We start from the raw sequence: 144179 nt of genomic DNA on the forward strand, positions 1-144179 counted from the left end.
TTTCTGGGCTGCTCTGAACACTGCGCTCACCCAGGCCACAAAGAGGGAGATTTCCTTTGCGAAACAGAGGTTATTCGAGTATGGTGCGAAACTGGGAAGGTATTTGACGCACTTGGCCAGAAAGAAGAGTGCCCCCAATCTATTACATCCATTAGAGAGGGTGCTGGTACTATCACCTGCTGTCCCAAAAGGGTTAATGCAGCATTCAGAAAGTTCTACTCTGGGTTGCTCCAGTCAGAGGATTGTGCGGACAGATTGGTGAAAACGGAGTCATTTTAAGACCCTGGACCTCCCAGGGAAAACTTCAGAGCAGGAGTCTCTTTTGAATGCCCCGTGACATCCAACAGATACAGGATGCGGTAAGGCAGCTCCAGAGTGGCAAACCGATCGGCCAGATGGCTTGTGGAGTGAGATTTATTAGGAGTTCATAGACATGATGGCTGGGCCAATGTTGCATATATTCAATTATTCCTGTGGACAGAACTGCCTCCCATTCTCTCAGAGAGAAGCAAACAATTTCTCTTATTCTCAAGAGAGGGAAAGCCCCAGAGGATTGCCTATTCGTATAGGCCTATACAATTATTAAACGTAGAATTTAAAATTTTGTCGAAAATACTAGCGTTGAGGCTGGAGAAGATCTTGTCCTTCATTGTGAAAGGGGACCAGACACTTTTTATTAGGAGTCACAGGTCCCCTATTAATATTAGGAGAGTGCAAAATATAGTTCAGATGTGCCAGCAAGGTCGATTCCAGGCTTGGTAGTCTCGCTGGATGCAGAGAAAGCATTTGCTTGGGTGTAGACCTCTTTTATGTCTTGGAACTGTTTTGCCTTGGAGGTGTCTTTGCCTGTTGGATGGCAGAATTATATAGTGACGCAACAGCGACAGGAGTTCTCACTAATGGTATAAGGTCTAATGGTATAATTTTAACATTGGCAGAGGTGCCCCTTTCGCCGTTATTATTTGTATTGGTGATTGAGCCGTTGGCAGAGGCCACCCAGAGGGGCCCCACTATAACTGAACGGGTGGTAGGGTCAGGAAGGCATGACATCATCCTTACACAGATGACGTTCTTCACTCTCTACCTAACCTGATGATATCTTTGCCCCGTTTTAAAGAAGTGATTGATTTATTTGAATCTATCTCGGGGTATAACATCAATTTTATGAAATCGGAGGCCATGCCTGTTGGGGTGTTATTCGAGTACCTGATCATGGGGGGTGCGATCCGATTCCCTTTCAGATGGTCACAAGAAGGTCTCCACTATTTAGGCATTTTTACCACACCGGCCTTCTGTCAATTATATAAAGCAAACTTCGTGCAAGTGCTCAAGAAGATAAGACAGGACCTTCGGCTCTGGGAAGATATTCCAATATCCTGGTTGGGTAGAATACCTCTGGTTAAAATGAATGCACTTCCTCGTTTGTTCTATCCCATGCAAATGGTCCTTTTGATGCTCTCCAGGTCGGTTCTATGGAGGCTTTACAGTTGGTTAAGCTTGTTTACCTGGCACCACAAGTGGCCTCTAATGAAGCTCGCCAAATTGCAGCTTCTGCAGGAGATTAAGGGTGTGAATTTTCTGGACTTTAACAAATACCAACGAGGTTCCCTGCAGTCGTATGTGGCTGATTGAGCTTGCAAAGACCTGTGGTCAGTTTGGCTGGACATTGAGGCATCCCAGGCAAAATGTCCCCTCATTAATCTGTTGTTCATGGACAAGACGAGGATTGTTATGAACCATTGCAGAAATCCAATTGACCATAAAATAGTTAAAGCCTTTAAAATGATGTGACAAAGTGAGGGCAATTTACAAAAATGATCTTCCCCTTTGACTCCCATTGTAGGATCGGTAGGATCCCAGCTGGGATTGATGGATTCTGCCTTTTGGCTCTGAGAGTCCAGAGGAGTTTCTTGTTTGGGAGAATTATTTGACGTGGTGGTCATGGTGATTTTAGAGCAGCTGAGCCAGAAATATGAGTTATCTTGGAGGGGCCACTTTCGTTAATTTTAGATGAGAAACTTTAGATAGAAAAAAAAGACTACATTAATGGTTAGTCCCCATAGGTCGGAAATGGAGGGAAGAGTGCTTCGTCCACAGGTGCTCTCTCGGTCAGCAGCCTCTATCATTTATTAAGAGGTAGTGTCTCAAATGACATAGAGCGGCTGCATGGAATCTGGGCTCAGGAATTGTGGGTGGAGATCTCACCAGAGGAGTGGGAAGATATTTGGGAAACCGTAAGGAAGATTTCAATTTGCAATAGGATGTAGGCTATGCAGTTGGAGGTACTCCGCAGGGTTTAATTGACACCCGAGCAGCCTGTCAAATTTAAGACATGAGAGTCCCCAATATGCCCCAAATGTACAATAGATGTTGGTATGCTTACGTATTGCTTGTGATCATGCCACAAGCTTCGTAGGTATTGGTGCACGATAGCAAGTGTTTTGGAAGGGGTTTTGGGAACCGAGGTCAAGGCAAATCCGGTGCCCCTCCTCTTGTGTTCGCTGAATCTTCCCTCTTTGGACTTGCATGGGATTAAATTGTTTGGTATTCTTTCATTTTGTGTGAGGAAGAACATTCTGATAAACTGGGTCCCAGGAAACCTCCCAGGACTCTGATCGTGGTGTAGGCTAGTTATGGAGCCAATTCCCCTCGACTTCCTTATTAGTATGGGCACCCAAGAAATTAACATTGTCATAGGACGAGGCAGCCCTATTACAACCATATACACATGGTTTTATTGGCTATATTGGTCAGGACATTTGTGTAACAGTGAGGGCTCTGAGAGGAATAATTCTGAACAAATACGGGTATGGCAACTCATGCTACCAGTGATGGGGAGCTTTGGTAGGATTGTGCTGGGTGTTGTAACTTCATGTAATTTAAGTTAATTTGCCTTGGTTCAGCTCGGTTTAACCTATGTTTTGTTTTGATTTTGTTTTGACATCAGCCCATTGATTTTGTGCACAGGGAAGAGAATGAGTCCATTCAGCCACTCATGCTTCTTACACAGCAACCAGAGTAGGTCATTTCACACCATGTGTCAATTATACAGGATTGGAGGGAATGAAGAGAATATATAGAAGTGAGAATACAAGCTTACCACATTCACGATGGAACATAAAGTAGTGAGAAAAATGCTGGAATTTATGAAAATTATTAAAATCGATTATTCAGGAATTAATGAAAGGACATTTACAAAGTGAAGCCACAATCCATCAGAATCAACATAATTTTACAAAGGATGAATTATATATTCATTATTTATTTGAGTTTTTAAGAATGTGACAAGCAAGCTGCATAATGAGGATCTTGGAGATGTAAAATCAGGACTTGAAGAAGACATTGAATAAGGTGTGCACAAAAGATTAATCTGCAGAATAAGATTGCATATGGTTAGAAGTAATTTATTCACTTGGATGTAGGCTTGGCGAAACAAAGATTTGCATTGAGTTGGAATAACTGGTTCATTTTCTGTTTCCAAAAATACCATAGGGCTCAGTCCCCAGGCCCCAACTGTTAGCAATAAATACTATCACCTATTTGAGGGGATGGACATGTAATAATCAGTTTTTCAGAAGACACTGACACAGTTGAGAAATTGTAATGAATGTTTAAGGATAGGTTGAAGATGAAATGAAACAATGAAATGTATGCGGCCGTTTTGGTCAGTGTAACAGAAAGGCAACTTACTATCCAAACAGAGGGAACCTACAGAGTGCTTAGGTACAGAGGGATCTGGTATCCTCATCCATATCGCAAAAGACACTGATGCAGGGGTAGCAGATAATGAGAAAGAAAACTGCATATTTGGTGTTTATTTCTGAAAGAATAGATTATAAAGCGAGGGAGGTACTGCTGCAATAATGCCAGGCATTTGTGAGATCGCAATTGAGTACTGTGTACAGTTTTCATGTTCTGACTGCAGGAGGGATGTAATTACCATGGAGGCAGTTCAGAAGAGGTTTACTAGACTGATTCCAGAGATAAGGAGTTTGTCCTCTGAAGAGAGATTGAGCAGTTCAGGCCTATACTCCCTGGAGTTTAGAAAAATGGGAGGAGATGTCACTGAGGACTGGACAATGCTAAAGGTGATTGATAATGTCGACATGCATTGGGTATTTCCTCATGTGGGGCAACCTACAACAAGAGATCAGAGTTTTAGGATAAGTGGAGAGGAATTAGAACAGTGGTGAGAGAACTTCTCTCAAAGCATTTTAAATCAATGTAATTCACTGTTCCAGAGTGCAGTGGATGCTGGGATATTGAGTAACTGAGGGGATATGGAGAGTGGTCCGGAAAGTGGGACTGAGACCGAGATGACATCAGCCATAATTGTATTCAATGTTGGAGCAGGCTGACGTCAGCCATGATTGTATTCAGTGATGGAGCAGGCTGACATCAGCCGTGATTGTGTTCAATGGTGGAGCAGATTGACATCAGCCATGATTGTATTCAGTGATGGAGCAGGCTGACATCAGCCGTGATTGTATTCAGTGGTGGAGCAGGCTGATATCAGCCATGATTGTATTCAGTGGTGGAGCAGATTGACATCAGCCATGATTGTATTCCGTGATGGAGCAGGCTGATATCAGCCATGATTCTATTCAATGGTGGAACAGGATGACATCAGCCGTGATTGTATACAATGGTGGAGCAGATTGACATCAGCCATGATTGTATTCAATAGTGGAGCAGGCTGACATCACATATGATTGTATTCAATGGTGGAGCAGGCTGACATCACATATGATTGTATTCAATGGTGGAGCAGGCTGACATCAGCCATGATTGTATTCAATGGTGGAGCAGATTGACATCAGCCATGATTGTATTCAGTGATGGAGCAGGCTGACATCAGCCATGATTGTATTCAATGGTGGAGCAGATTGACATCAGCCATGATTGTATTCAATGTTGGAACAGGCTGACATCAGCCGTGATTGTATTCAATTGTGGAGCAGATTGACATCACATATGATTGTATTCAATGGTGGAGCAGGCTGACATCAGCCGTGATTGTATTCAATTGTGGAACAGATTGACATCAGCCATGATTGTATTCAATGTTGGAGCGGGCTGACATCAGCCGTGATTGTATTCAATTGTGGAGCAGATTGACATCACATATGATTGTATTCAATGGTGGAGCAGGCTGACATCAGCCGTGATTGTATTCAATTGTGGAACAGATTGACATCAGCCATGATTGTATTCAATGTTGGAGCGGGCTGACATCACATATGATTGTATTCAATGTTGGAGCAGGCTGATATCACATATGATTGTATTCAATGATGGAGCAGGCTGACATCAGACATGATTGTATTCAATGGTCGAGCAGGCTGACATCAGCCATGATTGTATTCAATGTTAGAGCAGGTTGGAGGAGCTGGATTGCTGACTGAGGTTCCTCGTCTTTCTTCAGTCCTTTAAACGTGTTACACAGGAACAGGGGAGGGCTGGTTAATCGACAGAAAGCAGGCAACAGATTTAATCAGTTTAAACGAATGTGACCAGTGCAGGGTCCTCAGCTATTTACCATTTATATCAATGATCTAGAGAAGTGGAACAAATGTACTGTAATTAAGTTTGCCAATGGAAATAATATAAGCCGGAAAATAAATAATCAATGGAAGTTGTAGAGTCTGTAAATGTCTATGGACAAGTTAATCAATGGATAAAAGTTTGGCAGGTGGGATTTAACGTCATATATAACCTGTCATTTTCTTCCAGGAAGAACGGCAAGCAGTATATTACTGAAATACAGAGGGATTACAGGACTTAGTGATACCGTGTGTACTGAAGGGTTTACTCTGAGCCGTGCAGACATGGCATGTGTTGCTCCATCACCCTGATTGTCTGCTGCCTGATGTTCCCAGCGGGCCTATTGCTCTCATCCACCATCACTGAATGATGACACTGATGTTGAGATCGGAGAGTTGATGGAGCTGTCACCCAGTCCTGCCTGGAAAGTTCTGGAACATAGAAGTTGAATGAACCACTGGTAGCACGGTCCTCCCCCTGATATGAAGCTGCAGGGCGTGTTGAAGGAGGTGACAACGCTCAGTGACCAGCTCCTTGTTCAGTCAGGGTCCCCTCACACTCTGCTCCTTGGTTAGGTGGAGCTTGGGAAGCTGTTCCTGGAAAACCCCGGGGTGACAGACACACGCATTACGTGGTTTCAGAGCTTCCCCTCTCTGCAGCCTCTGCTCCATTTGTTGTTCATGTTACAGACCCAGATGCTTTTACTATCGTCCCCATGCTCCAGTCAGAGTTGTGTCACCAAATCCTCAGGTCTTCCTGAATGTCTGAGGTAGCTCACAGCACAACCTCCAATAAAACATTCCCAGCAGCTCCACTAACTTTCCAATAACAGGAGTCAGTCCGGAGTCCCTCAGTTCCAAGTTTGATGCCTGGTAATTAACAATAGTAATCGAGGGGTTTCCTCGTGTAATTGACCGCATGATCAGCTGAGAGGGACAAACACAGATGTTCAGTGAACAGGCACAGACCAAGTTCCAAAGACGTGTCTCAAAGCTGCTGGGACCCCCTGCCCACCAAGGAGCAGTACATGAGACACATGGGGAAGTGAGCAACAGCCCAACACACACTCCACTGTTCATGGAGCACCACATGGGGCACACCAGGCAGTGAAAAGCCCGAGACACACCATTTCATTGTTTCTGAGCTTCACAGTGCCAGCTCTTGATACATTAAGGATCCAAATGGGATCCACAGCCGTGATGTAGAGAAGAGCATGAGCCGTGCACTTTGCATGTTGTTTCTGAACTTCATAATTGAGTCCCCGGGGATTCAGGAATATTAGCACCAACGGTCAGGTAAAGGTACAGAAAGACAGATACTCGTGTTATATTTGGATGATTACTTGATCAACAAGTTGAATAAACACGGCTCTTCTCAGAGAAATGGGATTAGTCGGAGGAGTCAGATGCTGACGGGTCCAATAACAAGAGTAAGAACACAAAATAAATATGCTTACAGATCAGCTCAAATGGTCAGTTAAGCCCGATACCAATTCCAACTCACAGAATCAGACATCATAATCCAGATGAGATATATATTCAGCGTGAAGCACTGTGCAGATGAGGCTAGTGTAGTGCTCAATACAAACCAGCAATCTGTACAGACTGTGCAGACCACATCAGTCCACGGGGGGCTGTGCAGTGAATAACTCTGTAAACCTGGAGAAGTTACCCTTCCAGCATGTAGAGCTGTGTCCACCATCCGAGTGCATTGCTCAGTAATACTGTATTTGATCACTGCACACTGTCGGGAAACTTGCAGCCCATGCTGCAAGTGACAGGATGTGCAACTCCCATCCATTTACAGCTCCATATCTTCATTGTGCCAGGCGCTTTAGAGCATCTAATCAAGAGGAAGGATGAAGCTTACATAAGGTTGAGGAGGCAAGGGTTAAGCAGTGCCCTAGAAGGTTGCAAGGTAACCAGGGTGGAAATGAAGAACAAACTCAGGAGAGATAAAAGTGTGCATGATCAAGGCTTGGCGGGTAGAATTAAGGTAAAACCTAAGACGTTCTACACTTACATGAGAAACAAGAGGATGGCCAGAGTGAGGGTAGGGCGATCTGGGATAGTGGAGGGAACTTATGCCAGGAGTCGGAGGAGGTACGGGAGGTTCTTAATGAATATTTGCTTCAGTATTCACAAATGCGAGAGACCTTGACGTTTCTGAGGACAGCATGAAACAGGCGAATATGCTAGAACAGGAGCATGTGTTGAAAAATTTGAGAAACACAAGGATAGATAAATTTATTTGGCAAAACAGGATATGTCCTGGGATACTATAGGAAGTGAGAAGAGTTTGCTGCGCATTTTGCGATGATCCTTTGCATCCTCACTGTCCACTGGGGTCGTGCCAGATGTCAGGAGGCTGGCAAAAGTTCATGCCTGGTTCAAGAAAGGGAATAGCGATAATCCTGGGAAATATTGGCCAACCAGACTTACACCAGTGATGGGCAACGTATTGGAGAGGATTTGAGAGACAGGATTTATGAATACTTGGAAAATTATAAATGATTAGAAATGGCTTTGTGAGGAGCACATCATGCCTCATAAATCTTATTGAATTTCTTAAGGATGTGACAAAACACGTTGATGAATTAGAGCAGTGGATGTGGTATATTTGCATTTTAACAAGGCGTTTGATAAAGTTATTCACGGTAAGCTCATTCACAAGATAAGGAAGCATGGCTTACAGGGAGGTCTGGATGTCTGGATGCAGAATTGGCTGGCCCACAGAAGACAGAAGGTGGTGGAAGATGGAACAGATCCCGCCTGGAGCTTGGTGACTAACTTGGTGATCTGTTCTAGGACCTCTGCTCTTTGTGACTTTTTTTATAAGAGAGTAGATGATGAATTGGAAGGGTGGGTTCATAGGTTCGCCAATGTCACGAACGTTGGTGGAGTTGGTGGTTAGTGTGGAGGGCTGTTCTAGGTTACAACAGGACATTGACATAACTGAGCTGATGAGTGACAGATCGAGATAAATCTGGAACAGCGGGATCTTGGGTCCATGTCTATAGATCCTCAAAGTTGCCATCCAGGTTGGTGCTGTTGTTTAGAAAGCATATGATGTGTTGGCTTTCACAGCTGGGGAAATCAGTTTCAGAGCTGTGAGGTTATGCCGCAGCTCTATAATCCCACTGTTTAACCCACTGTGATAAAGTTCAATGTTGTTCTGCATTGAGAGCTTGCAAGTACTTCTCATATGACTAGCTAATATTTTCAGAGTTTGCTGTACTGAAACTATGTAACATCTGGCTGTGAAACAGATATGTTGAGCTTTGGTTGCTCTTTTAACAACTATTCGAATTTAAACAACCAAGTTTAAATAATGTCTCACTATACTAAACCCAATCGATTTTAAATTTATTGTTTTGTCAACGTCAAACCAAGGAGATGCGCTGATGTTGAGGGAATGAAGAGGCACGCATTTTGAAAGTTATACAGAGAGTAAACTACCATCGTGATGGTCTGCCATGAACAACATTCTCTGTGTAAGATTCATTTTTTGAACGAAATTTCCTTGCATTAAAAGACATAACATGACCCAGGGAGATATTCAGTGGAAAGAAGGTGGGCATTGGAGACTACAGCCACTGTCTGGTTTAAGTAATTGTAATACAGTTTTTCTTTAATTGGAAGATTATATTGTTAAAGGTGGAGAAAGATAACAAAAAGTTCAGAGTATGGGAGACTTCGAGTTGGGAATAACTGTTGTTGTTCAATGTTCACTTTTAGAATTAAGGGATACATTGATATTATTTCCTGTTAAGTAGCGGAATTTGCGAGCTCTCTGTCACTCGACTTTAACAGATTATGAGTGAGGTGAGCTTTTCTGAGTGTTTGGTTTCATTAACAGAAGGGTTCATCGCCGTGTCATAACACCCTCTTGTAATACCGTGTTCTAGTCACCTCATTAAAGGAAAGAGGTGGAAGCTATAGAGAGAATGCAGAGAATTATCTATGGAACAGTAGAAAGGCCGACACAAGCCACACAGAGTGAGTGAAATATTGAGAAAGTCACCACGTGAAAAGTAAACACTGGCAGATTCCCGATGTCTATTTAAACGTCAGTGTGGCACTGGGTGTTGTGCGTCTGTATTGATGACTGGGTATCTGTGTGTGCATGTGCATCTGTGTATCGGCATTTGTCTATGTGTGCTGAAAATGTGTTGCTGGAAAAGCGCAGCAGGTCAGGCAGCATCCAAGGAGCAGGAGAATCGATGTTTAGGGCATGAGCCCTTCTTCAGGAATTTGTCTATGTGTGCCTGTATATGTGCTATTGCATCAGTCTCCGTATGTGTCTGTGCATCTATATTCATCTCTGTGTGCCTCTGCATGTCTGATTTCTTCACTGTGTGTATCTGCGTTTCTGCATTCATCGCTGTGTATATCTGCATGTCTGTATTTGTCTCTGTGTGTATCTGCATGTCTGTATTTGTCTCTGTGCATATCTGCATGTCTGTATGTGTCTCTGTGTGTATCTGCATGCCTGTATTTATGTCTCTGTGCAGCTGCATGTCTGTATTCATCCCTGTGTGTACCAGACTGTCTGTATTCAACTCTGTGTGTATCCGCGTGTCTGTATCCATCTCTGCGTGTATCTGTGTGTCTCTATTCGTCTCTGTGTGCATCTGCGTATCTCTGTGTGTATCAGCACGTCTGTTTTTGTCTCTGTGTATATCAGTTTATCTGTATTCAACTCTGTGTGTATACGTGTATTTGTATTCATCTCTGTTGGTATCTGTGTGATTTTATTCATCTCTGTGCGTAACTGCGTGTCTATATTTGGCCTTCTGTGTATCTGCGTGTCTATATTTGTCTTTCTGTGTATCTGTGTATGTAATCGTCTCTGTGTACATTTGCGCGTCTGCATTCATCTCTGAATGTGCGTGTCTGTATTCATCTCTATGTGCATCTGAGTGCCTTTATTCATCTCTATGTGCATCTGCCTGCCTGTATCCATCTCTGTGTGTCATTAAATTCGTCTCTGTGTGTATCTGCGAGTCTGTATGTGTGTCTGCGTATCTGTGTTTGTCTCTCTGTGTATCTTTGTGTCTGTTTTCATCTCTGTGTGTATCCGTGTGTCTTTATTCGTCTCTGTGGGCATCTGTGTGACTCTATTCGTCTCTGTGTGTATCTGCATGTTTGCGTTTGTCTCTGTTTGTATCTGCGTGTCTGTATTCTTCTTACGTGTATCTGTGTGCCTCTATCCGTCTCTGTCTATCTGCGTGTCTCTGTGTGTATCTGCGTGTCTGCATCTGTCTCTGTGTGCATCTGCGTGTTTGCATTCATGTCTGTATCTGCGTGTGTGTATTCATCTCTATGTCTATCTTCATGCCTGTGTTCATGTGTGAGTATCTGTGTGTCCGTATTCGTCTCTGTGTGTAGCTGCGGGTCTGTGTTTGTCTCTGTGTGTATCTCCGTGTCTGTGTTCATCTCTGTTGTGTATCTTCCTGTCTGTATTTGTTTCTGTGTGTCGCTCCACGTCCGTATTCATCTCTGTGTGCGCCTGTGCATCTGTATTCATCTCTGTGTGTCTGTATTTGTCTCTTTGTGTATTTGCGTGTCGGTTTTCATCTCTGCATTTTGTCTGCGTGCCCGTATTCGTCTCTGTGTGTATCTGTGTGTCCTTGTGCACAGCGGATCTGTCAGCCTCTCTGGTGTTTAAAGTGATGCAATGTCCCCCTCTGCTGGCCTTCACACTCCTCTGCGTTGACAGCACCGCAGGGTAACAACCATCAGGGGATTCAGTCTGGGAGGGAGGGGGAGGGAGGCAGCTCATAGCACCATCCAAACTGACAGAACCATCTGCACACGCACACCCACAGTTTGGTATATGGAGGATTGTATTCGTACTGAGGACCCTTAGAGTGGAGAATGTTCATGTAAAGTTATGTCTATGGTCGCTCTGCAATGTGGAAGTGATTTGTCTTTGAAGATTATTCATGACACAGAGTGTGCAAATTAAAGTGTATTTCCATTGCAAATGCATCCAAGCAAGATTGACGGAACAATTTGTAAGTCAATGCAATGAATGTATTTCACGTTCATTATTTTGACATGTTTTATAATATACTCCTACAAATTATAAATGAGAAAAGATTGAAAATCCTGAAATGGACACAGTGGTGGTGGTAATATCTCAGGAACGATATCGTTAGGTATCAGACGAAACTGCTCTGTGCTTCCAAAGACGTTATTTGAAAAACCAAACAGCCATGCAAGGTGAAAGATTGACAGTATTTGATGTCCTCTGAAAGAAACAAAAAAAACCTGACACTAGTGTAAGGCATGGGGAGGCTAGCAGAAGGTGGCATTGCATAACTATAAACTGAACAGGGACAGACCTAGAGGTGTGGGGAGGGGGTGGTGAGGGGTTGATCTCAATTTCAATGGATTTACCTCAAAAAACGGCAGGACATCATCTCACGGAGATACACACAAACATACACGGACACGTTAAAAACACAACACATATACATACAGATATGGACACACAAACAAACACACACACTCCTGCACACAGTTTCTTTAAGATAGAGTTGAATAAGCTTTTCATTAATTTGGGAATCAGTGATCATTTGGCGAAGGCAGGAGAATGTCGGTGAGAAACAGTTCAGCTGTCATCCAATGGCACAGCAGATCCAATGGGATAAGTGGCCTGATTCTGCTCTATTTTCCCATATTCAGGAGATAGCTTTCAAAGGTTGAACTTGAATGCAGATTACAGGGTTAAAGGTGTGGAGGAACAAAGGGATGTTGGGGTCCACGTCTGTAGATTCCTCAAAGTTGCCAAAGCCCTCAAGGTAAGAATGTGTATGATGTGTTGGCTTTCATAAGCTGGGGGATTGAGTGTAGAGCTGCGAGGTTATGCTGCAGCTCCATAGAGGCCTGGTTAGACCACACTTGGAATATTGTGTTGAGTTCTGTTCGCCCCATTAAAGGAAGGATGTGGAGGTTTTAGAGAGGGTGCAGACGGGAGTTCCCAGCACGTTGCCTGTCCTGTCGGGCATGTCTTATGAAGATGGTTTGAGGGAGCTTTAGCTTTTCTCATTAGAGTAAAGAAGGATGAACGGTGACTTGATAGAGGTGTGCAAGATGATGAGAGGCACAGATAGAATGGATTAGTAGATTCTTTTTCATAGGGTAGAAATGGCTAACACGAGGAAAACATAATTTTAATGTGATTGGAGGAGGGTTTTGGGGACATGTCAAGAGGCAGGTTGTTTACACAGGTAACGATAGGTGCGTGGAATGCAGTGCCAGCAGTGGTCGTAGAATTAGCTACATTAGGGACATTCAAGCCACTCTTGGATAAGCACATAGATGATAATAGGATGAAGGATCTGCAGTTTAGTTTAATCTTAGAGTAGGATAAAAGGTTGGCACAACATTGAGGGCTGAAGTGCTCTTACTGTGCTGTACAGTTCAATGTTCGCTGTTCTAATTTCTTGAACTCTTGTGAAAATATTGTACCTGGAATTCCTTTAAAATCAGTGGAGGTTAATCTGATCAGTATTTGATTGTTGAGGGTTAATGGAAATTTGGGGAGCTTAGAGGGGCTGAATGGTCTATATCTGTTCCTAACCGTTGTGTCAAAAGAATAATGATTGGTTTGAGGGGAACTCATTTTGAGAATAAGGGCATTCCTATTTCAGACTGGGAAAGGGATGTTCCTTTTTCTTTAGGATTGTATGGTCTGTGGTCTTCTCATGTCCAAGGATCAGTGAAGACTGGGTTAATGAAAACCCTCAAGGAGGAGTTATATAGATCGTTGATGAACAAGAGAATCAATGATTCTTGGGAACAGACAGGAAAGGGATGCTTAGTTACCATCACATCAACAATGGACATTCTGAATTGTACAGCAGGCTCGAGGGGCTGAATGGCCACCTGCTGCTCTTGCTTCATGTATTGTTCACTCGCTCAACCCCGCGATGCTGTTACAGAAGGTGAGGAAGATCGCATTCAGCCATTCAGGATCGATCTGCACCTCTAAGTAATTATAAAGAAATAGGATGAAGCTCTTCAGCCATTTCAGTACATTACGCAGCGCAAGAGGAGGTCACACCTACTTTCTAGATTGCTACACAGGAACAGGGGAGTCCAGGGTAACTTTGAGGAAATAGATAGTCGGGAGAAATGTGTATTTTCGGGTTGGAAATCTTTAACTTGGTGAAGTGCCTCAGGGATCAGTGCAGCATCAAAAGCTATTTAGAATCTGTCAATGATTTGCGTGTGGGAACTGATTGGATGGAAATCAATTGGCTCAACCACTAAGATTCGATAAGATGTCAAGTGGAGGTAGAGAGTCTGTAATGTGATATAGACAGGGAAGGTTAGTGTGCAAACCTTCAGCAGAAACAGGATAACATGGGGTACCGAAGTTTGTGCTGTGGCAGAAGGGTAAAACAACAGTAATCTAATTCAAAGAAGAGAGATCACAAAACTCAGTTGTACAAAGGCATTTGTTCACCCGGGTACATACATCACACGGGGTTAATATGCATATGCAGCAAGTAATTAGGAAGGTAGTTGGAATGATTACTGCATGAAAAGGCTATCAGAATATTTTACTGCATCTGTACAGAGGATTTCTGAGTCAACATCTGATGTATTATGGGCAGTGATGATTCCATAAACTGAAAAATAAATATTCTCAATAGCTTTAGAAGATTTTGCGAATATGTTTCACTGCACTTGCTCCTGGAGAGAAAGCCTTATCCTGTCATACAGCACGGAAACAGACTCTTCACTGCACCATGTCCATGCCGACAAGATGTCCTAAATTAATCAAGTTCCATTTGCCAGCACTTGGCCCATATCCCATAAAACCTTCGTGTTCACTCAAATGGCTTCATTCAAATGGCTAAAAATGCTGTAGCTGTCCTAGCCTCCAACATTTCCTCTGGCAGTTCATTCTATACACTCTGTGAAAAGTGACCACTTTTGTCCCTTTTATATGTTTTTCCCCTCACCTTCAATCTATGTGCTCTAATTGTGGACTGCCCGAAGCTAGGAAAATGTTCTTGGATCTTCACCATTTCTTTTCTCCTCATGATATTTTAAACCTCTGTCAGGCGAGAGCACTTCAGGATTGAGAATGAGAGGCGTTAGTATTGAACTGTATAAGATATTGATGAGAGTGTATCTGATGCATAGCCTATGGACATTGTCTCTGGTATATGAGTCTAGAAATGAGGATTCAAATTTAAGAAAACAACATGTATATGTTATATACTCTTTTCATAGTATAAGAAAACAAATACTATGAAGACATGATTTTATTGGACAAAAATATGAGGACACATACAAACATAACTTCATTAAAACTCCGACATGGAGCAGAGAACAGGGACATAGTCCTACAGTTCCGAGAATGTTCAAGGAGGCCTCACGTGGTCCAGTTTGGTGTTGAGATAACATTATTGTATATTTCTGCTCCGAGATGGAGAAAATGCAACATGCTGGAGAAGCCACTGCTTATTGCTACCTATCTTTCCTTGTTCCTTCTCGCAGCAATGTATGAGAGATGAAAACTGTTCAGTCATCTTTATCATTCATGTAGGATTACTATTGAGGAATCATTGGCATCTCCCCACTGCCTAAAATCAAAGGTAATTCAACCAAATCCAACTGTTCCAGGAATAATTCCTGCTTGTGTGAGCAGAACAACCTCAGAAGCAGAATAACATTTCATTATTTTACTTTTGTCTTGAGTTTAACTATTGTTTGGACAAAGCTCTTTCAAGCTGATATTTTGCAGCTTTTTTCCTGCTTGTATTTAGGTATGTGTATGTGTGTGTCTGTGTGCACTTGCGTGTGTGAGACACTGTGTATGTCTTAGTGTGTGTGTCTGTGTGTATGCACAGACTGCATCTCAGTATGCGTTCAAAGATAAATATTAATGTACGTATTTGTCCAAACTGTTTGCCATTTATTTTTCCATCTTAGCTTTGAGTAACTTTGCTTTGATGAATTATTTTTGCAAATGTAAGATATCGAGCTGACTTGTCCCCAGTAAAGAACCTGACCTAGTCTGAGACCTATATCATTGGTCATATCACCAACCGAGTTACATTTAAAATTTATCATGATCAATGGAGGAACGGGACTAGAAAATGAAACAGTGGTCCATCCAGCCCCAGTCTGAACACGGAAGAGGATAATTTCACAAAAGTTTGTTTGCGTGTGAATGCTCTTTCCCAGAAGTTTGTGGTGCCTGTGTGTTTCCACTTAGTCAAAGCAATTAGATATTGGACAGTAAAGGACAATGAACTACAGATATGGGAGTGGGACTGAGAACACATCCAGATCAGCCACGACCTTACTGCCTAGTTGAGAGGGCTTAATGTGTCTAATGACACACTCCTACTCCTCAGCCCTACGTCCCTATGTTCCATTCAGTTCCTCAAAACTGCAAGACAGGAGCGTTTGGAGTTCATTTACTCCGATAACCTGGTGCACAGAAACCGAGGAGACCATTTAGTGACTGAAGACTCGAGAGTATAGCGTTGTAAAAGCACAGCATTTCAGGCAGCATCCAACGAGCAGGAGAATCGCCATTTCTGAGCATATACTTCTGCGCTAAACGTAGTTTCAACAGAATACAAGGACGCCATTCGATCCATTGAAACTATTGGACAAGAATAGGGATAGCCCATTCAGACCCTCCTGCCTATTACACAAGGAGTGAAGGAGTGTAGTCAGCACATCGAGATGTTAAACAGGAACCGGAGTCGCCAAGTCAGGTCCTTGAGCTGCTTCCAGAAACCAGGAGGTGGCCATTCAGCCTATCGAACCATGTGTACAGAAATAGGAAGGTGTCTTTGATGCCCCACTATGACAAATAGTGAAGCAGAGTCTTCTCAGATAGATTGCTCTATGTTGTTCCACCTGGTTCCTTTGGTCGTGGTACATATGTGTCACTTTAACTTGGTTTGCTGAACGTGAGAGGGAAAAGTGAGAAGTGAAAAGTTTGTGCGGAGTCTCAAGGAAATGCCTTCTATCTCCGAGAAGACATTATTGTACTCCTATAGAGGACAGAAGGTGGTGGGAATATCGAACTATTTCAGGAGTAAGGCATTAAGGCTTCTGATAGATTTATGAACAGTGCAGAGACACACACCAACTGCACATTGAGACAGTGAGAATTCATTCAGAACCTGGCGCTCCCTCTCAACCAACATGGGGTCTCCACACTGGTACGTGAACTACTGGGAATTACATATCATGGGGAAAATGCAATTTCCCGCAAAATCACCATCTTTTTTCCGGACATAATAAATGTTAGTCCATAATCCTCAAGTTTAAGTGTAATTGCATGTTATTCTCTTGAAGTGCTACGGCTGTTGCTAGATTATACTCTTATACATTTCATCAGTTCGTTATCGTTTACACAATGTAATTCAATAATTTACTTGCAAAGGTGCAAACATCTTATTGCACAGTTGTATGCCGTTTCTTTTTTAGGTTTGTTGTAGCCTTAGCCCAAAAGTAAATGTTTTGTTTACTGAACAGCCTTGGGCAACTGTCTGTGTGGCGTTTGCATATTGTCGCCGTGTCTGCGTGGGTTTCCTCTGGGTGCTACGGTTTCCTCCCACAGTCCAAAGATATGCAGGTTAGGTGAATTGGCCATGCTAAATTGCCCACAGTGTCAGGGGTGAATCGAGGGTATAGGAATTGATCTAGGGGGGTTACAGTTCGGAGGGTCGATGTGGACTTGTTGAGCAGAAGGGTCTGTTTCCATACTGTAGGAATCTAAAAAAAAACTGTTTATCGGGATTCAAGGGTCAGACACAGTATGTATTTTTCATGGGCTAAGAAACAGAAAGGAATAGAAGACAGTGGCTGTGGAGACTGATGAGGAGTAAAGTGACATCCCCCCGTCCCCAATGTCTTCTTGAAAGAGAGAATAAAATCAAATGTAGAGAAAGAAACAGATATATTCGGAAGAAGGAATAACAAGTGACAGTGTAAATGAAACAGGATAATTTGAAAATGGAATGGCTGAACAATGATTGATCTGTGTGTGTGTTAGAGAGAGAGTGTGTGTCAGTGTGTGTGTGAGTGTGTGTGTGTCTGCGTGTGTGTGAGTGTGTGCGTGTCTGTGTGTGTGTGTCTGAGTTTGAGAAAGTGTGTTTGTCTCTGTGCGTGTGAGTGCGTGTGTGTCTGTTTGTGTGAGTGAGTGTGTGTGTCTGTCTGTGTGTGTCTGTGTGAATGTGTGTGTGTCTGTGTGTGTGCGTGAGTGTGTGTGTGTCTGTGCGAGTGTGTGTGTGTCTGTATGTGTGAGTGTGTGCGTCTGTGTGTGTGAAAGTGTGCGTGCCTGTGTGTGTGAGTGAGTGTGTGTCTGTGTGATTGTGTGTGTGTCTGTATGTGTGCCTGTGATTGAGAGTGTGTGGGTATCTGTGTATGTGTGTCTCTGTGCGTGTGTGTGTGTCTCTGTGTGTGTGAGTGTGTGTATCAAGACAGTCAGGGTATAGAGGTGTGTATACTGACCTCAATAAGGAGAAGGCGCTGGGGTGGGTGAAGTTGAATCAGTCAGCGAGACCAGTTGGGCATCAGCTCGTAGTTTTAAAGAGATATCGAAGGTGATTGTAGAGGCATTGCTGGTGATCTTTCAGGAAACTTTGGAGTGAGGGAGGACTGGTAAATGTAACCTCCCCGGTTAAGAAGTGAGGGACACCAAAGACAGGAAATTATAGAAGGACTTATTGGATCTTTGGGTTTATGAATAGATGTGTGGAGTATAAGAACAAGGAAGTTGTGAAGCATATTGGAAATAGTGTGGTTAAGCTACAGCATAATAAGAGTTACAATTACAATGCCATTGCGAACAGCAGTGATGAAAGTACGGTTAAAACAAAGAAAATCAGTTCGAAGCAGACAGGAGCATTAGTGACAAAAAACTGTTTCCTAGATCCTGTTTTGAGAATGTTGAGATAAGCTTGTCAGTGAACAGACAAGGAATGTATAAAAAGCACAATAAAATCTGTTGCTGATAAGGTCTCAACGTGCAACTATGTAGCCAATACATATGAAGCTGAAAAAGCAAAGCAAGTGAGACTGCATCCTAGGAGGAGGAAAGTCAATGTTTCAGGCTGAAAGACTTCATCAGGATTGGGGTGGGGAAAGGGGAGCCGGGAAGTAAATAGAGGGGGGGCCTTGGGGCTGGTGGAAGGGTAGGTGGGATAGCGATAGGGGGGTGCAGGCAGGGAATTATTGTGATTGGTCAGTGGGAAGGGTGCAACAGATATGCGAATGGGAAGATGCACAGCCTTGGTCAGGTCAGGGAAAGGGGACATGGGGTAAAGCTGTTGGTCGAGAGATTTTGAAGCCAGTGAAGACAATATTAAGCTGTGAGGTCTCCAGCTGAAATATCAAGTTGTGTTCCCCAGTTTCTGTTTGACCTCACTCTGACAGTGGAGGAGGCCTGTCGCTGGATGAGCAAGGGAAGGGGAGTGATTGAAATGGATGGCAACTGGAATGCTGAATTTGTTAAAGCGTGCAGAGAGCCGATGCTCCATGATTATGTCCCTGAGTCTCCCTTTGGTCGCCACAACATAGAGGAGACAACGTTGGGATTTGGAGTCGAGTTCGGTGGGCCAGGATCAGGGTCTGTGTGGAGCATTAGTGCTCTGTACGAAACAACCAACCCGACTTTCCAGTTACCATTCATTTTAATTCCCACTCCCACTCGCCCGACAACATGCCCATCCTGAGCCAGACCACTATCAGAGGTACACCATGATAGCCCAATGGCCTCAATATTGACTGAAGCCGATTCAAAACCCCTCCGGCTGCCGCCTTATCCCATGTCCCTTTCCCCTGACCAGACCCACCTGTATCTGATCCACTCTTCCCACTGACTAATCACAGTAACCTCATACCTGCATGTACCTACCACCACCATACCTACCAGCCGCCCTTTCATATCCCATCACTCCATTTCTGGGCTCCCCTCCCCCTCACCCGTCCTGACGAAAGGTCCAAGATCAAAATATTACCTTTGCTGCTCCTCTGATTCTGTCTGGTCTGCTGTGTTTATCCAGCTCCAAATTTATTAACTCTGGCTTCCCGCACCTATAGTACTTCCTCTCTCCAAACTGTGGAACTAGGTGGTCTAAATATAAGAAGAAATAAATTTGGACATTTGAAGAAATGGCGGACACATCTGTTATTTCTTAACAACCCAATACACATGTTCCAGAAGAAGCAGCATTTCATTTGTACTCTTTCAATCCAGTCTCCTGTCATTGCTGCTCACAAGGCAGTCTCCTTTATATTGGGGAGACCAAACAGAAACTGTATTGAGGAACACTCCCACTCTGTCTGTGGGCATAACCCTGACCTTCTCATTGCTTCCCATTTCAAACACTTACCTTGCTGTCATGCAAACATTTCAGTCCTGGGTTGCTGTAATGCTCCAATGAAGCAAAACCCAAGCTCGAATAACACCTCACTTTAGACCTTGGAACGTTCTATCCTGATGGAATTTTTATTCAATTCCATACTTGCACAGCCTGACCGCATTATAGCTGGTCTCCCTTCTTCACACATTCTTTCTCCTTGTCGCCCAATGAACTCGCCCTATTTGTGTATCGTTTGTCTTGCAGTTAATTAATGAACCCATTTCCCCCTTCACAATCTAATTAATACTCATTTTACATTTGATTCTCTTTTACCAGAAATAAAAGTCAATTTGTCAGTGGCATTGTTCCTCTACATCATCTTGTTTCCCGTCACCCCTCCTATACCGCAGTCAAGGGATTTAAAAGCCCATTTTCCAATCCTTTTCTGTTCTGAAGAGAAGTCACAATTGAAAAGATTCAAGAAAAACCTCCTCTCCATTGTTGTAATGTTCCAGTCTGCTATTCTCAGATTCAGATCTGTCCTCTCTCTGTCTACACAGCTGATGATCTCTGTTACTGTTGGAGCTGATGCATCTGCTCCTACACTGGGAGAGCGCACTGAATGAAGCCCTTCACCAATAGGAGAGGGAAACCCTCCAGTGACACAGTTACATTGCATGCAGACTGACATCAATCATAGTCACTGAGCAATCAGTGCCAGCTTTTAATCCAGAACATTCAGTTCACAATATAACTGGACTCGACTACATGTCGACATTGCTGGCTATTGGTCAAATCTCCCATCACCAATTGCTCTAGTGAAGTCAGTTGTGAGGGAGAAAGATGAATGTTATCTTTTCGTAGGCTAGATGATTCTGCTCGGTTGTCCATTTACTATGCTGTAACCATCTCTCCCCAAATCCCTCCACCCACCAAAATAAACACAATCAGGATGTTGTTTCTGTGCGGATCTCTCCTCCACAGGAACAACCGCCAGCCAACACACTGTCACTGGGCACAGCCGCCTTGAACATAGACAGGAAGTTTGGACTTCTCTGAATGTTCCTCTCACTGCTCTAATAAGGCAACTAGGGAATATTCTTCAGTAATTTATTTATACAAATTGACAAACTTCTAAATGCAGTTTTATTTGTATAAAACCGTACTTTTTTACGCATTTTGGCCTCAGTCGAAACCAAAAGTGATAATTACAATGAACTTATGCATTAAGACTTATGAATTAATGAGTCAGGTTCGAATGATCATGACATTCGCTGGGAGATAGGACAGAATGGGATAGTGGCTGTGGAGACTGCTGGGGGGGTGGGGGGGGGGGGTGGGCGGGGGTACAATGATATTTCCCTGTCATCATCACGCTTTCTGCCAGACAGAATTAAATCTAATGCACAACAAGGAAACAGCAACTTTTGAGAAATGCAATGCTGAATGACAATATGAACTGAACAGGATCATTTTAAATGTGATAAAGTGAACTATGTTTAATATACACACCACTTAATCATTGGGAATACAGTTCGATTAGGATCACTGGACCAGAAACATTAACTTTGATTTCTCTGCACAGATACTGCCAGACCAGCTGAACTTGCCCTCTAAGTTCTGCTTTTCTTTTGTTTGAGCGTGATCATATTGTTCATATCCGGCAGGATACTTAAAATTAAAAGCAGACATTAATAACAAAATGTGGAGGGCTATGGGGACAGTGCAGGAGACTAACAGTAGAGATATAGTCGTTCCAAACTGGAAGAGACAATGGGCTGAGTTTCCCCCACTTTTGCTGTAAATAATTCTGTGTTATGTAGCCAAAGCCTTTGGGAGGGGGTAGACAAGCGAGTTCAATGAAGGTCACAGAGTTGTCCACCATCAATAATTTGTTCTTATTGTCTCATAAAATTTCTGCTGCCTCTAAAATGTCTTTTCAAACAAAGTGGAGTTCCTGAGATTTACAGGATAATCAGAAAAATATTCTTTTTTCCTTTGAATCTTAAAGAAGCAACAGATTTCGGCCGTAACACAGGTGTCACAGACACACCAACAATAATAGTAACAGGAAAGGACTACATTGTCCACATATAACCAAATTCAGTATGTAGCCCTGCCAAGAAACATGAAATATAGTGATACAGAAACATGAAAAACAAATAAAAAATGGTGAAGAAGTGCCACAGATGAGGAAGTATCTGCAGAGATAAACAATGTTAATATATCGAATATGATGTGACACTGTTCTGAAAAAGTCATATTGGAATCAAAGGTTAATTCTGCGTATCTCTGCTCAGAGAGTACCAGACCTGCTGAGCTACTCTCTATCGTTTTTTTCTTTTCTTTCTGAACTGTGACAAATTGACTGATCTGAATGATATAAGCAAAGCTGCTATCTGAGTTGAATCTCGAGTAATTTGTAACCAAAAGAGAAAATGCTTGAAAATCTCAGCAGGTCTGGCAGCATCTGTAACGAGAGAAAAGAGCTGACGTTTCGAGTCTAACTGCCTCTGTGCAGAAAAATCAGAATTAAAGTTTCTAGGTTAGTGGCCCTTCCTCAGAACGGATGGTAGCCCTGAAAATGTTGATTTATATACATAAGAGGCTGAATAGCTGTTAGTGGAGACTGTTAGTAGCTAACAATAGGGGGTGAGTACTAGGCTTGGGTGTATGGGTAGGGGGCATTGAGGAGTTCAATCCCTAAAATTATTGAATATTATTTTGAGTCTGAAGGGCTGCAGGTCCGCCCTCGGAAAATGAGGTGTTGTTCTTCCAGCTTGCGTTGAAATGCCCTGGAACACTGCAGCAAGTCTGGCTCAGAGATATTGGCCAGGGAGCAGGATGGGGTATTAAACTGGCAGGCAAGTGGAAACTCAGGGTCTTTTGCACAAGTACAGTTTAGATATATTGTGAAGTGTTCACCCAGTCTAACTTTAGTTTCCCAAATGTAGAACGGGGGCACAGTGGTTAGCACTGCTGCCTCACAGCGCCAGAGACCTGGGTTCAATTCCCACCTCAGGCGACTGACTGTGTGGAGTTTGCACATTCTCCCCGTGTCTGTGTGGGTTTCCTCGGGGTTCTCGTGTTTCCTCCCACAGTCCAAAGATGTGCAGGTCAGGTGAATTGGCCATGCTAAATTACCCGCAGTGTTAGGTAAGGGGTAAATGTAGGGGTATGGGTGGGTTGCACTTCGGCAGGTTGGTGTGGACTTGTTGGGCCGAAGGGCCTGTTTCCACACTGTAGGGAATCTAGAGCAGACCACAATGTGAGCAGCGAATGTGGGAAATGTTGATAGGATGCTGCTTCAGCTGGGAGGTATGTTTGGCCCTTGGTTAGTGAGGAGGGAGGAGGTAAATGGGAAAGTGTGACACCTCCGGCAGGGGAACGTGACGTGGACTTGTGTTGGGGGGGCGGGGTGGTGGAGGGACGTGTGGGCAGTGAATAACGAGCGGACCAGGGTGTCTCGGAGGTAATGTTCAGAAGGCGGAAAAGGGAGAGGAGACAAATATGTGTCTGGATGTTGCATCTCGCTGGAGGTGGGGGAATGCAGACTGTTGATCTCCGGCATGTGAATGCTGGTGGGATGGTAGGTAAGGACAAGAAGAACTCTAACACTGTTGCATGAGGGAGGAGAGAGGGTGAGGGTAGAAGTGCAGGAGTTGGGTCAGAACTGGTTGAGGGCCCTGGCGAGAACAGTGCTGGGGAATTCTCGGTTGAGGAAGAAGGTGGACATTTCAGAGGCCACAATTTTGAACTTGACATCATCAGAAGCAATGCGGTGGAGACGGAGGAACTGGGGGAATGGAACGGAGCATTTGCAGGAAACAGCGTGTGAGGGTGTATACTCCAAGTAGCTGTGGGAGTCGGTGGCTTAATACTGGATATCAGTGACCCGTCTATCCCCCCAAAATAGAAGCAGAGATGTCGAGGAAAGAAAGAGAGGTGTCAGAGATAGGCCTTGTGAAAGTGAGGGATTCGTGCAAATTGGAAACAATGACCTTTTCCAATTCTGGACAAGAGAGAGGAGCAGCAACAATGATATCATCTACATATCGGAAAAACAGTTATGGATGGGGACTGGAAACAACTGGAACAAGGAATGGTCTATGTACCCCATGAAGGAACAGGTATAACTTGGGCCCACGTGTGTATCCATGCACCCCCTCTGTGTGGCAGGAGCAGGATGAAGCAATGGGTCTGCCCAGGCAGTTCTGTTTGTGGATTTTCAGGAGGACATAAAAGCGAGCTCTGCTATCAGAGGACCATCAGCTTCGGGACTGTTACGTGGGGGCGAGTGGGTGGGAATCTCTAGATGAAATGTTCTCAGATTTAGTTAATAAAATGGCCTGATGTGCCATGACAGGGTTATGGAGGAGCAGGTGATGTGTGGAAGTAACTATGAGCTAGCACTCAGCCTCTGAAATGGAGAGATGAGTCCACCAGACTACAGCAGCACCACCCTTATCGGCACAGGCTAAATAACACAGTCAGGGTTGGATCGAAGCATACAGCGTATAGATTGTTCAGATAGTGATAGGTTGGATAGGGTGAGGGGGATGCAGAGAAATTACAACAACCAGTGTCACATTGACAGTTCTCAAAGAACAGATTGAATCAAAGTAAACGCTAGAGAAATGGGTCCAGGTGGAGGGAGAGTGTTGGAGCTGGGGGAAGGGTCTTTGGGATGGGGAGTGGACTCTTGCACAAACAAGTGGACACCGAGGAGAAGTCGGTCGAAGAGGAGTTCAACATTAAGTCGTTCCCGAAATTCATTAAAGGGGGCGCAGAGGGATGACGCTGAGAACTTTGCTGAGTACAGAACATTCAGCATTACAGCGTGGCAGTTTAGGAGGAATGGTGAATACACGACAGGAGGTGGGCTTGGGGGAGGGGATGGGCTCAGAGCGCAGGGCATGGGTGGGGTGAAAATTTCCAGATACTCATAGGCATCTCTAAGTTATTCCACCTTGTAGTCCTCGTATAGCTGGCAAGCACGGCGAATGAGCTGGAGAATGATGTAAAATTGTGGAATGGTGCAGCCTTGAGTCAATTTGATGAGATGCTCTTGGACAGAGAAAATATTAATCTCAGTGGCACTGACATCGCACGATCAGTCCACAGAAAGTAACTGATTGAAAATTATCGTTATCTTATTGTCATGCTCTGATTTCATTGGGGTGAAAGTCAACCAAAAAGATCTTACTTTTCTGAGACTTTAGACCAAACCGTAAAAACAAATGATGTTATTAATAAGACAAATCCATCCATGATTTTGGATTGCAGTAGCAAAGGCAGAGTTTATTTGTCATTCCTAATCGGTCTAGGGAAGGTGTCATTGTTCATTGAGGAAATTACCAGCACAGAATTTCCTCTGATTCCCGTTAACCACAGTTTTCTGAGGATTAATGATGCTACATGAGTCAAATATTACTTTGATGCGAGGCACGTTACTCTGATCTCACCTCTAATGGCATTGGAAAATCAGTTAAAATGGTAAAGAGCAAAATAATAGAACACAGCTTATTTGAACAATGTGGTCACTGTCCTCACAACGTTTAAGGAAACACTGATGCATGGTCGTCTGATTCTGAGGAGAGGTTTGTCCTATTTATGATGAGGCTGTTTGGTTAAGCGTTGTCACACAGAGACAGAAATAAAGTTCCACTCTCTATAGGGAACAGAACCACCATGTTCACGGTGCATTGGACGGTGACAGACACACACTATTGTCTGTTCCTGTTGGACATTGATCATCTCAATCTCATCATTCACTGATGAACAATAGCAGCACAGAAGCCAGCAGTTCCCATCACCCCTGTTGGAAAGCAAACAGGGAAAGGAAGGGCCAGTGGAAGTGGGAGTAACTAGGGAACTGGTGTAACTTACAGTGGGAGTGGGAGAAGAAAGATGTGAAGAGATATCATCAATGGAAGAGTATGTAGCTGCAGATGGGACAGTGAAAGGGAAGGAGGAGTGTAAGAAAAGAGTAAGAAGGCCGAGGAAGAATGGCTAATGAAGTTTTAGTTACTGGGAAAAACTTGCTTTAGCAAATGTGAGTTTGGGTGAAAAATATCACTGTTCAGGAAAATTGGGATTTGATTCCATTGAAAATTAAGATTTGATGTATTTCATTTTCTATACTTGATTCTTGTTCAGATTGCACATTCACTCTGTATTTTTGTATCTCCATCAATTGCGGATTACATGTTTTTTCCGCCTAGTATGGTATCTCATTTTTGAATTTTTTAACTTTATGTATTTGCTTCCAATTCAAGGTAGACATGAGAACATGATTTGATCTCCTGCAGTTTGCCCATAGCATAGAATTTAATTGAATAGTTATCCTCATCGCAATCACTGATTCAAGCATTGACTCAGTATCCATTCTGCAGATGAAAAACTTCTTCAGCTCTGACTATTGATAAAAGAACAGTGCCACACAAATGGCTAATGTTCCAGTGCAAGGTTCCAAACCCTAGTTCATCTTAAATTCAGTACACACTTTATGAATAAGACATGCTGAGGGGCAGAGTGTAAAAGGTGAATTCAACTCTGTGTCGAAAATGCTATTAGCAGCTCCCTCATAATAGGTGTTAACTACATCACTTTGTAAATTCCCCAAAATGAGAATAACAAAAGACTGGAATTCTTCATTCCTCTTCTGTGAATAACATCGGGAGAACAGGAAGGAAATCAAGGTTTGTTTGTGATATTCATAAATGATGATGGTGAGAATGTGGAAGATGGATAACAAATGTTGGGGATGACACAAAGATTAACTGGGTGGTTCACAATGAGGAGGGAAGGGTTAGGCTACAGGACGATATAAACAGACGATTTCTATATCCAGATTAATGGCCGATGAAGTTTAACACTGATAAATGTGAGATGATGCACATCTGAATTAACAAGACAAATGAGTACTCAAACTGTGAAGTGTGAGGGCTAAATTTGCTCCTTTTTTCATTGCAGCAGGAAAGATTGAGGAGGAAACCTGGTACAGGTGTACAAAAGCATAAGGGGAATGGAGAGGATGAACAGACAGCAGCTGTTTCCCTTACTCGAAGGGTCAAAAACAAAGGGATACATGCTTAAAGTGAAAGGCAGGGGATTGAGAGAGGATTTGTGAGTCTGTTTTGAACTGAGAGGGTGGCACAGACATAGAATATAAAATTTCTACAGTGTGGAAATAGGCACTTTGGCCCACAAATCCACACTGACCCTCCAAAGAATAGCCCAAACAAACACGTTCCTCCTATTTTTACCCCTGACCTACACATGCCTGAACACAATGGGCAATTAAGCACGGCCAATTCACTTAACCTGCACATCTTTGGATTGTGGGAGGAAACCGGGGTACCTCGCGGAAACCACGCAGACATGGGGAGAATGTGCAAAATCCATACAGGCTGTCACCCGAGGCTGGAATCAATCCTGGGTCCCCGCGCTCTAAGGCAGGAGTTCTAACCACTGAGCCACCGTTCTGCCCCTGGTGACATCTTCACCCGTGCCTGGTCCGGGGTGCAGATATATGGAGTCTGGGAGGCAGGTCAGGTTTCATAGGTAACTTGTATGGTGTGATTCTGGCTCTCCATGTCAACACGTCTGCTCTCTGGGCCAGGCTCTGACTGAAGATGAATTTCAAAACCTGGTTGCTCATCAGCCATGAGTATTTAACCTGGACAATATTTGTACCTACACTGAAACCAGTGATAGCCTGTTGGCGGGTTATCCCCCTGCCCAAGGAAGATTTCAACTTACTTGCTTTGAAGTAATGTTTGACTGGCTGCCCTGAAGCAGGTTAGAAGCTCTATGCACAGATTTTGGAACAGGCCACTCAGTCTCTCTGTCGCACAGGCAGCAGTGAGTTCCAATACCACTGTAAATGATTTCAGATAAATTGGAAGCAAGTTTCAGCGTAGCTCACTGCAAGATGTTGAGTTAACTGACCCCGAACAATAATCGGATATTTGCTATAGTTCATGAATTGGCAACAATAAGATGAGGTAAAAACAATGATAGCAGATGCTGGAAACCAGATTCTGGATTAGTGCTGCTGGAACAGCACAGCAGTTCAGGCAGCATCCAAGGAGCAGCAAAATCGACATTTCGGGCAAAAGCCCTTCATCAGGAATTAGGCAGTGAGCCTGAAGCGTGGAGAGATAAGCTAGAGGACGGTGGGGGTGGGGAGAAAGTAGCATAGAGTACAATAGGTGAGTGGGGGAGGGGATGAAGGTGATAGGTCAGGGAGGAGAGGATGTAGTGGATAGGTGACAATCTATTGCAGTGCCTTGTGTCCCTAAAGCCGTAACTCCTGAATGTCATCTTCACATTCTCCAGTATCAAAATAAAATTGTACATCTCTATGAATGGTCAGAGTTACTACATGGATCACACAGTAGCATTTATGTGAAGTAACCAGCAGCAAACGGCAATCCACAAATCACATTAATAACTGAACTTGGCGGATTCTGTCTGGGCTAAGTAACCACACAGATTATACTGGCTTTCAGGTGACTGTAACAATACACACTACAACTGGAGGTTTTGGCCTTACAATCCTCCAAAGCTTCCTGATCTCACACACATCACTCCCTCACACATTCAACAATTTAAGGGGAATCCACAAGCTGGTGAAACTGGAAAGATAGAACAGTGCAGCATGTACAGGCCTTTTGGCCCTTGACGTTCTGTTGACTTTTTATCCTACTCTAAGATCATACTAACCTACATACCTTTCATTATACCTACATACTATCATTCATGTGCCTATCCAATTAAATATCCCTAATATAGCTCATTTTACTACAACTGTTGGCTGTTCATTGCACACACCCACCACTCTCTGTGTAAAGAACTTACCTCTGACATCTCCCCTAAACCAACCTCCAATTACCTTAAAATCATAACCCCTCGAGATCGCCATTTCCACCCTGGGAAAGAATCTCTGGCTATCCACTCTATCTATGCCTCTCATCATCTTGTACACCACTGTCAAGTCACGTTCCATTCTTCTTCGTTCCAGTGAGGAAAACACCCTAGCTCCCTCAAATGTTCTTTGCAAGGCATGCCCTCCAGTCCAGGCAGCATCTTGATTAATTTCCTCAGCACTCTCATCAAAGCTTCCACATCTTTCCTACAACGAGGCAACCAGAACTGATCACAATATTCTAAGTGTGGTCTCACCAGGGCTGCATATAGTTGGTGCATAATCTTCCAGCTCTTAAACTCAATCCCTCGGCTAATGAACACTTCAAATACCTTCATAACCACCTTATGAACCTGTGTAGAAACATTGTGGGAGCTACGCCATGGCCCATATGATCCCCCATTCCTCCACAATGTAAGAATCCTGCCTCTAACCCTGTATTCTGCATTCAACTTCGACCTTCCAAAATGAATCGTATCCCACTTTTCCAGATTGAACACCATATGCCACTAAGCAGCTGGGTCCTGCATCCTGTCAATGTCCTGTTGCAAACTACAACAGCCCTCTACACTATCCACGATTCCACCAACCTGTGTTACATCATCAAACTTACGAACCTACCCTTCCAATTCGTCATCCAAGTCATTTATCAAAATCACAAGCAGCAGAGGTTCCAGAACCGATCCTTACGGAACACCACTGCTCACCTAGTTCCACACTGAATACTTCCCATTTACCACCACCCTCTGTCTTCTATGGGCTAGCCAATTCTCTATCCAGACGGATACGACTCCCTGTATGTCATGGCTCCTTACTTTCTGAATGAAACTACCACGGGGAAGTTTATCAAACACCTTGTTAAAATCCATGCACTCTGCATTCACTGCTCTACCTTCTTCAGTGTGTTTAATCCCATCATCAATGAATCCAATAAGAGTTGTGAGGTATGACCAGTCCCTCACAAAGTCATGCTGACTGTTTCTAATCAAACTATGATTTTTCAGAATCCTCTCCAATACTTTGCCCAACACTGATTTAAGACTGACTGGTTTGTCATTCTCAGGACAATCCCTGATCCCTTGCCTGGACAAGGGACTAACATTCGCCACCCTCCAATCAACCGAAGCTACTCAAATCGAGAGTGAAGACGCAAAGACCATCGCAAAAATCACAGAAATCTCTTTCCCCTCTTCCTGTAGTAACTTAGGGTGTTTCCTGTCTGGATGAGGGATTTATCTATCCTTATGTTTGTACTTCAATCAGTCTGTATTTCACCTCAACTTGTTTACTCCCTGCCCAACCAACTGATTGACTGCTTTCCATTTCAGGGCTCTGTACAGTGCTGCCTTCCTGAGGATATGGATCCCAATGTCCTGTATATTATGGAATGGAAAACATAGGAAGGCAGAAATGCCTTTCTCATGAAGGGGAGATGCTAAAACTTTGACTCTGCTGCTCTTCAGATGATGCCTGAATAGTTGTGCTTTGCCAGCGCCACGCTTTTCGACTCTGATTACCAGGATCTGCAGTTCTCACGTTGCCCATTACTGAGGGCTGTTCCCTCTGCACACTGTTCAGGGAACTAATCAGCAGAAACCCGTTGTAGTTAGAGTTGACTGTACAGTTCTGGAAAGCTGCATTTGATCAACACTTTTATTAAAAACGAAATTACAATTCAACAAATATTCATTCAGTCCCAGAGTTACAGTTTTGGTTCATGAATTAGGCAGCTTGATAACGAAAAGTGAATGACTGAAGAACTCCGAGATACAGAGTGTTCCAGGTACTATATTCCAGGTTGGATGTTCTTTACCTTTATGCTGGGAATATAATCAGACAGACAGATATGACAAGCGAATGAGATGACATGTGGAAGTGTGTCATTTTTTACCATTACAGAGATGGGTTTGAGGGAGTTCATGGCTGACAACTCAATATTCTGTGGTACCAGAACTATTGTCAGGACAGGAGATTGAATAAAAGATGAGGTAGTGTTGTCTAATAAATTATGGAGTCAGATACTGGCTTAAAAAGGAACGATATCTTGAAAGGATCATCTAATGAGGTTTGGTGGTTAAAGCTCATTGTCAAAACCATGACAGAAACACTGCTTGGGATACACTGTCGAACCCCAGATAAAGGAAAGTACGGGAGCAGGTATATAACCAAATTATTGAGGTGTATAAACACAATAATAGGATCATTATATTCAGGCATTTCCATTCCAAACATTCATTATGGTAGTGATAACTCCTTAAGAGGAACAGGTGCTTTGAAATTTATTCCCGAGAGCTTCTTATATCAACATAGAGCAGATACAACAATGGGCAGTGCAGCGCTGGGCCTCACTGTGGGGAACGAAGCCAGTCAGATGTTCCAGGCAGAAGTGGGAAAGCATTATCGGACCAGTGACTGTGATATCACGCATTTTGACTTTGCTAAGGAAAAGATCCCAAAATGTTTGAATCATAAAAGCTTTTTGGATTGGGTAGACAGAGTTTATGAAAAAAATGACATAATCCGGGCAAAGTGCCGTTGTTTCTGGATGAAACTATAGCAGAACAAGTTGGGGCGGAGGTTGGGGGATCATTATATTAAAATCAAATTGATGACAGTGTCGTCCCAGCATGTTACATCGAAGATAAGATTTAGGAAAACAAGCCCAGAGAACCTCAGATGTCCATACAAATCCCGAACGAGATGAAAAAGGAAAGAGAAGCTTAAAGCAGGTACCAAGTGAGCGGGCCAATGAAGGTCCTAAAAGAATATAGAAAGTGGATGGCTAAACTTAACAAGTCAGTGTAAGAGCAGAAGGAAGGTTGATAAAACATTAGTGGGTAAGATTAGCAAGAATCCAAAGTCATTTTTTGGTATATTAAGGTGAAGACGCTAACATGGGAAAGAATGGGAGTGTTAGGGACTAAGGGGACAGCCTGTTTACGCAGACAGAGAATATGTTAAATACATTCTATGAATCGGTCTTCAGTTTGGAGAAGCTGTTTCTGGATTCAGGGAGAGTGACCGTTTGACCCTTGAGCAAATTGACACAGGAGCTGAGGAAGAATTGGAAGTTTATGTAAGATAGAGTGGGCAAATCACCAGATTAAAGACCACCAAGTCTCAAATCAGTGAGAGGGAAACAATTGTATAACATTTGGAGGGCTGTTGAGGCTGGATCATAAATACCTTCAAGGCTAAGAGAGACAGACTTTTATACAAGTGTTATGGGAAATTGCAGAAAAGTGGAATGGGGGATTAACAAAATAAAAATAACCTAATCGAAGAACAGCAGTCTCAGTTAGAGTATAGACATATAGTTGTCCCTATGTCTAATGGTGTTCTTTTCCAATAGCCCTGTATTCACAAGAACATCACCTCTCTCGAGGGATTCAAGGAATTCATAAACCGATACTAATAGACAGAAAGCACGAGAGGGCTGCGACAACACAGAATGCCTGTTGGGGTGAGGATTTGCATGGACAAGTCACCACTACCAGAAGGAAGACCTCAGCGAGACACCCTTCAAGGCCAAGCAGAGATCTGCACTGGGGTGCAGGTAGCCTGTGGCCAGTTGTCAAGGAGTGCTGAAGACCTAAACACTGCATCACTGTCGAGTCTCCTTCCTTCGCTGGCCAAAGCTATATATGGAGAGGTAGAGAGACATGCCGTTGTAGCAGAGTAAGCAGTAAGGCTTTGATACGAGAGGCGTCGGAAAGCTCCAGCTAAGCAAAATGTACAGGGAAACTGAAATAAACTCCTTTGAACTTTATTGTTATAGCCATCGAGATGGCAGTTAGGGCAGTCACACGATCCTCTTGTTGATGTGGGAGCTCACGAAGATTTTCACCGTCTCTGATGACGATACACTGTGGGATCATTTGATTAAAATCAAATTGATGACAGTGTTGGCCCAGCATGTTACACAGAAGATAAGATTTAGGAAAACAAACCCAGAGAACCTCAGATGTCGACACAAATCCTGCACTGTGGACTGTGCACCCAGCTTCATCTCCTGGGAGACCGTGTTAGGGAGCTGGAGATGGGCGGCACGGTGGCTCAGTGGTTAGCACTGCTGCCTCACAGCTCAAGGGACCAGGAGTCAAATCCTGGCTCGGGCAACTGTCTGTGTGGAATTTGCGCATGTTGCCCGTGTCTGCATGGGCTTCCTCTGGGTAATGCGGTTTCCTCCCACAGTTCAAAGATGTGCAGGATAGGTGATTTGGTCGTGCTAATTTGCCTGTAGTGTAGCGGAGTGGGTCTGGATGGGCTGCTCTTTGGAGGGTCGGTGCGGACTTGTTGGGCTGAAGATAATTTTGGATGCACTCAGGGTCATCCGAGATACTGAGGAATTCATAGATAAGTGCTTTGGTGTGGTGGCCACACCCAAGACACACCCCTAGTTATGTTTCTTTAGTGACTGTAATATTCCAGTCTAACGTTCATCGCTCTCAGTTCATTAGCTTTACTTGTCAGTCCTGTTGTATTTAAATAAACACAATTTAATCCAACAGGCGTTCCTTGCTTCCTGTCATATTCCAGGTAGAGAGTAGCTGTGCGACCACCAGGAATGACAAAGGGAGTAGGCAGAGAGTGCAGAAATAGCCTGTGGCCATTCCTCTCCATAACATGTAGACCATTTTGGATTGTTGGGGGCGATGTCCGTTCAGGTGAAAGCAGCAATAGTCAAGCTGGTGGTATTACCACTGGCTCAGGGGCACAGCGGGAAAGGGTAAAGGCAAACAGGACGTTAAAGATAGGAGGGTTGATTGTTAGTGGGACAGATCGGAGATTCTGTGTCCCCAAAAGGGAATCCAGGATGGTGGATTACCTCCCCGCTGCTCGGGTCCAGGATGTCTCCAAATGGCTGCTGAAAATTCTCAAGGTTTGGGTGAGCATCCAGAAATCATTATGCACGTTAGCACAAATGATACCCGTTGAAATAGGACCTAGGTTCTGGAGCGAGATTACAGAGAGCTCGGAGAAACATTTTTAAAAAAACCTTGACAGTGGTCATCTCCTTCGAGGGAGATTACCGTCCGAGACCTGCACTGGAAGGGACACCGATATCTTGGCTGCCAGTTATGCTCGTGTTACGAGGGTGGGTTTAAACTAGATCGGCAGGGGGTGGTATCCTCCAGAGCAGGGAGACAAGTGCGAGGCAGGATGGAGATAGAGTCATCAGAAATAGTCAATTTAGGCTGGAAAATGACAGAGAGAAATGCCTTTTGGATTAAATTGCATCTATTTCAATACAGGTAAGGCCAATTAACTCAGGGCGTGGATAGGTAGGTGGGACTGGTATATTATAGCCATTACACAAACATGGCTAAGTGATGGATAGGACTGACAGCTTAATGTGCCAGGGTACAGTTTCTTTAGGTGAGACAGAAATGTTGGAAGGAGGGGTGGAGAATTGCATTTCTGATTAAGGGGAGTACCACAGCAGTAATCAGAAATAAAATAACTGATGAATCACCCAGTGAGGCTTTGTAGGTGGAGTTAAGAAATAGGAAGGTGTTCGTGAGGTGATTGGGGATGTGCTATAGGCCCCCAAATAGTCAACAGGAATGAGAGTAATAAATATGCAGGGAGAGAGGGGAAACCTGCAAGAGCAATAGGGTTTTCAAAATAGGGGCTTTTATTTTTTCGAATACAGACTGGAACGGCCAGAGCGTTAAGGGATTTGATGAGATAGAATCTGATAAAAGCTTCAGGAAAGTTTCTTCAAGCAATATACAGAGAGCTCTACTCGGGAAGGGACAAAACACGAAATTTCCTTAGGAAATAGGGCAGGACAGGTGACTGAGTTAACAGTGGGGGAGCAATTTTTGACCATTAACCGAAGTTCTATTAATGTTCAAATAGCTATGGAGAGGGATAAAACTGGTCCACAGTTTCATGTTCGAACTTGGGGCGTGGCTCAGGTCCAGGCAGCTGGGATCAAAGGAATTCCTGGAGGAATATAAAAGATAAAGGAGTTTACTGCAGAAGGAAATCAGTAGGGTGAAAAGAGGGCAAGAAAGAGCCTTGGCTGAGAAGATTAGGATGAATCCAGAAAAGGTACTTTAAATATATTTTTTAAAAATCAAAACAGGAAAGAAAATAGGACCCATCGAAGATCAATGTGGACAAGTATGTGTGGAACTATAAGTGATGGGTGAAGTCCTCAACGAATATTTCTGCTCTATGTTTACCGTGGAAAAAGACATGTTGACTTAAGAACTTGAGGAAGTTAGTGATGATATCTTGGAGCCAATCTATATCATAGTTGAGGAGATTTTAGACGTACTAGAATGTTTGAAAGTGGATAAATCTCATGGTCCTTACCCGATATATCCAAGAACACCTCAAGGGGCTCCAGACGAATTTGCGAGGACCCTGGCTTTTAATGTTTATCATCAGTAACCACAGGTAATGTCCCGGAAGACTGGAGGATAGCAAATGTTGTGCCCTTATTCAAGAAGAACTGAACAAAAAAAAAGCCTTGGAACTACAGATCAATAGGTTTAATATCCGTGGTAGGTAAGTTACTTGAGAAGGTTCTAAGGGATAAGATGTACATGGATTTAGAAAGACAGGCTTTGATTAGGAATAGTAAGTGAGGCTTTATGTGAGGAAGATTGTGCCTGACAATTCTCTTAAAGTAAGTGGATGATGTGACCAGGAAGATTGATTTCTGTGGGGCAGTAGATTTTAAAACATGTGGTGTTGGATAAGCACAGCGGGTCAGACATATTCGAGGGGCAGAAGAATCTATGTTTCGGACATAAGCCTTTAATCAGGAACATCCAAAACATCGATTCTCCTGTTCTTCTGATGCTGCCTGACCTGCCGTGATTTCCAGTGCCACACTTTTCGACACTGATCTCTAGCATCTGCTGTGCTCAATTTCTCCATTGGCAGTAGATTCAGTCGATATGGATTTCAGTTACAGCAGAACAGAGTAAGGCTTTTTAGCCCCTGGAGCCTGATGTACAATTACAGGAGGAGACCAATAAGCCCCTCGGGCCTATAAAACTGTAACCAGATCATGCAGCACCAGTATCCAGTTGCACTGCGACAGGATCAATCTATTCAGCTAATTGAATCAGTAACACAGGAAATGGAAGAGACCACAAAGTGACTGGACTATCAGGTATACTGGAATATAACCAGGCCACATAGCCCCTCAGACCTGCTCTTCCATTCAGTAAGTCAGGGTTGATTTGCACTCGGCCGCAATTTCTCTTTAATGCCCAATTCTTTGTAGCCCTCGACTCTCTGACGGGTCAAAACCCATTGACACCCACTCGCTCCCCCCAAACATTTCAGTGATGTAGCCTCCCCTAACTGTCTGGCCCCAACCATCACTACTCCCTGAGAGAAGGAAACACTCCCCACACATATACATTGACATGGATAGAAGATAAGAACACAGCATAAAGTGACTGGCCCTGATATCATGGTAGTATTTGATTGAGCAAGATGCCAAGGAGACTAAACAAAACTGAACTTGATGAGAATCAGTTGTAAACTCCCCGCTGGCTGAATCATTCAGAGCACAATGGGGCTGGTGGACATCAATCCTCCCAGTCCCTGGATATCTCTGTGGGCAATCCTCAGGGTAGCTTCTTTGGCACAAACATCATCAACTACTTCATCAATGTCTTTCCCTCTTTCATGCAATCAGAGGTGGGGATATTCTTTCAAGATTATACAATGTTCAGAACAATGGGTCACCTCCTAAGGTACTGAAGAATCAAATCTGGACAACATTCAAGCTTGTGCTGTGAATGTATAGGTAATATTAATCAAAAGCACTGCTGGACAATAAACATTTCCACGGTTAAAAGAAAGAGGAACACCTTCAGCAACTCTAACTAGTTTCACCATAACATAAGAAAACCATTCAGCCCATCAGATCTATTGGATAACAAGAGGCGCAATGCATTCACTCACTCCTGCCTATTACGCAAGAAGCCAATTTAAAATAAAAACAGGTGTTAGAATCTAAAATACACTCGCAGGAATCTGGAAGAACAGAATAAGCAAGGCAGCATCAAGACTTTGAGAAGTGAACGCCTTGGATATAACCCCTCGTCAGGACTGTGGATGGGAGTAGGGGGGTATATAGATAAAGTGCGGGTGAGGGAGGAGGAGGCAGAGTGGCGAGGTGTGGATAAGTGGACACAGATAAAGGAATCAGTGTGTTGTTGATCGAAGGGCTGAATCCAGTTGGTAGCTGGACAAAGGTTGCTCAGAGGAATGGAATGGAGGGGAGGGCTTGGGAAGGGAGTCGAGGGACTGGAAGGGAGGTTATTAGAAATTGAAGAATTCAATGTTGAGTCCCTGGGGTGCAGGCTGCAAAGGTAACAGATGAGATCTTGTTCCTCCAGATTTTGGTTTGGTTCATTGTGGCAATGGAGGATGCCGAGGATGGCCATGTTGGAAAGGGATTGGGAAAGATAATTGAAATAGAAAGTGACTGGGAGGTCTTCCATTCCACCTAACGACCCTACCTTTCAGTTCCCAACCTGATTCATCCCTCCCATCGCCCAACCAGGTTGCACCAACCACTTGTGTACACATAGCCGTAACTGACCATCCCCTGATCTCCCCACACCAACCACTCCCATCCCTCTTTATCTGCAGCTCCCCCTACCCCCCAACCCAGTTCTGAAGAACGGTTATACCTGAAATGTTGACTTTCCCAGCTCGTGATGGTGCCTGGCTTGCTGTGTTCTTCCAGCCTTCTGTTTGTCTCCTATAACTCAGGAAGATAGTGTCTGGTCAGCACAACGTGCTGGTAGGCAGGAACCACGGGTTGCCCACTGAAGTCCTTGAACCTCTTCCCTTGGGCCAGGAGGAAGACAGTCAGTCCCTCGAGACACTGACACATGAACAGAAGAGGCCATTCAGCCCCTCCAAATTGTTAGACTGAAATAGGACAATGTCATTGTTGCTGCAACACGACAAAACCAATGAGGCACAGACTGCACAGACAGACTGCTCCATGTTGTTCCTCCTGGCTCCATTGCTCATGGTACGCACGTGCTATGTTAACGTGGTTTGCTGATCATGAGGAGGGAAAGTGAATGGTTTGTGCCAAGTTCCAAGGAGGCATTTTCCATCTCCGAGATGTTATGGACTAGGTTAGACACTTTTAAGCAGGCGGCGCAGAGCATACCTTTGCAATTTGTTTCGATAAGTGTACAATGAAAATTACCGGAGGTAATTTAGCTAGGTTGACTACTAGATTTTGAAACAGACAAAACTTTATTCATAAAATTACACAATGAAACACAAAGAACAGAATAAAAAATCACGACAGAATTCAACCTATTTAGCTAGACTTAATTATGCTGTTCCGAATACACACAACTGTCCCAATAAGCAAACACCCAATAATACAAAAAACAGTATAAATGGAACACAAACATTGACGTTTGTGGAAACAAATTAAAGACAAAAATGCCAGACTGTTTAGATGGAGCTTGTTGAAGGTCAGAAAAGTTGAAGGTCAGAAAAGAGAGAGAGTTTCCACACAGCTCACAGTTGAACTTCCCAGTTCAAAACTCAACTGAAAACTGGTCAGCTCAGCTAGTTCAGCTAAAATAGCTCACCACTCTCCGTTGATTATACTGGTCACTTAGAAAGCATGGCCACTTTGGGCTGAAGACCCATCTGTTTCCATATAAACAAAAGACCTCTGAAAGTACTTTTCATCTCTGTCCCAAACCAGACTGACAGGAGCTTGGAGAAAGTGAGGAAGGGATTATGCCCGAAACGTCAATTCTCCTGTTCCTTGGATGCTGCCTGACCTGCTGCGCTTTTCCAGCAACACATTTTTCAGCTCTGATTGGAGCTTGGCCCCATTTTATTGTTCCTCTTTAAAAAAAAACAAGGCCAGAGTCTCCTTGAGCCAAGGAACACCTTTTCGACAAAAAGGGACTTGCTTTGAATCGACTTAGTGCTATGAAAGCCGAAATTTTCTTTGCTCTCTCTGACAGAGGTCCTTGCCAGTAGCCTCTGAGCAAGTCCAACATAGAAATGTAAGTAGCTTCTCCCACTTTTTCTCCCACATCTCTCCCCACTTAAAAAAAACAACGCTAAAAGGTGGCTGCATTTTTAACCCTTCAAACCCAGTTAGTAGTCTCAAAACTGACAGCTATACTGTACTAATTGTAAACATTCAAACATGCACAAACCCATACAAAACACCTCCGTATCTCATTCTAGTCTCAGTAACTCATCAGCTTTCACGTTTTCGCGATCTGCCACATGCACAATTGTCAGATTGAATGGCTGCAACAACAAGCTCCATCTAAACAGTCTGGCATTTTTGTCTTTAATTTTTTTCCACAAATGTCAATGTGTTGTGATCAGTTTACATTATTGTCTCGGATGCAATGTTGGTAATATAAACACAGTTATAGTGTAATGCCAACACCAAGTTTAAAGTCTCTTTCTCCACCGTTGAACATTTCTGTTGATGAATGTTCGACTTCCCAGAAAAACACCCGATTGGTCTTTCTATTCCCTCAACGTCCTCTTGCAGGAACAACGGACTGACACCCACATCACTGGCAACGAAAGCCACCTTGAAAATCTTCGTGTAATCTAATGTAGCTAATATTGGGGCAGTGTCTAACACAGGGTTTAGGTTGGAAAATGCCTTTTGACAGTCCTCTGTCCACTGAGAGTTCTTGCCCTTGACAATTCGGTGAGTGGAGCAGCCACACTGCTTAAAGTTTGGCCCAAACTTTCAGTAAAATCCAGGCAAGCCCAGGAACCGTAGTATTACATATTTATTTTTGTCGACGGTGTGGAACGTTACCCAACTCCTTTCGTTTTTGTATCTCATGGGGCCATTGGTCCATGTCCAATAACGTGACCCAGGAACGTGACTTAGGCTTTCTCAAATTCACTTTTAGCTAGGTTTACCTGCAAGCCTGCCTTCTGAAGTCAATCAAACCAGTCCGATAAATGCTGTAAATGTTCCTTTCAAGAGTGACTAAAAACTACCATGTGACCAATGTACACCACATAGTTGGGCAATCCGAAATTAACCTTATTAAAGTCTCTGAAAGGTGGTTGGATCGTTTTACATATCAAATGCCACAACTTTGAACTGATGCAATCCATTTAGTGTTATGAAAGCCGAAATTGCCTTTGCTCTCTCTGACAGAGGTCCTTGCCAGTAGCCTCTGAGCAAGTCCAACTTAGAAACGTAAGTAGCTTCTCCCACTTTTTCGACAAAGTTCTCCAAACATGGAATTGGATATGCATCAGTCTTTGTAACGAAGTTGAGTTTGTGATAGTCCGGACCTGTCCACTGGGTAACATCTGGCTTTGGCGCCATGACTATACATGAGCCCCAAGCACAGAAACTCATTTTGATTATGCCATCTTGGAGCGTGTGCTCTATTTCCTTCTGAACCTGTGCCAACCCTAGAGGATAATGCCTTTAAGGATGTTATTTAATCAGAACAGCATCTCCTGTGTCTACATCATGCACAATATGTTCGTACTTCCCAGTTTATTTCCGTATATCTCTCCAAGATACCGTAATAACTCTTTCAGGTCACTATGCTTTTCTTGTGGAAGGTAACTCAATAATTTATCCCAATTTTAGGCAACTTTTTCATTATTCAATTTGATATTAGGAATGTCCAATTCAGAATCCTCTAAACGTGGGTCTTCCTTCTGTGCTGTAATCATTAATACCTTCTCCTCTTGCTTTCCTTCCCTATCGAAATACCTGTTGAGCATATTCACATGACACACTCCGTGAGATTTCTTCCTGTCTGGAGTCCGTACCAAGTAGTTCACCTCATTCAATTTCTTCCCAATTTGATATGGTACACTAAAACGTGCTTTTAAAGGCTGAACTGTTACTGGAAATAACACCAATACCTTATTCCCAATTGCAAAATTGCCAATTTGTGATTTCTGATCCACTTCCTGTTTCATTGTATGCTGCGATACTTTTAAATGCTGTCTACACAACTCCCCAGCTCTATTTAATCCTTCCATAAAATTTGACACATTGTCCAAATGAGTGGTCTCTGAATTCTGCCTTATCAATTTTTCCTTAACCAATGTTAACAGTCATTTTACTTCATGCTCAAAAATTAATTCAAATAGTCTGAATTTGGTCGATTCATTCTGTGCGTCTCTGATCACAAATAGTTCAAAAGTAATTTCCTTATCGCAATCATCTGGATTCTCCTGACCATAAACCCTCAACATGGTCTTCACTGTTTGATGCCATCTCGCTCATGTTCACTGTGATTCCGAATACTACGTAGCAGATTTGAATTGCTTTATTCCCAAGTTATCGATCACCTGCTTGAATAGTTCGGATGTGAGGTTTGATCTATCTGGATCTCTTGGTAATCCGTACCTACGTAAAAAATAAGTATTTTTTTCTTCAATTCTTTTAGCTGTGATGCTGCATAATGGGTCTGCCTCTGGAAATCTAGTTGACACATCCATTATTGTTAAGAAATACTTATTCCCACTTAGTCTTTGCGATAGGGAACCTACACAATCTATCAAGACTCTTGTGAAAGGTTCCTCAAATTTGGAATAGGTATTAAAGTTGCAGGTTTTATTACTGCGTATGTGACATGTTTGAGACATTTGGCAATATTCACTACATCTTTGTGAAGTCCAGGCCAGTGAAAATATCTTTGTATTTCGGCCTGAAATGTCCTCACCCCGAAATGATCTCCAAGTTGTAGCTCATGTGCCACTCGCAGCACTCCGTTTCTATACCCAACAGACAAAACAATTTGATGAATTTCTGTCCACGTCTGATCTGCTTCAATGTGTGCTGATCTCCATATCTGCATTAAAACATCATTTGTTCAGTCATAACACACAGGAATGCATTCATTCTCTTTCTTGCTAAATATCTTTTCATATAACTTCTGTAACTCCTCATCTTCCTGCTGTAATTCAATCAGCTTAGCAGAGCTAAAAATGTGTTCATGTTTTCCTACTCGCTCCGTCTGTTTTCCACTTATCTAATCAAAAAGAATCTTTCGGATAACTCTACGTCAGCTTCGTTATCTGTGCCTTTATCCTGCTTAAACCTGTGCTTCTGTGATCTTCTGGTGATGCAATCAGGGGAAATTCCTGGAGACATATTCTCCAGGTTTCGGTTGCCTGCATCTCCACTGGCTTTTCAACTAGAGTAGGCAGCACGCCTACCAGTGAAGCAGCTATATTATATGCAAGGACAAATTGCATTCCTGGAGCTGAACGTTAGGGGTCTGGTACACCTACCACACATGCTCCAAACTTCTCTGGACACTCTAGCCTCACTTTACATAACTGAGCACTTTTTTCCTCACTATGAATTCCTGTTACCAGCACATTTTCTGGAAATAGTCTCTCAAGAGTGCATAAAGCCTCACCCCTCAGCATTACAGACTGAAAAGATCCTGTGTCAATTAATATTGAAACCTTCTTACCAATTAATCCTGGCCTATGTGAATAAACTTTACCCTTTCATGTAAGTTTTGTTTGCAGATTTGGCACGTCCACTGATCATCTTGTATACTCTGAGGCAGTTGCCTTCTTTCCCTTATGCTTTTTGTTACGAGTCCAACAAAACTTCCAGGCTTGTTTGGTTATCCTACATCTGGTTTTCTCCCAGCCCATCAACACTGTGATTTTGTGTGACCCTCTTTTTTACAATGAAATCACGACAGGTTTTTAACTTCTTTGTCCCCCTCAAGGTTTTCTTTATTACTGTGGTAAATTATCCTTATGATCTACACTGTGATCTACCTTTCCCTTTGCACGTGAGGATATCTCTTTGCTCCAATTTCTGTCCCTCAGAGACCAGAACTGGTTCTGGAAGCCAAACCAAGTTTATGGACCAGTTCCTAATCATCAGCCATTTCAGTAGCTAACCTTGCTGCTTACACTCTCTGCTCTTCCACCTGAGTTTGCACTCCTTCAGGCAGTTAAATTTTGAATTCCTCCAAGTGCTAACCTCTTTAAGGGCATCATAGCTTTGCTTGAATTTTAAAGCTCTTATCCAACTATCGAAATTAGTCTGTTTGATCGTAACAAAGTCAGTGTAGGTTTCACCAGGATTCCTCATTAAATTCCTGAAATGTTGCCTATGCAGACAAAATGTTTTTTTAACCTCCTTATACTCCCCAGATACATCCTCTGATAGGGATGTGAATACCTCACCAGTTCTACCTACAAGTTTTGTTTGGATCAACAAAATCCACATAGCCTCTGGCCACTGCATTTGTTGAGCCAACTTTTCAAATGAGATGAAAAGGGCATCACATTCTTCTCATCAAACTGAGGCGATGCTTGAACATACTCAAACAAATTCTCACTAGGCTTCTGACTACCAGGGGCTTGTTCATCCTCACTCTCTTCCTTAGTAAGCACACCCTCAGCCGTTATCTCCATCCTTTTAAAGGGACTTTTCTTTTTAATTGTCAGTTTTTGTTCTTCAAAAGTTCTCTCTTTCTCTCTCCCCTATTGCTCTCTCTTTTGCCATTCTTTCTTTTTACTCTCTGTTCTGCTGCTTTCTTTTTTCCCCCTCTTCTGTATTTTATCGAAAGTCAAATGTTTCATTTTGGATATTAGTTTGATTGGGTTGAGAAAACTTAGAATAGTAATGGCTATTTCAGTCGCCAAGCGTTTTTTGGGTGTGCATGCAGTGACTTTGGAAATTTTACGAAAAATGAATAAGACCAAGTTGCAGGAATCAGCAGAGAAGCTGGAATTGGAACTGACTGCTTCTGTGAGGAAAGGAGAGATAATTACAGCGGTATCTCGTCAATTAAACTTGCTGGAGAAACCAACAGAATCAGAGATGGCAAGAATCCAGTTGCAAATGAAACATCTTGAACTAACGGTGAGAGTTAAGGAAAGGGCAGCCAAATTCCTTCACACTCTCCTCACGATACCATCACTGCAGGGATTAGTCTCGGTAAACTCCATTACACCGTCTCTCTGTAGCAAGGAGATCATTGAGTATAAATGAAAGGAAATACTGTCTCAAGTATACTCCACAAGTGCAGGACGGTGTCTTCACTCTTATTCTTTAATCATTTTGTAATGAACGATACGACTCAGTTGTTGTGCTGATTACTTGCTGAGTCATAGAGTTATAGAGATGCACAGCATGGAAACAGATCCTTCGGTCGGACCTGTCCGTGCCGACCAGATATCTCAACCCAATGTAGACGCACCTGCCAGTACCCGACTGCTCTGCATGAATTCTGTTAGTGCCTCATGATCAAGGACATCCAGCTCCTTTTCCCCAAGAGCCCTTCCCATCATCTCGCCTTCTCATAAATACAAAATGAGAAGGATGGCATTTTTTGCCAATCATTTGTTTGCCTTATGAAGCAAAGTCACACCAACAACAACATCACTGTTTCCATTCGAGTTGATTGGTGATGCTGAGGAGGCGATGGCCGAGCTGTATTATTTCCGAATATTAATCCAGGGAATCAGGTAATGCCCTAGACACTGGATCCGAATCCCACAATGGCAAATGTTGGAAATTAAATTCAATAAAATATCAGGAATTAAGAATCAAATGAAACAATGAAACCATTGTCGATTGTCCTACCTTGCACCCCCATGCCCTTCAGGAAAGGAAATCTACCATCTTCAGCTGGTGGGGCTTACATGTAACTCCACAGTAATGTGGTTAACTCTCAGTTGCAGTTTGAAATAGCCAAGCCAGTCACTCAGTTATATCAGTCACTTCAAAGCCTCAAAGAAAAGAAACCGCATGGACCTCAGCACTGACTACTTACAGCCCACAGACTGCAGTGGGTCAGGAAGGCAGCTCACCAACACCTTCTCAAGGACAACGGGGAAAGGGAATTAAATACTGGGCCAGCATCCCATTACTGAATAAAGGAAGATGATCACACTCAGAGAAGAGAGAAAAACAGACATAAATAACTTTAAACAGGGATTTTGACATATACCTTAAATGGTCATGATTATCAATAATATGGGAACAGGTAAAACATAGGTAATGTTTAATTTCAGTTTTTATTTCCAGCACAGCTGACCATCAACAATCCATTTGTTTGTTTCTTTCTCTCTATCTCTCTCCTTTTCCATTTATTCAACTCAATCCTTCTCCCCTTCATAATAGATGTCGGTGTCACCAACATCAATCACACTATTTCCCAACTGTGTTCAGTTCTGATGTATGAATCGAATTGCCAATTCTATTTTTCTTTCGACACGAGGGCGCTGCCAAATCTGCTCAGTTTGTCTGGCACTTTCTCGTTCTTTATTTTTTCTGATCTGTTGCATCATTCTTTGCTTTATATAACCTTTAATTTTGTTATTATTTGGAATGTCTGTATTGCTGACAGGGGCAGCATTTGTTGACCTAACCAAATGTCATTTCCTGCGAGGTCATTCTTTCAGGCAGTACAGAACCAAGCACATTGCTGTGGGTCTCACATCAATCTTAAGTCAGACCAGTGAGTAACACAAGATCTAATTACCAAAGGACATCACTGAAATGGATAAACGTAAATGCTGGAGATGTAATGGTTGTTATTAGTAAAACTTGCTTTTTTTCCCAATTCCTGTCTTGTGTATTTACTTTCTGACATCGTCTGTGGTAGGATGTGGAACAGTGTCTTTCTGTGTTATAACCTGTGCATCTGAATTACATTTCTTCGGACATTACTGCTCTGAGAGAGTGTTCCTGTCATTAAGTTATTTTAGAGACAAGAACAAAGATGTGATCGAAATATTTGCAACTCAAAGAGTACTCAGAAGAGAGGTGGAACCATAACATCTGTATTTTATCGAGGCCTAGATAATAGATAATGAAGCGTCAGCATTGAAGCCAAGATGGTGACTGGGCATATAATCGAGCTGGTAGTGGGTCGGTTTGGTGATGGACAGAATACCGAGACATAAATGAATTCAGGGATGATAGATACTTCGGTATTGTGAACAGTCTTGTTCTCAGATTATTTGCGAGGGCGGGGGTGTGGGTGGTTCTGAAATTTGTGGGTACTTAATGGAATTTGCATTTGAAACTAAAGACAATAGTTTTCGTCTTTGACAAATATAGATAACAGAAATAGCAAAGAAGTTCGCCATGATTGAAGAGATTGATAAATGGATAGGGATAAGAAACTTACCAGGAACACCAACAATTGCGAGGATAGGATAGTAACCCGCCTGGATAATCATCAGTTCACCCCATATCCGATATGGTAATGTTGACCAAGACGAGGAAAAGTAGGCAAAACCCGAGGATAAACTCCTGTCCATTGTTGCAGCATTTCAGTCTAATGTTCTCAGATTCTGATCCATTAATGGATCATTCCAGACTATTCTCAGATGTTTAAATCTCCTTTTTGTGTCTCTGCAGCTGTGTCCCTTTGAGCGTTGGAGTTGATGCATCTGTAGCTACAATGGCATAAACCATTGCAAGAGGCCCCTTACGAATAGGAGACGGAAAACATCCAGTGACACAACCAGGATCCATGGAGACTGGCATCAATCACAGTCACTGAACAAACAGCTTCATTTAAAGCCTTTCAGTACGGTTCCTTCAGTTCATAAAAACTACTGGACTGGATTGAATGTTGGCACCGCTGGCTATTGATCACATCTCCCATCACCCATTGCTCTCGTGAAGTTAGTAGTGAGGGAGAAAGATGCATGTTTTCTTATCGAGGCTAGATGATTCTGCTGCGTTGTCCGTTTTCAACACTGTAACTGGCTGAACCGCCCACCACCACAACCCTCAAAAACCATAATCTACATGCTGTTACCGTGCAGATCTCTCCTCCACTGGAACACGCATCCAACAATATATTTACAGTGGATATATTTGCACTCCAATACATAGGAAATGTGAATTTGCCTGGGCATTCCTTTAATTGATCTTGTAAGGCAATTTTGTATTTTCAACTCTCAATGTGCTTCAGCATTTTTAAAAATATAAACTCACAAACACCTTAACACACTTTATTAAGAACAAGGTTCTGAATTTCTCCTCATGGTAGCATCATGCCAGGGTTTAGTCTGGACTGAATCGCTGATAAGATCATTCTTTACAAAGTTGATTCAACCTGTACACAATACACCTCACAGTCTCTCAACAAAACACTATTTTTGGGAAAAATACATTTACTCTGGTACTTTAGTCATTTTGCATGATGAGCCACATATCATTTACTTCCTGCTGCGTAATAATTGTGTTTGTGACTTATGACCAAGCACATCCAGGTCTGTTTCAACAACAGCACTTCCCAACCTCTCACTATTTAATGAACATAAATGTGAATGATGATATTTGTTGTTCATATCTGAAATACTTTATATCTTGCGAAGAGCCATTGCCCAAACACTGATCCTTCTGATACACCAAAGCCTTCACTCCAGATAATTACATTACTCTCTTCCTTCTCTCGGCTATCCAACTTTTAATACATTCGGTGTATTCCACCCCGACCTACCATGGACTCTAACATTCCCCACTCATCTGTATTCAACCATGTCAAACATCTACTGAAAATTCAAATACTTCATTCCCACTGGTTCTCAATTGTCGATGCCACAACGGACAATCTCCACAAAATCCAGCAGGTTTATCAAAGATCAAGATCATTTCCCCTTCCTGAATCTCGATTGACTCTACTGAATCATGTCATTATTTTCCAAGTGTCTAGTTGTCACATTCCTCACAAAAGGTTCCAATGTTTTTCTCACAGCTTACATCAAGCTAACCATTGTTTAGTTTGCTGTTTGCACTCTCCGTCCTGTTTTAAATATTTAGGTTTACAATAGCTGCTTTCATGTCTGGAGGATACTTTCCAGAATCTAACCAGCTTAGAAGAATAATCAGTAATTCTTTCACTAGCACTGTTTTCATCTCCTCAATACTCTGGGATGTAGCTCATCAGATGCAGCAACATACCAACCTTAAATTCAATGAGATTTTGAAAGACGTACCTTTTATTAATTCTAATTTCCTGCTGTTCCTCATTTTTACCAGTCACTCTGTTCCCTTATATTTCTGGAAGTTTCTTTTAGTATCTTCCTCAGGGAGATGGACACAATATATTACTCTCAGCGGACAGATGGGTTCTGTCAGCCAGTGAATATATCGGAGGACTGCACTCCGGTGATGGTGGATATGTTACTCACTCCTGCCTGGAAAGTTCCAGAATTAATCCAGTTTAATTTATGGTGAGCATTAACACAGTCCTGTCACTGGTGTGAGGCTACACAGTATATTGAAGGAGGGGACACAGCTCCGTGAACACCTCAATTTTGAAACAAACTGGTTTCATACCTGACACTTGGTCCAGCTGAGAACATAGAACATAGAACATAGAACAAAGAACAATACAGCACAGAACAGGCCCTTCGGCCCACGATGTTGTGCCGAACTTCTATCCTAGATTAAGCACCCATCCATGTACCTATCCAAATGCCGCTTAAAGGTCGCCAATGATTCTGACTATACCACTCCCACGGGCAGCGCATTCCATGCCCCCACCACTCTCTGGGTAAAGAACCCACCCCTGACATCTCCCCTATACCTTCCACGCTTCACCTTAAATTTATGTCCCCTCGTAACACTCTGTTGTACCCGGGGAAAAAGTTTCTGACTGTCTACTCTATCTATTCCTCTGATCATCTTATAAACCTCTATCAAGTCACCCCTCATCCTTCGCCGTTCCAACGAGAAAAGGCTGAGAACTCTCAACCTATCCTCGTACGACCTATTCTCCATTCCAGGCAACATCCTGGTAAATCTTCTCTGCACCCTCTCCAAAGCTTCCACATCTTTCCTAAAGTGAGGCGACCAGAACTGCACACAGTACTCCAACTGTGGCCTAACCAAAGTCCTGTACAGCTGCAACATCACTTCACGACTTTTGAATTCAATCCCTCTGCTAACGAACGATAATACTCCATAGGCCTTCTTACAAACTCTATCCACCTGAGTGGGAACTTTCAAAGATCTATGTACATAGACCCCAAGATCCCTCTGTTCCTCCACCTGACGAAGAACCCTACCATTAACCCTGTATTCCGCTTAGACAAATGTCCTGGGAATTCCCAGGAAAGATAATGTACTGTCCTGCACCTCCCTATTTATAGAGCTTTCCTTCCGTGGAGCCTCATCTCCATTTGTTTACCATGGACCCAGACACTCTGTAAATGCAGTGTACAGAGTGGGGTCACCAGACCCAGCAGCTGACAATACAAACCCGAGATAAGCATCCACAGAAACTCCACTGATTTTCCAATGACAGGAACAAGTCAATTCCCCACATGGAACGTGCACGCGCTCAGTGTTGAAAACTATTTCCACTCCTGAGTTTCTCTTCCTAGATGAGAAAGCCGTTGCATCTCTGCATAGTCCCACAGTAAGAGGTTCTCTCTCCAAAGAAGCAGTTGACAATGTAGCATTAACTTCCTCTATATCTCAGCAATTATAAGGGCAGCACCAGTATTGCTAATGGATTCGATCATCGCACTCAGAGAAGAGAGATAAGGGAACCTAATTCACTTTAAACAGGGACATATCTAAACGGACGCGGCATTCAGGAATATGGGAAATGGAGTAATGTGAGAATAACTTGCCTTTTTTTTTCTTTCAGTTCATCATCAGCAATCCCTTTGCTTACTTTTCATTTCTTTTCCTCTCTTTTTCTGGCCATTTCACAATCTATTCAATTTAAACCTAGCCCCCACCTCTCTCTCCAACACAAACATCCATGATACCAGGATAAATGATATTATTTCCCAGTTTGCTTTCAGTTGTGAAGCAGGGTCAAAACATTACCTGCATTTCTCCTGACAGAGGCTGCCATACCTGCGAGATTCTCTAACACTTTCAGACTCTGGAGAATTTTATTTTCGATCTTTAGAACCCACCATTCTTTGATTTATTTCACCTTTAATGTTGTTTCACGTGATGCCAGCAACCCCGGCAAGGGCAGCATTTGTTGTCCATCACTAATTGTCCTTGACCACGCGGCCATTTGTCAAGACAAAATGGAGCCAACAATGTTGTTGTTAGTCTGAAGTCACACTGAGCTCAGATTGGGTAATAATGTTAAGTTTCTTTAACAAAGACTATCAGCAAAATAATAAAAATAAATCTTAACGGCTTCTGGTTTCCATGAGTGAAATTATTCCAATTTTTGTCATTGGAATTTAAGCTCTGACATCCGCTGTGGCAGGATGTTAAACACTGCCTTGGAGTCACAGCCCATACCTCTGAATTACCCGTCTAGTGACATGATCACTCTGATACAGAGTCCTTATTGCCTAGTCCGTATTCCCTAGTTCCTGCCAGAGAGAGATGGCGGAGAAATCAGTTTAACTACCAACAATAAAAAAGATTTTGGGGGGAAAAGCGAAAGGGAGATTGAGAGACAAATTCATGTAAGATCACAGGTTTCAGAATGCTGAAATGAAGGCATTTTAACAGCATCCTACAACATGAGCCAGTATTCCCAGGATGATAGGTGAAGGGGATATTGGCGTCAATAAAGATGAGGGAGAGTTTTAGATGAACATTTGTTCTGCAACTTTGTAACTGGGTGTGGGGTCAGCAGAGTCTTCGACTCATTGGGCTGAATCTAATAATAGTTTGTCTCAGTGACATTTTTATTGAGTGTGACAAAGGGATTATCTGTACGAGACTGAACTAGTTTCATGGCGCTATCTTATCGAACTCACCACATTAACTACCCACTCAATCTCATCGCCTTCCTCGCATTCAATGCCACCCCAATTCTCCAACCCAACATGGCTGGAGGGACTCACCATCGCACTGATGCCCCTGGCTATTCTATGATCACTGACACTGGTGCCATCTTTAAAAGGCCAATGGGCACACTGTTGTACTTCCTCAGTTTGAAGCCACCCTGCACAGTTGACCCCGAGCATGGCAGGTTAGGGGAGCTAACACCACGGTTTTTCATCAGAGGCACAGAGGTTCTAGTGGATGGGCTAGTATGGGGGGTCCATTCTCTTCTCAGAGGAGGCCTCACCACCAGCCCCACCGAGCATGGTCTGAGCTCACCACCCAGCTCAGTGCAATATCTGTGCTCTCTCTCTCTCTCTCTCTCTCCTCTCTCTCTCTCTCTCTCTCTCTCTCTCTCTCTCTCTCTCTCTCTCACACACACACACACACACACACACACACACACACACTTTGAATATGGAATTTTCCAGATAGTGTTCCAAAGAATTCCCATTATCAGGTATAGGAACTTTCAGTCATTCAACCCCCTGGGTGCAAAAATATACACTTATATTATATCTAATCGCAGTTAGTAATTCTGGCTATTTCACTTTATCTCACTTTATTGTATTCAGCCAAACACTGCTTCTCAACACTTGTCACATTATGAAATACAATTTTGTGCAGAGAACATTTTATCCTAAGCTGTAATCTTGACCGTTATCTGAATTGTACCATTTTCCTTGTTATGAAAGTTTCTCTTACCCTTTGCCTGTGCCTGTTTCTGTCTGTAACAGTTACACTGTCTCCCAATCAATTGGCTGGACGGCTGGTTTGTGATGTAGAGGGAGGCCAGCAGCGCAGGTTAAGTTCCCCACACTGACAAGGGTACCATGAAGGGGACGCTCTCTCAACAATGGGGAATCGAGCATGGCAAATCCACCCTAAGCTGCACATCTTTGTACTCTGGGAGGAAACTGGAGCATTGGGAGGGAACCCACAGAGATGCGTGGGGAATGTTCAAACTCACCTGAGGTTGGAATTGAAACCAGCTCTTTGGTGATGTGCGGCCACAGTGCAAACCACATATCCATCATACACCTCAGTTAGCTCTGTTAATTACTTGTGGCTGACTAAAGAAATCCAACTGGCTTGTTCTGATAACTGAACTTGACCCAGTATTAGACCTTTATCATCGGCCATATCGCCAACCTGGTTACATTTAAAATTTGTTGTGAGCAGTGGAAGAGTGGGACTAGAAATGGAAACAGTGACACCCTCCAACCTCAGTCAGAACCGGACTGAGGAGAAATTCACAAAGTGGGAATTCAATCAAGTGGGAATTTCCTTGCCCAGAAGATTGTGAGGGCTGAATCTTTATATTATATAGAGGCTGACTTTGTCTGATTTTCCATAGACAGGTGAGTAAGGGAGCATTGTGAAATCAGAGAAAAGTGCAGCTGGGAACACAATGAGATGAGCCATGACCTTATTGACTGGTGGAATAGTGTCAAAGTTCCGAATGGCCCAGTCGTGTCCGTTCCATTCAGCCCTTCGGTCCTGCTGTGCAGGAGCAGATTGAGGCCACTCCGATGGTTTGGTGTTGTTTGGCAAATGTATCGGAAAATCCAGGCTGGGTCAGGCAGTGACTCCCCTCCCTCAATCCCTATTTTCAGGATTCCCCGCTCTGTAACTTCTGCTCCTGATGTAGGTCATGTTACAGGCTCAGATTCGCATTGAATACAGCCCCCATGCTCCACACAAGGTCACCTCAGACAAACCCTCTGCCGTCTCTGAATGCAACATTTTACATCATGACTTCCAGGAAAATAATCAAATATTTTCCAAAAACATAAATAAGAACAAAAGAAATAGGAACCTGCGCTCATTCAATAAGAACATGGCTGATCTACTCCACGGCTCAACTCCACTTTTCTGCTAACCCCTTGCATCCCTCAACTCGCTGAAATGTCACAAACCAATCCATCCGTCTGTAAATATAATCAGTGACACAACCTCCATATCTCTCGGGGTTAGGAAATTCCAGCCATTCCTACATTCTGAAAGAAGACATTTCTTTACATCTCAGTTTGAAATCGATATTCCTTATTCTGTATCTGCATATCTGACTTCGAGACTCTGCTCTGGTGTGGAACCACATTCTCAACAACGACCTTGTCAAGCCCCCTCTGTATCTTATCCGTTTCAGTAATGACACTCTCATTCATTTAAACCACAATGATTAATCACCTCAGCATTTTTGATGTATTCAATAATTCAAACCTTTCATTCCAGGAACCAGTCAAATGAACCAACATTTCTGCATCAGCATGCTGATGTAATGTTTCATATACAGGAACAGTCCAATCCGTTGTACTGCTCCTTTTTTGGGAGTCCCCTCCATTTAATAACAGCCTGCCTTTTGGTTGTCAGTGTCATCCTCAAATTCGAATGTATATTGCACTCAGCTCCCGTCCTCAGGAGCTGAGTGCAGCTGTTGTAAGCAGCTCTTGCCGTCGGACTGATATTTGTGGTACTCCAGTAGATACATTTTTTTTCATAAACATCGATGAATCATGACTCTCCGATTTGTAAGTGTTTACCAAATGCCATCCCATGGTAATGCATTACCCATCAGACTATGAGCTTCTGTCTTGTATAAGAACCTTTACTTTGTGATACCTTGTGGAAAATCTCTAGAAAGCCTCATGTCTACTAGTCCCCCTTTATCAAGTCCACTTGTTACATTCTCATGGAATTCCAGAAAAAATTTGCATTATTTTACAGGCAAAATGTAGTTCTCCTTTAACAAGACCATGCTGACTCTGTGTGAAGCTTTTCTTAATGCTCTGCATTTCCTTCCTTAATAACAGACTCTCACAGATTCCCAGCAATAATGGTTAGGCTAAGTGTTTCCTGCTTTCAGTCTCGCTCGTTTCTTGACGACAGGCACCACATTGGAGGGTCTCCAGTTTCACTGGATCACTCCTTTAATCCAGAGAGCTATGGAATATTTAACACAGAGCCACCAGCCACTCTGTGACCACTTCTTTTAAAACCAGCTATGAATTGCTGATGATCTGTTTACCCTTGGTCTTATCAGTTTGAGAATTGTCTTGTTCCTCATGTTAGAGACAGCTCAATATTTTCCCTGCTCTTACCATTTTGCTTATGCCATTGAAATATTTACAGCTCCTCTACCTGTGAGGAATGATCTAAAATACAGGTGTAAATTATCTGTCTGTTCCCTGTATCCAGTTCCCCAGTCACACCCTCCAAATATCCTCAATATACTTTCCTGGCTTCCTTTTTATCAAAGATCACACACACACACACACACACACACACACACACACACACACACACACACACACACACACACACACACACACACACACACCTCTTTAACTCTTCTTACATACATGGAAAAGCTTGTGCTGCTTATTTTTATATTTGTTGCCAATTTACTTATATCACATCTTTTCTTCCCTTTTCTTCGCTTTCTATATTCATACAGCCTTATCATATACAAACACAATCTTTGGTCCAACTTGTCCATGCCGGCCAGGTTTTCCAAACTAAACTATTCCCATCTTCTTGCATTTGGCCCATATGCCTCTAAACGGTCCCCATTCACATATTCAAATGGTCCAAATGTCTATTAAATGTTGGAGGTGGACTTGCATCTGCCAGTCTTCCTCTGGCAGCTCATTCCATAAACACGTCACCCTCTGTGCAAATAACAGTTCCTTCTTCGTCCCTTTTAAATCTTCCCTCTTCCACCATAAACCTATGGCTCTATGAGTTACTTTAGCTATCCTGTGGAAAAGACCTCGGCTTTTAACCCTGCCCAAGTTTCCCCTGATTTTGTAAATTATTATAATGTCACCCCTCAACCTCTTATACTCCATCTGATACTAACTTCAAGAACAAGCATTTAAAGATCAGCACGGTAAGTTTGAAATAAAATTAAAAGTGACAGGTAAACAACGCTCAGCCCAAACTTCATACTGTTATTTGTTTTCTTCTTTATGTTACAATACTAAGGCAGCATGAAAATCTTACTAGTGCCAATAAGCCGTCAAGCATCTGAAATCCTTTGCCTGACGACAGTGATCTCTGCAGTGAAAATGTATCTCTGGACAGATCTATATAATACCACATGTTCAACATTCTCCCTCCTGGCCTCCATATGACCTTATGTGATTGTGTCTTCTTTATCTTGCACTCAATAGAGAGAACCCCTTTCCCCCATTCACATCTTAATTTAATCTCATTTTATACAATCTTCGCTTTTCACCACTGCTAAAAGCCTGTTTATCTGATGTCACACCCTCTTTTCCCCGTCACCTACCCCCCACCTCTGGCAAGGAACTAAAATGCCCAGTTTCCAATCCTTTTCAGTTCTGAAGAAGGATCACACTGGACTTGAAACGCTCACTCTGTTTTTCTGTCTCTGCAGATGCTGCCAGACCTGCTAAGTTTCTCCAGAAATGAATAGGCACAGCACAAATTTTCAATTAAACAAATAACTATGAATACTAGAAATAAAAATGCACAAATTGCTGTAGGAAGTGGGAGCTTTATCGAAGGGTCGCTGGACACGAAAGTTGAACTCAGCTTTCACTTCACAAGATGCAGCCAGACCTCCTTAGTTTCTCCAGCAGTTTCTGTTTTTGAACATTTTCCAAAGACGTGTGTTGAATCTGCTCCAACGCCCTGTCCACCAGAGAGCGCTATACATTGGGAAGGGAACAAAAACGCAAAGTGCACAAGTTCATTGCCTCTGAAATGACAAAGTCTGGCATCACTGACACGACCGAGGTCTTAATCATGGTCAGGGAGAAAAACAGAGGAAAAAACATTCACTTCAAACAGAGAAGATGTTATGACGGGAAAGAAAATGATTCAGATTATTATGTTAAAGTAACGTAACAAATTGGAGTCATGACATCAGGGAGAGACCCTCAGCAGAATGAGAATATGAAACTGGATGTGTTCGCACATCAGAAACCAGGTTAGGTTACTGAGTACAGGGCTGATGGGTGAATGGGTATGGGTGTGGACTGGGGGAAAGTCAGCAAAATTGATTTGTTGTGCAAATATCACTGGATTACTGATAATCCAGGATAATTCTCTGGCAGCTGGTGGAAGTTGAAAACAATAAACAAAATATCGAGACATAAAATCTGGTGCCAGTAATATTGACCTTGAATCTAATATCCATTGTAAACATCTGTTCCCTCCCCAATGTACTTTCAGGAAGTGAATCTCCCGTGCTTCCCGGTCTGGTCTACAAGTGTCTCCAGACACACAGACATGTGCGACACTCTATAATGGTCTCTGAAACGGCCAAGCAACACACTCAATTGTATCAAATTGCTCTGAGTTCTTAAAGGATAAAATCAGACAGAACACCGACAACGAGCTTCGGAAAAGGGAACGGGAAACACAGTCTTTTCAACCAGACAGATGCTGCCTTCCTAATGTTTAAGAGCTTATGAAAACAATGACAGAGCTTTCCCACAGACTGCACAGAAACATCAGGAAGGGAGCAGGGCATTAGACAGGTTTAGCTTCCCTGTTCTAGAACACGGAGACAAGTTTACTTTTATAACCCTGGTTAATACATTCTTCAGAAACTCATCAATTCCTGTCTTCTGCTGCTCAATGATTGACCGTCCAACCCATACAATCACAGAAGCACTGAATCTGTACTGTCAGAAATACAGCAGGATCTACATTAGTCCCACTTTCCGATACGAGGCCTATAGCCATGTATGTTATGGCAATTCAAGGGCACGACCATGTATTTATTAACGGTTGTGAGGTTACCTGTGCAAACCGCCCTCTCAGGAAGTGCATTCCTGACCCCAACAGCCTCTGGATGAAAACCAATCCTCAAATCCTCACTAAACATCAAGCCCTTCACTTTAAAATAATACTTCCTTGTTCTTCGCCCTTTGACTGAAAGGAACAGCTGCTGTCTATCCATCTTGTCCGTTCCCCTGGTAATCTTATCCTTCTGAAGCACGTCCCTCTCAGCCTTCTCTGCTTCAAAGTAAACAACCCGAGCTGATCCATCCAAGGGAACATCCTGGTGAATCTCCACTGCAATTACATACTTTCTGTAATGTGGCTCCCAGAACTGTACATAGTATTCCAGTTGGCCTAACCAAAGTTACACATAGCTCTTATTATCTGTGCCTCCATGAATAGAGTCTATGTTTATGGTCGCTATGATTTGTCAACTTGTGCATTAAGCTGTTTCATCACATTCACGGGGATTAGATTAGATTACTTACAGTGTGGAAACAGGCACTTCGGCCCAACAAGTCCACACCGATCCACCGAAGCGCAACCCACACATTCCCCTACATTCACACCTTTACCTAACACTCCGGGCAATTTAGCATGGCCAATTCACCTGATCTGCACATCTTTGCACAGTGGGATGAAACTGGCGCACCCGCAGGAAACCCATGCAGACACAGGGGGAATGTGCAAGCTCCAAACAGTCAGTCGATTGAGTCGGGAATTGAACCCGGGTCTCTGACGCTGCGAGGTAGCAGTGCTAACTAGTGTGCCACCGTGCCGACTAATATGTGGAGCAGCACCCTCTGAGCTTCCTAGTGTGCTGCTATTCTTTGAGTCCTCCCCTGTCCAGTTGCTTCTTCTAAAGTACATCACCTCATATTTATCAGGGTTACATTCCATCAGCCATTGATCCACCCATTTCATCATTCCATCTGTATCTTCCTGTAATATAAGGCCTTCCTCCTCACTGCCAACCAACCAGCCAAGCTTTGTGTTAAACGCAAACTGATTTCTCACACTCACCCTAATCCCTTCCATATTCATAGCTGCATCATTTATGAATACTATAAATAATAAGGTTAAAAAACATTAAACATCAGTTTATAATCCAACAGTTTTATTCGGACGCACTGGCTTTTGCAGCGCTGCTTCTTCATCACGTGATTATGCTCTTCGAAAGATCGTGCCTTCAAATAAACTGTTGGAATATCATCTAGTGTTTGCAACATTTTTAACTTTGCCCAAGCCAGTCCAACACTGGCATCTCCGAATCACAAATAATTTGGGACACACCACTGATCCCTGTGGTACACGATTAGATACTGGTCTCCAGTCAAAAAAACAGACTTCTACCAGCAGGCCTTCTGTCTCCTGCCACTAAGTTGATTTGGATGAAATTTGGCAAGTCACTTATGAACCCTACCTGTTCCCTGGTTATTCCGTTCCACTTGACGTCCCAGTCGAATATCTGGGGGGATTCTCCCTAATCTTGCCCTGCCAGCAGGTTTCCATGTCCCTGTGTTAGTCAGGCGCCTTCAAATGAAGAATTGCCTTCTTCTTGCAGTCTGAAATGGTCTATTATTGACCTGCCATTATTTGCCTTAAATGTAGAGTAGACAACCAGAGAAAAATCCTGTTTATTTCCACCTTGTCATATGTTTAGTAACTTTTCTAAGTTTCACTATGATCACCTCTCATTCTTTGAAACTCTAAAGAACACAGGCCGAGTTTCCACATCAGGCAATCTCGCCATTTGAGGGATTAATCTGGAGACTGTCCATTGCACATCCTCGGTGGTCAGTGTATTCTTTCTCAGAGTGGGTCACCAACACTCGACACAATACTCTATGTACAGTTTCATTAGCAAGCTGTGAAACTGCTTCAACATGACCTTCCGACTATGTTCTGATTCATTTAAATGAAGGAGAACCTGACTTTAACTTTCCACTTCTATACGTTTCTCCAATTACCATTTACATTACTTTATTTATGAATTCGCTGCATGAGTTCTGATTTAAAAAGCCATCTGAAAATCGAAATATGCCATTTCTATGTTGCAATCAACAAGTTCATATCATTCTGAAGTTTGTCAAGGATGAAGACTCTGTTAGACTCTGTCAGTGTATAAGATCCTCTCCAATGTTGCTGTTAATTTCTAAATATCCAATATCACATCCAACATAATAGATTCCATCAGTTTCCCCACAGATGTCAAGTTAATCGGTCTGCAGTTCTCCACACTATCTCTTCTTCCCTTTGCAGATGCTTGAATCCCTCCCATTTATCTACAATGCTTGGAACACATTTACTAACTTCCAGCCTCTGCTGAATTTACACGGAAATAAAACAGTCATCGACAGCGCAATTAATGCGTCTATTGCTGATTTATTTCTAATATTTTGATACGAAGTACAACTGGCTCATAAGACTTAGCAATGCTCAATCCAGCTACAATACTACTATGCTAGCCTTCAAGTTCTACCTTGTTACTGATATGAATTGATTTTAGGTCTTTAGTTCCACAAGTTCCATGTGATCATTTGGTATTTCTCCGCGATTTTCTGGATCTTCCTCCGTGATGACAGATGCAAAGTAACTGGTTACTTTCTTGGCAATTTCCCTGTTCTCAACAATAACCTCTCCTCTCCAGATTACAAAATTCCACATTTGACCCTGATTTTATTTTGTTTTCTTTGCAATACAGATTGTAGATTTATGTAGTCTTTGTGTTCTTCTTTCACAGAATCATTAAAAGCACACAGTGTGGAAAAGGCCCTTGGGCCCAACAAGTCCATCCTGCCCCTCTGAAGAGTAACCACCCAGACCCATTCCCATCCAATTCTACATTTTGCGACTGATGCACCTAATCTACACATCCCTGAACACTTTGGGCAAATAAGCATGTCTATTTCACCTAACCTGTAAATCTTTGGACTGTGGGAGGAAACCAGAGCACTCGAAGGAAACCCACGCAGACACGGGGAGAATATGCAAACTCCACACAAACAAATTTCTGAGAATTCTCCATTTTCCACAATGTCTAAATTTCTTCTGAACTCACTTCGTATGATTAATATAATCTTTAATTTATTATGTAAACCTTCATTAAGTCACGTGCCCTTTCTTTGGTGATTCTACATTAAAGAAATAGACATATTTGTCAGTCATTATAGTATTTATGTAGATCTCATAGTCCTGACCAGGTGTATCCAAGAACACAGCAAGAGGCGAGAAAAGATATTGCAGGGGTCCTGGCTGATCTTTTTGCATCATCAATGGCCACGGGGGAGGTCCCAGAAGACGAAAGGATAGTGAACGTTGTGCCCTTGTTCAAGGAGGGCTGCGAAGAAGAACCTGTGAATTATAGGCCAGTTAGCTTAACAACTGTGACATGTAATTTACTTGAGAAGGTTCTGAGAGATAACATATACATGCATTTGAAAAGACACTGTTTCATAAGGAGCAGTCAGCACAGCTTTGTGCAGAGGATATCATGGCTCACAATTCTTTAGCGTTCTTTTGAGGAAGGGACCTGGAATGTTGATGAAGGTAGGGTGGTAGACGTAGTCTATCTAGATTTCAGAAACGCCTTTGATAAGGTTCCACATGATAGGCTGCTCTGAAAGGTTCGATGGCATGGAATCCAGGGGGATCTAGCAAATTGGATATTCATTTGGCTTGATGGTAGAAAGCAGAAGCTAATACTGGAAAGATGCTAGTTGAACTGGAGGCCTGTGACTAGTGGAGTGTCTCAGGGGTCGGGGCTGGGCCTATTACTGTTTGTTATCTATATCAATGATTTGGATGAGAATGTACAAGGCATGATTAGTAATTAGGCTGATGACAGTAAAATAGGCAATAGTGTGAACAGTGAGAAAGGTTATCAGAAATTGCAGCAGGACCTTTATCAGCTGGGGAAGTGGGCCAAGAAATGGCAAATGGAGATTAATATAGATATATGTGGGGTATTACATTTTAGAAAGTCAAATCCAGGTTGGAGTTTCGTGGTGAATGTTAGACCCTGAAGGAATGTCGATAAACAGAGGGACCTTGTAGCTGAGGTCCGTGGTTCTCTGAAATTAGTTGCATGTAGTCAGGCCAGTGAAAAAGGCTTTTGACACACTGGCCTTCATCAGTCAGGGCATTGAATATAGAAGTTGGCGAGTTATATTGCAGTTGGACAGGACGCTGGTGAGGCATGCATTTGGAGTATTGTGTTCGGTTATGTTCACTTTGCCATAGGAAGGATGTGATTAAACTGGAAAGAGGACAGAAGACATGTACAAGGATGTTGCCAGTACTCGACAGTTTGAGTTGTAGAGAGAGTTTGGACCGGCCATAACATTTTCCTTTGAGTGTAAGAAACTGAGCGGAAATCGTACAGAAAATTATAAAATCATGAGATGCATGGATAAGATGAATGCACTCATTCTTTCTGCCAGTTTTGGGAATCCAGGTCTAGAGGTGAAAGAATAAAAAGGATCCTGAGCACCAACGTTTTTATGCAGAGATTGGTACACATATGGAATTAGCAGACAGCGGTTTGGTTGAGGCACGTCCATTAACAACGTTCAAAAGACTTTTAGACAAATATGCGGATAGGAAAGATTTAGAAGAATAAGGGCAAGGGCAGGGAAATAGAATTCGCAGGATTGACATTTTGGTCGGCACGGACCACTTTGGTCCAAAGGGCCTGTATTCATGCTGCAGGGCTCCATGATTCTATGACTCTAACACCATGGCGTGTCCACCACTTCATGCTCAAACGTTCTATATTGTATGCAGGCGCCTCGTAAAATACAATATATTAACGTCTCTAGTCCTCAGAGCAAGGTTAATAATGAGTCACAACGTACTCTTCAACCAACCTGTTACACGCTTATGGAATTTATTTTGCATAACATTAGCAGTCACTTAGTTAACGCAGTTTAGATGCAATTTGAGATCATGCAATAATACTGCAGCACCCACAATATTTGTATCTCTAATTTCCAGAGCATACAATGCACATAATTTGCACGAGAGCATTGGTTTAGATACATAATACACCAATGCTTGGTTCTCTTTCCTATTTGTAAGATCCACCAAAACTGATTCTGTGGAATCTGAGGGACAGGGTCTGTGGCATTATTAGTGGTTGACTTGGACAAGACATTCGGGCAGTGTCATCTCGACGCTGACATGATCTGAAGAAATGACCAGCATCCAGGACAATTATCAATATCTTCCCCACTCTGTCAGGTTAACTGTCACCGTACTCTCTCTGCTCCCTCACACTCACTAACTGTTATAGCAACTACCACCTAACAAGGCTCACACTCTATCTCCAAATAAGGCTCACGCACGACTACTCTCACGATTGATTTCAGCACCCTCAGTCATCAGTATTAGAACTTTTTTCTTTGTAAATAATGTGAAGATCAGATTCAAGTATAAATCTACAATGAGGACTGAGGAGAGCAAATATTACTAAAGATCGTATGACCAGAAGACATAGGAGTAGAAACTTGGCCATTCAGCCCACCCAGTCTGCTCAAACATCAATCAAAGCTGATAAATTTCTCAAACCCATTCTTCCCAAAACCCTTTATCCTGTTTATAATCGAGAACCTATCTACGCAGGCTTAAGTATACTCAATGACCTCGCCTCCACAGTCTTCTGTGGCAGTGGATTCCATAGACTCACAATGCTCTGGCTGAAGAAGTTACTCGTTATCTCTGTTCTAAGAGGTCTTCGCTCTGGTCTATGTCTGTGCCTCGGATCCTAGTCTTTCCTACCAATGGACAAAATTTCCCAAATTCCACTCTGTCCAGGTCATTCAGCATTCTGTAAGTTTGAATTAGATTCCCCCTCACTCTTCTAAACACCATCGAGTATCTACCCAGGCCCTCAAACGTTCCTCATATGTTAAACTTTTCATTCCTGTGACCATTCCACTGAACCTCCTCTGAACTCGCTCCAGGACCATTACGTACCTGCTGAGATATAAGACCCAAAATTGCACACAATAATTTAAATGTGACCTGACCAGAGCTTTTTAGTACCTAGTAAGTACATCGCCGCTTTTAACTTCAATTCCTCTCGAAATAAATCCCTTCATTGCACTTGACTTGCTAACTAATGACTCAACTTGCAAGTTTACCTTGAGAGACGCGTGGACTAGTATTCCCAAGTCTCTCTGCATTTCAGACTTCTGAATCTTCTACCCATTTAGTAAATCATCCATGCCTCTATTCTTCGTTCCAAGGTGCATGACCTCTTACTACTCCATGTTTTACTTCATCTGCCTCTGCTTTGTCCATCTTCTAACCTGTCCAAATCCTTCTGCAGCTTTGCTGCCTCCTCACTGTTTCCTGTCCCTCTACATATCTTTGCAATGTCTGCAAACTTAGGCAGAATTCCCTCCGTTCCATTCTCTAGATCATTAATGTACAATGTGAAAAGTTGTCCCAACACTGAGTCTTGCAGAACACATTTTGTCACCGGCTGCCATCCTGAGAAGGACCAGTTTATCCCCACTACCTGCTTTTATCCAAGCAGCCAAAGTTCAATCCATGCTAGCACTTTGCCTCTGTCACCATGGGCCCTTATCTTAATCAATAGTCTTCTGCGTGGCACTCGTCAAAAGCCTTCTTGAGGTCCGGGTAATAACATCCGTTGGCGTTCCTGGGTCTACACTGTTCGTTACTTTCTCAAAATGTTCGAGTAGATGCATCAGGCATGACCTCCCCTTGATGTTACCATGCTAACTTTGCCCTATATTACTATACACCTCCAAACATTCAGAAATCTTATTCTTCCCAATCGGTTCCAGGATCTTACCCACGACTGAGGTTAGGCTATTTGGTCTGTAATTTTCTGACTTCGGCCTTATTCCCTTTTTAAACAGAGATTTTACATTAGCGTTATTCCAGTCCTCTTGGACATTCCCTGATTCTAATGATTTCAGAAAGGTCACCACTAACTCCTCCACTACCACTGAGCTTTCTCCCTTAGAACTCCGTGGTGTAGTCCTTCTGGTCCAGGTGATTTATCCATGTTATTTATCCATGTTAAGCCCATTTAGCTTTTCTACCCTGTTTGCCTTGGCGATGGGTGACATACTGAGCTTTGCCCTTCACAATCTTGAACTATTGGGAAATTATTCGTGTCCTCGGCCATTTCTTTGTTCCCCACTACTGTCTGTCCTGTGCCATTTTCCAGCAGCCCAATGTCTACTTTTGTCTCGCCTTTGCCCTTTTTATATCTAAACAAAATCTTACAATTTTCCTTGATTTAACTGGCAAGCTTACCCTCATATTTAATCTCCTTCCTCCATATTTCTTATATTGTTGTCCTCTGTTGGTCTTTGTGAGCTTCCAAATCGTCTAGTTTTCCTCTGCCCTTCGTCACTTTACACGCTTGCTCTTTTGCTTTTATTCTGTCCCTGACTTCCTACACAAACACCTGTTGAAGGAGCCTCACTCTGAAAGCTTGTGTGCTTCCAATTAAACCTGTTGGACTATAACCTGCTGTTGTCTGATTTTTAACCTAGTCAGCCATGGTTGTTTCATCTTCCCCTGTAACATTATTCTTTTTTCTCGGGAAGAATCTCCGTTGTGTTTCCTGAATTAACTCCCAGATACTCCTGTCATTGCTGTTTTACTGTTTTTCATGCTAGACCCCATTCCAGTCAATTCTACCCAGCTCATCCCTCATGCCTCTGCAGTTGACTTAATACAGCTTAAATACCATTACCTCTGATTCTATCTTCTCCCTCTCAAATTGCAGAATAAATTCAATCATATTATGATTACTGCTTCCTTCGTGTTCCTTCACTTTAAGTTCTCTTAAATAGTCTGCCTCATTGCACCACACTAAACCCCGTCTTGCCTCTTCCTGAGTGGGCTCCACTACAAACTGCTCCAAAAGGCTCTATCGAAGATACTCCACAAATTATTTTTCTTGTGAACTACTACCACACTGATTTTTCCAGTCCCCCCGTGTATTGAAATCTCCCATGACTACTGTACTTTGCCTTTTCTATGGATCTTTCCTATCTCCTGGTGTATATTGTGCCGCAGCTCCTGACTACATTTTGGAATCCTGAACATAACGCCATCTATGTGTCTTTATTCAACCTTTCGGGATACACTATTCGACCCACACTGATTTTTTTGCCATCTGACCTTACTATATGTCATACGGTCAGAAAGTTATACAGTCAGAGAGATGTCCAGCATGGAAACAGATCCTTCAGTCCAACTCGTCCATGCCGACCAGGTTACCCAACCTAATTTAATCCCATTTGCCAGCACTTGGCCTATATCCGTCGTACTCCTCCTATTTACATACCCATCCAGATGTTTTTTAAATATTCGAATGGGAACAGTGTCCACTACTTCCTCCCACAGTTGTTTCCATACACACACCACCCTGTGCATGAAAAAACTTGCTCCTTTGGCCCCTTTTAAATCTTTCCCTTCTCTACCTAAACCTATACTCTCTAGTTCTCCCCCAATCCCGGGAAAATACTTTGTCTATTTATCCTATGCATGCCCCTTGTGATTTCCTAAACCGCTATAAGGTCACCTCTCAGCCTCTCACGCTCCAGGGCAAACAGCCCCAACCTGTTCAACTTCTCCCTGTCGCTCAAATAGTCCAATCCTTGTAAATCTTTTCTGATTACTTTCAAGTTTCACAACATTCTTCCGATAGCAAGGAGACCAGGATTCTTACGATTGATTTATTTTCATTCTTACTCCCCTCACCAACCTATCTTTTCGATAGGATGCATACCTTTGAATATTGTCAATCTGATCCCCTTTCAGCACGTCTCTGCCAATTTCAATCTGAGCTACAAGATCATTTACTTTATTTCTTATAATGCATGCATTCAGATATAACGCTCTCAGTTCTGTATAAACCGTGCCTCCTCTCAATTTCATTTGTCTGTCCAGTGTACTTGAAGTTTGATTGTTTACACTTTCAATACACTCTGTCCCATTTGTGCCTGTGGTGGAGATTTTAATAAACCCTCCTGCGTTCTGCACTCTTACCTCCTATTTTGATTTGGATTTTCTAATTTCCCCTATAACTGAAACCCCACCGAAGCCTAAACATTTGTTGGAAAATCTGACCTAGTTATGTGATTTGTTAGGACTCTGGTCCCAGCCATTGTTCAGATGAAGACCATAACATCAGAACAGGTCCCTTCTTCCCCAGTAATACAATATGCTTATGCAACACAAAATACAGGGACAAAATGACTTTTTGTCCATTCCAAAATATGGAAAGTACAAACATATAAGATTGTAAAACTACACTCATGACCTTGAGCTATATAAATTGAAATGTGAATTCCAAAACCATGGAAGTGCTGTGCAAACTTTATCAATCATTATTCGGCCCAAAGCTGAGATGTTGATTTCCCCTTTGTCAGTGTTTCCCTTCACTGAGATTCTCTGGTCCAGTCCCACACACAGTATTTCGGGGCTTATCAGTTCCTGCTGCTGTTAGCCCAGTGTATTTAAGTTAATCCACCTTGTCCCTGGAACCAATCAATTGGTCTATTGGATTCCGTTTAACTGTCAGCAACCGAGCTCTGTGATGTTATTGGAGATAAATGATCTGGGATAACAGCCAATATCAGCACAGTGCTCACAGGGTAATGCACCAGACAAAGGCCTTCAGTCCAGCTTCACTCTCTTCTTACACCCGTTTCTCCCACTCAGTCAGTCGCTACACTTTCTATCCACTCTGTTGATCTCCCATCACATTCTTTCTGTTTCATTCTCTCTCTCCCTGTCTCTCTCTCTCTCTCTCTCTCTCTCTCTTTCTGTATCTCCAATAACTCTCTTTGCTTTCGCATAGTGCAGTTGGAGAGCTTGAGGATGTAGGATAGGCTAAATTTCCTCCGTCTGTGCCATATTAATTCTGAAGGTCTCTGACCCACAATAAAGACTTTTAGTGCCTGGAGAAACAAGCTGGTCCTGCGAAGAACACAGTACGCAATCATCCATTATCTCTTACTGTTTTCTGTCATTCAGTGTCCTGCAAATATCTGTTCAAACAAAATAGATTAAAATTCGAGCATTTGGGAGGACACTTTCCAGACGATAGTGAAATCAGGAATTAATAAACAGTTCCACCATGCAAAATGCGATTTCGCCTGATAGCAGCTCCTCCTAATTAACAGCCCTTCGCTTCTGCCTGATGCGGATTTGCCTTCCACCAATTTATTAACTTCCTCAAGGTCCTGACTTATTCCATGATCGTTGCTATCTCAGACCTGACGGCATTGTGATCACTGTTTCCAAAATAATCTTCTACTGAGTGGTCAGTCACCTGGACAGCCTCATTTTCTAATACGAGGTTCAGTATGGCCCCTACTGTAATTGGACAAGCCCCATACCGCTGCAAACAACTTTCTTGGGTGCACTTAAGAAATTCTACCCCGTCTAAACCTCTTGCTCAAAGGGATTCCCATTCAATATTGGGGATGTTAAAGTCACTCACTATGGCAACTATGTTTTTAATGCACGTTTCCATAATCGACCGACATATTTGTTCCTCAATCTCTCGGTGGCTGTTGGAGGGACTACAGTACATCCTAACATATGCATCCATCATATCTTGAGCTCTCTTCATGTTGCCTCAGTAGATGAGCCCTCTAATACGTCCTAAGCGCAGATGTAACAACCTCCCAGATTAGTAATTCAACTCCTCCTCCTCTTTTAACTTCCTTCTATCTCATCTAAAACAACAAAATCTTGGAAGGTTGAGCAGCCAGTCCTGTCTCTGTCTCAACTAAGTCCCTATAATGTTTGCAACATCGTAGTCCCATGTAGGGTTCATGCTCTAAATTCATTTGTTTCCCCATAATAATACTTGCATTGAAATAAATACACTTCAGCCAAAAACATCAGACACTGACCTGATATTTGGTTTGAGATTCCCTGAAGTATTTTCTGCTGCTATTTTCCGGTGAAAGGAGATTACAAAAGATTATCAGTAAAGCAGAAAATATTGTGGACAGACAATTCCAGTTTCCTCCTTCTTTTACTTCAATCTGTACATTACATTTCACATGCTGCCAGTTCAGGCCCATCCCTTCTTTCTTGTGTATATCCTACTAACCCGGGAATCCCAATGATCCACATATCAGAGATTGCTGCCAGTTCAGGTCCATCTCGTCCTCCTTGGTATATCTTACCGAGGCGGGAATCGCCATGATCAACATATCAGAAGTGCTACCAGCTCTTTAGCCATGTATTTAACTGTTCTACCCTCCTATTCCTAATCTCAATGGCACGTGACATATTCTAGCATCTCCAAAATTCAAATATCCTTTCAGCACAACTCCAGCAAGACCTTTTCTTCATAGTGGATAGACGTGATAATAAAAACGTAAGTGTGATCTCATTAACCAGGAAGGTGGAGCCCACTGGCTCAGTCCAATGTCCAATATCTCTCACCTCCAACAAACCTGTTTGACAAGATAGACATATAGACGATTTATTTGCAGATTGACGAGGATGAACAGAAGACTACAAAATGTCAGAACTGATGGATGTCATTCAACCTGTTTACTCTGATTTGCTATTAAATTGGATTTTAGTTATTCTATACCTTTCAATGGCATGGTCTTTACCCAGCATCCCCAGCGGGTGAGAACGTGCCCATTGTCGTTGTGTGCACAGTCCTGCGAAGGGAGTATCCAGTGACAGGCAATGGGGTGTGGGGAGTCCCAGGGGTGGCAATGGAAAGGCTGCATGCAGTGACGATGGACTGAAGGAATGAAAGAGATGGAATGAGTATCCAGGGACACTGCACTCAGACAAGCGGCCGGGCAAGATTCCTAAACACCCAGGGTGTCCGTGAACCACGGCTGCTTTTACAAAAAGCTGTCACATTTGCAGCATTTCTCCATCAAATAAAAGAAAAAAAATGTAGATTGTAGAAATCCGAAATAAACATAGAGACATACTGTGGAGAGAGAAAAGAGCTACTGCTCCCAATGCAGACACGGGAAGAATGTACGAAGTCCAAACAGACAGTTTGCAGAGATTGGAAATGAACCCGAATCCCTATCACTGTGAGGCAGCATTGCTGTTTCACTGTGATACACAATTATGGATAATTGCGGGTAGTATAGTTAGAAGCATAGATAATATTCTCTGTGACCAGGATTGAGAGTCCTGAAGGTTGTGCTGCCTACCTGGTGCTTGGGTTTGGGATATGTCATCTGGGATGCAGAAGAAGTTGGAGTGGAAGGGGAATTAGTCAGTGGCCAGGGTTCATGTAGGTACCAACGGCTGGACAAGCAAATGACAATGAGAAGACGGACGGTAAATACTGAATTGAACTCTTATATCGGAATGCAAGCAGGAGAAGGAATAATGTAAATGAACTTGTGACGCATACACAAATTGGCAGGTATGAAATGGGGGCAATCACAGTGACACCACTGCAAGAGGATCAGGATTCAGAGCTGAATATTCAAGGATATTCATCCCGTCGAAATGATAGGCAGGTGGGCAGAGAGACAAATTTGTCTTATTAGGAAGAAATGGAATTGAATCAATTAGAAGAAATGAAGTTAATCAAATGGTGTAGAATCTGTGTCGGTAGAATTGGGGAATCAAAAAGGTGAAAAAATGCAGTTGGAGTTATGTACAGGCCGCCAAACAGTAGTCAGGAGCTGGGGTGCAAGATACACCAGGAAATAGAAAGATCTGTAGGAAAGGCAAAGTTACTGCGATCACGTGGGATTTCATTATGCAGGTGGACTGGGAATTCAGTTTGATAGTGGTTTGCAGAAAAAGGAATTTGTAGAATGTCTATGACATGGCTTTTTGTAGCAGCTTGTGCAGGCAGACTCGGCGAGGGGAGCTTTGGATGATCGAAATCAAAGGAGGCACTGATCATAATATGATTGAACTTACTCTGCAATTTCAGGTGGAATAGGAGGTAATGGTATTACAGCGGAATAAAGGCAATTACAGAGGCATGAGAGAGGAGCTGGGTAGAATTAACTGGGACACAGGTCCAGAAAGAAAGACAGTGGAACAACAATGACAGGAGATTTCTGGAGTAATTCAGGATGCACCAGAGATTTATGCTGAGGAAAAAGAGGCATGATAGAGGGAGGATGAGGCAATCATAGCTGACTAGGGAAATCAGGGACAGCATAGAAGCAAATGAGAACGCATATAATGTGGCGAGGGTCAGTGGGAAACCAAATGATTGGGAAGCTTACAAAGACAAAACAGACAGCAAAGGAAATAAAATAAGGAGGGTAATTATTAAATATGGAGGTAAGCTAGACACTAATATAAAGGAAGTCTGTAAGAGCTTCTTTCAATATATAAAGTACAAAAGAGAGGCAAAAGTGGACATTGGAATGCTGGAAAATAATACTGGAGAGGTAGTATGGTGAACAAGAAAAGGGCGAGGAACTGAAAAATTAGTTCACGGTGGAAGATATGAGTAATACCTTAACATTCAAGATAGTGAGGGGCCAGAGCTGAGTATGCTGGCCACCACCATGGAGAGCGCGCTAGAAAAAAACTGAATGGCCTGGAGTTGGTTAACTATCCTGGACCGTTTGGACTACATCCCAGAGATATAAGGAAGATAGCTGAAGAAGGTGTGGGGGGATAGTGGTGATCTTTCAGGAATCACTAGAGTGTGGAACGATCCCAGAGCACTGGAAACCCACTAATGTGACACCCCATTGTAACAAGTGAGTGAGGAAAAATGCTAAAAATAGCCTCAGTTAATAGCTTAACTTCTGTCGTGGGTAGAATCCTGCAATATATTGTGAATGATGAGATTTCTGAATGCTTGGGAGTGTTTGGCAAAATTGGGCAAAATCACTTCATCAAGGGGAGGTCATGTCTGACAAATCTGTTGGAATTATTTGAAGAGGAAATGAGCAGGCTTGACCAAGCACAGCCAATGGCTGTTATCCATCTGGATTTCAAGAAGGCCTTTGACAAAGTGTCACACAGGAAATGACTGAGTATGATAAGGGTCCGTTGTGTTAGAGGTAAGGTAGCAGCATAAATGGAAGCTTGTCTGCCTGGCAGAAAGCAGGGAATGGGGATAAAATAGTCCTTCTCAGGATGGCAGCCGGTGACAAGTGGTGTTCTACAAGGCTCAGTGTTGGAATCGTAACTTTTTATTTGTTACATTAACAATCTAGACGATGGAACTGAGAGTACTCTGGCTAAGTTTTCAGAAGATACATAGATCGGCAGATGGTCGTATTGAGGAGGCGGAGAGGCTGAAGAAGAAGATTAGCAGATGCATTCCAACATTGGAAAGTGTGTGGTCATGCACTTTGGCATGAAGAATAGAGGCATGGTCTATTCTTTTTTTAAAATGGGGAGAAAATTCAGAAACCTGAAGTGGAAAGGGACTTGGGAGTTCTAGTGCAGGGTTCTCTCAAGGTAAACTTGCAGGTTGAGGCAGTAGTCAGGAGAGCAATTGACATTTATTACTGATGGCATTTATTATGGGAGGAATTGAATATAAAACAGGTTGTACACGTCTCTGGTCAGACCACATTTTGAGTATTGTATGAAAATTTGAGCCCCATATCTCAGGAAGGATGTAGTGGCCCTGGAGCTTGTGCAGAATATTTTCATGAGAATGGTCATAGGAGTAAAAAGTTTATCATAGGAGGAATGTTTGTGGGCTCTGGGTCTATCTACGGTAAAATTTAGAAGGATGAGAGGGAATGTAATGGAAGCACATAGTACTAAATTAACTGGACAGAGTTGATGTTAGTACGATGTTTCCATTTGAGGAGAGCTCGAGAGCAGAGACTTAGATGAAAGGGAACACCTTTTAGAACAGTGATAAGGAGAAATGTATTTAACCAGAGAATGTCGAATCTTTAAAATTTATTGCCACAGAAGGCAGTGGGGGACAAGTCATTAAGTACATTTGAGAGGGATTTAGATAGGTTATTGATTATCCAGGGATGAAGAATTACGAAGAGAGGGCTGGAGAATGCATTTGAGAAACCTATCAGCGATGACTGAATGATGGGCAGACTCGACAGGCTAACTGGCTTAATTTCTGCTCCTGCGTCTGATAGACTAATATTCTGAATCTTAAGGAGGCAGCTTGCATATCTGAGAAGATGGATTCATGTTCTTCGTGAATGTCAGATGCTGGTGGTAATACTTAACTGTTTTATACTGAAGGTATTGTGGCTGCAGTCAGGATGGTGGATAATATGACATTCAGTGCAGGATCACACACCAACTGCACTGTGTTAATGTGGTGATAATTTATTCAAAACCTGGACCTCTCTGTCTCTCTCAATCACTGTCGGGAGTGGAGGTTGGGGTGGGTGGGCGTAACTTCATCAGAGGCACTTAAACTATCCAGAATCATGCATTCTGAGTGAAAGAGCAGACATGGAATTTATCACCTTCTGATTGACTGTTTAGAATATAATTAGTGATTGCCCATTCCGCTCAGTGTTCAATGCAATCACCTCTTATTCTCTGAGCGCACTCCAGATCAAACTTTACTCACTCTTCATGATGCCATTATCCCAGGGATTAATCTGGTGGAACTCCTCTTCACTCTCTCTGTGGTTAGGAGATCACTCCTTATAAAGGAGAGAAAATCTGTCTACAGTGCCTCAAATACTGCCTCAACTACACTCTCAGGTTTGATCGCAATAATTCCTTTCCCACACCTAGCTCGCTCCATTTCCTTGATGTGACAAAGGACACCATTCATTTACAATCCATTGCCACTGATGAGGAATGTAAAACATCCTTTCATTTCAAGGTCATCATCAATAAAGCCAGCACCAGAGGTGCCTATCGAGATGGACATCACTCTCGGGGCGAGACCCAATCACAAAGAATGCTCCGAAAACAGCGAATGGCCACCTACTTGAATGGAAATCAGCTGTAGGATTATGGGAAATAGGCAAAAGAAGGGAGCTGCCTTCACTTCTGTTCTTCCCTCACGGGATGTTTGCAGTCCTGGTCAGGCCAGCATGTTATACCGATCTTGAACTGAGTGGCTGGTTCAGCTGTTCCACAGGACAGTAAATAGTAAAACAAACTGCTGTAAATTTGAAGTTAAACAGAGACCTGACCAGGGAAGTATGACCCACTGCCTTCTCTAATGGGCATCAGGCAAGCTTATATTAACAGATTATTATTTTGTGCATCTATATTACGAGCCAAATACGTGACCACCATACACCATCTTCCCATCATTCAGATTCTGTACAGAGAACAAATTAAACATCTCAAGTTCAATTATTTAGCAATGGACACGTGGTGAGAAGGGACTTGAAACATGTATCCAGAATTAACAAAGGCGCAAACAATGGTTTATTCAGGAGTTGCATTGAGGCTGAGGAGAAGACTGGGACGTCTTAATGTTTGTTCTGGACAGGATTGGCATGTGGGGAGGATATGGAGACGTAAACTTTGCAGGAGAAAATGAATCAAGATGGTTGAGAAGAGTGTGATTTATCCTCGCATATTGGGGAGTAATCTGTAAATAATAATTTGCTACTGATTATTTCTAAGGAATGGAATCTTTGGTTGGAACTAAAAAAGTTGACTTGCATTTTTCCAAAATTTACATATCATCAGCATCAAATCAGTTCAATCGGCAGACTGAGTGACTTACCAGGAACACCAACTATAGCAAGAATAGGATAGTAACCAGCTTGAATAACCAGCAGTACATCTTGAATCCGATATGCTAATGATATGCAAGGCTGGGAAAGCCAGTACAGACCATTGGATAAACTCCTGCCCATTGTTGGACCATTCCAGTCTAATGTTCTCACAGACTGATCTCTCCTCCACATCTCTCTGGAGCTGCTGATCCCTGTTACTGGTGGGTATCATGCTCCCGCTCATTCTATCGGATAAAACACTGAAAGCATTCCCTTATTGATAGAAGAGAGAAACTCTCTAGTGATGCTTAGGATCCATGGAGACTGACATAATCACAAGCGCTGAACAAATAACTCCAGTTAACCGATTAGACTTCAATACTGTTTTGTTAAAGTTCAAAATAACTTTGAACGTTTATGCATTCTTGGTGTGATATGTGAGTGTGACTGAAGGAAGAAGTGTTGAAGATGGCAGATTGATTGTGTGTAATCATTCAGTCAGCATTGGATATGGAAGTAATGCCAGAGGTTTAACGGAACATAAACATGCTTCTCTGCTCATAAATAGAGATACAAATCCTGTAACTACAAATCAGTCATTGCAATATCTGTAAAACATTGAGAAAACATCTTTCGTCCATGATCTGATGGCAAAATGTGCCTAAGGAAACGTGGGTTACAATAAACAAACGGCATGGATACGTTAACAGAGAATTGTACGTGACAAACACAATTCAGATTGTCATTCCAGAATCAGAGAGGGCAGGTGTGGGTCATGTTGTTGATGGTATCCATGTTAACGAACTGTGATGAAGTGTCATTTAATAGACTTCAATTACATTGTGATTATGACATTGGGGAAAGACAGAAGATGGAGAGGACTGGGTGACATGGATGTTTAGACTGGGTGGAGGGGCAGTGATGTTCTCCAGTCACCAGTATTGGAACGTTTCACTTTATAACTCACATGAGGAACAGATTCCAGCATACATTTACAATGAGGAATTAGCAGAGACAATATTAATGAAGTGAATTCATACAATATAAAATCCAGAAACAAAATGATTTTCTGCACATACCAATAAATGCAATGTGCAAAGAGATAAGGTTGTTAAAATGCACTCCTGATACTGTGCTATATAAACTGAAATGTGGATTACAAAACTAGGTAAGTGGTGTGCAAACTTTATCAGTCGTTATTTCACCACAGCTGAAATGATGATTCCCCTCTGTCAGTGACCCCCCTCACTGCGATTCTCTAGCCCAATCTCTCACACAGTCTGGCGGGGGCGGGGGGGAGGGATCATCATTTCCTGCTGCTCTTGGCACAGTCTATTTAGAAACTCTGCTTTCTGCATGGGACCAATCTATTGCCCTAATGGGTTCTGTTTAGCTGTCAGTAAATTCTGTGATATTATTGGAAATAAAGACTCTGGGCTAACCGCCAGCATCAGCATAGTGCTCACAGGGTATGGCGCCCAGACAAAAGGGCTAACAGTCCAGAGGAATTTCTAAATAAAGCTTCTAACTTCTGTCAGTCCATATTCATCGACCCTAATGCGGTCTCCTGATCTATTTAACTTCACCCTCATCTAACACCTCTCCCACTCAGTCAGTCACTCCCCTTTCTATTCTCTCTCAGTTTATCCCCCTTTACTTTCTTTTTCTCTGTTTATTTATCTCATACACCATCTATCTCCACACAATCTCTCTATCTCCGTTTGTGCTGTTGGAGAGCTTGTGACTCCTCGATGGGCTGAATGGCCTCCATCTGTGTTCTAATAAATCTGACGTTCTCTGACCCACAATAAGTACTTTGGGTGCCTTGACAGACATGCTGGTCTGGTGACACATACAGTGCACAGTCAGCCATTCTTACTTCCTGTTCTTTTCTGCTGTGCAGCTGCCTTGAAATGTCTGTTCAAACGAAACAGATTGAATGAAATTCAAGCAGTTGAGAGAACGTTCATGAGTGTGTATTTCTCTCAGGATTCATAGATGAATAAGATTCCAGAATAACAGAGGCAATGAATGAAAAACAGGGCAACACAAGAAATGACAGATGAGTACAACATGTGGTTCCAAGTAGGTCTCATTAAAAATAGATTACATATCCAGCCAATCAGCTCCTGTTCTGTGGATCCAGGTACGAATCCCGCCACTGCAGATGGTGGAAATTCAATTCAATAATTTTAAAATATCCCTGGAATTAAGAATCTACAAATGAGAATAAAATCATTGCCGATTTTCAGAAAAATCTATCTGGATCACTAATATCCTTTAATGAAGGAATCTTCCATCCTCACCTGGTCTGGCTGACATGTAACTTCAGACCCAAAGCAACGTCATTGACTCCCAATCGCCCCTGAAATGTTCCAGTGAGTCCTTCAGTTGTACCAATCATTACAAATTTTCTAAGAAAGGAAACCGGCTGGACCATCTGGCATCAAACTGCGCTGGAAAAGTCAACATTAGAAATATCCCTGTAGAACCTCCAAAGTCTTCCTTACTATCATCTAAGGGGTAGTGCATAAATTGGGATGATTGCCTTACAGACTAGTCAAGCAACAGCCCGACAAAGTTATACTCATGGAATCCTACCTTACAAAAATAACCCAGCCACCACCATCACCATCCCTGGATATGTCCTGCCCCAAATGCAGGATCGATCCAGCAGAGGGGGCAGCTCAGTGTGATAGAGTCGGTAGGTAGTTGCTCTGGGAGGCACCAAAATTTATTCCAGACCTAATGAATTCCCATGGCTTCAGATTAAACATGGACAAAGAATTCTCTTACTGGTTACCACGTAACGTCGTTCCTCACCTGAATCAGTGCTCCTCTATGTTAAACAACACTTGGAGAAGGCACTGACTGTGGCAGGGCACAAAGTGCATTCTGGCTGGGGATATTGTGGCTGAAGAATGGTTTGGCAGCAGTACGACTGTTCACGCTGGTCGGGTCCCAAAGGACATAGCTACTAGATTGGGTCTGCAGCAGGTGGTGAGGGAAATTCAAGAGGGAAAAAAAATCATACATGACCTCATCCTTACCAATCTACCAACTGCAGACGTATCTGTCCATGACAGTATCGGTTAAAGTCTCGTAGTCACATTCAGAATAAACTCTATAGTGTTGTGTGGCACTGTCACCATGCTAAATGGCACAGATTTCGAAGAGATCTAGCAACTCAAGACTGAGCGTCCATAAGTCACTGTGGACCATCAATAGCAGCAGAACTGTACTCAAGCACAAACTGTCATGTCATGGACCAGCATGTCCCCCACTCAACCATTACCATCAAGGCAGAGGATCAACTCTGGTTCAATGGAGAGTGCAGGAGGGCTTGCCAGGAGCAGAACCAGGAATATACAAAGATAAAATGTTAATCTGCTGAAGCTTCCAAACAGAAATACTTGCGTTCCAAAAAACATAAACAGTAAGGGACAAACAGAACTGAGCTATCCCACAATGAATGCATCCGATTTAAGCTGTGCAGTCCTCCTAATCTGATCATGGATGGTAGTGGATGATCAAACAACTCACTGGAGTAGGAGTCTCCATAAATATCCCCATCCTCAATGATGGAAGATCCCAGAACATCAGTGCAAAAGATAGGGCTGAAGCTTTCGCAGAAATCTTCAGTCAGAAGTTTTGAGTGGATGATCCATTTCGGCCTCCTCCCGTGGTCCCCAACATTACAGATAGCAGTCTTCATCATTTTCGATTGACTGATGTCAAGAAACGATTTAAGGTACTAGATACTGCAAAGGCTATAACCCTGATAACATGCCGGCAATAGTCCTGAAGACTTGTACTCCAGAACTTCTTGCTTCCCTCGACAAGCTATTCCAGTACAGTTACAAACTGACAATGGATAAAAACTATGCAAGTATGTTCTGTACATAAAACGCAGGACAAATTCACCCCGGCCAAATACCGCCTCATCAGTCTACTCTCCATCATCAGTAAAGTGATTGAAGTTGTCATAAATAGTGTTATCAAGCAACACCTGCTCAGCAATAACCTGCTCAGTGACGCCCCTTTTGGGTTTTGCCAGAGACACTCAGCTCCTGATCTAATCACAGACTTGGTTCAAACAAAGAAAAAGGAACTGAAATCCAGCCCATGACATCAAGGCTGCATTCTTTCAAATGTGGCATCAAGGAATCCCAGCAAAAAGGGCATCACGGGCCAACACTTCATTATTGGTGTCATACCTGACAGATAGGAAAACGGTCATTTTTGGAGGTCAGTCATCTCAGTTCCAGAACATCTCTGCAGTAGTCCCTCAGGATAATGTGAATGCAGGTTTGCTCCATGAGCTGGAATGTTCATTTATAGACGTTTCATCACCATTTTACGTAACACCTTCAGTTGCCTTCCGGATGACACCTAGGTCCAAACATCTTCAGTCGCTTAATCAATGTCCTTCTCTCCATCATAAGGTCAGAATGGGAATATTCGATGATGACTGCACAATGTTCATCACCATTCACAAATGCTCATATACTGAAGCAGTCCATGACTAAATGCAACAAGATCTGGACAATCTCCAGACATGAGCTGACAAGTGTCAAGTAACATTCGCATCACACAAATGCCAGACAATGACCATCATCAATAAGAAACAATGTAAACACTTGGTATTCAGCAGCATATTTGTCGCTAAATTCCCCTCCCTACCCATATCAATACATTTGTGGTTACCATTGACCAGAAATTCAACTGGACTCGCCACAAAAATATAAGAGCTGATCAGAGGATAGGAATACTGAGTGAGTAACTCACCTCCTGTCTTCCCAAAACATGTCACTCATTTACAAGGCACAAGTCAGGACTCAGATAGAATACTCCCCAATTGCCTGAACGAGTGCAGCCACAACGACACGAAAGAAGCTTGACACCATCCAGGACAAAGCAGCCTATTTGATTGGCATCACATCCACAAGCATTCACTCCCTTCACCTCCAACACTCAGTGGCAGCAGCGTGTACTATCTACAAGGTGCACTGCAGAATATTCACCAAAGATCCTCAGACAACATCTTCCAATCCTACAATCACTTCCATCTAGAATGACAAGGGCAGCAGGCTTTTGCGAACATCACTAAATTCAAACTCCCTTCCAAACCAGTCAACATCCTGAGTTGGAAATATATCACCATTCTTTCACTGTTGCTGGGTCAAAACCCTGTAATTCCCTCCCTCATTGCATCGTGGGTCAACGCACTCCAGGTGGACTGCAGCGGTACAAGAAGGCAGCTCAGAGGGCAACGAGGGCACCTTCTCAAGAGGGCAACGAGGGACGGACAAGAAATGATTGGCCCATCCAGCGATTCCCGTATCCAAAACAAAAGTTTAAGAAGTTCCAAGTTGAGTACCTCGATGGGACAGGTTGTCTGATTTGAGCATGAACAGGAAAGCAGTGTTTCTGATGATGAACATTTTAGACCTTTCTTTTATTAGAAGGGTGTTCAGTGTTCCATGACGTATTGTTGTTGAGCACTGTGATAAATTGCACCAGTTTGATTAAATTCAACAATATTAGCGTAGCAGGATCGATCATTCAAAAATACCAGACTGAAAATGGCAATACTCGTAGAGACAATGTACTCCCGCTAGATGAGACTGACAGATAGCAGCTTATATTCAACATATTATTGCGCTACAGTCTGACACTGAATCCTGCCACTGTCCATATTACAGGGGTTACCATTGACCAGAAGGTGAAGTCAAATCAACGCATAGATACGAGGGCTACAAAAGCAGGTCTGAGACTTACAATTCTGCACTGAATAACAGACTGTATGACCATAAGGGCATGAGATATAACAATAAATTTAGGCCACTCAGCCGTTCTCTTCACTCTGAAACTGTGCCATTTTTTCATACTCTCTAAGACTAGTGGAAATATCTTCTATACTCTAACTGTATCCATTTTGGCAGTTATCGATCAGTTTCAACAATATGCACCACCAATTATTCTAAATTCAATTGAGTACAAACATAGAGCCCTCAACTGCTGCTCGTATGACAAACCATCATTCCCAGGATAGATCATGTCCAAAACCCGTAGATCCTTCCCCAAAACAGCTCACAATAATCCAAATGTTTTCTGACCATAGCCCATTATATTCTCAGCAGCATGTCTCCGTTTTTGTATTGAAATGAATGTTAATATTGCATTTGCTTTCCTAACTGCCAACTGAACCTGCACATCAACCATAAGAGAGGACGAGTACTCCAAAGTCCTTTTGTGCTTCAGATTTCATGAAGCCTTTTAGAACATAGTATCTGCCTGTATTCCGCCTACTGCAGTGCATAATCTCACATGTTCCCATATTATGTTCCATCAGCCATGTGTTTTCCCAGTGCCCTAAACTGTCCAAGTCTTTCTGTACTTTCCCCACTTCCTCAATATCACCTGCCCATCCAATCATCATTGTATCATCTGCAAACCTCGCAAAACTTCCATCAGGTCAGATGGTTCACATAAATGTCACTTTCTGACGACCTAGGGACTGTCCACCATTGAAAAGGCACAACGCTCAAGATGCTTGATTCCATTCAGTTTTAAGCAGTGGATTGACTGGAATTACACCTGCAAAGCCTTCACTCCTTGCACCACTGGCACTGGCACCCTGCACACCATTTTATTATGAACTTCCCCCATTATGGTGACACAGAACTTGATGGCGCACGATCCCAGTCTATTAATGGCAATCTGTCTCAATGCTGACTGTGTGGTGCTCACACCGACCAATGTCATTGTGTATTAAAGACGACAGAGGGTGGTGGGGGGAGGGGATGTCGATCATAAATGACTGTGTGACTGTCACTGAGGGCTGACACCAGCCGAGAAAGCCCCAGATGTACCTGTGACTGTTGTCACCGCTGCAGGCAAGGTCAGTCTTTCAGTGAGTCAAATCAAAGAAAGTGATAGGCCTGGAGAGTTTTCCCGGCTAAGCACTCAGATCCTGTGTACCAACTAGCAGAGGTATTTACATACAACTTCAACCTCTCCCTCCTGAAGCCGAAGTCCCAATCTGATTCAAGAAGGCCATCATCATCCTAGTAAGTGAGAAAGCACATGGAAAGTGCCCTTATAGACGATCATCCAGTGGCTCTGACCTCAATAATCATGAAGTGCTGTGAGAGGCTGGTTATGGACTACACCAACTCCAGTCTCCCAGCCTGACCTGCTGCCCTATAATATTTGCTGACTGATGTAACGGGTTCACAACTGATGCTATATCCGAGCCTCCACGCATCACTGCAACATCTGGACAACAAGGACACCTACACCAGACTCCTGCTCATTGACTAAAGCTCCACCATCAAAATCATTATCGCTTTCAGACTAATCACAAAACTCCGTGACCTTGGTCTTGGTTCGACCCTCTGCAACTGGTTCCTCAGGTTTCTGACCCACAGTCCGCAATCATGAAGATCGGGAAAATCAACTCCTCCACTCAACACTCAAGTTGCTGAAGGATGTGTTCTCAACACCCAACAATACTCCCTGTACACCCACGGCTGTACCCGCAGCACCTTACTGTATTCCCTGTACATCCACAGATGTGCCCTCAGCCCCCCACTGTCCTTCATGCACACCCAGGTCTGTGCCCTTAGCCCCCTACTGTTCTCCAGGTACACCCACAGCTGTGTCCTCAGCCCCTCACTGTCCTCCCTCTACAACCACGTCTGTGCCCTCAGCCCCTTAGTGTACTCCCTGCACACCCACAGCTGTGCCCTCAGCCAACTACTGTACTCCCTGTACACCCACGAATGTTTCTGCAGCACCCTATTGTTCTCCCTGTACTCCCACGGCTGTGTCCTCAGCCCCCTCATTGTCCTCCATGTACATCCACGGCGGTGTCCTCAGCCCCCTACGATACTCCATGTACTCCCACGGCTGCGTCGTAAGCGCCCTAATGTCCTCCCTGTACACCCACGGCTGTGCCCTCAGCCCCCTACGTACTCTCTGTACAGCCACGGCTGTGTTTCTAGATTCCAAACATCGCCAGCTACAAGTTCGCTGATGACATCACTATAGCAGTACGGATATTAAACAACAACGTGCCAGAATCTAGAAAGGAGATAGAGAGCTTAGTGGCATGGGGTATTGATAATGACGTCTCTCTCTAATCTGGCAAACGTAAAGGACTGATCGTTGACTTTAGGAAGAAAGGAGGGGAACATACCCCATTGACATCAACCATTTGAAGCAGTGCAAAGCATCAAGTCCCTCGGAGTGATGATAACTGACAACCTGTCCTGAACTTCTCACATAGGTCCGACGGTCAGGAAGGATCAACAATACCTCTCCTTCCTCAGGTGGTTCAGAAAATTCAGCATGCCCTACATCTACAGATACACCATTGAGAGCTTACTGTCTCGGTGCGTAGCAGCCTTGTATGGCAACTGCTCTACTCAGGACAATGAGAAACTACAGAACGTTGGGTGCACAGCTCTGACCAACACGGACTCTAACATCCCAACCATTGATTCCATTTACATGGCTCGTTGCCGCAGGAAGGCTGCCAACATCTACCCCAGATTACTGAGGGAAGGGAGAGAGGAAATAGCTGGAGGATTAACAGATATCTTGAACACGCCTGACGTACCAGAAGACTGCACAATTGTTAATCCCCTTGTTTAAGAAAGGTAGGGATAGTCCAGTCAATTATAGACGGGTGAGACTGATGTCATCGATAGGGAACCTGGTGAAGAAGATACTTAGGGTTAGGATCTATTCTCATTTGAATGAAAAAAAGTCTTATCAGTGATAGGCAACATGGAAGCAGACAAGGTCATGTCTTTCCAACTCAATAGAGTTCTTTGAGGAGGTGACAAAGTTGATTGATGGGGGAGAGACTGTAGATGTCATGTACATGGACTTCAGGAAGGCGTTTGGTATATTTCCCCATGGTCGGGTTATGGCGAAAGTGAAGTCACATGGTGCGTTAGCTCGGCGGATAAAAAACTGGGTGGGCAACAAAGGCAGAGAATTGTCAGGGAAGGGTGTTTCTCAAAATGAAAAACTGTGACTTGTGGTTCCTTTAAGATGTCTCCGGAAAGATACATAAATGCGCAGGGAACAAAGGGATACAGATCCTTAGAAAATAGGTGACAGGTTAAGATGGAGGATTTGGATCGGCGCAGGCGTGGACCACCGAATGTCCTGTTTCTGTGCTGGAATGTTCGTTGTTCTAACATTATCAAATACCAATCAAATCCCAGTAATGGTCTCCTCCAACCTCTTCTATCAGGCTAAAAGGTACAGAAGCTTGTAAACACAGAGCAGCTTTTTCAGGGACAGCTTCTCTCTGACTGTTATTATGCTGATGAATGTACTCTCTCTTCTTAGATAATGCTGATCTTGTTCATGTTGATCTCGCCTCGCGCACGCCCTGTGCAGCGCCACCTACAGGCCTCTCAGACATGTTTTACAGCCATTGTTTCCATATCCTTGCTTACTGTGATTTGCCTGTATATCTTGGTACAGGTCAAAATAAAATCTCACCACCCTACCCCAGCTCCTTCCAGTTCTCACTCCGAGCTCTCTCCGGTCCTCACCCCCAGCAACTCCCATTTTCCATCCCCAGCTCACTGTGACCCCATTCCCAACTCTCTGTGTGCTTTGTATCGCACTATTTCTCTCACACTGTCTGTTTCCCTGTGTTTTCGTTTTCTCTGTCTTCTGTTTCTTTCCCTGAACTTACTATCTCCCCTTCTCCCTGTCCATGTGATTGTTTTTTTCTTATTTTGTTACCTTTTTCTGTTTTACTGATTGCCCTTCAGTTTCCCTCGCTATGTTTTTTTTCTCTCTCTCCTTGTACGTGTCTGTCTCTTTCTCCCTTGTTGTGATGGTGATGGCTTCTCTATTGTTTTGAAGCATGTGATGGCTCTTTGGTTGGATGTTCGCAATACAATAAACTCAATTGTGTTTTGGTATCTTGGACATAATTTAAATTTATTGGTTAAATTTCAATTGTTGTCAAAACAGCAACCAGAACTTGAATATCCATTTAACGGTCAATTGTTACAGGTAAATATTTTGGAACTGCCTTCTCACAGTGCTCTGCATACTGGCAACTGAAATCATTCTATTCACGTGCATAATAGTGTGACGGTAACTGCTCTTCCCAGGACCATAAAAACTACAGACGGTTGTGAGCACAGCCCAGACTGTCATGGAAGACAACTTTCCGTCCATTTATACTTCTCATTGTCACCGAAAGGATGGCAACATCAAATGTCTTTCCCAAACTAGTAATAATCGCCGACAACTTCTTCCAAAAGGGCGGAGATACAGAGGCTTGAAAACATGGACCAGCATGCTCAGAAACACCTTCTCCCCTACCGTAATTAGATGGCGGATTGACATCTCTACCTTGTCAAATAATCAATGTACTTTAAACATAATTTTAGATATATACAGGTTTCCCTCAGTATCTGAAAGTAGAGTGTTCCTACAAATCCTTTCACAAGCTGATATGGTGTAAAGCGAAGTAGCATTAATGTATGTGGGAAAAATTCACCTTTCGTGGTAAAAGTGAAAATCCTCTTCGGATTTCTTTTGATTAGCGAAAACAGGACCTAATGGAGGTCTTTTGGAAAGTGAAGTGGCAAAAAGCGAATTTTTGGAAAGTGGGGAATGCATGTACCGACACGGGGATGATGTTCAGGAAAATGGGAAAAGTTAAAAATAAATGAGGTGATTCTCACATTTTATTTCCATCCCAGCTGATCATCATTCCCTTTGTTTGCTCTTTGTCTTCTATCTCTCTCTATCTATCGATTCAACTCGCTCCTCCTCCCCTTCAAAGCTGACTTCCCTAACACCAGCATTATTTTCACTATTTTCCAGCCGCTTTCAGGTCAGAAAAGCTCCCTAGCACTTTCTGTTCTTTTATTTGCATTTCTTATGCAATTTCAGATCACCAGCATCTTTCTTTATTTGGTTTAACCTTCAAATTTGTTATTCCGAGGGAAGTCGGCATCTCTGCCAAGGGCAGGATTTGTTAATCATCACTAATTGCCCTGACTGTGAGGCCATTCCACAAACCAACATAAAGTCAAGCACATTGATATGGGTCTGAATTCACACTTAACCCAGACCAGGTAGGAACGTTAGATTTCTTTACCGAAGGTCATCAGTGAAACAGGAAAATTTTCAGACAAAATGTGGGTTTTTAGGTTGCTTTTCGTGCAATTCACTTTTATTCCAATTCTTATCATTTTTATTTAAGTTCTGCAATCAGCTGTAGTAGGACTTGAAACAAGTCGCTTGAAACAATGTCTTTTGTTTGATAAGCTTTGCTCCTGAATTACATCCAACGACATTCCTACTCTGATACATTGTCCTAATCATGAAGTAACGTCCGAGACAAGAACAAGTTTGTGATTGAAATACTTGCAACTGGAAAAGTGGCCAGAAGAGAGCTTGAAACATAAAGTCTGAATTTTACCAACGTGCAGACACTGGTTTGTTCAGCCACAGCACTGACCCAGAGATGGAGACTGGGGATATTATGAGCTGGTAGTGGATAGGGTTGGTGACAGAGAGAACATGAGACATAGATCAATTCAGGGCCAAAAGGGATCTCGAGGTTGTGCACAGTTTTGTTCTCAGATGTTTGTAAGGGAATGGTCTGCAATTCAGATGAATGGAGACTGCAATTAAAATTGCAGATAATAGTTTCTTTCTTTGACACGTACAGATAACATAAATTGCAAGGAAGTTCAAAATTGTTTATAGGATTAATGAATGGACAGAGGTAGAGAATACCAGAGATATTGTGAGCTGGTAGTGGACAGGATTCATGACAGAGAGAACAAGAGACATAAATCAGTTCAGGGCAAAAATTGATCTCGAGGTTGTGCACAGTTTTGTTTTCAGATGTAAGGGTGTGGTCTGCAATTCAGATGAATGGAAACTGCAATTGAAATTGAAGATAAAAGTTTCTTTCATTGGCAAATATAGATAACAGAAATTGCAATGAAGTTCAAAATTGTCTAAGGGATTATTGAATGAACAGTAATAGAGAAACACCAACAATAGCGAGAATAGGTTATGATTTGGAGATGCCGGTGTTGGACCGGGGTGTACAAAGTTAAAAATCACACAACGCCAGGTCTAACAGGTTTAATTGGAAGCACACTAGCTTTCGGAGCGTCGCTCCTCCACCATAGGTTAGTAACACACTCTCCACCCCGCCCAATCAGAACCACTAATTTCTGATAAGGTAGAAATATCCAACAGAGGGAAATGTTGAAAAGACCCAAGGAAAGCCTCCTCTCCATTTGTGTAATTATCCAGTCCATTATTCGCAGATTCAGATCTGTCCTCTCCACGTCTCTGCAGCTGCTGATCCCTGTTACTGTTGGAGCTGATACATCGGCTCCTAGGCTGGGATAGCGCACTGAGTGAAGCCCCTCACCAATAGGACACAGTTACAATGCAGTCACTGAGCAAACAGCTCTAGCTTTCAATACAGCACATTCAGTTCACAAAATATCTGGACTGTACTGGACTTGATGCTGACATTGCTGGCTATTGGTCACATCTCCCATCACGAATTCCTCTAGTGAAGTCAGTTGTGAGGGAAAATGATGGACGTTTTCTTATCGCAGGCGAGATGACTCTGCTCTGTTGTACGCTTGCAATGCTGTCACCATCTTACCCCGAATCTCCGCCCCTCCACAAAAAAAGAAATACAATCAGGATGTTGCTACTGTGCTGATCTCTCCTTCACGGGAAGACACCCCAGCCAACAGACTGTCACTGGGCACAATTGCCCTGAACATAGACAGGAAGTGTGGACTTCTCTGAATGGTCCTCTCACTGCTCTAATGAAGAAACCTTGGACCTTCCGTTTAGAATATGCTTCAGTAATTAATTTATACAAATTGACAAACATCTTAATGCAGTTTTATTTGCTGTAAAGCATAATTTTTTACCTTTTTTCCCCTCAGTCCAAAACTAAAAGTGAACTTATTCATTAAGACTTATGAATTAATAAGTCAGACTTACCGAGTAGATCGGGCGGAATGGGGATAGTGGCTGTGGAGACTGCATGGGGAGTACAATGATATTCCCCAGTCATCATCACTCTTAACGTCAGATAGAATTAAATATAGTTCACAACAAGGAACGAGCCAACGCTTGGGATATGTAATGCTCAATGACAATGTGAACTGAACAGGATAATTTTAAATGTGATAAAGTGAACTATATTTTATATACACACCATTTAATCATTGGGAATACAGATTACCTCGTGTCACCGCATCTGAAGCATTGACTTTGATGTCTCTTCACGGATACAGCCAGACCTGCTGAGCTTTCCCTCCAACGTCTGTTTTTGTTTGAGATTGATCATCTTGTTCATATCTGATAGGATGCTTACAATTAAAATCAAATGATATTAACAAAATGTACAAGGCTACGGGGACAATACAGGAGAATGATAGTAGAGATATCGCTCATTCCAAACTGGAAGAGACAATGGGCTGAGTTTTCACCACCTTTGCTGTAATAATTCTATGTTAATCACTGAAAGCGTTTGGAGATTGGGGAGACAAGCTAGTTCAATGAAGGATACAAGTGTTCAAAATCTATCCCTATTATTTCATGAAGTTCAGCTGACTCTAAAATCTATTTTCAAACAAAATAGATTTCCTGAGATTTACAAGATGTTCAGATTTTCTTTTTACTTTCTATCTTAAAGAAGAAATAGATTTCGGCTCTAATTCAGGTGTCACAGACACACCAACTGTAACAGAAACATGAAAGGACCACATTGTCCAAATATTACTAAGGTCAACATGTAGACCTGACAAGAAACATGAAATATAGAGATAATGGAAACATGAAATGCAAACAGAACATGCTGAAAAACGGAAAAGGTGAGGAAGTGTCTGCAGAGAGCAACAGAATTAACATATGTCATATGATGTGACACTGTTCTGAAAAGCCCTATTAGAATCAAAGGTTAATTTTTTGCATCTCTTCTCAGATGTTGCCAGATCTACTGAGTTTCGCTCCAGCTCTTTTGATTTCTTTCTTCTTTCTGAAACGTGACAATGTGTCTGATCTGAATGATAGCAGCAAAGCTGTTATCTCAATTGAATCTTGAGTAACTTGTTATGGACATTAAATGAGAAATTACAAAGCTCCTATGTTTGACAGGGCTCTAAATATCGGTGACGTATTGCATTGTGAGAACTTGCGATGAAAATGTTGAAACAAAACAGAAGTTGCTGTAAACGCTCAGCAGGTCTGGCATCATCTGTGGAAAGAAATCAGAGTTAACGTTTCAGGTCCAGTGCCCCTTCCTCAGAACTGATAGTAACACGGAATATGTTGATTTATATGCAGAAGAGACTGGATAGCTCTTGATGGAGACTGGTATTAGCTAACAATAGGGTGTGAGTAATGGAAGGCTATGTGACAACTCGGCCTGGTGTATGGATAGGGGGCTCGGTCTTTGGGGAGTCCAGGCCCGAAAACTATTGAACTTGATATTGAATCTAAAGGGCTGCAAAGTCCTCACATGGAAAATGAGGTGTAGTTCTTTCAGCTTGCGCTGAATTTGCCTGGAACACTGCAGCAAGCCTGACACAGAGATATTGGCCAGGGAATAGGATGGGCTGTTAAACTGGCAGGGAACTGAAAGCTCAGTGTCATTTTCAGCCGTCCAACTTGGATGTTCTGTGAAGCGGTCACCCAGTCTACCCTTCATTTCCCCAATGTAGAGGAGACCACATTGTGAGCAGCGCATGAGGTAGACTGGATTGTGGGAAATGTTGGTAAGGTGCTGCTTCACCTCGAAGGTATAGTTGGGCCCTTTGATACTGATGAGGAGGGAGGTAAATGGGAATGTGTTACACCTCCGGCAGGGGAAAGTGAAGTGGACCTGTGGTGGGAGTGAATAAAGAGTAGACCAGTGTATCCTGGAGGGAATAATCCCTCTAGACGGTGGACAAGGGGGGAGAGGTGAATATGTGCAGGTGGGGACATCTCGCTGAAGGTGGGAGAAATGTGGGCTGATGATCCTCTGCATGTGAATGCTGCTGGGATAGTAGGTAAGGACAATGGAAACTCTGTTGCGAGAGTGAAAGGGAGGAGAAGTGCAGGAGATGGGTCAGACTCGGTTGAGGACCCTGTTGACAACAGTGATGGGGAATCCCTTGATTGAGGAACAAGGTGGACATTTCAAAGGCTTCCTTGTTGAATGTAGTATCATCAGAAGCAATGCGGTTGAGATGGAGGAACTGGGGGAATGGAATTGAATCTATGCAGGAAACCAGGTGTGAGGATGTGTACTCCAGGAAACTATGGGAATCGGTGGGTTAATACTCGATATCAGTGGCCTGGCTATCCCCAGAAGTGGAAGCACAAATGTTGAGGAATGGAAGGAAGGAGCGAGAGATAGACCAGGTAAAAGTGATGGAGAGTTTCAAATTTCAAGCGAACTCGGTGAACTTTTCCAATTCCTGACGAGAGAGAGAGATGCAGCAGCGATGATATCATCTATGTATTGGACAAAGATTTGTGGATGGGTGCTGGAGTAGAACTGGAACAGGGAAGGGTCGACGTCCCCCAAGAAGAAACAGGCATAACTGGGGACCAAGTGTGTATCCGTGCACTTCCTCTGTGTGGCAGGAGAAGGCTGAATCAATGGGTCTGCCCGGGCAGTTAAGCTTGTGAATTGTTTTGGGGGGGTGGAGAGAGAGAAGCGAGTTCTACTATCAGAGGACCATTAACTTGGGGGCAGTTGGGGGGAGAGATGAGTGGGGCAGGAATCTCCAGATGCAAGATGGTCAGTTATCATAGTTGCTACAATGGCCTGATGTGCCATGGTAGGATCATGATGCAGGGGGAAGATTAGAGGAGGTATCTGAGAGTGGGCGTTCAACCTCTGCAATTTCGAAACCAGTCCACCAGACTTATCAGGACAGGTTGAGTAACACAGTCAAGGTTCGATCTAAGCACATGGAGTGTAGGCTGATCAGACAGCGACAGGTTGGATTTGGTGAGGGGAGTGTAGAGAAATTAAGACAACCAATGTTATGTGGAGATTTCTCAATGAACCGAGTTAGTTCAGGTAAAGGCCAAAGGGCGGGGTCCAGGTGGAGGGAGAGTGATACAGCTCGGAAACGAGGTACACGGGACAGGAAGAGGAATCTTTCATAAAGAAATGGGCACTGAGGCGAAGACAGTGGAAAAGCTCAACTTAATGTCATCCCTAGAATTCATTAAAGTGGGGGCACAGAGAGGTAAAGTTCAGATATTTGCTAAGTACAGAACATTCAGCATTAGAGAGTGGAAGTTCAGGTGGGATGGTGAATAAACGACTTGAGGTAGAGTTTGGGGAGAGCATGGAGTCAGAGGGCAGGGTATGAGAGGGGAGGAAGGTTCCAGAGGGTTAAGGGCATCACCACGTTGTTGAAAATTGTGTGCCCAGTACATCTGGTTAGCACGACGAATTAGCCGGTGAATAAATTAGAATTGTGAAGTGGTGCAGCTTTGAGACAAAATGATGCGTTGCTGCTGAACAGAGAAAACGTTGATCTCAGTGGTACTGATATCGCACGATCAGTCCTCAGAAAGTAACTGACTTAAAATAGCTGGGAAGGTAATCTTATTGTAACGTCCTGATTTCACTGGAATGACACTCGAGCAGCAAGGTCTTACATTTTAGAGACTTTAGACCAATCTGAAAACATCATATATCTTTATGTTATTAACAGGACAAATTTATCCATGGTTTTTGAAGGCACTAGCAAGGACCGAGTTTTTTTTGACATTCCCAATAGCTCTGGGGAAAGTGTCATTGTTCTGTGAGGAAATTACCAGCGCAGAATCTCCTGCGATTCCCATTGACCACAGTTTACTCAGGATCCCGGATGTCACATGAGTCAAATACTACTTTGATGCAATGCAAGTTACTCTGACCTCACCTGATATTGTAAAATCAGTGACATGAATAAAGAACAAAAGGATAGTACACGGCCTGTTTGAACAATGTGCTCACTCTCCTCACAATGTTTAAGGGAAAACTGATGCATGGATTTCTGATTCTGAGGAGAGGTTTGTCCTATTTGTGATGAGGCTGTTTGGTTAAATGCTGCGACAGAGAGACAGAAAGACACTCCACTCTGTACCATGGGGAACAAAACCAGCCTGTTCATGGTGTATCAGACAATAACAGAAACTCACTATTGTCTGTTCCTATTGGACATTGATCATCTCAATCTCATCATTTACTGATGACAAATAGCAGCACAGAAGCCAGCGGCTCCCACCATCCCATTTGGAAAGCAAAAAGGGGAAGGGATGGCCAGAGAAAGTGGGAGTAACGGGAATTGGTGTAACTTACAGTGGGAGTGGCAGAAGAAGAGTGTGAAGGGAGATCATCAGTGGAAGAGCATGTAGCAGCAGAAAAGGTAGTGCAAACGAAGTAGGAGTGTAAGAAAAGAGTAGGACGGAGGGGGAAGAATGGCAGATGAAGTTTTAGTGACAGGGAAAAGCTTGTATTTGAGTAAGTGAGATTGGATGAGAAAACATCACTGTACAAGAAAATCGGGATCTGGATTCCATTCAAAATATCGAAAGGATTCCTTGTACTTTCTTTTCTATCACATGATTCTTGTTCAGGTTGGACATGTACTGTATATTTCTATATCTCCATCAAGTGCAGACGACATGTTTCTTTCTCCCCTACGTGGTGTTTCAATATTTTTGATTTTTTTACAGTATATATTTGCTTCCAATTCAAGGTGGATATGAGAATATGATTTGATCTTCTGCAGTTTGCCCATTACATATAATTTATGTAAGTGCACTCATCACATTCGATGATTTATACAAACAATGAATGAGTCCATGTCCATCCTGCAGATGAAAAATGTCTTCAGCTCTGGTTATTGCGGGGAATGTTACAAAGAACAGTGCCACACAAAATGCTAATGTTCCACTGCAAGGTGTCAAACCCTAGTTTATCCTAAATTATTTACAATGCTTATAAATAAAACATGCAGAGTAGCAGAGTGTAAAAGGTGAATTCAACTCTGTGGAAAATGCTATTTGTGGATCCCTCATAAGATGTGTTAACTACATCACTCATAACTTCACCAAAATAGGAAAAGCAAGAGACTGGAATTGTCAAATCATCCTCTGACTAACATCTGGAGAACAGGAAGGCAATCACGGTTTGTTTGTGTTATTCAGAAATGACGATTGTGAGAATGTGAAGGTGGGGAACAGTGAAATGATGAGCAATGTTATGAATGACACAAAGATGGGCTGGGTGGATCCCAGTCAGGAGGGAAGTGTTAGGCTACAGGAGGATAGAAACAAATTATTCAGACAGTCAGATCAATGGCCTGATGAAATTTAACGTCGATAAATTGGGAAGATGCAAGTCAGAGGTAACAAGATAAGAGAATACTCAAAAGTGAGTATGAAAGAGGAGGGCTAAATTTGCTCGTTTTTTCTTTGCAGCAGGGAAAATTAAGGAGGGAATATGGTAAAGGTGTACAAGTGCGTAAGGGATATGGAGAGGATGTACAGACAACAGCTGTTTCCCTTGTCAAATGATCAACACATTTAAAGTGAAAGGCAGGGGATTGAGAGAGGATTTGTGGAATGTGTTTCGAACTGACATAATGGTATGAATCTGGAATGTGTTGTCTAGGAGGGTGGATGAGGCAGGTAACCTCACAAACTTTTAAAAAGCCTTTGGATATTCACTTGCTGGCACAGGCGTGATTGGACTGTTTTTCATTGCACGATTTTTTGCAGTGGCAGCCATGAACACTCTGATATATCCGGAAACAATAAGCAATGGCAGTTGCTGCTTTGTTCCTTTGTCTGTACTCAGTAAGTATCTATATTACAAACCAGCATCATCTCATGCAGCTTCAGCACTTACTCAACCAAAGGCAGCCAGCCATCTCTGGGAACATCCAGGGTAATTTATATGCTGACTGTAAGCATTGTCCAACGACAGCACTGATATTATTACAGCTGTTTGCCACCATTAGTATAGCTACAGCCATAATATGAACACAGCTTTTCCTCTATTATAATGCAGACCTCTAGCAAGAAGGGTGTTATTTCTCTAAAGCATAATAAATTCTTTCCCAGGTATTCACATTGACAAATAGCAAGTTTTCCTGTGTTTTTCTGCCAGTTGTTAATCACACAATTCCCCAACCCAACCTCTTACCCCTTTAACATTTTCTTCTGCACTGTCTCCCTGATCTCACACACCTCATTCCCTCACAACCCCCACACTCTCCATCCTTATTTGTTAAGTATGTATTGACATTTATTCCAGAGAGCCTCTAATATCAACATGTAGCAGATATAACAATGGGCGGGCCTGTGCCGGGCCTCACTGTGGGGAACGAAGCCAGTCAGGTGTTGCAGCCAGAATTGGGAGAACATTGTCGGACCAGTGACCGTGACGCATGTACTTTAGCTTGTTAAGGAAAAGACCAAAAGATAAAGGTTTGAAAAGTAAGAATAATTTGGAAGAGGGAGGCAGATTTTATCAAAACAAAGACAAGGATCTGGCCACAGTGCAGTTACTTCTGGGTGAAACTGTAGCAGAACAGCGTGGGGGTGGGGGGGGGGGGGGGTGTCACATGCTCAAAATGGAATTGATGAGAGTGTCACTGCAACATGTTACACGGAAAATGAAATTTAGGAAAACCAGCCCAGTGAAGCTTGGATGTGTACAAATATTCAGAACGGATTACAAAAGGAAAGATAAGCTTAAAGGAGAAATAAAGTGAGCAGGTTAATGGAAGTCCCAGAAGAGCAGAGAGCATGTAGAGCAAAACACAAGAAAGTAAGTAGAAGAGAAAAAAGGGGGGTGGGGGAGATAAAAACATTACTGGGCGATATCTTCAAGAATCCAAAGATATTTTATTAGTTTACTAAGGGCAAGAGGGTAACAAGAGAAAGGATAGGGAGTATTAGGGACCGAGGAGGCAACCTGTGCACACAGCCAGATAATATGCAAAACACTTACTACATATTGGTCTTCATTTTGGAGAAGCAGTTCTTGGATTCACTGTCTGTTCCTGACAGTGTGCAAATTGACACAGAAGCTGAGGAAGAATTGGAGGTTGATGCAGGATAAAAAGTGGACAAATCCCTCGATTTGGATAAACTGTATCTTAGCCTGATGTGGAAGATCAGGGAGGGGATTGCAGGCTCTTTAAGTTTGTGTTGTTTTTTGTTTTGCCTCTGGCAGCAGAGGTGGTGTAGTCCAACAGGACAACATCTAATGTAGGTTCAACTTCCACACAAAGTGCTAGAAAAAATGTCATGGGATTAAAGACGACCAAGTCTCATACCAGTGGGATGGAAACAAATGTAGAAAATTGTGAAAGTTTTTTGAGGCTGGATCACTAAATATCTTCAAGGCTGAGACGGGCAGATTTTTAAACAAGAGTTGCGGGAAAAACGCAGGAAAATGGAATGGAAGGTTATCAGAATAAATATACGCCAATTGAAAGGAAAAAAAAAACAGACTCAGCGAGAGGATGGGTATACTGTCACTCATTTGTCTAATGGTAAACTTTTTGTCATAGTTTGTATTCACTGGACCATCAACCTTTCTCCCTCCGGAGTGAGACACAGTTTGGAATGCAATCAATAGATTCAAGTAATTCATAAATGCAGTACTAATAGACAGAAAAGACCAGAGGACTGCAACAACGCAGATTGACTGTTGGGGTGACTATTTGCACCAGCGCAGTCACCACTTCTAGAAAGAAGACCTCAGCAAGACAAAGTCTAAGCATGGGCCTGGTGTTAAGAGTGCATAAGGCCCAAATGCTACATCAGTCTCGTGTCTCCCTCTTTCCCTAACCAAAACAAAATGTGGAGTGGTCTATTGACGTGGTGCTAGTCGCAGAGTCGGTAGTAATGTTTTGGTTCGAGAGGTTTTGGTAAGCAGCAGCTCACCAAAAAGTACAGGTACGCTCAGGTAAAGTCCTTTTAACGCTCGTCTGACAGCTGTTGAGATGGCAGTTAAGGCAGTTGCACGTTCCTCCTGCAGGATGTAGGAGCTCAGGGAGATTTCCAATGTCCCTGATGACTACACGTGTGGGCAGTGCAACCAACTACAGCTCCTTGGGAGATCGTATTCTGGAGCTGGAGCTGGCTGCTCTTCGGATCACCCAGAAACGGAGCACTTCATCGATAGGAGCTTTCGTGAGGTGGACACACCTAAGTCCCTCCCTTAGCCAAGTTTCTGTAAAGACTATAATATCCCAGTCCCATGTAAAGATCCACTACCTGAGTTCATCATCCTTGCCTGTCAGCCTTGTTTGATTTAAATAAGTGGAATTGAATCCAACAGGCTTTCATTGCTTCCTGTCGTGTTCCAGGCAGAGAGTAGCTGGGCGACCACCAGAAATGGCAAAGGGAGTAGGCAGGGAGTGCAGGAATCCCCTGTGGCTATTCCTCTCAAAAACAAGTATACCATTTTGGATACTTATTTTGTGTGTGTTTGGGGGATGGGGGATGGGTGTCAGGAAATGACCGTTCAGGGGACAGCAGCAGTAGCCAGGTTGGTTGCACTACGACTGGCTCTGGGGAGCACCAGGAAAGGATAAAGATAAACAGGGTCTTAGAGATAGGGGATTCGATTGTTAGAGGGACAGATCGGAAATTCAGTGGCCTCAAACGGGAAACCACGATGGTGTGTTGCCTCTCGGGTATCAGGGTCCAGGATGTCTCCGATCGGCTGCAGAGCATTCTCAATGGGGAAGGGTGTTCAGCCAGAAGTCATTGTGCACGTTGGCACAAATGACACAGGTAGATATAGGAATGAGGTCCTACAGAGAGATTACAGAGAGATTGGAGAAAAGTTAAAAACCAGGATCTCAACAGTGGTAATCTCCTGATTATTTCCAGTGTCATGAGCTAGTGAAGGTAAGGATAGGAGGATATGACAGATAAATATGTGACTAAAGAATTGATAGTGAGGATTAGATTAGATTACTTACAGTGTGGAAACAGGCCCTTCGGCCCAACAAGTCCACACCGCCCCGCCGAAGCGTAACCCACCCATACCCCTACATCTACATCTAGATCTACCCCTTACCTAACACTACGGGCAATTTAGCATGGCCAATTCACCTGACCTGCACATCTTTGGAGTGTGGGAGGAAACCGGAGCACCCGGAGGAAACCCACGCAGACACGGGGAGAACGTGCAAACTCCACACAGTCAGTCGCCTGAGGCGGGAATTGAACCCGGGTCTCCGGCGCTGTGAGGCAGCAGTGCTAACCACTGTGCCACCGTGCCGCCCACTGCCACCGTGCCGCCCACAGACTTTTAGATCATTGTGATCTTTTCTGTGACAGAGTTGACCTGTTCAAGAGGGACAGGTGGCACATGCAGTGGAGGGGGGACCAACAGCTTGGCAGCCAGTTTTGCTCGTGCAAAATGGGAAAGTTTAAACTAGATTGGCGGGGGACGAGGGGGTGGAGTTATCCTCATGATCATGGAGGAAAGTTCAAGGCTGAAAGGACATACAGTAGTCAGAAACAGTAAGCAGGAGAGACAGTTCAGGCTAGAATACCATAGTGATCAAGGAATGTCTGCTAATTAAATTGCATTTATTTCAAGACAAAAGAGCTGACTGGTGAGGACAATGAACTCAGGGCGTGGATACGTACGTGGGACAGGGATATTTTAGCCATTACAGAAACCTGGCTAAAGGAGGGACAGGACTGACAACTTAATGTACCAGGATAAAGTGCGTTAGGAAGGACAGGGTGGTGGAAGGAGGGGAGGGGGCGTTACGTTTTTGATTAAGGTGAGTATCACAGCAGTGATCAGAGATGATATATAAATAAAGGATCAACCAGTGAGGCTTTGTGGGCGGAGCTTAGAAATAAGAAGGGGATGGTGACTTTAGTGGGGATCTACTATACGTCCCCAAATAGTCAATGTTAATTGAATGAACAAATATGCGGGAGAGAGGGGAGACTTGCAGGAACAATTGGGTTGTCATAATAGGGGTTTTAATAGGGCAGACTGGGTCTGTCAGAGCTTTTAGAGATTTTATGGAATGGAATCCATTAAGTGTGCCAGGAAAGTTTCCTCAAGTGGTATGTAGAGGGTCCTGTTCGGGAAGGGGCAAAGGTTGACCTGCTCTTAAGAAATAGGGCAGGACAGGTGATACAGGTGACAGTGGGTGAGCATTTTGCGATCACAGACTATAGTTCTATTGATTTTCAAATGGTTATGGAGAGTGATGATGAAACTGCTCCACACGTTCAAGTTCTAAATTGTAGCAAGATGAATTTTGATGGATTTATACAGGAGCTGTAGGGTTGATTGGAGTAGTTTGTTTGCAGGCAAAGGGAACTCTGGCAAATACGAGACAGTTAGAGTTCAAAATCTACAGTATATGTTCCTGTGAGCGTGAAAGGAAAGTTGACAGGACTGGGGAACCCTGAATGACAAGAATTATTGAGGCTTTGACCTGAAAAATAATGTGGAAGTGTCGCTCAAGTCCAGGCAGGTGGGATCAATGGAACTCCTGGATGCATGTAAGGGATACAGGACTTTACTGAAGCCGGAAATCAGGGCAGCAATAAAGGGCTATGAGATAGCCTTGGCTGAGAAGTTTAGGGTGAATTCAAAGAGGTACTTTAAGTCTATTAAAGGAAAAGCATTAACTATTGAGAGAATAGGACCACTCAAAGACCGAAGTGAGCACGTATATGTGTAACCATAAGAGATGGGTGATGCCTTCAAAATATATTTCTCCTCTGTGTTTAACGTGGAGAAAGACACGAACACTTGGGAATTGGGGAAAGTTGAGTATGATATCTTAGGGACAGTCTATATTACAGTAGAGGAGGTACAGGGTGTATTGGAATGTTTGAAGTTGGATAAATCTCATTGTCCTTACCAGATATATTCAAGAACACTGTAAGTAGCTAGAGGAGCAATGGTGGTCCTGGCTGATAATTTTGATCATCATTTACCAAAAATGAGATCCCGAAAGACTGGGGGATTGCAAATGTTGTACCCTTATTCAAGAAGGACTGAAAAATAAAGTCAGGGAACTATAGACCAGTAGGTTTAACATCTGTGGAAGGTAAATTACTTGAGAAGATTCAGAGGGATAACATACATTTGGAAAACAGGGTTTGATTACGAATAGTAAGCATGAGTGGAAGTTCACGCCTGATGAATTTGTTTAAAGTTCTTTGATCGTGTGATCAGGAAGTTTGACTAGGGTGGGCCGATAGACGTCGAAACGTGTAGTACTGGCAACAGACAGCAGGTCAGGCAGCATCGGAGGGGCAGGAGAATAGACGTTTCTAGCATAAGCCCATTTCAGGAATGTCCAAAACATCGATTCTCCTGCTTCTCGGATGCTGCATGACCTGCCGTGCTTTTCCAGTGTCACACCTTTCGACTCTAATCTCCAGCATCTGCAGTGCTCACTTTCTCCAATGGTGGTAGATCTGTACTATATGGATTTACACCAGAACAAGATGAACCTTTTCAGCCCATGGAGCCTGATATACAGTAACAGGAGGAGACTAATCAGTCCCTCAAGTCGATAAAACTAGACCCAGTTTAGATCATGCAGTAACAGTATCAGTCTTTGCAGCTACTTCAAGTCAGTAATACAGGAAATGGAAGAGGCCACAAAGTGAGTGGACAATGGGGTTTACTGGAATAACACCAGGCTACATAGCTCCTCAGATCTGCCCCTCAATTCAGTAAGGTCATGGCTGATTTGTTCTTGGCCAGAATTTCTCTTTCATGCCCACTTCTTTGTAGCCCTCAACTCCCTAACGTGTCAAAATCCATTAACACCACCCCACGCCCCCAACCTTTCAATGACGTAGCTGTCTGGAATAGAGAGGCCCCAACAGTCACTATCCTCTGAGAGAAGGAAACACTCCCCACACATATGCCTTGGCCCATTGACATGAGCAAAAGATATGAAAACAATGTCAGAGTGATTGGCCCTCACATCGCGGCAGGATTTGACTGAACAAGGTGTAAAGGAATCTGAACAAGATTGAAATGCCCACTGTTTGGGTCATTGAGAACACAATGTGGCTGGTGATGATCAATCCTCTCAGTCCCTGGATATCTCTGTAGGCGATCCTCAGGGAATGTTTCTCGGCACAAACAACTCTAGCTGATTCATCAATGTCTTTCCCTCTACCATACGATCAAAAGTGGGGATGTTCAGTGAAGATCACACAATGTTCTGAACATTGCTCTCCTCCACAGGTGCTAAAGTATCAATAACAGACAGCATTCAAACTTGTGTTGTTAAAGTGTCAGTAACATTCATGTAATAGTGCGATCAGAACCTACACATTTCCATGGTTAAAAAAAGGAAGCTCATGCAGCATCTCAAGCTGGTTTCACAGGAATGTCAGAAATCCATTCAACGCATCAAAACTATTGGTAAGAAGAAGCACAGCCCATTCGCTTTCTCCAGCCGACTACACAGGAAGAGGTTTTGAAAAACAAAAACAATCTACACATGTTGGAATCCAAAATAGACATGCAGGAGGCTGAAGATTACAACAAGCCAGGCAGCATCAGTAGGTGGATAAGCAACACCTTGGGTATAACCCTTCTTCATTACTGCGGGCACATAAGGGAGCTAAAGATAAAGAGGCGGGGCGAGAAAAGAGGAGGCACGGTGGTGAGGTGGGGATAGGTGGATACAGGTAAAGGGGTACCACTCGGTTGGACTATGAGAGGACTGAATCTGGGTGGTAGCCGGGAAAAGGTTTGATCGGTGGAAAGGAAGGGAGGGGAGAGGCTGGGAAGGGAGTTGGTGGATTAGAAGAAAGTTTACCTGAAATTGGAGAACTCAAATGTTGTGTGACTTGCTGTGTTCTTCCTGCCCCCTGCCTGTCTACTATTACCGAGGAAGATAAGGAGTCTAGACAGTACATCACACTGGTAAGCTTGAACCAAGGGTTGCCCAATAGTGTCCATGAAACTTTTCACTGAAACCAGGAGGAGGACATTCCGCCCCTCGAAACACTAATGCATGAAGAGAAGAGGGCATTAAGCCCCTCCAGACTGTAACGGAAAGGAGGGTGCCATTGATGCTCCAACATGACAATTCAATGAAGCATAGTCTGCATAGACAGGCTGTTCCATTTTGTTCCTCTTGGCTCCATTGCTAATGGTACACACGTCTTACATTAACGATACCATGTTTACTGACAGTGAGGAGGGACAGCGGATGGTTTGTGTCAAGTCTCAAGGAGGCATTTCCAATCGCTGAGAAGACAAGCTAGTGTTCTGTATGGAGGTCAGAAGCTAGTGTTAATGGCGAACACTATCAGAGTGTGGCTACTTACAGATTTGTGAACAACGCGACGTTCAGTACAGGGTCACACACCAGCTGCACATTGAGGTAGAGAGAGTTCATTCAGAACCTGGAGCTCTCACTTCACGAACATGGGGCCCCACTCAGGTAAGTATAGTATCATAAAGTCCGACAGAGCGGAGACAGGCCGTTCAGCCCAAACTGGTCAATGCTGACTAAAATGTCCATTTTTGCTAACCCCGTTTGCCTACACTTTTCCCCTGTCCTTCAAATCGTTTCCTTTCTATATATTTGCCCAAATGTGAAAGCATGTATCGCAGATGTTTTACATAACGCTGTCAATGTTCCGTTTTGAAAATAATGAGTATTGATCCATAACCCTCAAGTTTTAATACAATTTGTTTTGTAGTGATACAGATTATTTCTTTCACGGTCTCTTCGAAATACCATCACCACAGGAATTAGTCCAGTGAAACTCCTTTACACTGCCTCTCTGTAGTAAAGTGATCATTCCTAATAAAGGAAAAATAATCTGTACGTAGTGCCCCAATTACTTTCCGAACAACACTCTACGACAGCAGGAAGGTGTCGTCACTCCTATACTTGAATCATTTTGCAAAGAAGAACAGTATACAATTTACTATGTTGATTACTTGATGCCTGGTATGAATTCTGTTAGTGACTCATGATCAAAGACACCGCGCTCATTTTCGCCAAGGGCATTTCCGATCCTCTAATCTTCAAATAAAGAGAAAATTAAGAAGGAAAATATGTTTTGCAAAACCATTCCTTAGCCTCGTGAACAGCTGTGTTTCAATCATAGCCACACCAACTTCAACATTAATATTGCTCATGGCGATGGTTGGAGATGCTGGGAAGGTGACGTCCTTGAGGTATTATTAATCCAGGGACCCATGTGCTGATCCCCACCGCAGAATCGAATCCCACGACGGCAAGTGGTAAAACTTGAATCCAATAAAATCAAATGAAGCTATGAAACCATTGTCAATTGCCATAAAATCCTACCTAGCACTCTAATATCCTTCAGGGAATAAAATTTACCACCTTCAGCTGTTCGGGTTTACATGTGACTCCAGCAATGCATTTGACTCTCGATTGTCCTTTGAAATGGAAACGCCAGCCACTCATCTATAACACTCACTACAAAGTCTCAAAGAAATGAAACCACATGAACCTAAGCACTGGCTATTTACAGCCACGGACTGCAGTGGGTCAGAAAGGCAGCTCATCAACACCTTCTCATTGATAATGAGGAAAGGGAATTAAATACTGGCCCAGCATCCCACTAATGAATAAGGGGAGATAACGAATGCACTCAGGGAAGAGAGACAAAGGGACATAACTCACTTTAAACAGTGACTTTGGTGTATACCAGACATGGCATGATTTTTAGAAATTTCAGAATGGAAAAAAAATAAATAAGATTAATCTCATTTTTATTTTCTTTCCAGCTGATCATTAACAATTCCTTTGTTTGCTTCTTGTTCTCTCTCCCTGTCTTTATCTACTCAAGTCATTCCTTCTCCCCTTTACCACAGATGTTTTTTTTAACTCTCTCTTTCTCTAACTATTCAACTCCCTCCTTCTCCCCTTCATAACAGACATCCCTGTCACCAACATCAATCACAATATTTTTAAGCTGTGTTCAGTTATGGTGGATGGACAGTGGACTCGAAATGTCAATTCTATTTTTCCCTCGACCCAAGGGTTCCAAGTCTGCTCAGTTTCTGCAGCAGTTTCTCGATTTATTTTTGTTTCTGATATCTTGCAGCATTCTTTGTTTTGTTTAAATTTCAATATTGTTATGAGATGGCATGTCTGCATCGCTGGTAACGTCAGCATTTGTTGACCTCTCTAAATGGCCGTTACTGTGAGGTCATTACTTCAGGCAGTAAACAGCCAAGCTCATTGCTGTGGGGCTGACATCAGTCTTCAGCCAGACCAGGTTTCTTTACCAAAGATTTCCTAACCAAAGAGTCTCAATGAAACAGATAAACTTATTGAAAAAAAGCTGGTGCTGTTATTGTTGATATTAGTGACATTAGATCTTATTTCCAATTCCTGTCATTTGAATTTAAGTTCTGACATAATCTGAGGTAGGATTTGAAACAGTGTCTTTAGTGTAGTAATCTGGGCCTCTGAATTACATGTCCAGCGGCATTCCTTCTCTGACACACTGTCCCTCTCATGGATTTACTTTAGAGACAAGAACAAGGTTCTGATAGCCATATTTGTAACAGACAGAGTGCTTAGAAGAGAACTCGATGCATAAAGTCTGAATTGTACCAAGGCATAGATAATTATTTATTTGGGACCCGCACTGACGTCAAGTTGGGGACTGGGAATATTACGGACCTGGTAGTGCGTATGTTTAATGATTGGGATAATACCGAGAAATAAATCAATTCAAGGCAAAAGGTAATTTGTGATGGTGTACAGTCTAGTTCTCAGATGTTTGTGCGGACTGGGGTGTTGGGTGGCTCAGACGTTTATAGTAATGAGTGCAATTTGTATTTGAAACTGAAGACAATAGTTTCCGTCTTTGCAAATAAAGCTAACAGAAATAGTAATGAATTTCAGCATGGTTTATGGGATTAATAAATAGATAGAGATGGAAAGACTTACCAGGAACACCAATAATTGCGAGCATGGGATAGTAACCCGCCTGGATAATCATCAGTACGGCTTCGATCCGATTTTGTAATGTTGACCAATACCACGAAAGATAGAAAAGACCCAAGGATAAACTCCTGTCCATTGTTGCAGTATTCCAGTCTAATATTCTCAGATTCTGATCCATTACTGGAAAATTCTAAACTATTCTCAGATGTTTATCTATCCACTTCCCCTCTCTGCAACTGCGGATCCCTGTTAGTGTTAGAGGTGATGCATCTGCTGCTACTATGGGATAAAGTGCTGTAATAGGCCCCTTAAAAATAGAAGAGGGAAACCATCCAGTGACACATTTGGAATCCATGGAGTCTGTCATCAATCACAGTCACTGAACAAACAGATCAGTTAACTCCTGTCAGTGTGGTATCTTCAGATCACAATAATAACTGGACTCGGTTGAATGCTGGCATCGCTGGCTATTGGTCACATCTCCCATTACCAATCGCTCGAGTGAAGTTAGTTGTGAGGGAGAATGATGGATGTTTTCTTATCTCAGGCTAACTGTTTCTGCTACGTTGTCCATTTGCAATGCTGTAACCGCCTGAACCTCCTACCACCACCCCCAAACACATAATCTATATAGTGTTAGCGTGCTCCCCTTCACTCGAACAAGCAGCAACCAGTAGATTTTCAGGGGGCATATTTGCTCTGACCATGCACAGGAAGTGTCGATTTGCCTAGGCATTCCTCTAATTGTTCGAATAAGGCAATTTTGTATCTTCAACACACAATGCACTTCAGCATTTTTTTGTATAAATTCACAAACACCTTAATTCACTTTTATGGCTTCAATACAGTGAGACTTACATTTATTGAATTCAGTCCAAAGCGAAAGGTGGCATGTTGTCACAAAGCCGGTCCCTTTACAATGTTATGTTGTTCGTGATTTTTCTTCGAGAGGTTCTAAATGACCAATCTGTCTGAATTCTTAAAGGTTTATTGGCGTCCTTTTGTTTATACATAACAATAATGCTGCAGGCAGACAACTTTCAAGTCTTTAAAAAGAAACGTGTATTATCAGGAGGACGTGGCCACCTCTCTAGTTGGTCAGATAGGTTCAGTCTAGGGTAGGTTGAGTCAGTGTCAATGTTGAAATTGGATTTTCTCCCCTCCTTCTGCACTTCTTAACTCATAACCTGTTCAGCAGAAGCCTTTTAATCAGAATGTTTCAGGAATCTAAGGAGGGAACCTGGTCAAACCTATTTTGAATTTGAAAGGATCAAGCAAGTAATTTTGATAGATGGATAAGAGCTTAAAAATCAAGAAAATCTACGATGCTCGGTGAGAGACAATTAACTTGGAGGGGTTCAAAAATGCTTGCATGATATAGTGCAAACTCATTTGGAAGAGCAGAAAGGTAAAACAGCTGAAGTGGTTGATGATTATGAATTGATCCATACAACACGGTGTGGCTTCCAGAATCAATGTCAGTCCATGAGGGATAGAAATTAGGCCAAAGAGAAATCCTCACGTGGAAAGGGAAAGGTAGATCACAGTGAAGATATTAAGAACAATTTACCACAGGAAAAAAGGAAACCCATGAAGAGGATAAAGAAGTTAGAAAAGCTCCGGTGTTTTCTTTGCAATAACTTAGGTCCGGGGGGATAAAAGTGCAGATGTAGGAAAACAGAATAAGCCTGGGAGTTTTGTTGGAGCGGTAACAGAAAGCACAGTGGAAGCTATAAAGCTGCAACAGAATGTGCAAGCTTATTGGAGGTTGAAGTCTTTCTGTCTCTGTAAGCAGCTCAGAAAAAGCCGTTTAGACTCGACAAGGCTCCGTTACCAACAAGCCATCGCCTCTCTATTTCCTTTGCCTTATTCAGTGTCTGCAACTCTCCCTGTATCTTTCAGAAACCTGCTTTCGGCACTGCAGATCTGCCTACCTCCCCAGATAACCTGTTCCATCTCCGACAGCTCGCTCAATCACTGTAACCCCCTCTTCCCCGTCTAATCCTCCTCTTTTTCACTATCTTCCAGGCACAGCGGTGATCCTGTGAGGGGGCAGTGCAGAATGGGATATTATAAATCTCAGCTCAGGCTTGAGGAATACAATTACTTGGGAGTCACAAGGGCAGAGAACCTGAGAGAGAGCAGCACAGAGTGAGAGAATATAAATCAGCAGCGAGGATCGAGGCTGACTGGGACTTGGAGTTGGAGAAACAGCAGAGGAGGAGGCTCGAAACTAGCACTGAGTCACAGAAGGAGTGATCATGTGAGGGACCAACTTGGAGCAGGAGCATGAGGCCAAATCACACCTGGGAGTTTAAGGCACTAAAGTGGGAGGATATAAATCAGCGTTGAGGATCGAGGCCTAATTGTGCCTGGGAGTCACAGAGTCGGTGACCCTGTGAGGGAGCAGAGTGGAGTGGGAGCTGGAGGATTACACATACCTGGGAGTCACAGAGTCGGTGACCCTGTGAGGGAGCAGAGTGGAGTGGGAGCTGGAGGATTACACATACCTGGGAGTCACAGAGATGGTGACCCTGTGAGGGAGCAGAGTGGAGTGGGAGCTGGAGGATTACACGTACCTGGGAGTCACAGAGTCGGTGACCCTGTGAGGGAGCAGAGTGGAGTGGGAGCTGGAGGATTACACATACCTGGGAGTCACAGAGACGGTGACCCTTTGAGGGAGCAGAGTGGAGTGGGAGCTGGAGGATTACACATACCTGGGAGTCACAGTGTCGGTGACCCTGTGAGGGAGCAGAGTGGAGTGGGAGCTGGAGGATTACACATCCCTGGGAGTCACAGAGACGGTGACCCTGTGAGGGAGCAGAGTGGAGTTGGAGGATTTTTTGTACCTGGGAGTCACAGAGACACGCCTTTCTGCGGCTGTGACCCCCTGAATTGATTTTGAAAGTCACACAATCGTCTTCACAGAAGAAAATGTAAGTTCATTCGCTGTTAATAAACCGTTACTTGCTGTAAATTGCTGCAAATTGACATTTTCTTTCTTGGAAGTTGGGCTGAAGGCTGATATGTCAGTAATAAGTGAAAGTCTGAATCAGTATAACAAAGAATCTCAGTCACCTACAGGTCGATAAGCGAAGGAATGTTGAACGTGTGCCTCTGATATTAACTTTATACAACGTAATTCATTGAGTAAGACTAAACACGTTTCAGCTTATGTTGTGGTAGTGCAGGTTGGTTCAATGGAAAACGTTTTCTTTTACATTGGGAAGTCATAGCCACTGCTGATGTTCGAGACGAACACCAAGTCATGCAGCTAATGCCTGGAGATTATGTGAGACATCTATGATGAGAGTTAGGTGGACAACAAATTCATGGAGGGGATCACACTGCTGTCATAACGGCCTGTAAAAAGGAAGGGAATGGGTGATCAGTCAAGAGCTACAGCCAGGGAATACAGGATTACCCTGGAGGGGAGGGGAGGTGAGACTCCCTCCCAATTCAGTTTCCCAGTTTGGAAGCTGATGAAGGTACTATCTGCTCAGGGGAGGGCAGCCAGAGCCATGTTTGTGGTACCACAAGCAGCCTGACTGTACAGGAAGGGAGGGAGAAGAAAGAAGGAGCAATAGTCACAGGGGAGTCAGGAAATTGAAGAAGGTGTCAGTGTTTCTGTGACTGTCAATGTAATTCCAGGATAGTGGGGTCAAGAATCTCACTGTGTCCATCGAGTCTGCTCCACCATTCAATGTTGACTGATCGGTTTTTCAAGCCCATTTTCCTTCTTCCCCCCTTTAATTCCGGGCAATCAAGAACTTTTCTATCTTTGTTTTAAATCTACTCAATGACCTTTCATCCACAGCACTTAAAAAATGTAAACTGTGAGGAAAACGTTGTCGAACTCTAAACATACATTGCCAACTTCTTAGAAACAGTAGAGAGGTGATTGATGAAGTTTGGCACATTGGAACATGAGAAAATGCTACTTTCTATCAAGAAAATTAAAAGACCATATAAAATAGGCAGGAAAACAGAAGCACATGATGTGCAAAGATCATTGAAGTTTGTAGGACATTAAACATTGGCAAAGCATACAGTATTCCTGTCTTTATAAATACTGACAGTTCAAGAGTAAAGGGGTGATGTTGAACTTGCATCAAACACATTCGACTTCAACTGTGTCCCATGATCGGAAGGATATAAACCCATTGGAAAGGAGAAAGAACTGATCTAAAAGAATATTTCCAGGAATGAGTAAGATCATTTATGAAGTCAGACTGTTGGAACTGTTCTCAATGAAGTGAAGGTGGCTAAGAGGAGATCGGATGAAGTTTTTCAAACTCATAGGCAGACTGAATAGATTAGATTGGATAAAATGGTACCCACTCACAAAACGAGAGGACACAGATTTCAGGTTATGTACAATAGGGGAACTATGATAGAAGTAAGAACCTTTAAACTTGGCGAGTATCTAGGATACACTTGGAAGTGTTGTAAATGGATGTTCAATGGAATTTTTCAAGAGGGGATTGGATGATTATTGCGACTAAATGAAATGTGTAATTGTTGTGGTTCTGTTTGCCGAGCTGGGAATTTGTGTGGCAGACATTTCGTCCACTGTCGAGGTGACATCCTCAGTACTTGGGAGCCTCCTGTGAAGCGGTTCTGTGATCTTTCCTCCGGCATTTGTAGTGGTTTATCTCTGCCGCTTCCGGTTGTCAGTTCCAGCTGTCCGCTGCAGTGGCCGGTCTCTTAGGTCCAGGTCGATGTGTTTGTTGATAGAATCTGTGGATGAGTGCCATGACTCTAGGAATTCCCTGGCTGTTCTTTGTTAGCCTTGTCCTATGATAGTATTGTTGTACCAGTCGAACTCATGTTGCTTGTCATCCGCGTGTGTGGCAGAACACTGAACGGAGAATTCACCACAAAGGTGTACAGGAAAGCCACACACACAGACCAAGTCCTGAACTACGAAAGCAACCACCCCAACACACGCAAAAGAAGTTGCATCAAGACACGGTTGAAAAGGGCCACAACACACTGCAGCACACCAGAACTGCAAAAGGAGGAAGATGAACACCTCTACAATGTATTCGCCAAAAACGGATACCTGTGCAATTTCATCAACAGATGCCTAAGGGAAAGACAACAGAATGAGGACATGCCACAACCCAAAGGACTAGCCACGTTACCATACATCAAGAACATTTCTGAACTGACAGCCAGACTACTACGACCACTAGGACTCATAACAGCACACAAACCAACAGCCACTCTCAGACAACAACTCACCAGAACGAAGGACCCGATACCCAGCATGAGCAAAACCAACGTAGTGTACAAAATCCCATGCAAGGACTGCACAAAACACTACATAGGACAAACAGGAAGACAGCTAACGATCCGCATCCATGAACACCAACTCGCCACGAAACGACACGACCAGCTATCCTTAGTAGCCACACAAGCAGATGACAATCAACATGATTTCGACTGGGACAACACCACTATTATAGGACAAGCCAAACAGAGAACAGCCAGGAAATTCCTAGAGGCATGGCACTCATCCACAGATTCTATCAACAAACACATCGACCTGGACCCAATATACTGACCACTGCAGCGGACAGCTGGAACTGACAACTGGAAGCGGCAGAGACAAACCACTATTAATGCCAGAGGAAACATCACAGAAGCGCTTCACAGGAGGCTCCCAAGCACTGAGGATGTCACCTAGACGGGGATGAAACGTCTGCAACACAAATTTCCAGCTCGGCGAACAGAACCACAGCAGCGAGCACCCAAGCTACAAATCTTCTCACAGACCTTTATAAATGTGTAATGGTACGGGAGAAAGCAAAAGGTCTCTACTCTGGAATCAACTCAGATGAAGAGCTGGTGCAAACATCATGGTTCAAATGACACCCTTCTTGCCTTAAGATTTCTGTGGGGATTGGTGCGATGTCTCAAGACTTCTCCAACTCTAATAATACTGTGTCTCCATAACCTCATTGATCCTGTGCGATCCGTTTTTACCTCTGAAACATCCATCAGTCAAAGTACCCCTACTTATCTCTGTTACTCATACAGGCCATTTTATAAACCTCCTTTCTCTCCAATCTCCTCTAAATACTGCCTCTCTATGTAATAATTCTCAAGGACTTACAGCTTTGTCTGTAATTACTCTGATACATAGAAAGCTCCCGATTTTTACAATCTCCTCCAGCAGACACAATCATCAGTCTATCAATGTCACTAACTCCTTCCCGCCCTGATCGATCTCATGATCTCCATAACCCCCTCCAGCCATTACACTCAAAGGTTTTCAGCTTTTATACAAGAAGGAGAAAAATGCCACGACAGTGAAGTAGCATTGTATATAAAGGCTGGAATCAGTACTTTTGTGATGCTAATCAATTTACACACTACTCATCTCTGTCCTCTCCCCAATCCCTTTGTATTGATTCTCCAGATATTGTCTAAATATCAGAAATTCCTACAACACAGATTACTCTCGAAATTGTCTGCACTGACTAAAAAGAAGGTGGAACCCAGCTTCATCCTTTCCAAAATAAAAAAAAACATTGTTGTGATTCCACAGAGACTGTAGGACTTCACGTTCAGACCAAGGCACATTTTAAAAATTTTCCAGAGTTTCTCCCTCGACTCCGCTTCCATGCATGACTCCCAGATCCCTTCCTTACTCCGGGTGAAATAACAACTTTCCTCACCACTTTTCTAGTATTTTAACCAATTAAATTAAATATTTTCTGCTGGTAACTGAGGTCTCCAATAAGAAGAAGACAGTATCTCCCTCTCTATCCAGGCCCTTGACAACACGTGCAGGCTAATCGAATCTCCTCTCAGTATCCTACACTTCAACCTTTCCTCATAACTGCATTATCAGTTTCCCAGAACAACAAATCTCTTCTGTTCCACCTCCAAGAGTGAAACATGCTCGAAACATCATTTCTCTGGCACTCTGATGCTACCTGACCTGCTGTGCTTTTCTCACACCACACTCTTTGACTCTAATTTCCTGCATCTGCAATCTTCATATTCTTCCTGTACACTCTCCATTCTAATTCCATCCTTCCATGTGATATAGTGACCAGAACCACATGCAGCACACAGGCTGTGATTGATCTGGTTATTTATACAGTTCTTGTATAAGCTTCCTGCTCTTACATTCTGCACTTGAACTGAGAGAGGAAATGATGCCATTTGCTGCCTTATCTAGATAATTGACGATGCCGGCTATCTTCAGGGTAAAAGCAAATTACTGCGGATGCTGGAATCTGAAGCCAAAAGAGAAAATGTTGGAAAATCTCACAGGTATGGCAGCATCTATAAGGAGAGACAATAGCTGACATTTCGAGTCTAACTGACCCTTTGTCAAAGCTTAAAAAAAGGAGAAATAGGGAGGTATTTATACTAGGATCTGTCCACACTAACAGTACGTTCATTTATTGTGTATTCTTTCCATTGATTGCTGTCCCTAAATGACTTGACTTCGACTTCTCCAGGTTGCTGGTGCATTCAACTGGAGCTCATAGCTTCCATTTTTAAGCAGACTGCTATTTGTTCGCTCATTAAATCAAGTAATTCACATCAACTGTACGAGTCTCTGCATGAAAACCAAATAGCCAGATTAATTACATACAGCTTTCCCTGCAGCAATTCAGGCTGACAGTCCTGGATTCCTTTGGGACTTTCGAAGGGTCCATTCTTCCTGCCTCGCAGAATTCCCATATGTAAGTACTCAGTCAGCCCCTTGCTTCATACTAAACTAAGCTACAGTATCAGCAGGTCTCTGACACTTTGCCTCTATTCAGAGAGGAACCGAAAAAGATGAACAATGAGCAAACATGGCCGGGGATTTTTCGACCTAGCTTCTTTTAATGATGTGAATCTCCTTTGTAGGCCCTCACTCTCTGTAAGTATATAACTTACAATAGTTTGCACGACAAAATCTGCACAAGACAAGGGCCTGAAACTTTTGACTTGGCCAATCTCATTTCTGTCATTTTCATGGAAGGTTTGTCTCCACAAGTCTCAGTGAATGTTGTCATGATAACATCCTCAATCTGGCTCATTAACTACCTGCCCTGCCTCAATGTCCCTTCTTTCATCTGATACGAGCCCAATTATTATTTTCTGCTTTGTCATATGTACCCACTGCCCACATATTCCAGATTGCACCGGATACCCTGCTACAGATGCCAATTTTAAATAAGTCATTGCGCTCTTGGATTGGCAATCTGAAATTGCTCTGGACATGACGGCGGCATTTGGAAAAGGTGTAAACTGAGGGCCCCACTATGTGGCTGAGCCACTGAGGTTCTGGTGGATGGCATGGTGCAGGACAGGGACATTATCTTCCTTCAGGATAAATAGACAAAGTCTTTTCCCTGGGGTGGGTACGTCCAGAACTAGAGGGCATAGGTTTAGGGTGAGAGGGGAAAGATATAAAAAAGACCTAAGGGGCAACTTTTTCACGCAGAGGAGGATGTGTGTACGGAATGAGCTTCAAGAAGAAGTGGTGGATGCTGGTGCAATTGCAACATTTAAGAGGCATTTCGATGGGTATATGAATAGGAAGGGTTTGGAGGGATATGAGCCGGGTGCTGGCAGGTGGGACTGGATTGAATCGGGATATCTGGTCGGCTTGGACGGGTTGGAACGAAGGGTCTGTTTCCATGCTGAACATCTCTATGACTCTTTGACTGGCAGGGGAAGCCATGACACCAGACCTGCTAGCTTGTCTGTGATTGACCCGTGGGCCAGTGAGATGCCAGCCTTCTGGGTGAATGCCCAACTGTGTAGGAAGGACGTCAGTGACCAGGGTAAGTGCCAACATCTGCACTTTGTGACCTTGCCCTCTCTCTCTCTCTCGCTGTTACTGCACCCACCTCCAACCAAGACTCATGTTCTCTGACTCTCACTGAATGCAGCACCTTCTCTCTGTTTCTCTCTAACCTCTTCTCTGTCCCACTCGCCAGGTCTGCCTGGTGTCTCTGCTGCCCACACACTCACTCATGACAACTCGCCACCTTTCCCTCAGCTGTCCCAGCACTAACAGCTGTACCAACCACTTCCACCTCCCGTATACCTCTTGATAATTCTCTCATTCCAGGAGGAACTATCCCACAATAGAGCAGACAGAGAGGTATGAGACAGCCCAACATTCAACTCCTCACCCCCTCACAGAGGAAGGATCCTGACCCTAAAAACCACGAGAGGCAGACTGACCGTGTTCAAGCTCCCGGACTGGGATCTGAGACTCTCCTAGACTCAGTGTGCTGGGCACCGTGACTGACTGTGGACAATGATATTAAGCGTTCTAGGTTTGTGTCTGCGCTAAACACCAAGGCAATACAGCAGGCGGGTGAGCTTGGTAGCTCTAGTTGAGGGGAAACACTATTGAGGGCAGGTTAAGACAAGGCAATAATTCTGTGAGCTTTCAAGTTTGCTCAAAGCGAGTGTGTTTAGAAACAGAATGAGCAGTCCAGATGGCCAATCTATGATCTGGGTGAATATTCCGGAGCACAGTGTCCTTGCAGCAGCATTGACTGTGTACAAACACGGAGTGATCAGCCCAGAGGGACAGGCCATGAGCTGGGTGTGTGTTCCTAAGCACAGTGTCTTTGCAGCAGCATTGCAATGAGAGTTGTCAGTGCACCCTGAGCTGCAGCATTGAAGTAAAGAAGCATACAGTCAGTGGGTCGGAGATGTGCTGGGATGGCATACTGAGGCTGGCATGTGTCAGATTTCAGCATTGGTGGGTGTGGAGTACATGCAGCTTCTGTTCATGCAGTGTTCCCGAGAAGCTGGTGTCCAGGATCGAAGTCTGCAGGAGCGAGCAGCGAGATGGAGTCACCAGGTACCAGGTCTGACTTTCATGTCAAATTCTGCATATTGAGTTTCCCAACAGTGGGGGAGGATATGAAGCTGCAATTTGGGGGGAGGGGGCGTGTGGGGGTGGTCGGTGGGATCCACAATAATGTGGCTGTTGATCATCAGTAATCATTCAGTGAGCATCCCGCCACTCCCGCGCTCAAATCTTGACTTAAAGAACAGTCCAGCACAGGAACAGGCCCTACAACCCAGCAAGCCCGTACTGACACATGACGTCTTTCCAAAGTTAAAACAAAGTATTTGCTCCAATATCTTTGATGTCATTCTATTCCTTACTTACTCATACTTGTGCCATGATCCCTCTGAAACCTTGCTATATTGGCTTCTTCCCCTCTATCAGTGCATTTAAGGCACTTTCACATTCTGTCTGGAACAGCAAAAAAAAATCTTACCTATCACATCCCCTGAACTTTCTCACTTTTACCTAAAACCTACAGTCCAGAGTAATTGATATTTCTTCTCTGAGAGAAAAAAAAAGCCTCTAACTGTCCTTCTATCTATGCCTCTGACAATTTTGTAAATATCTATCCGGTAGCCCCATAGCCAATGATACCCAGGTGCAAACAAGCCACGTATGTTCAATTTCTCCTTCTGGCTAATACCCTCCAACCCAGACAACATGCTGGTAAAACCTTTCCATCCACTCTCCAACACTTTAACATTGTGTGGCAACCAAGAGTATACACAATATTCTAAATGTACCTCGAAATAACTTTCCCTCCAGCTACAAAATGACCTGCTAATTTTCATACTGCACACTCCGATGCATGTTTGAATCTTGCCATCAGTCTTCTTGATCACCCTCTTCACCCATGTTACCACTTTCAGGGAACTGTGGAGCTGTACACCAAGATCCCTTCGGATGTTGATGCAATCAGTAGTTTTTCCATCCACTTTATACTTCTATCCTTTATTATACCTTCCAAAATGCATCATGTCACAATTGTACAAATAAAGTTACATCCGTGTTTTCTCTGTCGAAGTCTGCGGCTGACCTATATCTTGTTCTTTCTCTGGCAATCATTCTCACAATCTGCAACTCCGCCAATCTATTTACAGATCTACAGTCACAAAAACACTGTTCCACCATTACTCTGTCTTATATGATCAGACAGTTCTCCATACTAAGTGACTGCTGATCCCACATCACTGTACAGTGGGAGGTATGTCGTGCCATAATCGTTACTGTCCTGTGGGAGGTATGTCGGGCTGTGATGGTTTCTGAACAGAGGGAGGTATGTGGGGTGTGATGGTTACTGTACAGTGGGAGGTATGTCGGGGTGTGATGGTTACTGTACAGTGGGAGGTATGTCGGGGTGTGATGGTTACTGTACAGTGGGAGGTATGTCGGGCCGTGATGGTTACTGTACAGTGGGAGGTATGTCGGGGTGTGATGGTTACTGTACAGTGGGAGGTATGTCGGGGCGTGGTAGTAACTGTACAGTGGTAGGTGGGTCGGGCCGTGATGGTTACTGTACAGTGGGAGGCGTGTTCGAATGTGATGGCTAATGTACAGTGCGAGGTAGTTGTGGCCGTGATGGTTACTGTACCGTGGGAGGTATGTCAGGGTGTGATGGTTACTGTACAGTGGGAGGTATGTCTGGCCGTGATGGTTACTGTACAGTGGGAGGTATGTCGTGCCGTGTTCGTTAGTGGGCAATGGGAGGTATGTCGTCCGTGATGGTTACTGTACAGGGGGTGGTATGTCGGACCGTGATAGTTAGTGTACAGTAGGAGATATGTCGGGCCATGGGGGTTACTGTACAGTAGGAGGTATGTCTGGCCGTGATGATTACTGTACATTGGGAGATATGTCGGGCCGTGGGGGTTACTGTACAGTAGGAGGTATGTTGGGCCGTGATGGTTACTGTACAGAGGGAGGTATATCGGGCCGTGATGGTTATTGTACAGTGGGAGATATGTCGGGCCATGGGGGTTACTGTACAGTAGGAGGTATGTTGGGCCGTGATGGTTACTGTACAGTGGGAGGCATGTCTGGCCGTGATGGTTACTGTACAGTGGGAGGCATGTCTGGCCGTGATGGTTACTGTACAGTGGGAGGTATGTCGGGCCGTGACGGTAACTGTACAGCGGAAGGTATGTCGGGCAATGAGTGTTACAGTACTGTGGGAGGTATGTCAGAACGTGATGGTTAGTGTACAATCGGACGTATGTCTGACTGTGTTGGTTACTGTGCAATGGAAGGTTTATCGGATCGTGATGGTTACAGTAGAATGGGAGGTATGTCGGACCGTGATGACAGTGCAGTGGGAGGTATGTCAGGCCGTGACTGTTACTCTACAGTGGAGTGCATGTCGGGCCATGACGGCTAATGTACAGTGGGAGAGATGTCGGGCCGTGGGGGATACTGTACTTTGGGAGATATGTCGGGCCGTGATGGTTACTGTACAGTGGGAGGTATGTCGGAGTGTGATGGTTACTGTTCAGTGGGAGTTAGGTTGGTCCATGACGGTTACTGTACAGTGGAGGATATGTAGGGCCGTGATGGTTACTGTACAATGGGAGGTATGTCGGGGTGTGATGGTTACTGTACAGTGGGAGGTATGTCGGGGTGTGATGGTTACTGTACAGTGGGGGGTATGTCGGGGTGTGATGGTTACTGTACAGTGGGAGGTATGTCGGGGTGTGATGGTTACTGTACAGTGGGAGGTATATCAGGCCGTGATGGTTACTGTACAGTGGGAGGTATATCAGGCCGTGATGGTTACTGTACAGTGGAGGATATGTAGGGCCGTGATGGTTACTGTACAATGGGAGGTACGTCGTTTTGTGATGGTTACTGTACAATGAGAGGTATATCAGGCCGTGATGGTTACTGTACAGTGGGAGGTATGTCGGGCCGTGATGGTTACTGTACAGTGGGAGGTATGTCGGGCTGTGATGGTTACTGTACAGTGGGAGGTATGTCTTGCCGTGTTGGTTACTGTACAGTGGGAGATATGTCAGGCCGTGATGGTTACTGTACAGTGGGAGGTATGTCGGGTTGTGATGGTTACTGTACAGTGGGAGGTATGTCGGGCCGTGATGGTTACTGTACAGAGGGAGGTATATCGGGCCGTGATGGTTACTGTACAGTGGGAGATATGTCGAACCGTGGGGGTTACTCTACAGTAGGAGGTATGTTGGGCCGTGATGGTTACTGTACAGTGGGAGGCATGTCTGGCCGTGATGGTTACTGTACAGTGGGAGGTATGTCGGGCCGTGATGGTTACTGGACAATGGGAGGTATGTCGGGCCGTGATGGTAACTGTACAGCGGAAGGTATGTCGGGCAATGAGTGTTACAGTACTGTGGGAGGTATGTCAGAACGTGATGGTTAGTGTACAATCGGACGTATGTCTGACTGTGTTGGTTACTGTGCAATGGGAGGTTTATCGGATCGTGATGTTTACAGTAGAATGGGAGGTATGTCGGACCGTGATGACAGTGCAGTGGGAGGTATGTCAGGCCGTGACTGTTACTCTACAGTGGAGTGCATGTCGGGCCATGACGGCTAATGTACAGTGGGAGAGATGTCGGGCCGTGGGGGATACTGTACTTTGGGAGGTATGTCGGGCCGTGATGGTTACTGTACAGTGGGAGGTATGTCGGGGTGTGATGGTTACTGTTCAGTGGGAGTTAGGTTGGTCCATGACGGTTACTGTACAGTGGAGGATATGTAGGGCCGTGATGGTTACTGTACAATGGGAGGTATGTCGGGGTGTGATGGTTACTGTACAGTGGGAGGTATGTCGGGGTGTGATGGTTACTGTACAGTGGGGGGTATGTCGGGGTGTGATGGTTACTGTACAGTGGGAGGTATGTCGGGGTGTGATGGTTACTGTACAGTGGGGGGTATGCCGGGGTGTGATGGTTACTGTACGATGAGAGGTATATCAGGCCGTGATGGTTACTGCACAGTGGGAGGTATGTCGGGGTGTGATGGTTACTGTACAGTGGGAGGTATGTCGGGCCATGATGGTTACTGTACAGTGGGAGGTATGTCGGGCTGTGATGGTTACTGTACAGTGGGAGGTATGTCTTGCCGTGTTGGTTACTGTACAGTGGGAGGTATGTCGGGCCGTGATGGGTAATGTACAGTGGGAGGTATGTCGGGCTGTGAGGGTTACTGTGCAGTGGGAGGTATGTCAGAACGTGATGGTTCCTGTACTGTGGGAGTTATGTCGGACCATGACAGTTAGTGAACAGTGGGAGGTATGTCAGGCCGTGACGGTTACTGCACAGTGGGGGGTATGTTTAGCTGTATAGTTTACTGTGCAATGGGTCATACGTTGTGACGTGATGGTTACTATACCGTGGGAGTGTGTCGGGCCGTGACGGTGACTTACAGTGGGAGGTAAGTTTGGCCGTGATGATTACTGTACAGTGGGATGTATTTTGGCGTTTGATGGTTACTGTACAGTGGGAGGTATGACAGGCCATGATGGTTACTGTACAGTGGGAGGTATGTCAGGGTGTGATGGTTACTGTACCGTGGGAGGTATGTCGGGCCGTGATGGGTACTGTACAGTGGGAGGTATGCCGGGCTGTGGTGATTACTGTACAGTGGGAGGTATGTCGGGCCGTGATCATGACTGTACAGCGATAGGTTTGTCGGGCCGAGGTGGTTACTGCAGATTGCGAGTCGTGTTCGACAGTGATGGCTACTGTACAGTGGGAGGTATTTGGGACCGTGATGGTTACTGTACTTTGGGAGGTATGTCGAGCCATGACGGTTACTGTACAGTGGGAGGTATGTCGGTCCGTGACTGTTACTCAACAGTGGGAGGTATGTCGGGCCGTGATGGTTACTATACAGTGGGAGGCATGTCTGGCCGTGTTGGGTACTGTGCAATGGGAGGTATATTGGGCCGTGATGTTTACTCTACAATGGGAGGTATGTCGGGCCATGACGGTTACTGTACAGTGGGAGGTATGTCGTGGTGTGATAGTGACTGTGCAGTGAGAGGTATGTCAGGCCGTGACGGTTACTGCACAGTGGGATGTATGTCGGGCCGTGATGTTTACTGTACAGTGGGCGGTATGTCGGGGTGTGATAGTTACTGTACAGTGGGAGGTATGTCAGGCCGTGATGGTTACTGTACAGTGGGATGTATGTCGGGCCGTGATGTTTACTGTACAGTGGGCGGTATGTCAGGTTGTGATGGTGACTACAGTGGGAGGTATGTCCAGCTGTGAAAGTTACTGTAAATTGGGAGGAATGTCGGGCCGTGATGTTTACTGTACAGTTTGAGGTATGTTGGGGTAGTCATGGTTACTGTACAGTGGTAGGTATGTTTGGCCGTGATGGTTACTGTACAGTGGGATGTATTTTGGGTTCTGATGAATACTGTACAGTGGGCAGTATGTCAGGCCGTGATGGTTACTGTACAGTGGGATGAATGTCGGGCCGTGACCATTACTGTACAGGAATAGGTGTGTCGGGCCGAGATGGTTACTGTAGATTGTGACGCGCGTTCGACGGTGATGGTTACTGTACAGTGGGAGGTATTTGGGGCTGTGATGGTTACTGTACAGTGGGTGGTATGTCGTGCCATGATGGTTAATGTACAGTGGGAGGTATGTCGTGGTGTGACGGTTACTGTACAATGGGATGTATGTCGGCCTGTGATGGTGTCTGTACAGTGGGAGGTCTGTGGGGCTGTGATGGTTACTGTACTGTTGTGGGTATGTCAGGTTCTGATGGTGACTGCACAGTGGGAGGTATGTTGGGCCGTGATTGTTACTGTACAGTTTGAGGTATTTTGGGTAGTGATGGTTGCTGTCGAGTGGTAGGTATGTCAGGCCGTGAGGGTAACTGTACAGTGGGAGGTATAGCTGGCCGTTACGTTTACTGTAGAGTGGGAGGTATGTCAGGCTGAGATGGTAACTGTACAGTGGGATGAGTGGCGGACCGTGATGGATACTGTAGAGTGGTAGGTGTGTCGGGCCGAGATCGTTACTGTGGATTGGGAGGCGTGTTCGACCATGACGGTTACTGTACAGTGGGAGGTATTTGGGGCTGTGATGGTTACTGTAACAGTGGGAGTTGTGTCGGGCCGTGATGGTTACAGTACAGTGGGAGGTATGTCTGGCTGTGTTGGTTACTGTGCAATGGGAGGTATGTCGGGCCATGATGGTTACTGCACAGTGGGAGGTTTGTTGCACCATATGGTTACTGTACAGTGGGATGTACGTCGGCCCGTGATGGTTGCTGTACTGTGGGAGGTATTTGAGGGCCGTGATGGTTACTGTACAGTGGGAGGTATGTCGGGTCGTGATGGTTACTGTACAGTGGGAGGTATGTCAGCTTGTGATGGTGACTGTATAGTGGGAGGTATGTCGGGCCGTGATTGTTACTGTACAGTTTGAGGTATTTTGGGTAGTGATGGTTGCTGTCGAGTGGTAGGTATGTCAGGCCGTGATGGGAACTGTACAGTGGAAGATATATCTGGCCGTGTCGTTTACTGTAGAGTGGGAGGTATGTCAGGCTGAGATGGTAACTCTACAGTGGGATGACTGGCGGGCCGTGATGGATACTGTGCAGTGGTAGGTGTGTCGGGCCGAGAGCGTTACTGTGGATTGGGAGGCGTGTTCGACCATGACGGTTACTGTACAGTGGGAGGTATTTGGGGCTGTGATGGTTACTGTAACAGTGGGAGTTGTGTCGGGCCGTGATGGTTAAGTACATTGGGAGGTATGTCAGGCCGTGATGGTTACTGTACAGTGGGAGGTATGTCAGGCCGAGACGGTAACTGTGGAGCGGGAGTTATGTCAGGCCGGGACGGTTACTGTGGAGTGGGAGGTATGTCGGGCCGTGATGGTTACTGTACAGTGGGAGGTATGTTGGGCTGAGTCGGTTCCTATACATTGGGATTCTATGTTGGACCGTGATGGTTACTGTACAGTGGGGGGTATGTCGGGCCGTGATGGTTACTGTACAGTGGGAGGTATGTCGGGCTGTGATGGTTACTGTACAGTGGGAGGTATGTCGGGCCGTGATGGTTACTGCACAATGGGAGATATGTCCGGCCGTGATGGTTACTGTACAATGGGAGGTATGTCTGGCTGTGTTGGTTACTGTGCAATGGGAGGTATGTCGGGCCGTGATGGTTACTGTACAATGGGAGGTATGTTGCGCCGTGATGGTTACTGTACAGTGGGACGTATGTCAGGCCGTGACGGTTACTGCACAGTGGGAGGTATGTCGGGTCGTGATGGTTAGTGTACAGTGTGATGTATGTCGGGCTTTGATGGTTACTGTACAATGGGAGGGTATGTCAGGCCGTGACGGTTACTATACAGTGGGATGTATGTCTTGCCGTGTTGGTTACTGTGCAATGGGATGAATGTAGGGTCGTGAAGGTGAGTGTACGGTGGGAGGTATGTCGGGGTGTGATGGTTACTGTACAGTGGGAGGTATGTCGGGGTGTAAAGGTTACTGTACAGTGGGAGGCATGTCGGGCTGTGATGGTTACTGTACAGTGGGAGGTATGTCGGGCTGTGATGGTTACTGTACAGTGGGAGGTATGTCGGGCCGTGATGGTTACTTTACAGTGGGAGGTATGTCTGGCTGTGTTGGTTACTGTGCAATGGGAGGTATGTCGTGTCCTGATGGTAACTGTACAATGGGAGGTATGTCGGGCCATGATGGTTACTGCATATTTGGAGATACATGGGGCCGTGATGCTTACTGTACAGTGGGAGGTTTGTTGCGCCATGATGGTTACTGTACAGTGGGAGGTATGTCGGCCCGTGATGGTTACTGCACAGTGGGGGGTATGTCGGGTCGTGATGGTTACTGTACTGTGGGAGGTATGTCAGGCGGTGATGGTTACTGTACAATGGGAGGAATGTCGGGCTTTGATGGTTACTATACAGTGGGATGTATGTCTTGCCGTGTTGGTTACTGTGCAATGGGATGTATGTAGGGTTGTGATTGTGACTGTACTTTGGGAGGAATGTCGGGCCATGACGGTTACTGTACAATGGGAGGTATGTCGTGGGGTGATCGTGACTGTACAGTGAGAGGTATGTCAGGCGGCGACGGTTACTGTACAGTGGGAGGTATGTCGGGCCGTGATGTTTACTGTACAGTGGGGGGTATGTCAGGTTGTGATGGTGACTGTACAGTGGGATGTATGTCGGGCCGTGATGGTTACTGTACAGTGGGATGTATTTTGGGTTCTGTCGGTTACTGTGCAGTGGGCGATATATCAGGCCGTGATGGTTACAGTACAGTGGGAGGTATGTTGGGGTGTGACGGTTACTGTACAGTGGGAGGTATGTCGGGGTGTGATGGTTACTGTACAGTGGGAGGTATGTCGGGCCGTGATGGTTACTGTACAGTGGGAGGTATGTCGGGGTGTGATGGTTACTGTACAGTGGGAGGTATGTCGGGCCGTGATGATTACTGTCCAGTGGATGAATGTGGAGCCGTGATCATTACTGTACAGGGATAGGTGTGTCGGGCCGAGATGGTTACTGTATATTGTGAGGCGTGTTCGACGGTGATGGTTACCGTACAGTGGAAGGTATGTCGGGCCGTGATGGTTACTGTACGGTGGGATGTATGTCGGGCCATGATGGTTACTGTACTGTGGTGGGTATGTCAGGTTGTGATGGTGACTGTATAGTGGGAGGTATGTCGGGCCGTGATTGTTATTGTACAGTTTGAGGTATTTTGGGTGGTAATGGTTGCTGTCGAGTGGTAGGTATGTCCGGCCGTGATGGTAACTGTACAGTGGAAGATATATCTGGCCTAACGTTTACTGTAGAGTGGGAGGGATGTCAGGCTGAGATGGTAACTGTACAGTGGGATGACTGGCGGGCCGTGATGGATACTGTAGAGTGGTAGGTGTGTCGGGCCGAGATCGTTACTGTGGATTGGGAGGCATGTTCGACCATGACGGTTACTGTACAGTGGGAGGTATTTGGGGCTATGATGGTTACTGTAACAGTGGGAGTTGTGTCGCGCCGTGATGGTTATGTACAATGTGAGGTATGTCAGGCCGTGATGGTTACAGTACAATGGGAGGTATGTCAGTCCATGATGATTACTGTACAGTGGGAAGTTTGTCGGACCGTGATGGTTACTGTACAATGTGAGGAACGTCGCGCCGTGATGGTTATTGTACAGCGGGAGGTATGTTGGGCCGTGATTGTTACTGTACAGTAGGAGGTATGTCGGGGTGTGATGGTTACTATACAATGGGAGGTATGTCGGGCCGTGATGGTTACTGTACTTTGGGAGGTTTTCGGGCCGTAATGGTTACTGTACAGTGTGAGGTATGTCGGGCCGTGATGGTTACTGTACAGTGGGAGGTATATCGGGACGTGATAGTTAATGTACAGTGGGAGGTATATCGGACTGTGATGGTTAGTGTACGGTGGGAGGTATGTCGGGGTGTGATGGTTACTGTACGGTGGGAAGTATGTTGGACCGCGATGGTTAGTGTACAGTGGGAGGTATGTCGGGCCGTGACCGTTATTGTACATTGGGAGGTATGTCAGGCCGTGATTGTTACTGTACAGTGGGAGGTATGTCGAGCTGTGATGGTTGCTGTAAAATGGGAGGTATGTCGGTCCGTGTTGGTTACTGTACAGTGGGAGGTATGTAGGACCGTGATGGTTACTGTACAGTGGGAGGTATGTCGAGCCGTGACGTTATTGTACAGTGGGAGGAATGTCGGGGTGTGATGGTTACTGTACAGTGGGAGGTCTGTCGAACCGTGATGGTTAGTGTACAGTGGGAGGTAGGTCGGGATGTGACGATAACTGCACAGTGGGATATATGTCAGGCGATGATGGTTACTGCGCAGTGGGAGATGTGTCGGGCCGTGACGGTTGCTGTATATGGAGAGGTACGTCGGGTCGTGATCGTTACTCTAAAATGGGAGGTATGTCGGTCCATGATGGTTACTGTGAAATGGGAGTTATGTCGGTCTGTGATGGTTACTGTACAGTGGGAGGTATGTCGGGCCGTGTTGGTTACTGTACAGTGGGAGGTATGTCGGGCCGTGATGGTTACTGTACAGTGGGGGGTATGTCGGGCCGTGATGGCTACTGTACAGTGGGAGGTATGTCGGGCCGTGTTGGTTACTGTTCAGTGGGAGGTATGTCGGATCGTGATGGTTACTATACAGTGGGAGGTATGTCGGACCGTGATGGTTACTATACAGTGGGAGGTATGTCGGGCCGTGTTGGTTACTGTTCAGTGGGAGGTATGTCGGATCGTGATGGTTACTATACAGTGGGAGGTATGTCGGTGTGTGATGGTTACGATACAGTGGGAGGTATGTCGGTCGGTGTTGGTTACTGTACAGTGGGAGGTATGTCGGATCGTGATGGTTACTATACAGTGGGAGGTATGTCGGGGTGTGATGGTTACTGTACAGTGGGAGGTATGTCGGGCCTTGATGGTTACTGCACAGTGGGAGGTATGTCGGGGTGTGATGGTTACTGTTCAGTGGGAGGTATGTCGGGCCGTGATGGTTACTGCACAATCGGAGATATGTCCGGCCGTGATGGTTACTGCACAATGGGAGATATGTCCGGCCGTGATGGTTACTATACAGTGGGAGGTATGTCGGGTCGTGATGTTTACTGTACAATGTGTCGTCTGTCGGGCCATGATGGTTACTGTACGATGGGAAGTATATCGGGCCGTGATGCTTACTGTACAATGGGAGGTATGTCGGGCCGTGATGGTTACTGTACAGTGGGAGGTATGTCGGGCCGTGATGGTTACTGTACAATGGGAGGTATGTCGGGCCGTGATGGTTACTGTACAGTGGGAGGTATGTCGGGCCGTGATGGTTACTGCACAATGGGAGATATGTCCGGCCGTGATGGTTACTGTACAATGGGAGGGATGTCTGGCTGTGTTGGTTACTGTACAGTGGGAGGTATGTCGGGCCGTGATGGTTACTGTACAATGGGAGGTATGTTGCGCCGTGATGATTACTGTACAGTGGGACGTATGTCAGGCCGTGACGGTTACTGCACTGTGGGAGGTATGTCGGGTCGTGATGGTTAGTGTACAGTGTGATGTATGTCGGGCTTTGATGGTTACTGTACAATGGGAGGGTATGTCAGGCCGTGACGGTTACTATACAGTGGGATGTATGTCTTGCCGTGTTGGTTACTGTGCAATGGGATGAATGTAGGGTCGTGATGGTTACTGTACAGTGGGATGTATGTCGGGGTGTGATGGTTACTGTACAGTGGGAGGTATGTCGGGGTGTGATGGTTACTTTACAGTGGGAGGTATGTCGGGCTGTGATGGTTACTGTACAGTGGGAGGTATGTCGGGCCGTGATGGTTACTTTACAGTGGGAGGTATGTCTGGCTGTGTTGGTTACTGTGCAATGGGAGGTATGTCGTGTCCTGATGGTAACTGTACAATGGGAGGTATGTCGGGCCATGATGGTTACTGCATATTTGGAGATACATGGGGCCGTGATGCTTACTGTACAGTGGGAGGTTTGTTGCGCCATGATGGTTACTGTACAGTGGGAGGTATGTCGGCCCGTGATGGTTCCTGCACAGAGTGAGGTATGTCGGGCCGTGATGGTTACTGTACAGTGGGAGGTATGTCGGGCCGTGATGGTTACTGTACAGTGTGAGGTATGTCGGGGTGTGATGGTTACTGTACAGTGGGAGGTATGTCAGGCCGTGACGGTTACTGCACAGTGGGGGGTATGTCGGGTCGTGATGGTTACTGTACAGTGGGAGGTATGTCAGGCGGTGATGGTTACTGTACAATGGGAGGTATGTCGGTCTTTGATGGTTACTATACAGTGGGATGTATGTCTTGCCGTGTTGGTTACTGTGCGATGGGATGTATGTAGGGTTGTGATTGTGATTGTACTTTGGGAGGAATGTCGGGCCATGACGGTTACTGTACAATGGGAGGTATGTCGTGGGGTGATCGTGACTGTACAGTGAGAGGTATATCAGGCGGCGACGGTTACTGTACAGTGGGAGGTATGTCGGGCCGTGATGTTTACTGTACAGTTGGGGGTATGTCAGGTTGTGATGGTGACTGTACAGTGGGAGGTATGTCGAGCTGTGAAGTTTACTGTAAATTGGGAGGTATGTCGGGCCGTGATTTTTACTGTACAGTTTGAGGTATATTTGGCCGTGATGGCTACTGTACTGTGGGATGTATTTTGGGTTCTGTCGGTTACTGTGCAGTGGGCGATATATCAGGCCGTGATGGTTACTGTACAGTGGGAGGTATGTTGGGGTGTGACGGTTACTGTACAGTGGGAGGTATGTCGGGCCAAGATGGTTACTGTACAGTGGGAGGAATGTTGGGGTGTGACGGTTACTGTACAGTGGGAGGTATGTCGGGGTGTGATGGTTACTGTACAGTGGGAGGTATGTCGGGCCGTGATGGTTACTGTACAGTGGGAGGTATGTCGGGGTGTGATGATTACTGTCCAGTGGATGAATGTGGAGCCGTGATCATTACTGTACAGGGATAGGTGTGTCGGGCCGAGATGGTTACTGTAGATTGTGAGGCGTGTTCGACGGTGATGGTTACTGTACAGTGGGAGGTATGTCGGGCCGTGATGGTTACTGTACAGTGGGAGGTATGTCGGGCCATGATGGTTACTGTAAAATGTGAGGAACGTCGCGCCGTGATGGTTATTGTACAGCGGGAGGTATGTTGGACCGTGATTGTTACTGTACAGTGGGAGGTATGTCGGGGTGTGATGGTTACTATACAATGGGAGGTATCTCGGGCCGTGATGGTTACTGTACTTTGGGAGGTTTTCGGGCCGTAATGGTTACTGTACAGTGCGAGGTATGTTGGGACGTGATGGTTAATGTACAGTGGGAGGTATATCGGACTGTGATGGTTAGTGTACGGTGGGAGGTATGTCGGGGTGTGATGGTTACTGTTCAGTGGGAAGTATGTAGGACCGCGATGGTTAGTGTACAGTGGGAGGTATGTCGGGCCGTGACGGTTATTGTACATTGGGAGGTATGTCAGGCCGTGATTGTTACTGTACAGTGGGAGGTATGTAGGACCGTGATGGTTACTGTACAGTGGGAGGTATGTCGAGCCGTGACGTTATTGTACAGTGGGAGGAATGTCGGGGTGTGATGGTTACTGTACAGTGGGTCGTCTGTCGAACCGTGATGGTTAGTGTACAGTGGAAGGTAGGTCGGGATGTGACGATAACTGCACAGTGGGATATATGTCAGGCCATGATGGTTACTGCGCAGTGGGAGATGTGTCGGGCCGTGACGGTTGCTGTATAGTGAGAGGTACGTCGGGTCGTGATCGTTACTCTAAAATGGGAGGTATGTCGGTCCATGATAGTTACTGTGAAATGGGAGTTATGTCGGGCCGTGTTAGTTACTGTACAGTGGGAGGTATGTCGGGGTGTGATGGTTACTGTTCAGTGGGAGGTATGTCGGGCCGTGTTGGTTACTGTACAGTGGGAGGTATGTCGGGCCGTGTTGGTTACTGCACAGTGGGAGGTATGTCGGGGTGTGATGGTTACTGTACAGTGGGAGGTATGTCGGGCTGTGATGGTTACTGTACAGTGGGAGGTATGTCGGGGTGTGATGGTTACTGTACAGTGGGAGGTATGTCGGGCCGTGATGGTTAGTGTACAGTGGGAGGTAGGTCGGGATGTGACGATAACTGCACAGTGGGATATATGTCAGGCCATGATGGTTACTGCGCAGTGGGAGATGTGTCGGGCCGTGACGGTTGCTGTATAGTGAGAGGTACGTCGGGTCGTGATCGTTACTCTAAAATGGGAGGTATGTCGGTCCATGATGGTTACTGTGAAATGGGAGTTATGTCGGGCCGTGTTGGTTACTGTACAGTGGGAGGTATGTCGGGGTGTGATGGTTACTGTTCAGTGGGAGGTATGTCGGGCCGTGTTGGTTACTGTACAGTGGGAGGTATGTCGGGCCGTGTTGGTTACTGCACAGTGGCAGGTATGTCGGGGTGTGATGGTTACTGCACAGTGGGAGGTATGTCGGGCTGTGATGGTTACTGTTCAGTGGGAGGTATGTCGGGCCGTGTTGGTTACTGTTCAGTGGGAGGTATGTCGGGGTGTGATGGTTACTGTACAGAGGGAGGTATGTCGGGCTGTGATGGTTACTGTACAGAGGGAGGTATGTCGGGGTGTGATGGTTACTGCACAGTGGGATGTATGTCGGGCTGTGATGGTTACTGTTCAGTGGGAGGTATGTCGGGCCGTGTTGGTTACTGTACAGTGGGAGGTATGTCCGGCCGTGATGGTTACTGTACAGTGGGAGGTATGTCGGGGTGTGATGGTTACTGTTCAGTGGGAGGTATGTCGGATCGTGCTGGATACTACACAATGGGAGGTATGTTGGGCCGTGATGGTTATTATACAGTGGGAGGTATGTCGGGTCGTGATGTTTACTGTACAATGGGTCGTCTGTCGGGCCATGATGGTTACTGTACGATGGGAAGTATATCGGGCCGTGATGCTTACTGTACAATGGGAGATATGTCGGGCCGTGATGGTTACTGTACACAGGGAGGTATGTTAGACCGTCCGGTTACTGTGCAGTGGGAGGTATGTCGACCGTGATGGTTACCATACAGGGGCAGTTATGTCGGGCCCTTATGGTTACTGTACCGTGGGAAGAATGTCGGGCCGTGATGGTTACTGTTCAGTGGGAGATATGTGGTGCCGTGACAGTTATTGTTCATTGGGAGGTATGTCGGGCCGTGATGGCTCCTGGACACTGGGTGCTATGTCGGGCTGTGATGGTTAGTGTACAGTGGGAGGTGTGTCGGGCCGTGGTGGTTCCTCTATGGTGGGATGTATAGGGCCGTGGCGTTTACTGTACAGCGGGAGGTATGTCGGACCGTGATGGATCCTGGACTTTGTGAGGTCTGTCGGGCCGTTTTGGTGACTGTGTAGTGGGATGTATGTCGGGCCATGATGGTTACTCTACAGTGGGAGGTATGTCAGGCCGTGATGGTTACTGTACAGTGGGAGGTATGTCAGGCCATGACGTTTATTGTACATTGGGAGGTATGTCGGGCCATGATTGTTACTGTACCGTGGGAGGAATGTCAGGCCGTGATGGTTAATGAACAATAGGAGGTATGTCGTGCCGTGACGGTTATTGTACATTGGGAGGTATGTCGGGGCATGATTGTTACTGTACAGTGGGAGGTATGTCGGGGTGTGATGGTTACTGTACAATGGGAGTTATGTTGGGGTGTGATGGTTACTGTGCCGTGAAGATTACCGTACAATGGGATGGATGTTGGGCCGTGTTGGGTACTGTACGGTGGGAGGCATGTCGACCTTGATGGTTACCGAAAAGAGGGAGTTACGTCGGGCCCTTATGGTTACTGTACAGTGGGAAGTATGTTGGACCGCGATGGTTACTGTTCAGTGGGAGGTTTTCGGGCCGTGATGGTTACTGTACAGTGGGAGTTATGTCGGGCCGTGATGGTTACTGTACAGTGGGAGGTATGTCGGGGTGTGATGGTAACTGTACAGTGGGAGGTATGTCGGGCCGTGATGGTTACTGTTCAGTGGGAGGTATGTCGGGGTGTGATGGTAACTGTACAGTGGGAGGTATGTCGGGCCGTGATGGTTACTGTACTTTGGGAGGTTTTCGGGCCGTGGTGGTTACTGTACAGTGGGAGGTATGTCGGGGTGTGATGGTTACTGTACAGTGGGAGGTATGTCGGGCCGTGATGGTTACTGTACTTTGGGAGGTTTTCGGGCCGTGGTGGTTACTGTACAGTGGGAGGTATGTCGGATCATGATGGTTACTATACAATGGGAGGTATGTCGGGGTGTGATGGTTACTGTACAGTGGGAGGTATGTCGGACCGTGATGGTTACTGTACAGTGGGAGGCATGTCGGGCCGTGATGGTTACTGTACAATGGGAGGTATGTCGGGCCGTGATGGTTACTGTACGGTGGGAGGTATGTCGGGGTGTGATGGCTACTGTACAATGGGAGGTATGTCGGGCCGTGATGGTTACTGTACGGTGGGAGGTATGTCGGGGTGTGATGGTTACTGTACAATGGGAGGTATGTCGGGCTGTGATGGTTACTGTACAGTGGGAGGTATGTCGGGCTGTGATGGTTACTGTACAGTGGGAGGTATGTCGGGCCGTGATGGTTACTGTACGGTTGGAGGTATGTCGGGGTGTGATGGTTACTGTTCAGTGGGAAGTATGTTGGACCGCGATGGTTAGTGTACAGTGGGAGGTATGTCGGGCCGTGACGGTTATTGTACATTGGGAGGTATGTCAGGCCGTGATTGTTACTGTACAGTGGGAGGTATGTCGGGCCGTGATGGTTAATGGACAGTGGGAGGTATGTAGGACTGTGATGGTTACTGTACAGTGGGAGATATGTCGGGCTGTGATGGTTACTGTACGGTGGGTGGTATGTCGAGCTGTGATGGTTGCTGTATAATGGGAGGTATGTCGGTCCGTGTTGGTTACTGTACAGTGGGAGGAATGTCGGGACGTGATGGTTACTGTACAGTGGGAGATATGTAGGACCGTGTTGGTTACTGTACAGTGGGATGTATGTCGGTCCGTGTTGGTTACTGTACAGTGGGAGGTATGTCGGTCCGTGTTGGTTACTGTACAGTGGGAGGTATGTCGGGCCGTGACGTTATTGTACAGTGGGAGGTATGTAGGACCGTGATGGTTACTGTACAGTGGGTGGTCTGTCGAACCGTGATGGTTAGTGTACAGTGGGAGGTAGGTCGGGGTGTGACGATAACTGCACAGTGGGATATATGTCAGGCCATGATGGTTACTGCGCAGTGGGAGATGTGTCGGGCCGTGACGGTTGCTGTGTATGGAGAGGCACGTCGGGTCGTGATCGTTACTCTAAAATGGGAGGTATGTCGGTCCATGATGGTTACTGTGAAATGGGAGTTATGTCGGGCCGTGTTGGTTACTGTACAGTGGGAGGTATGTCGGGGTGTGATGGTTACTGTACAGTGGGAGGTATGTCGGGGTGTGATGGTTACTGTACAGTGGGAGGTATGTCGGGCCGTGTTGGTTACTGTACAGTGGGAGGTATGTCGGGCCTTGATGGTTACTGCACAGTGGGAGGATATGTCGGGCCGTGTTGGTTACTGTACAGTGGGAGGTATGTCGGGCCGTGTTGGTTACTGTACAGTGGGAGGTATGTCGGGCCGTGTTGGTTACTGTAAAATGGGAGGTATGTCGGATCGTGATGGTTACTGTACAGTGGGAGGTATGTCGGATCGTGATGGTTACTATACAGTGGGAGGTATGTCGGGCCGTGTTGGTTACTGTACAGTGGGAGGTATGTCGGGCCTTGATGGTTACTGCACAGTGGGAGGTATGTCGGGCCTTGATGGTTACTGCACAGTGGGAGGTATGTCGGGGTGTGATGGTTACTGTTCAGTGGGAGGTATATCGGGCCGTGATGGTTACTGCACAGTGGGAGGTATGTCGGATCGTGCTGGTTACTACACAATGGGAGGTATGTCGGGTCGTGATGGTTACTGCACAGAGGGAGGTATGTCGGATCGTGCTGGTTACTGTACAATGGGAGGTATGTTGGGCCGTGATGGTTACTATACAGTGGGAGGTATGTCGGGTCGTGATGTTTACTGTACAATGGGTCGTCTGTCGGGCCATGATGGTTACTGTACGATGGGAAGTATATCGGGCCGTGATGCTTACTGTACAATGGGAGATATGTCGGGCCGTGATGGTTACTGTACACAGGGAGGTATGTTAGACCGTCCGGTTACTGTGCAATGGGAGGTATGTCGACCGTGATGGTTACCATACAGGGGCAGTTATTTCGGGCCCTTATGGTTACTGTACCGTGGGAAGAATGTCGGGCCGTGATGGTTACTGTTCAGTGGGAGATATGTGGTGCCGTGACAGTTATTGTTCATTGGGAGGTATGTCGGGCCGTGATGGCTCCTGGACACTGGGTGCTATGTCGGGCTGTGATGGTTAGTGTACCGTGGGAGGTGTGTCGGGCCGTGGTGGTTCCTCTATGGTGGGATGTATAGGGCCGTGGCGTTTACTGTACGGCGGGAGGTATGTCGGACCGTGATGGATCCTGTACTTTGTGAGGTCTGTCGGGCCGTTTTGGTTAGTGTGTAGTGGGATGTATGTCGGGCTATGATGGTTACTGTACAGTGGGAGGTATGTCAGGCCGTGATGGTTACTGTACAGTGGGAGGTATGTCAGGCCATGACGTTTATTGTACATTGGGAGGTATGTCGGACCATGATTGTTACTGTACCGTGGGAGGAATGTCGGGGTGTGATGGTTACTGTACAATGGGAGTTATGTTGGGGTATGATGGTTACTGTGCCGTGAAGATTACCGTACAATGGGATGGATGTTGGGCCGTGATGGTTACTGTACGGTGGGAGGCATGTCGACCGTGATGGTTACCGAAAAGAGGGAGTTACGTCGGGCCCTTATGGTTACTGTACAGTGGGAAGTATGTCGGGCCGTGATGGTTACTGTTCAGTGGGAGGTTTTCGGGCCGTGATGGTTACTGTACAGTGGGAGGTATGTCGGGCCGTGATGGTTACTGTACTTTGGGAGGTTTTCGGGCCGTGGTGGTTGCTGTACAGTGGGAGGTATGTCGGACCATGATGGTTACTATACAATGGGAGGTATGTCGGGCCGTGATGGTTACTGTACAATGGGAGGAATGTCGGGCCGTGATGGTTACTGTACAATGGGAGGTATGTCGGACCATGATGGTTACTGTACAGTGGGAGGTATGTCGGGCCGTTTTGGTTACTGTACAATGGAAGGTATGTCGGGCCGCGATGGTTACTGTACGCTGGGAGGTATGTCGGGGTGTGATGGTTACTGTACAATGGGAGGTATGTCGGGCTGTGATGGTTACTGTACAGTGGGAGGTATGTCGGGCTGTGATGGTTACTGTACAGTGGGAGGTATGTCGGGCTGTGATGGTTACTGTACAGTGGGAGGTATGTCGGGCCGTGATGGTTACTGTACATTGGGACATATGTCGGGGTGTGATTGTTACTGTACGGTGGGAGGTATGTCGGGGTGTGATGGTTACTGTTCAGTGGGAAGTATGTTGGACCGCGATGGTTAGTGTACAGTGGGAGGTATGTCGGGCCGTGACGGTTATTGTACATTGGGAGGTATGTCAGGCCGTGATTGTTACTGTACAGTGGGAGGTATGTCGGGCCGTGATGGTTACTGTACAGTGGGAGGTATGTCGGTCCGTGTTGGTTACTGTACGGTGGGAGGTATGTAGGACCGTGATGGTTACTGTACAGTGGGAGGTATGTCGAGCCGTGACGTTATTGTACAGTGGGAGGAATGTCGGGGTGTGATGGTTACTGTACAGTGGGAGGTATGTCGGGGTGTGATGGTTACTGTACAGTGGGAGGTATGTCGGGGTGTGATGGTTACTGTACAGTGGGAGGTATGTCGGGGTGTGATGGTTACTGTACAGTGGGTGGTCTGTCGAACCGTGATGGTTACTGTACAGTGGGAGGTAGGTCGGGATGTGACGATAACTGCACAGTGGGATAAATGTCAGGCCATGATGGTTACTGCGCAGTGGGAGATGTGTCGGGGTGTGATGGTTACTGTTCAGTGGGAGGTATGTCGGGGTGTGATGGTTACTGTACAGTGGGAGGTATGTCGGGCCGTGATGGTTACTGTATAATGGGAGGTATGTCGGATCGTGCTGGTTACTACACAATGGGAGGTATGTCGGGCCGTGATGGTTACTGCACAGTGGGAGGTATGTCGGGGTGTGATGGTAACTGTACAGTGGGAGGCATGTCGGGCCGTGATGGTTACTGTACAGTGGGAGGTATGTCGGGGTGTGATGGTTACTGTACAGTGGGAGGTATGTCGGGCCGTGATGGTTACTGTACAGTGGGAGGTATGTCGGGGTGTGATGGTTACTGTACAGTGGGAGGTATGTCGGGCCGTGATGGTTACTGTACAGTGGGAGGTATGTCGGGGTGTGATGGTTACTGTACAGTGGGAGGTATGTCGGGCCGTGATGGTTACTGTACAGTGGGAGGTATGTCGGGGTGTGATGGTTACTGTACAGTGGGAGGTATGTCGGGCCGTGATGGTTACTGTACAGTGGGAGGTATGTCGGGCCGTGATGGTTACTGTACAGTGGGAGGTATGTCGGGGTGTGATGGTTACTGTACAGTGGGAGGTATTTCGGGCCGTGATGGTTACTGTATAATGGGAGGTATGTTGGATCGTGCTGGTTACTACACAATGGGAGGTATGTCGGGGTGTGATGGTTACTGTACAGTGGGAGGTATGTCGGGGTGTGATGGTTACTGTACAGTGGGAGGTATGTCGGGCCGTGATGGTTACTATACAGTGGGAGGTATGTCGGGGTGTGATGGTTACTGTTCAGTGGGAGGTATGTCGGGCCGTGATGGTTACTGTACAGTGGGAGGTATGTCGGGGTGTGATGGTTACTGTACAGTGGGAGGTATGTCGGGCCGTGATGGTTACTGTATAATGGGAGGTATGTTGGATCGTGCTGGTTACTACACAATGGGAGGTATGTCGGGGTGTGATGGTTACTGTTCAGTGGGAGGTATGTCGGGCCGTGATGGTTACTGTATAATGGGAGGTATGTCGGATCGTGCTGGTTACTACACAATGGGAGGTATGTTGGGCCGTGATGGTTACTATACAGTGGGAGGTATGTCGGGTCGTGATGTTTACTGTACAATGGGTCGTTTGTCGGGCCATGATGGTTACTGTACGATGGGAAGTATATCGGGCCGTGATGCTTACTGTACAATGGGAGATATGTCGGGCCGTGATGGTTACTGTACACAGGGAGGTATGTTAGACCGTCCGGTTACTGTGCAGTGGGAGGTATGTCGACCGTGATGGTTACTATACAGGGGCAGTTATGTCGGGCTCTTATGGTTACTGTACCGTGGGAAGAATGTCGGGCCGTGATGGTTACTGTTCATTGGGAGGTATGTCGGGCCGTGATGGCTCCTGGACACTGGGTGCTATGTCGGGCTGTGATGGTTAGTGTACAGTGGGAGGTGTGTCGGGCCGTGGTGGTTCCTCTATGGTGGGATGTATAGGGCCGTGGCATTTACTGTACAGCGGGAAGTATGTCGGACCGTGATGGATCCTGTACTTTGTGAGGTCTGTCGGGCCGTTTTGGTTACTGTGTAGTGGGATGTATGTCGGGCCGTGATGGTTACTGTACAGTGGGAGGTATGTCAGGCCGTGACGTTTATTGTACATTGGGAGGTATGTCGGGCCATGATTGTTACTGTACCGTGGGAGGTATGTCGGGCCGTGATGGTTAATGAACAATAGGAGGTATGTCGTGCCGTGACGGTTATTGTACATTGGGAGGTTTGTCGGGGCATGATTGTTACTGTACTGTGGTAGGTATGTCGGGGTGTGATGGTTACTTTACAATGGGAGTTATGTTGGGGTGTGATGGTTACTGTGCCGTGAAGATTACCGTACAATGGGATGGATGTTGGGCCGTGATGGTTATTGTACGGTGGGAGGCATGTCGACCTTGATGGTTACCGAAAAGAGGGAGTTACGTCGGGCCCTTATGGTTACTGTACAGTGGGAAGTATGTCGGGCCGCGATGGTTACTGTTCTGTGGGAGGTATGTCGGGGTGTGATGGTTACTGTACAGTGGGAGGTATGTCGGGCCGTGATGGTTACTGTACTTTGGGAGGTTTTCGGGCCGTGATGGTTACTGTACAGTGGGAGGTATGTCGGATCATGATGGTTACTATACAATGGGAGGTATGTCGGGCCGTGATGGTTACTGTACAATGGGAGGTATGTCAGGCCGTGATGGTTACTGTACTTTGGGAGGTTTTCGGGCCGTGATGGTTACTGTACAGTGGGAGGTATGTCGGGCCGTGAAGGTTACTATACAATGGGAGGTATGTCGGGCCGTGATGGTTACTGTACTTTGGGAGGTTTTCGGGCCTTGATGGTTCCTGTACAGTGGGAGGTATGTCTGGTCTTGATGGTTACTGTACAGTGGGAGGTATGTCGGGCCGTGTTGGTTACTGTACAGTGGGAGGTATGTCGGGCCGTGATGGTTACTGTTCAGTGGGAGGTATGTCGGGCCGTGTTGGTTACTGTACAGTGGGAGGTATGTCGGGCCGTGTTGGTTACTGCACAGTGGCAGGTATGTCGGGGTGTGATGGTTACTGCACAGTGGGAGGTATGTCGGGCTGTGATGGTTACTGTTCAGTGGGAGGTATGTCGGGCCGTGTTGGTTACTGTTCAGTGGGAGGTATGTCGGGGTGTGATGGTTACTGTACAGAGGGAGGTATGTCGGGCTGTGATGGTTACTGTACAGAGGGAGGTATGTCGGGGTGTGATGGTTACTGCACAGTGGGATGTATGTCGGGCTGTGATGGTTACTGTTCAGTGGGAGGTATGTCGGGCCGTGTTGGTTACTGTACAGTGGGAGGTATGTCCGGCCGTGATGGTTACTGTACAGTGGGAGGTATGTCGGGGTGTGATGGTTACTGTTCAGTGGGAGGTATGTCGGATCGTGCTGGATACTACACAATGGGAGGTATGTTGGGCCGTGATGGTTATTATACAGTGGGAGGTATGTCGGGTCGTGATGTTTACTGTACAATGGGTCGTCTGTCGGGCCATGATGGTTACTGTACGATGGGAAGTATATCGGGCCGTGATGCTTACTGTACAATGGGAGATATGTCGGGCCGTGATGGTTACTGTACACAGGGAGGTATGTTAGACCGTCCGGTTACTGTGCAGTGGGAGGTATGTCGACCGTGATGGTTACCATACAGGGGCAGTTATGTCGGGCCCTTATGGTTACTGTACCGTGGGAAGAATGTCGGGCCGTGATGGTTACTGTTCAGTGGGAGATATGTGGTGCCGTGACAGTTATTGTTCATTGGGAGGTATGTCGGGCCGTGATGGCTCCTGGACACTGGGTGCTATGTCGGGCTGTGATGGTTAGTGTACAGTGGGAGGTGTGTCGGGCCGTGGTGGTTCCTCTATGGTGGGATGTATAGGGCCGTGGCGTTTACTGTACAGCGGGAGGTATGTCGGACCGTGATGGATCCTGGACTTTGTGAGGTCTGTCGGGCCGTTTTGGTGACTGTGTAGTGGGATGTATGTCGGGCCATGATGGTTACTCTACAGTGGGAGGTATGTCAGGCCGTGATGGTTACTGTACAGTGGGAGGTATGTCAGGCCATGACGTTTATTGTACATTGGGAGGTATGTCGGGCCATGATTGTTACTGTACCGTGGGAGGAATGTCAGGCCGTGATGGTTAATGAACAATAGGAGGTATGTCGTGCCGTGACGGTTATTGTACATTGGGAGGTATGTCGGGGCATGATTGTTACTGTACAGTGGGAGGTATGTCGGGGTGTGATGGTTACTGTACAATGGGAGTTATGTTGGGGTGTGATGGTTACTGTGCCGTGAAGATTACCGTACAATGGGATGGATGTTGGGCCGTGTTGGGTACTGTACGGTGGGAGGCATGTCGACCTTGATGGTTACCGAAAAGAGGGAGTTACGTCGGGCCCTTATGGTTACTGTACAGTGGGAAGTATGTTGGACCGCGATGGTTACTGTTCAGTGGGAGGTTTTCGGGCCGTGATGGTTACTGTACAGTGGGAGTTATGTCGGGCCGTGATGGTTACTGTACAGTGGGAGGTATGTCGGGGTGTGATGGTAACTGTACAGTGGGAGGTATGTCGGGCCGTGATGGTTACTGTTCAGTGGGAGGTATGTCGGGGTGTGATGGTAACTGTACAGTGGGAGGTATGTCGGGCCGTGATGGTTACTGTACTTTGGGAGGTTTTCGGGCCGTGGTGGTTACTGTACAGTGGGAGGTATGTCGGGGTGTGATGGTTACTGTACAGTGGGAGGTATGTCGGGCCGTGATGGTTACTGTACTTTGGGAGGTTTTCGGGCCGTGGTGGTTACTGTACAGTGGGAGGTATGTCGGATCATGATGGTTACTATACAATGGGAGGTATGTCGGGGTGTGATGGTTACTGTACAGTGGGAGGTATGTCGGACCGTGATGGTTACTGTACAGTGGGAGGCATGTCGGGCCGTGATGGTTACTGTACAATGGGAGGTATGTCGGGCCGTGATGGTTACTGTACGGTGGGAGGTATGTCGGGGTGTGATGGCTACTGTACAATGGGAGGTATGTCGGGCCGTGATGGTTACTGTACGGTGGGAGGTATGTCGGGGTGTGATGGTTACTGTACAATGGGAGGTATGTCGGGCTGTGATGGTTACTGTACAGTGGGAGGTATGTCGGGCTGTGATGGTTACTGTACAGTGGGAGGTATGTCGGGCCGTGATGGTTACTGTACGGTTGGAGGTATGTCGGGGTGTGATGGTTACTGTTCAGTGGGAAGTATGTTGGACCGCGATGGTTAGTGTACAGTGGGAGGTATGTCGGGCCGTGACGGTTATTGTACATTGGGAGGTATGTCAGGCCGTGATTGTTACTGTACAGTGGGAGGTATGTCGGGCCGTGATGGTTAATGGACAGTGGGAGGTATGTAGGACTGTGATGGTTACTGTACAGTGGGAGATATGTCGGGCTGTGATGGTTACTGTACGGTGGGTGGTATGTCGAGCTGTGATGGTTGCTGTATAATGGGAGGTATGTCGGTCCGTGTTGGTTACTGTACAGTGGGAGGAATGTCGGGACGTGATGGTTACTGTACAGTGGGAGATATGTAGGACCGTGTTGGTTACTGTACAGTGGGATGTATGTCGGTCCGTGTTGGTTACTGTACAGTGGGAGGTATGTCGGTCCGTGTTGGTTACTGTACAGTGGGAGGTATGTCGGGCCGTGACGTTATTGTACAGTGGGAGGTATGTAGGACCGTGATGGTTACTGTACAGTGGGTGGTCTGTCGAACCGTGATGGTTAGTGTACAGTGGGAGGTAGGTCGGGGTGTGACGATAACTGCACAGTGGGATATATGTCAGGCCATGATGGTTACTGCGCAGTGGGAGATGTGTCGGGCCGTGACGGTTGCTGTGTATGGAGAGGCACGTCGGGTCGTGATCGTTACTCTAAAATGGGAGGTATGTCGGTCCATGATGGTTACTGTGAAATGGGAGTTATGTCGGGCCGTGTTGGTTACTGTACAGTGGGAGGTATGTCGGGGTGTGATGGTTACTGTACAGTGGGAGGTATGTCGGGGTGTGATGGTTACTGTACAGTGGGAGGTATGTCGGGCCGTGTTGGTTACTGTACAGTGGGAGGTATGTCGGGCCTTGATGGTTACTGCACAGTGGGAGGATATGTCGGGCCGTGTTGGTTACTGTACAGTGGGAGGTATGTCGGGCCGTGTTGGTTACTGTACAGTGGGAGGTATGTCGGGCCGTGTTGGTTACTGTAAAATGGGAGGTATGTCGGATCGTGATGGTTACTGTACAGTGGGAGGTATGTCGGATCGTGATGGTTACTATACAGTGGGAGGTATGTCGGGCCGTGTTGGTTACTGTACAGTGGGAGGTATGTCGGGCCTTGATGGTTACTGCACAGTGGGAGGTATGTCGGGCCTTGATGGTTACTGCACAGTGGGAGGTATGTCGGGGTGTGATGGTTACTGTTCAGTGGGAGGTATATCGGGCCGTGATGGTTACTGCACAGTGGGAGGTATGTCGGATCGTGCTGGTTACTACACAATGGGAGGTATGTCGGGTCGTGATGGTTACTGCACAGAGGGAGGTATGTCGGATCGTGCTGGTTACTGTACAATGGGAGGTATGTTGGGCCGTGATGGTTACTATACAGTGGGAGGTATGTCGGGTCGTGATGTTTACTGTACAATGGGTCGTCTGTCGGGCCATGATGGTTACTGTACGATGGGAAGTATATCGGGCCGTGATGCTTACTGTACAATGGGAGATATGTCGGGCCGTGATGGTTACTGTACACAGGGAGGTATGTTAGACCGTCCGGTTACTGTGCAATGGGAGGTATGTCGACCGTGATGGTTACCATACAGGGGCAGTTATTTCGGGCCCTTATGGTTACTGTACCGTGGGAAGAATGTCGGGCCGTGATGGTTACTGTTCAGTGGGAGATATGTGGTGCCGTGACAGTTATTGTTCATTGGGAGGTATGTCGGGCCGTGATGGCTCCTGGACACTGGGTGCTATGTCGGGCTGTGATGGTTAGTGTACCGTGGGAGGTGTGTCGGGCCGTGGTGGTTCCTCTATGGTGGGATGTATAGGGCCGTGGCGTTTACTGTACGGCGGGAGGTATGTCGGACCGTGATGGATCCTGTACTTTGTGAGGTCTGTCGGGCCGTTTTGGTTAGTGTGTAGTGGGATGTATGTCGGGCTATGATGGTTACTGTACAGTGGGAGGTATGTCAGGCCGTGATGGTTACTGTACAGTGGGAGGTATGTCAGGCCATGACGTTTATTGTACATTGGGAGGTATGTCGGACCATGATTGTTACTGTACCGTGGGAGGAATGTCGGGGTGTGATGGTTACTGTACAATGGGAGTTATGTTGGGGTATGATGGTTACTGTGCCGTGAAGATTACCGTACAATGGGATGGATGTTGGGCCGTGATGGTTACTGTACGGTGGGAGGCATGTCGACCGTGATGGTTACCGAAAAGAGGGAGTTACGTCGGGCCCTTATGGTTACTGTACAGTGGGAAGTATGTCGGGCCGTGATGGTTACTGTTCAGTGGGAGGTTTTCGGGCCGTGATGGTTACTGTACAGTGGGAGGTATGTCGGGCCGTGATGGTTACTGTACTTTGGGAGGTTTTCGGGCCGTGGTGGTTGCTGTACAGTGGGAGGTATGTCGGACCATGATGGTTACTATACAATGGGAGGTATGTCGGGCCGTGATGGTTACTGTACAATGGGAGGAATGTCGGGCCGTGATGGTTACTGTACAATGGGAGGTATGTCGGACCATGATGGTTACTGTACAGTGGGAGGTATGTCGGGCCGTTTTGGTTACTGTACAATGGAAGGTATGTCGGGCCGCGATGGTTACTGTACGCTGGGAGGTATGTCGGGGTGTGATGGTTACTGTACAATGGGAGGTATGTCGGGCTGTGATGGTTACTGTACAGTGGGAGGTATGTCGGGCTGTGATGGTTACTGTACAGTGGGAGGTATGTCGGGCTGTGATGGTTACTGTACAGTGGGAGGTATGTCGGGCCGTGATGGTTACTGTACATTGGGACATATGTCGGGGTGTGATTGTTACTGTACGGTGGGAGGTATGTCGGGGTGTGATGGTTACTGTTCAGTGGGAAGTATGTTGGACCGCGATGGTTAGTGTACAGTGGGAGGTATGTCGGGCCGTGACGGTTATTGTACATTGGGAGGTATGTCAGGCCGTGATTGTTACTGTACAGTGGGAGGTATGTCGGGCCGTGATGGTTACTGTACAGTGGGAGGTATGTCGGTCCGTGTTGGTTACTGTACGGTGGGAGGTATGTAGGACCGTGATGGTTACTGTACAGTGGGAGGTATGTCGAGCCGTGACGTTATTGTACAGTGGGAGGAATGTCGGGGTGTGATGGTTACTGTACAGTGGGAGGTATGTCGGGGTGTGATGGTTACTGTACAGTGGGAGGTATGTCGGGGTGTGATGGTTACTGTACAGTGGGAGGTATGTCGGGGTGTGATGGTTACTGTACAGTGGGTGGTCTGTCGAACCGTGATGGTTACTGTACAGTGGGAGGTAGGTCGGGATGTGACGATAACTGCACAGTGGGATAAATGTCAGGCCATGATGGTTACTGCGCAGTGGGAGATGTGTCGGGGTGTGATGGTTACTGTTCAGTGGGAGGTATGTCGGGGTGTGATGGTTACTGTACAGTGGGAGGTATGTCGGGCCGTGATGGTTACTGTATAATGGGAGGTATGTCGGATCGTGCTGGTTACTACACAATGGGAGGTATGTCGGGCCGTGATGGTTACTGCACAGTGGGAGGTATGTCGGGGTGTGATGGTAACTGTACAGTGGGAGGCATGTCGGGCCGTGATGGTTACTGTACAGTGGGAGGTATGTCGGGGTGTGATGGTTACTGTACAGTGGGAGGTATGTCGGGCCGTGATGGTTACTGTACAGTGGGAGGTATGTCGGGGTGTGATGGTTACTGTACAGTGGGAGGTATGTCGGGCCGTGATGGTTACTGTACAGTGGGAGGTATGTCGGGGTGTGATGGTTACTGTACAGTGGGAGGTATGTCGGGCCGTGATGGTTACTGTACAGTGGGAGGTATGTCGGGGTGTGATGGTTACTGTACAGTGGGAGGTATGTCGGGCCGTGATGGTTACTGTACAGTGGGAGGTATGTCGGGCCGTGATGGTTACTGTACAGTGGGAGGTATGTCGGGGTGTGATGGTTACTGTACAGTGGGAGGTATTTCGGGCCGTGATGGTTACTGTATAATGGGAGGTATGTTGGATCGTGCTGGTTACTACACAATGGGAGGTATGTCGGGGTGTGATGGTTACTGTACAGTGGGAGGTATGTCGGGGTGTGATGGTTACTGTACAGTGGGAGGTATGTCGGGCCGTGATGGTTACTATACAGTGGGAGGTATGTCGGGGTGTGATGGTTACTGTTCAGTGGGAGGTATGTCGGGCCGTGATGGTTACTGTACAGTGGGAGGTATGTCGGGGTGTGATGGTTACTGTACAGTGGGAGGTATGTCGGGCCGTGATGGTTACTGTATAATGGGAGGTATGTTGGATCGTGCTGGTTACTACACAATGGGAGGTATGTCGGGGTGTGATGGTTACTGTTCAGTGGGAGGTATGTCGGGCCGTGATGGTTACTGTATAATGGGAGGTATGTCGGATCGTGCTGGTTACTACACAATGGGAGGTATGTTGGGCCGTGATGGTTACTATACAGTGGGAGGTATGTCGGGTCGTGATGTTTACTGTACAATGGGTCGTTTGTCGGGCCATGATGGTTACTGTACGATGGGAAGTATATCGGGCCGTGATGCTTACTGTACAATGGGAGATATGTCGGGCCGTGATGGTTACTGTACACAGGGAGGTATGTTAGACCGTCCGGTTACTGTGCAGTGGGAGGTATGTCGACCGTGATGGTTACTATACAGGGGCAGTTATGTCGGGCTCTTATGGTTACTGTACCGTGGGAAGAATGTCGGGCCGTGATGGTTACTGTTCATTGGGAGGTATGTCGGGCCGTGATGGCTCCTGGACACTGGGTGCTATGTCGGGCTGTGATGGTTAGTGTACAGTGGGAGGTGTGTCGGGCCGTGGTGGTTCCTCTATGGTGGGATGTATAGGGCCGTGGCATTTACTGTACAGCGGGAAGTATGTCGGACCGTGATGGATCCTGTACTTTGTGAGGTCTGTCGGGCCGTTTTGGTTACTGTGTAGTGGGATGTATGTCGGGCCGTGATGGTTACTGTACAGTGGGAGGTATGTCAGGCCGTGACGTTTATTGTACATTGGGAGGTATGTCGGGCCATGATTGTTACTGTACCGTGGGAGGTATGTCGGGCCGTGATGGTTAATGAACAATAGGAGGTATGTCGTGCCGTGACGGTTATTGTACATTGGGAGGTTTGTCGGGGCATGATTGTTACTGTACTGTGGTAGGTATGTCGGGGTGTGATGGTTACTTTACAATGGGAGTTATGTTGGGGTGTGATGGTTACTGTGCCGTGAAGATTACCGTACAATGGGATGGATGTTGGGCCGTGATGGTTATTGTACGGTGGGAGGCATGTCGACCTTGATGGTTACCGAAAAGAGGGAGTTACGTCGGGCCCTTATGGTTACTGTACAGTGGGAAGTATGTCGGGCCGCGATGGTTACTGTTCTGTGGGAGGTATGTCGGGGTGTGATGGTTACTGTACAGTGGGAGGTATGTCGGGCCGTGATGGTTACTGTACTTTGGGAGGTTTTCGGGCCGTGATGGTTACTGTACAGTGGGAGGTATGTCGGATCATGATGGTTACTATACAATGGGAGGTATGTCGGGCCGTGATGGTTACTGTACAATGGGAGGTATGTCAGGCCGTGATGGTTACTGTACTTTGGGAGGTTTTCGGGCCGTGATGGTTACTGTACAGTGGGAGGTATGTCGGGCCGTGAAGGTTACTATACAATGGGAGGTATGTCGGGCCGTGATGGTTACTGTACTTTGGGAGGTTTTCGGGCCTTGATGGTTCCTGTACAGTGGGAGGTATGTCTGGTCTTGATGGTTACTGTACAGTGGGAGGTATGTCGGGCCGTGTTGGTTACTGTACAGTGGGAGGTATGTCGGGCCGTGATGGTTACTGCACAGTGGGAGGTATGTCGGGGTGTGATGGTTACTGTACAGTGGGAGATATGTCGGGCCGTGATGGTTACTGAACAGTGGGAGCTATATCGGTGTGTGATGGTTACTGTTCAGTGGGAGGTATGTCGGGCCTTGATGGTTACTGCACTGTGGGAGCTATATCGGGGTGTGATGGTTACTGTACAGTGGGAGGTATGTCGGGCCGTGATGGTTACTGTACAGTGGGAGGTATGTCGGGCCTTGATGGTTACTGTACAGTGGGAGGTATGTCGGGCCTTGATGGTTACTGCACAGTGGGAGGTATGTCGGGGTGTGATGGTTACTGTTCAGTGGGATGTATTTCGGGCCGTGATGGTTACTGTATAATGGGAGGTATGTCGGATCGTGCTGGTTACTACACAATGGGAGGTATGTTGGGCCGTGATGATTACTATACAGTGTTAGGTATGTCGTGTCGTGATGTTTACTGTACAATGGGACGTCTGTCGGGCCATGATGGTTACTGTACGATGGGAAGTATATCGGGCTGTGATGCTTACTGTACAATGGGAGGTATGTCGGGTCGTGGTGGTTACTGTGCAGTGGGAGATATGTTGGGCCGTGATGGTTACTGTACACTGGGAGGTATGTTAGAACGTCCGGTTACTGTGCAGTGGGAGGTATGTCGACCGTGATGGTTACCATACAGGGGCAGTTATGTCGGGCCCTTATGGTTACTGTACCATGGGAAGAATGTCGGGCCGTGATGGTTACTGTTCAGTGGGAGGTATGTGGTGCCGTGACAGTTATTGTTCATTGGGAGGTATGTCGGGCCGTGATGGCTCCTGGACACTGGGTGCTATGTCGGGATGTGATGGTTAGTGTACAGTGGGAGGTGTGTCGGGCCGTGGTGGTTCCTCTATGGTGGGATGTATAGGGCCGTGGCGTTTACTGTACAGCGGGAGGTATGTAGCACCGTGATGGATCCTGTACTTTGTGAGGTCTGTCGGGCCGTTTTGGTTACTGTACAGTGGGAGGTATGTCAGGCCGTGATGGTTAATGTACAATAGGAGGTATGTCGTGCCGTGACGGTTATTGTACATTGGGAGGTATGTCGGGCCATGATTGTTATTGTAAGTGGGAGGTATGTCGGGGTGTGATGGTTACTGTACAATGAGAGTTATGTTGGGGTGTGATGGTTACTGTGCCGTGAAGATTACCTTACAATGGGATGGATGTTGGGCCGTGTTGGGTACTGTACGGTGGGAGGCATGTCGACCGTGATGGTTACCGAAAAGAGGGAGTTACGTCGGGCCCTTATGGTTACTGTACAGTGGGAAGTATGTTGGACCGCGATGGTTAATATACAGTGGGCGGTATGTCAGGCCGTGATGGTTACTGTACAGTGGGAGGTATGTGGTGCCGTGACAGTTATTGTTCATTGGGAGGTATGTCGGGCCGTGATGGCACCTGGACACTGGGTGCTATGTCGGGCTGTGATGGTTAGCGTACAGTGTGTCGGGCCGTGGTGTTTCCTGTACGGTGGGATGTATAGGGCCGTGGCGTTTACTGTACAGCGGGAGGTATGTCGGACCGTGATGGATCCTGCCCTTTGTGAGGTCTGTCGGGCCGTGTTGATTCCTGTATAGTGGGATGCATGTCGGGCCGTGATGGTTACTGTTCAGTGGGAGGTATGTCGGGGTGTGATGGTTACTGTACAGTGGGAGGTATGTCGGGGTGTGATGGTTACTGTACAGTGGGAGGTATGTCGGGGTGTGATGGTTACTGTACAGTGGGAGGTATGTCGGGCCATGATGGTTACTGTACAGTGGGAGGTATGTCGGGGTGTGATGGTTACTGTATAGTGGGAGGTATGTTGGGCCGTGATGGTTACTGTACAGTGGGAGGTATGTCGGGGTGTGATGGTTACTGTACAGTGGGAGGT

Source organism: Chiloscyllium punctatum, chromosome 47 (assembly GCF_047496795.1).
Source record: "Chiloscyllium punctatum isolate Juve2018m chromosome 47, sChiPun1.3, whole genome shotgun sequence".
Taxonomy (NCBI): Eukaryota; Metazoa; Chordata; class Chondrichthyes; order Orectolobiformes; family Hemiscylliidae; genus Chiloscyllium; species Chiloscyllium punctatum.